At 38.4% G+C, this 135,130-nt stretch overlaps 2 protein-coding genes across 5 annotated transcripts; both read right to left on the reverse strand.

The window, feature by feature from the left end:
• Window positions 1-31,378: 31,378 nt before the first annotated feature.
• FBXO4 (F-box protein 4) lies at window positions 31,379-78,877 on the reverse strand. Of its 2 annotated transcripts, XR_011146257.1 has the most exons (8): window positions 78,687-78,877; window positions 77,221-77,456; window positions 75,076-75,296; window positions 70,157-70,232; window positions 69,870-70,045; window positions 65,957-66,132; window positions 65,364-65,557; window positions 31,379-31,504 (listed from the first exon to the last, which is right to left on the reverse strand). XR_011146257.1 is itself a non-coding variant. In XM_068990720.1 (7 exons), the coding sequence occupies exons 1-7, from the start codon at window positions 78,873-78,875 to the stop codon at window positions 65,468-65,470; spliced, it is 1,164 nt and encodes a 387-aa protein (XP_068846821.1). In that variant the 5' UTR covers window positions 78,876-78,877; the 3' UTR covers window positions 65,269-65,467. The 2 variants fall into 2 exon arrangements, 1 of the variants encoding a protein (XP_068846821.1); XM_068990720.1 differs by lacking the exon at window positions 31,379-31,504 and having other exon boundaries at window positions 65,269-65,557.
• Window positions 78,878-88,189: 9,312 nt separating this feature from the next.
• Window positions 88,190-109,292, reverse strand: RIMOC1 (RAB7A interacting MON1-CCZ1 complex subunit 1). 3 transcript variants are annotated; one of them, XM_068990462.1, is made up of 7 exons: window positions 109,169-109,292; window positions 105,655-105,761; window positions 103,514-103,657; window positions 102,194-102,325; window positions 97,952-98,066; window positions 92,907-93,093; window positions 88,190-92,033 (listed from the first exon to the last, which is right to left on the reverse strand). In XM_068990462.1, the coding sequence occupies exons 1-7, from the start codon at window positions 109,266-109,268 to the stop codon at window positions 91,994-91,996; spliced, it is 825 nt and encodes a 274-aa protein (XP_068846563.1). In that variant the 5' UTR covers window positions 109,269-109,292; the 3' UTR covers window positions 88,190-91,993. The 3 variants fall into 3 exon arrangements, with proteins under 3 accessions (XP_068846563.1, XP_068846562.1, XP_068846561.1); XM_068990461.1 differs by having other exon boundaries at window positions 92,811-93,093; XM_068990460.1 differs by lacking the exon at window positions 88,190-92,033 and having other exon boundaries at window positions 92,283-93,093.
• Between the last annotated feature and the right edge of the window lie 25,838 nt (window positions 109,293-135,130).

Here is a 135,130-nt window from a genome sequence, read left to right on the forward strand (position 1 = left end):
TTCCATGATCCAGCGGATGTTGGCAATTTGATCTCTGGTTCCTCTGCCTCTTCTAAAACTAGCTTGAACATATGGAAGTTCACAGTTCATGTATTGCTGAAGCCTGGCTTGGAGAATTTTGAGCCTTACTTTACTAGCGTGTGAGATGAGTGCAATTGTGCGGTAGAGCATTCTTTGGCATTACCTTTCTTTGGGATTGGAATGAAAACTGACCTTTTCCAGTCCTGTGGCCACTGCTGAGTTTTCCAAATTTGCTGGCATATTGAGTGCAGCACTTTCACAGCATCATCTTCCAGGATTTCAAATAGCTCAACTGGAATTCCATCACCTCCACTAGCTTTGTTCATAGTGATGCTTTCTAAGGCCCACTTGACTTCACATTCCAGGATGTCTGGCTCTAGGTGAGTGATCACACCATCGTGATTCTCTGGGTCATGAAGATCTTTTTTGTACAGTTTTTCTGTGTATTCTTTCCACCTCTTCTTAATATCTCCTCCTTCTGTTAGGTCCATACCATTTCTGTCCTTTATCTAGCCCATCTTTGCATAAAATGTTCCCTTGGTATCTCTAATTTTCTTGAAGAGATCTCTAGTCTTTCCCATACTTTTGTTTTCCTCTATTTCTTTGCATTGATTGCCAAGGAAGGCTTTCTATCTCTTCTTGCTATTCTTTGGAACTCTGCATTCACATGCTTATATCTTTCCTTTTCTCCTTTGCTTTTCGCTTCTCTTCTTTTCAGTGATTAAGTGTCATTTAAAAAGACTGGTGTTTGTGAGATTATGATTGTTACCATGGTAATGAACTGTAATATCAATCTCTATTCATAAATCATTCCTAAATAAAGAAACAAGGAATGAGACTAAACATTGAGACATCCTTTCATTTAAAGCAGAACACATATTTAATAAAGAAGAATACGTTCAAAAAACTAAGTTCAACACTTACTGCATGTCTATTATATACCAAGCTTTGTGTCAGTATATAGTGATACAGAAACACAGTTACATTTTTAGCAATTTATTCTTTCAACTGAGATTATGATTTGGTTTGCTACTATCTTTTGAGACATGTAACTAAAAATACAGGATATATATTTAATATATAGGATATAAACAGTCCTTCATCTGAAAGGAATCCAAGAAAGAAAGGGTGCTTGCTTTAATTAAGAAAGAAATAGAAAAATAATTTTAAGTGATATCAACCAGTGATAAGAATGTAGAAAAATCTAGCTCTTCTAGAGAGAAACTGGCAATTAATAATTTTGCCACCTATTAGTAATAGGTGAAAGAGAGTTCCAGATAAACATCTACTTTTTCTTTATTGATTATACAAAAGCCTTTGATTGTGTGGATCACAATAAACTGTGGGAAACTCTTTAAGAAATGGGAATACCAGACTACCTGACCTGCCTTCTGAGAAATCTGTATGGAGGTCAAGAAGCAAAAGTTAGAACTGGACATGAAACAAGACTGGTTCCAAATTGGGAAAGGAGTACATCAAGGCTGTATATTGTCACCCTGCTTATTTAACTTCTGTGCAGAGCACATCATGCAAGATGCCGGGCTGGATGAAGCACAAGCTGGAATCAAGATTGATGGGAAAAATATCAATAACCTCAGATACGCAGATGACACCACCCTTATGGCAGAAAGTGAAGAAGAATTAAAAAGCCTCTTGAAAGTGAAATAGGACAGTCAAAAAGTTGGCTTAAAACTCAACATTCAGAAAACTAAGATCATGGCATCTGGTCCCATCACTTCGTAGCAAATAGATGGGGAAACAACGGAAACAGTGACAGACTTTATTTTTGGGGGCTCCAAAATCACTGCAGATGATGACTGCAGCCATGAAATTAAAAGATGCTTGCTCCTTGGGAGAAAAGCTATGACCAACCAAGATAGCATATTAAAAAGCAGAAACATTACTTTGCCAATGAAGTTCTGCCTAGTCAAATCTATGGTTTTTCCAGTAGTCATATATGGATGTGAGAGTTGGACTATAAAGAAATCTGAGTGCCTAAGAATTGATGTTTTTTGAATTGTGGTGTTGGAGAAGACTCTAGAGAGTCCCTTGGACTGCAAGGAGATCCAAACAGTCCATCCTAAAGAAAATCAGTCCTGAATATTCATTGGAAAGACTGATGCTGAAGCTCCAATATTGAAATTCCAATACTTTGGCCATCTGATGTGAAGAATTGACTCAATGCTAAGACCCTGATGCTGGGAAAGATTGAAGGTGGGAGGGGAAGGGGATGACAGAGGATGAGATGGTTGGGTGGCAACACTGATGCAATGGACATGAGTTTGAGTAGGCTCTGGGAGTTGGTAATGGGCAGGGAAGCCTGGCTCTGCAGTCCATGGGGTTGCAAAGAGTTGGACACGACTGAGTGACTGAATTGAACTGAATAATTTCATTTCTAGAACTTTGCTTCATGAAATAATCATAACATGCACAAAGCTATAATAAAAGGATATTCAACTAAACATGATTTATAATTTGTAATAACAAAAAAAAAATCTAATAGACCAAAAAAGAGATGATTAATTAAGACAGTTCTTATACATGTGCATAAAGAAATACGATGTAAGCTTCAGAATGAGAAGTTTTATCTATTTTGTTTACTACCTTACCCTCATTACCTGATACACCATGGATGTTCAAAAATAATTTTGAATAAACTCAAGAAGAAGGGAAAATATTAATGTGGCCATTAAAATAATGCTACTAAGACTAAATTCTTAAATCCATGAAAAAATTTTCACAATGTGTTTTTACATTTAAAAAAGTGAGCTACAAAGTAACAATGATAGTATGATCCAATTTTCTCCTCTCAACTTTTCTTATGTTCTTCACTTAAAAGGAAACAATTCATAATTGAAGAATGCATTTGTTTTTTAAAAATAAATAGTAAAAATTAGTGGCTGGTAAAAATATATAACTGGAAGTCTTCAAATGTGGCAGTAGAAAGAGTGGGGCATGCTACTTGTTGAAAAGATTTCACCTTGAGCAGTTTTCCATTCTAGAAACTACTTATTTTAGGAAGTCTGTTCAAAAGTCCCAGCTAATTAAAAACAAATAAGAAGAAAAAACTCCCAAACACTTTCAGTTCAAATCTGAAAACATTCCCCCAAAGAATCAACCTACCATTGTAAAGGCAAGGCTGGCTCCAAACAGCTCCCTGCGTGCCTCCCTTTCATAATAACAGAGCTGAGAAATGTTTCCTCCAGGATCACAGTACTGAGTAGGAGATCCCACTCTGCCTCTTCTGCTGTCCTCAAATTTCTTTCTCAATGGTGGAAGATTAGCAGAAAAAATATGGATTCATTAAGAGTCCAAAAGAGCCACAGCAGAAAGTTGACTTCAGTTTCTAAGTTCTCAGATCCTCTAAAAGATTGTAAGCCATCATTACTCATGTGCCCCAAATAAATAAAGACCATATACTTTCATTTCACAGGCAGGGATTGAACTGACTGCTGAACCTAATATTAGTTCAAATAAAACAACTATGCACTAAGTTTCAACAACACATAAATAGTTAGAGAAAAATCTAAATAGAACAATGTGCATATTTATTATATAAGAGGAGGGATATTCCTTTTTAAAAGGAAATGGAAATTGAAGGTATGTAGAATATTTTTTAATTGAGAAAGACAAAACAATGTATGTTGTTAAATACTCTATGAATTAGGAGATAGTTATCTGCTAAGAGTGAGAAGGCAGGGCTGAAGTTGAGGTTAAGGATTTCAGGAGAGAGCAAAAAGTTTAGAATAACAAGAAATATACCAGAATCCAAAGGGAATTAATATAGGAATTGTCAAGTAGCAAAGAAGATCCATTTGAGATTGAATAGGAGAAATCTGAACAGCCCAATCAGCATGGTTTACTTCTATCTCAACCAATGTTCAGGAGCCCAGAAGAGCAAACAAAACTATATTTTGGGCAAGTTAATAAGTTCTAAGCTTTTGCAAGTAGCTCTTAGAAGACTATCAAGCAGGAAAAAGACTAGGAATTTCTAGGGGGATAGCATGAACATTATACTAAACTTAAAGCAGACTAACGTTTTAACTAAATGGGTAATTAGGAGACCATCTCTGGTAGTTCAGATGGAGAAGAATCTGCCTGTAATGTGGGAGACCCGGGTTCAATCCCTGGGTTGAAAACATCCCCTAGAGAAAGGAATGGCAATCCACTCCAGTATTCCTGCCTGGAGAATCCCATAGACAGAGGAACCTGGTGGGCTATAGTCCATAGGGTCACAAAGAGTCAGACACGACTGAAATGACTTAGCACACTTGCATGCACTATAAACCTAGTAGGTCCCTCTGGAGTCAGAGTGCACCTGACAGGCAAATATATTCTGCCCCTGCCATACCTCCTCTCCCCTAGTCTTAAAGAAATTGATGCTAAAGCCTAGACTGTGAAGACTGGTGAGTCATGTAGCTAATAAAAAAGCTTACTGGGTATGTGCATTTATACAGTGATTAGTCTGAATCAAAGTTAGGATGTTTAAGCTAGGATGAATGAAAAGTAGGTGCTGAAAAGGAGGTAACGGAGATATTTTGGAGAGACACTTCTTGAATTAGTAAATCATCACTAAGTAGATAGTTCTGATTTGAGCAATTCAACAAATTGAATGATTCAAAATTCAAAAATGCAGGGCACACAAAGCACCTGACTTCTGCTATCGTTTTAATTGGTTGTGACCTTCAAATTATTTAATTGGGTCAGGCTGCCATAAGCCCAAAAGTAAATATATTTTTATGTATGCAAAGGGAGGTTTAAAGAAAATTATCTAAATTACAGTAATCACTTAGCAATCTAATGTCTTCACATTTGTCTCTATAGCAGTTTACTAAATAAGGTCTTATGGGAATTTAGAATGCTGAGTTCTGAGTTAAATTTTGAATTAATACTTTGTTTGGCTTTAAAATACCACTCCAAATTTAACTAAATTAATTACATCTGTTTACTTAGTGAGACGTTAATCACACTATTAAGCTATTTTTCCACTGCTGACATTTGAATCTACTTTTTCATAAGCACTTTGATTAAGAATAGCCAGTGATGATATTTAATTAAGTTACAAGCCTTGATAATACAAACTGAAAATTCTTTAGCCTAAATGAGATTAATCAGGTTCACTAGTATTATGCTCAATGTTGGCACTATAGTGGCTTCATTATTTTCTGTTTTAAATCATTTAACTTAATTTCACTGTGGTCAGGGGATACAATGAAAGATATCAATGCTTTGAAATTTGTTCATCTTATGACACATCATATGGTCTATTTTGCTAAACATTCATGTGCATTAGGAGGAATATAACTTCTGTCATTGGTGGTTTAGTGTTCCACATAGCTCTGTTAAGTCAAATAGTTAATTTTGTTGTTCATATCTTCTATAACTATTTTTTTTTGTCTGCTGGATAAATATGTTTTAAAACTAGAACCAATTTCTAGGAAATCAGTGCCATGCATGCTAAGTCACTTCAGTCATGTCTGACTCTTTGCAACCCCATAGACTGTAGCCTGCCAGGCTCCTCTGTCCATGGGATTTTCCAGGAAAGAATACTGGAATGGGCTGCCATGCCCTCCTCCAGGGGATCTTCTCGACCCATGGACTGAACCCACGTCACTTATGTCTCCCGCATAAGAGAGACATTAGCAGACAGGTTCTTTACCACTATCACCACCTGGGAAGCATGTATTCAAGGTTGTTTCTAAGATTTTTGGCCTGAGCAATAGGGAAGGTGGTAATTAAATGAGGAGGAAAAAGAAAGGAGAAAGAGTATTTGCACATGACTTACATTCTCCTGCACATCAGTCATCACTGTCTCTTCTTCAATCCCCACATCTCCTCCCCACATCCTCAAGGATTTGAGGATGTATCCTTGAGGATCATCTCTGCCAGATGAACATGCAGAGACAGTATTTAGCTATGTCACATGATAAGCTAACACATAAGAAGATCCCTAATTTCCCTTTTGCCCTTCTCACAGTGTTTTCCCATGTTGTGTCCCATCAAAGAAGCTAGTCTTCTATCAGATGCCAGAGAAGAAAGAGAAAGTTGTACGATGGTGAATCATGAAGATCTTCTGACAGAAACATAATTCATTTTTATATGAAGATTGTAAAATTGCACATGAGCAAATATTTCATTAGTTTATCTAAATGCTCAATCCTAAAGGAAAATAGTCCTGAATATTCATTGGAAGGACTGATGCTGAAGCTGAAGCTCCAATACTTTGGCCACCTGGTGCAAAGAACTGACATTGGAAAAGATCCTGATGCTGGAAAAGACTGAAGGCAGGCGGAGAAGGGGATGACAGAGAATGAGATGGTTGGAAGGCATCACCGACTCAATGGACATGAGTTTGAGCAAACTCTGGGAGTTGGTGATGGACAGGGAAGCCTGGCGTGCTGCAGTCCATGGGGTCACAAAGAGTTGGACATGACTGAACAACTAAACTATCTGAATGCTATGTATACCATACATTTCAATCCATGGATGCTACAAAAAACATTATAATAAGATGTCACTCAGGCTTGTATTGGAGAAGGAAATGGCAACTCAACCAGTGTTCTTGCCTGGAGAATCCCAGGGACAGGGGAGCCTGGTGGGCTGCCATCTACGGGGTCACACAGAGTCGGACACGACTGAAGTGACTTAGCAGCAGCAGCAGCAGCAGCAGGCTTCTATAAATGTCAAAAAAAGTTCAAGGTCATTCCTCTACAAATATAGCACTCCAAGGAGCTTATTCACACATATGTAGGGTTTTCCCCTCCTCCATTTCTATAGTATTTCAGTGCTTAAACTGGACTCAGAAATGGGAAGACTCTCCAACTATGTGTGTGTGTGTGTGTGTGTGTATATATATATATATATGAGTATGCATAGACAGATATTTGATAAAGTCCTTTGAAAAAAGTAGTTTGACTCCCCAGGTCAGGAAAGGCCAGGATATTCTGGCAATTTAAAGAATTTGTGATGTGCTGCAAACAAACTGAGGTTGGGAGAAATAATGGTTGCTTTGTTTTGAGATAGAGCTGATATTTATGATTTCCATTCTATTAAAAAAAAAAAAACCTTTCTAAACTACCATAGCTACGAATCTCAAATAACAACCAGCCTAATTGCTTCCATTAAGATTAAAATCATAGAGGTCTGGTTTTTCTATGAAAAACTGCTCATTCTTAGATTATAGTGCATTCATAAACAAACTCCTGTGTGCTATGTTTCATTTATTTTTAGTTAGAGAGAATATAGCTTTTACTTGTATGAAACTGAAATCAGGCATTAAAGCTAAATGGATTTAAACTGGGAGAGTTTTTTTCTCTATAAAGAGCAGGTAGACTTTAACATCTCCATATTAAGGCAAAGAGCAATGAAAATAAAAAATAAATCACAACAATTTACATAAATACTAGAATTTTATTATTTTGCCCACCCAAAAGCTATATTATTTAGTTGCTTGAGAAAATCAATAATAGAAGTATTTAAGGACTCAAAACCCACCACCTTATGTTTAGACAAATGCACTTTTGTGGTGTTAGGCCTTCTGAGAGCTTATAACAACATCACAATTTGGGATCTGTGGACTATCTTGCCCAGGGTTAATACTCGAGTGAAAGAGTAAAGTTCAAAAAGTTCACACAAATATCCCAAACAAACCAGTTCTGAGAAACAGATCATTCCACTGTAGCACCCAATGAATTTAATGCATGAATATAAGTGGTAGCATCACATTTTGTTCCCTGGACCTAAGCTCATCAAAGTTCAATTTTATTACAGAATGAAAGAAAATAATTAGTAGGCTACAATTGTCCTTAAAATAACTCAAGTAAACTCCCTGAAAATGACTGTCCTTCCTTGTTTTTATATCTTCCTTTTTTCCTCTCCCAACTCCACATGCACATCCCCCTAGAAGGTAATCTTACAGCCAATAGATTTTTTATGCTATTAGTCAAAAATAGTAAAATTTTCTCTTGAGTGGTTATGCCCAAAATGGAGCCAAGTGGTAAAAGAAATTGATAATAGGACAAGAAAATCATTTCAAACTAAATGAGGGCTTTTATATCACAATTCAACCTGAACATACTCTAAAATTGTCTCAAGGATTGTTCTCATTCAGCCTCACTCAATGCTTTCTAAATTGACCCAAAAAAGTTATAATTTCAAGGATTATTACAACCACAACTGAATGCTGAGTTTGAAATATATGTTATAAATCAAATGTGTAACCTTTTATTCTTAAAGAAAAAAAAGAAGAATTAGAAATTTCAAATAGAATATTTGAAGTAGTTAAGCAGTAGTAGGAGGAAACAATGCGTTCCACATTTTAAACTAAGAACCAGGTGGTAACATATTTATTTTTCCTATTTTCATTTTAATAATTGGAGTTTTCCTGTAATCCAGGAAGTAGTTGATGGCTTCTGTCATCTAACTCTCTTATACCTAGTTAACAAAAGGCTCTATTTTCTCTTTTTAGGTAAATATGGTAAACAATAATAATATAAACAATGATAGCTAAGTTTCCTTAAAAACTTACTTTGTCAAGCTCTTTACATGAATCAAGTAGGTCCTCTCAATTAGCTTATAAGAAATACACTAGTATTACCCATTTGGCCAAAGAAACCAAATTACAAAGAAGTCAGGAAGTTCTCCCAAGTTATTAAATAGAAGAACTAGAATTATAATCCAGGCTGACTTTCTGAAGAGCACTCTTACCTGCCTTCTGCATAGCTTGTAACATTAAGCCTATTTCCTTCTTTTTCAGTACCTATCTATCAAGCCTAGAGTTTTCCTCCTGTCATTCTTTAAACTTCATTTTAAATATGTATCATCCCTTAGTAATTGTAGAAAATCCAATAAATAAATTGAAGGATATATATTGACTTTGCTGCTTTTTTATTACTAACTTTGCTTGCTTTTGCCTCCCAAAACTATTTCTTTCAATGCTACACCCACCGTCGTCATTGGCAACATCCACAAAGATTTATTCCTACTATCTGAAAACTTTTATGTATCAAATATAAAGTTATAGGCTCTGTTAAATAAATTAATAAATAAATATAGAGATGTGTCAGTACTAGATTGTAAAGGAAATTACATGTCTTGCCAAACTCTCTTTGAAGGCAATGAGAGGCATTTGGAATATTAGAACAGTAATGACACACTCTGATTTGATGATTTAAAAAACCTCAAAGATGGAAGTTTGGGAAAGAGTTTAGGAAAGAATGAGACTGGATGCATGGAAATCAGTTAAGAGAATTTTGCTGTTCAATCTAGGCAGGAAACAATGAAGACTGGTCTAAATTGTAGTAAGAGGAATTGAGAAGGGTAGACAGAAAATCTATTGAAGAGAACAAAACTTGGAGAAAATTAGATTGATGCCACACATTGATAATGTAGAGGAAAAAGGCAAAACACACCTTTAGAACAGAAGTCTTTCCATACAACTTAGAAACCTTTCCCATTTGGGGTTTTCATGCATGGAAGAAAGCTGAACAAGAAAGATGAAGTGAATGCAATCACTCAGAGTTGTTTTCCTACCATGAACTAAAATTTAGCAGATTAGAACACAAAAGTAAAAATAATATCCACTTGTTATCCTCTTACCTGAATTTCAACCTAGCAACATGCGTTTCGTTTATCTTTATATGCCCCTAGCCAAAAGAGAAATGAGAACCTCTGCTTTATAGTGGAGGAAAAACAGGAGAAGAAAAACATGGGGCTAATTGTGTCTGCCCTTAAGGAAGTTTCCATCACAGAAAAGATGATTCAAAGCCAAGAATAAGTTAGTCTTAGGATAATGAACCTTAATGTCCTTGTAATACAAGATCAGACACCTGTCCAACTACCGCAAATAACCAGAAACCTGACTGACCTATTCCTCAAACTCTTGTCATATTTAACATTATTTTTTGAGCTCTATAATGAGTTAATTTAAAGTAGTTGTGATGATTAATTTAGTCTGAATAAAAGGTAAATTAAACTGTTTCACTTTTTGTCTGGATAACATTTTCAGTTCAGATCAGTTCAGTTCAGTTCATTTCAGTTGCTCAGTCGTGTCCAACTCTTTGTGATCCCATGATTCGCAGCACATCAGGCCTCCCTGTCCATCACCAACTCCCAGAGTTCACTCAAACTCATGTCCATCTAGTTGGTGATGCCATCCAGCCATCTCATTCTCTGTCGTCCCCTTCTCCTCCTGCCCCCAGTCCCTCCCAGCATCAGGGTCTTTTCCAGTGAGTCAACTCTTCGCATGAGGTGGCCAAAGTACTGGAGTTTCAGCTTTAGCATCAGTCCTTCCAAAGAAATCCCAGGACTGATTTCCTTTACAATGGCCTGGTTGGATCTCAGTGCAGTCCAAGGGACTCTCAAGAGTCTTCTCCAACACCACAGTTCAAAAGCATCAATTCTTTGGCTCTCAGCTTTCTTCAAGTCCAAATCTCACATCCACACATGACCACTGGAAAAACCATAGCCTTGACTAGATGGACTTTGGTTGGCAAAGTAATGTCTCTGCTTTTGAATATGCTATCTAGGTTGGTCATAACTTTCCTTCCAAGGAGTAAGCACCTTTTAATTTCATGGCTGCAGTCACCATCTGCAGTGACTTTGGAGTTCCAAACAATAAAGTCTGACAACTATTTCCACTGTTTCTCCCTCTATTTCCCATAAAGTGATAAGACTGGTTGCCATGATCTTAGTTTTCTGAATGTTGAGCTTTAAGCCAACTTTTTCATTCTCCTCTTTCATTTTCATCAAGAGGCTTTTTAGTTCCTCTTCACTTTCTGCCATAAGGGTGGTGTCATCTGCATCTGAGGTTATTGATATTTCTCCCGGCAGTCTTGATTCCAGCTTGTGCTTCTTCAAGCCCAGCGGTTCTCATGATGTACTCTGCATAGAAGTTAAATAAGCAGGGTGACAAGATGCAGCCTTGATGTACTTCTTGTCCTATTTGGAACCAGTCTGTTGTTCCATGTCCAGTTCTAACTGTTGCTGACCTGCATATAGGTTTCAGAAGAGGAAGGTCAGGTGGTCTCATATTCCCATCTCTCTCAGAATTTTCCACAGTTTATTGTGATCCACACAGTTAAAGGCTTTGGCACAGTCATAAAATTGACTAAATCAGTTTTAATTTTAAATTCTTACATTTTCCAAAATAAATACTTATATAAACATAAAAATATAAAATCATAACAACATTGAAAATAAAATTGATGGACAGCTCATTGTTAGAATCTAGTACATATCCCATGAATAAGATTTGAGACCCACAAATGGGTGGCAATTCCATATCATCTATTTTATTGTGGTTGTTTGCTATCTCTCACCTGCTAGACTAGATTATCAAAATAATAAATTATATTACAATGATGCACAGAGGCATGATAGAAAGAAGGAAAAGAAAGTAATTAGATTTAAATCACAGGGACTAAAACAACAATCTTTAATTATTATCTGACAATTTGATACAGACTAAAGAAGTTTAAGTGTAACATATATACTGATAAAATTTTCAAATAGGGCATTATTCATTGCAAATATTGGAGAAGTATATAATATATCTAAAAAGAATAGAAGAGAAGTTATCCAAAAATTAACGAATGAAATCAGAGAAATACAATAGAATGGATATACAGATTGTAGCAGTAAATTTAAATGGCTTAGATTCTAAAGCATAAAATGAGTTTCGATAAAGAAACTAAACAAAATGGTACAAATACATAAAAAGAAAAATGATGGGCCAAGATATGTAGAAAAAGGCAAATTTTAAAAATGAAAAAAAAATTACTACAACTAATCAATGAATAGAGTAAAGTTGCAGGATATAAAATCAACACACAGAAATCCTTTGCATTCCTATACACTAATAATGAGAAAATAGAAAGAGAATATAAGGAAACAATTCCATTCACCATTGCAACGAAAAGAATAAAATACTTAGGAATATATCTACCTAAACTAAGACTTCCCTGGTGGCTCAGGCTCAGATGGTAAAGTGTCTGTCTACAATGCGGGAGGCCTGGGTTCAATCCCTGGGTCAGGAAGATTCCCTGGCGAATGAAATGGCAACCCACTCCAGTACTCTTGCCTGGAAAATCCCATGCATGGCAGAGCTCTGTGTAGGCCACTGTCCATGGGGTCGCAGAGTCGGGCACGACTGAGCAACTTCACTTTCACTTTCACTACCTAAAGAAGCTAATGACCTATATATAGAAAACTATAAAACACTGGTGAAAGAAATCAAAGAGGACACTAATTGATGGAGAAATATACCATGTTCATGGATCAGAAGAATCAATATAGTGAAAATGAGTATACTACCCAAAGCAATCTATAGATTCAATGCAATCCCTATCAAGCTACCAACGGTATTTTTCACAGAGCTAGAACAAATAATTTCAAGATTTGTATGGAAATACAAAAAATCTCGAATAGCCAAAGCAATCTTGAGGAAGAAGAATGGAACTGGAGAAATCAACTTGCCTGACTTCAGGCTCTACTACAAAGCCACAGTCATCAAGACAGTATGGTACTGGCACAAAGACAGAAATATAGATCAATGGAACAAAATAGAAAGCCGAGAGATAAATACACATACCTATGGACACCGTATCTTTGACAAAGGAGGCAAGACTATACAATGGAGAAAAGACAATCTCTTTAACAAGTGGTGCTGGGAAAACTGGTCAACAACTTGTAAAAGAATGAAACTAGAACACTTTCTAACACCACACATAAAAATAAACTCAAAATGGATTAAAGATCTAAACATAAGACCAGAAACTATAAAACTCCTAGAGGAGAACATAGGCAAAACACTTTCCGACATAAATCACAGCAGGATCCTCTATGACCCACCACCCAGAATATTGGAAATTAAAGCAAAAATAAACAAATGGGATCTAATTAAACTTAAAAGCTTCTGCACAACAAAGGAAACTATAAGCAAGGTGAAAAGACAGCATTCTGAATGGGAGAAAATAATAGCAAATGAAGCAACTGACAAACAACTAATCTCAAAAATATACAAGCAACTTCTGCAGCTCAATTCCAGAAAAATAAACGACCCAATCAAAAAATGGGCCAAAGAACTAATCAGACATTTCTCCAAAGAAGACATACAGATGACTAACAAACACATGAAAAGATGCTCAACATCACTCATGATCAGAGAAATGCAAATCAAAACCACAGTGAAGTACCATTTCACGCCAGTCAGAATGCTGCGATGCAAAAGCCTGCAAAGCAATAAATGCTGGAGAGGGTGTGGAGAAAAGGGAACCCTCTTGCACTGCTGGTGGGAATGCAAACTAGTACAGCCACTATGGAGAACAGTGTGGAGATTCCTTAAAAAACTGGAAATAGAACTGCCATATGACCCAGCAATCCCACTGCTGGGCATACACACTGAGGAAACCAGAATAGAAAGAGACACATGTACCCTAATGTTCATTGCAGCACTGTTTATAATAGCCAGGACATGGAAGCAACCTAGATGTCCATCAGCAGATGAATGGATGAGAAAGCTGTGGTACATATACACAATGGAATATTACTCAGCCATTAAAAAGAATACATTTGAATCAGTTCTAATGAGGTGGATGAAACTGGAGCCAATTATACAGAGTGAAGTAAGCCAGAAAGAAAACCACCAATACAGTATACTAATGCATATATATGGAATTTAGAAAGATAGTAACGATAACCCTGTATGCGAGACAGCAAAAGAGAGAAAGATGCATAGAACACTCTTTGGACTCTGAGGGAGAGGGAGAGGGTGGGATGATTTGGGAGAATGGCATTGAAACATGTATAATATCATATATGAAATGAATTGCCAGTCCAGGTTCGATGCATGATACAGGATGCTTGGGGCTGGTGCACTGGGATGACCCAGAGGGATGGTACGGGGAGGGAGGTGGGAGGAGTGGTTCAGGATGGGGAACACATGTATACCCACGGCAGATTCATGTTGATGTATGGGAAAACCAATAGAATATTGTAAAGTAATTAGCCTCTAATTAAAATACAAATTTTATATTAAAAAACGAGAAAGAGATAATAAAACTGGACAAAGAAAAATCATGATAAATAAATTATATTCAGTTCAGTTCAGTTCAGTCACTCAGTCATGTCCGACTCTTTGCAACCCCATGAATTGCAGCATGCCAGGCCTCCCTGTCCATCACCAACTCCTGGAGTTCACTCAAACTCACATCCATAGAGTCAGTGATGCCATCCAGCCATCTCTTCCTCTGTCGTCCCCTTCTCCTCCTGCCCTCAATCCCTCCCAGCATCAGAGTCTTTCCAATGAGTCAACTTTTCGCATGAGGTGGCCAAAGTATTGGAGTTTCAGTGTTAGCATCATTCCTTCCAAAGAACACCCAGGGCTGATCTCCCTTAGAATGGACTGGTTGGATCTTCTTGCAGTCCAAGGGACTCTCAAGAGTCTACTCCAACACCATAGTTCAAAAGCATCAATTCTTTGGCGGTCAGCTTTCTTCACAATCCAACTCTCATATCCATACATGACCACTGGAATAACCATAGCCTTGACTAGATGGACTTTTGTTGGCAAAGTAATGTCTCTGCTTTTGAAGATGCTGTCTAGGTTGGTCATAACTTTCCTTCCAAGGAGTAAGCATCTTTTAATGTCATGGCTGCAATCACCATCTGCAGTGATTTTGGAGCCCCCCAAAATAAAGTCTGAATAAATTATATTCAAGGATTAAATTATAATGATAAGCATTTCAATTCATAATAAGATGATCGCTATTATTAAGAGACTTTCAGTACTAGATCTGTGTATTTGCTCAGTTGCTCAGTCATATCCAACTCTTTGCAACCCCATGGACTTTAGCCTACCAGGCTCATCTGTCCGTGGAATTTTTTAGGCAAGAATACTGGACTGGATTGCCATTTCCTTCTCAAGGGGATAGTCCCAACCCAGGGAACGAACTTGTGACTCTTGCATCTCTGCATTTGCTTTCTTGCAATCTTTCTTTAGTCTCTCAGTCATGTCTGACCCTTTGTGACCCCCATGAACTGTAGCCCGCTAGGCTCCTCCATCTATGGGATTTTCCAGGCAAGAATACTAGAGTGGGTTGCCATTTCCTGCTCCAGGAGATCTTCCCAACCCAGAGATCAAACCCAATCTCCCACATTGCAGGCAGCCTCTTTACCATCCTCCTGCATTGGCAGGTGGATTCTTTACCACTGCACCACGTGGCAGCCCTTCAGTACTAGATAATTTTAATATCAAATATGAAAATTATAATGCATCTAAGAAATTCACTGAAATGGTAGCATTAGATTCTATACCATCTCCATTTTTGGATTTTGGAAAATTTAGTAGCAAAATCAAGCATTAGAAAATATTAATTATATATTTATTTAAGTTAATTCATGCTCTATGGAAAATACACAATATGCTATATACTGTGAGAATCAAATAGGATATATGTATCTGAGTCCTTTTACTGTTTGCCTGAAACTAACACAACATTGTTAATCAGCCATGAAGTGAAAGTGAAAGTTACTCAGTTGTGTCCGACTCTATGTGATCCCATGGACTGTATAGTCCATGGAATTCTCCAGACCAGAATACTGGAGTGGGTAGCCTTTCCCTTTGCCAGGTCATCTTCCCAACCCAGGGATAGCACTCAGGTCTCCCACATTGCAGGCAGATTCTTTACCCGCTGAGCCACAAGGGAAACCCATCACTGGAGTGGGTAGCCTATCCCTTCTCCAGTGGATCTTCCTAACCCAGGACTCGAACTGGGGTCTCCTGCATTTTAGGCATCTTCATTACGAGCTGAGCTAGCAGGAAAGTCCTTATTCCAGTACAAATGTAAAAAAAAAAATAAAATTTAATTTAAAAAGTAAAAATAAATAAATAAAATGCATAACTACAAAATCAATAAATTTGACTACATGACATATCACAAACAAAACTAATTTTAAAATTAGAATAATATTTGCCATAAATAATATAAAAATGAATTACTTTTGTAAAAAAACATAAAAATTATTACAAAAACCACTAGTAACCCAAAAGAAAAAGGAGCAAAAGAACTGATTATTCATAGAAGTAATACAATTTATATAAAAATATAAAAGAAATTTTAAACTTGCTATTCAACAAAGACATTGAATTGAATTAAATTGAATCATCAATAAAATTGGGAGGTACCTACTGAATAAATTTCAAGGACAGAGGAGCTTGGCAGGCTACAGTCCATGAGGTCACAAAGAGTCAGACAGGACTGAACAACGAACGTTTTCACTTACTTTTTATCAAATAAATACAATTTTAAATCACTAAGCCAAGTGAAGATGTCATAGGCATATGAGCAGTCTCATATATTGCTAGTGGTTAAGTTTTTAACTCCAGTACTTTGGCCAACTCATGCTAAGAGTTGACTCATTGGAAAAGACTCTGATGCTGGGAGGCACTGGGGGCAGGAGACGAAGGGGACGACAGAGGATGAGATGGCTGGATGGCATCACTGACTCGATGGACATGAGTCTGAGTGAACTCCGGGAGCTGGTGATGGACAGGGAGGCCTGGCATGCTGCGATTCACGGGGTTACAGAGTTGGACATGACTGAGCAACTGAAGTGAACTGAACTGAACTGAAGTTTTCAAACTTCCATAAGCCTCTTATCCTTATCCATAATACAGCAGATAGAATGAAAACCACAATCACAGAAAACTAAACAAACTGATCACATAGATCACAGCCTTGTCTAACTCAATGAAACTATGAGCCATGCCATGTAGGGCCACCCAAGACAGATGGGTCATGGTGGAGAGTTCTGACAAAATGTGGTCCACTGGAAAAGGCAATGGCAAACTACTTCAGCATTATTGCCTTGAGAACCCATGAACAGTATGAAAAGACAAAAAGATATGACTCTGAAAATGGACTCCCCAGGTTGGTAGGTACCCAATACGCTATTGGAGAAGAGTGGAGAAATAACTCCAGAAAGGATGAAGAGATGGAGGCAAAGCAAAAAACAACATCCAGTTGTGGATGTGACTGGTGATGGAAATAAAGTCCAATGCTGTAAAGAGCAATATTGCATAGGAACTTGGTATGTTAGGTCCATGAATCAAGGTAAATTGGAAGTGATCAAACAGGATATGGCAAGAGTGAACATCGACATTTTAGGAATCAGTGAACTAAAATGTACTGCATTGGGTGAATTTAACTCAGATGACCATTATATCTACTACTGTGGGTCAGAATCCCTTAGGAAAAATGGAGTAGCCATCAGAGTCAACAAGAAATGAAATACTTGGCTGCCATCTCATAAACGACAGAATGATCTCTGTTAGTTTCCAAGGCAAACCATTCAATATCACAGCAATCTAAGTCTATACCCCAAACACTAATGCCAAGGAAGCTGAAGTTGAATGGTTCTATGAAGACTTACAAGACCTTTTAGAACTAACACCCAAAAAAGATGTTCTTTTCATTAAGTAAAGTAAGTAAAGTCGCTCAGTTGTGTCCGACTCTTTGCGACCCCGTGGACTGTAGCCTACCAGGCTCCTCCCTCCATGGGATTCTCCAGGCAAGAGTACTGGAGTGGGTTGCCATTTCCTTCTCCAGGGGATCTTCCCAACCCAGGGATCGAACCTGGGTTTCCCACATTCCAGGCAGACACTAAGTAGGAAGTCAAGAGACACCTGGAGTGACAGGGAAATTTGGCCTTGGAGCACCAAACAAAGCAGGTCAAAGGGTAACAGAGTTTTGGCAAGAAAATGCACTGGTCATAGCAAACACTCTCCTCCAACAAAACATGACTCTACACATGGACATCACCAGATGGTCAATACCAAAATCAGATTGAATATTCTTTGTAGCCAAAGATGGAGAAGCTCTATACAGTCAACAAAAACAAGACCCAGAGCTGACTGTGGCTCAGATCATAAACTCCTTATTGCAAAATTCAGACTTAAATTGAAGAAAGTGGGGAAAACCACTAGACCGTTCAGGTATGACCTAAATCAAATCCCTTACGATTATACAGTGGAAGTGACAGATAGATTCAAGGGATTAGATCTGATAGACAGAGTGCCTGAAGAGCTATGGATGGAGGTTCATGACATTGTACAGGAGGCAGTGATCAAGACCATCCCCAAGAAAAAGAAATGTAAAAAGGCAAAATGGTTGTCTAAGGAGGCCTTACAAATAGCTGAGAAAAGAATAGAAGTGAAAGGCAAAGGAGGAAAGGGAAAATACACCCATTTGAATACCAAAGAGTTCCAAAGAATAGCATGGAGAGACAAGGTCTTCCTCAATGATCAATACAAATAAATAAAGGAAAACAATAGAATGGGAAAGACTAGAGATCTCTTCAAGAAAATCAAAGATATCAAGGGACCATTTCATGCAAAGATGGGCACAATAAAGGACAAAAATGCTATGGACCTAACAGAAGCAGAAGATATTAAGAAGAAGTGGCAAGAATATATAGAAGAACTATACAAAAAACATCTTCATAACCCAGATAACCACGGTGGTGTGATCACTCACCTAGACCCAGACATTCTAGAATGCAAAGTCAAGTGGATCTTAGGAAGCATCACTATGAAAAGCTAATGGAGGTGATGGAATTCCAGTTAAGCTATTTCAAATCCTGAAAGATGATGCTGTGAAAGTGCTGCACTCAATATGCCAACAAATTTGGAAAACTCACAGGTGGTCACAGGACTGTAGAAGGTCAGTTTTCATTCCAATCGCAAAGAAAGGCAATGCCAAAGAATGTTCAAACTACTGCACAATTGCACTCATCTCACGTGCTAGTGAAGTAATGCTCAAAATTCTCCAAGCCAGGCTTCAACACTACGTGAGCCAGAACTCCCAGTTGTTCAAGCTGAATTTAGAAAAGGCAGAGGAAACAGAAATCAAATTGCCAACATCTGTTGGATCATTAAAAAAGCAAGAGAGTTCCAGAAAAACATCTACTTCTGCTTTATTGATTATGCCAAAGCCAAAGCCTTTGACTGTTTGGATCACAACTAACTGTGGAAAATTCTTTAAGAGATGGGAATACCAGACTATCTGACCTACCTCCTGAGAAATCTATATTCAGGTAAAAAAGTAATAGTTAGAACTGGACATGGAACAACAGGCTGGTTCCAAATCAAGAAAGGAATATGTCAAGGCATATGTGGTCACCCTGCTTATTTAGCTTATATGCAGAATACATCATGCAAAATACCAGGATGGATGAAGCACAAGCTGGAATCAAGATTGCCAGGAGAAATATCAATAATCTCAGATATGCAGATAACACCACCCTTATGGCAGAAATCTAAGAACTAAAGAGCCTCTTGATGAAAGTGAAAGAGGAGAGTGAGAAAGTCTGCTTAAAACTCAACATCCAGAAAACTAAGACCATGGCATTTGGTCCCATCACTTCATGGCAAATAGATGGGGAAACAATGGAAACAGTGACAGATTTTATTTTTTTTTGGGGGGGGGGGGGGCTCCAAACTCACTGCAGATGGTGACTACACCATGAAATTAAAAGATGCTTGCTCCTTGGAAGAAAAGCTATGACCAACCTAGACAGTATATTAAAAAGCAGAGACATTACTTTGCCAACAAAGGTACATGTAGTCAAAGCTATGGTTTTTACAGTAGTCATGAATGGATGTGAGCGTTGGACTATAAAGAAATCTGAGTGCCAAAGAATTGATGCTTTTGAACTGTGGTGTTGGAGAAGACTCTTGAGAGTCCCTTGGACTGCAAGGAGATCCAACCAGTCCATCCTAAAGGAAATCAGTCCTGAATATTCATTGAAAGAACTGATGTTGAAGCCAAAATGTCAATACTTTGGCCACCTGATGCAAAGTGCTAACTCATTTGAAAAGACCCTGATGATGGGAAAGATTGAAGGTGGGAGTAGAAGGGATGACAGAGGATGAGATGGTTGGATGGCATCACCGATGCGATGGACATGAGTTTGAGTAGGCTCCAGGAGTTGGTGGTGGACAGGGTAGCCTGGCATGCTGCAGTCCATGGGGATGCAAAGATTCTGACACAACTGAGCAACCGAACTGAAAGTTCTCAAGGAAATAATTGAAAAAACTTGAGACAAATGCTCACGCTTTTCTTTTTATTTAGTAAAAGGTGCATGCTCATATGTGCTCAGTTCTGTCTGACTCTCAGTGACTGTATGGACTGTAGCCTGCCAGGCTCCTCTGTCCATGAGATTTTCCCAGCAATAATACTGGAGTAGGCTGCCATTTCCTACTCCAGAGTATCTTCCCAGGAACTCAGGGATCAAACCCACATAGCATTGCAGACAGACTCCTTACCTGCTGAGCCACTGGGAAGCCAGAAGCATTCAATATGATTTAGCAAATGAAATATAGAACAGGAAAAGGCTCTCATATATTTTTGGTGGAAATGTTAGTATTTGAAACTATACTGTATAATGGTTTGCCTTGGAAACGAGCAGAGATCATTCTGTCATTTTAGAGACTGCATTTCGGACTCTTCTGTTGACTGTGAGAGTTACTCCATTTCTTCTACAGGATTCTTGCCCATAGTAGTAGATATAATGGTCATCTGAGTTTAATTCACCCAATGCAGTACATTTCAATTCACTGATTCCTAAAATGTCAATGTTCACTCTTGCCATATCCTGTTTGATCACTTCCAATTTATCTTGATTCGTGAACCTAACATACCAAGTTCCTATGCAATATTGCTCTTTACAGCATCGGACTTTACTTCCATCATGTCACATCCACAACTGGGTGTTATTTTTGCTTTGGCTCCATCTCTTCATCCTTTCTGGAGTTATTCTCCACTCTTCTCCAGTAGTGTATTGGGCACCTACCAACCTGGGGAGTCCATTTTCAATGTCATATCTTTTTCTCTTTTCATACTGTTCATGGGGATCTCAAGGCAATAATGCTGAAGTGGTTTGCCATTGCCTTCTCCAGTAGACCACGTTTTCTCAGAACTCTCTACTATGACCTGTCCATCTTGGGTGGCCCTACATGGCATGGCTCATAGTTTCATTGAGTTAGACAAGGCTGTGGTTCATGTGATCAGTTTGGTTAGTTTTCTATGGTTGTGGTTTTCATTCTGTCTGCCCTCTGATGGATAAGGATAAGAGGCTTGTGGAGAAGCTTCCTGATGGGACAGACTAACTGTGGGGGAACTGGGTCTTGTTCTGATGGGCAGGGCTATGCTAAGTAAATCTTTGACCCAATTTTCTGTTGATGGACAGGACTGTGTTCCCTCCCTGTTGTTTGGCCAGATGGCCAAATTATGGTAGGATAATGATGGTAATGGGGGCCTCCTTCAAAAGGGCTTAAGCTGCCACTTTTTTATTCAGTGCCCCAGACCCTGCAACAGGCCACTGTCGACCCACACCTCTGCCAGACATCACAAGCAAATCTGATTCAGTCTCTTGTGGGACACTGCTCCTTTCTCCTGGCTCCTGGTGTGCTAAGGTTTTGTTTGTGCCCTCCAAGAGTCTGTTTCCCCAGTCTTGTGGAAGTTCTGTAATCAAAGCCCACTGGCCTCCAAAGTCAAATTCCCTGGGGGTTCTTAGTCCCTTTGCTGGATCCCCAAGTTGGGAAATCTGTTGTGGGTCCTAGAACTTTCTTAACAGTGCAAGAATTTCTTTGGTATAATTGCTCTGCAGTTTGTGGGTCATCTTCTCAGTGGCTTTATGGTGGGGCTAATGGTGACCTCCTCCAAGAGGGCTTAAGCAACACACTATGTGTCCAAGGTCTGCTGCAACCAGAGAGCCTGTCCCTGTGGCAGGCCATTGCTGATCCATGCCTCCACAGGAGACACTCAAACACTCAAAGGCAGGCGTGGCTCAATCTCTGCGGGGTCTCTGGGTCCTGGTGTGTGCAAGGTTTTGTTTGAGCCCTTAAAGCATCTCTGGCCAGTATGGGGTTTGACTCTAAACGTGATTTCACCCCTCCTACCTTCTTGTTGGGGCTTCTCCTTTGCCCTTGGAGGTGGGGTAGCTTTTTTTGGTGGGATTGAACATTCTCTTGTCAATGATCTCTGTTCATCTCCAAGGCAAACCACTCAATATCACAGTAATCCAAGTCTATACCCCATCCACTAATGCCAAAGAAGCTGAAGTTGAACAATTCTATGATGACCCACAAGACCTTCTAGAACTAACATCTGAAAAAGATGTCTTTTTCATCATAGGTGACCAGAACGCAAAAATAGGAAGACAGGAGAGTACAGGGCTTTGAGCACAAAATGAAGCAGAACAAATTCTAACAGAGTTTTGCCAAGAAAATGCACTGGTTATAGCAAACACCCACTTCCAACAACACATGAAAAGACTCTACACATGGACAGCACAAGATGGTTAATACCAAAGCCAGATTTATTTCATTCATTGCAGGCAAAGATGGAGAAACTCTATACAGTCAACAAAAACAAGACTTAGAGCTGAGTGTGGCTCAGATCATAAACTCCTTATTGCAAAATTCAGACTTAAATTGAATAAAGTAGGGAAAACCACTAGACCATTCAGGTATGACCTAAATCAAATCCCTTACGATTATACAGTGGAAGTGACAAATAGATTCAAGGGATTAGATCTGATAGACAGAATGCCTGAAGAGCTATGGATGGAGGTTCATGACATTGTACAGGAGGCAGTGATCAAGACCATCCCCCCCAAAAGAAATGCAAAGTGGAGGCCTCACAAACAGTTGAGAAAGAATAGAAGTGAAAGGCAAAGGAAAAAAGGAAAGATACACCCATCTGAATGCAGAGTTCCAAAAAATGGTACAAAGAGATAAGAAAGTCTTTCTCAGTGATTAATGCAAAGAAATAGAAGAATGGGAAAGATTAGAGATCTCTTCAAGAAAATCAGAGATACCAAGGGAACATTTCATGCAAAAATGAGCACAATAAAGGACAGAAATGCTATGGGCCTAACAGTAGCATAAGATATTATTAAGAAGAGGTGACAAGAATATACAGAAGAACTATACAAAAAAGATCTTCATGACCCAGATAATCACAATGGTGTGATCACTCACCTAGAGCCAGACATCATGGAATGCAAAGTCAAGTGGGTCTCAGGAAGCATCACTATGGATAAAGCTAATGGAGGTGATGGAATTCCAGTTGAGCTATTTCAAACCATAAAAAATAATGCTCTGAAAGTGCTGCACTCAATATGCCAACAAATTTGGAAAACTCAGCAGTGGCCACAGGATGGAAAAGGTCAGTTTTCATTCCCATCCCTAAGAAAAACAATGCCAAAGAATGTTCAAACTACTGCACAATTGCACTCATCTCACACGCTAGCAAAATAATGTTCAGAATTCTCCAAGTGAGGCTTCAACACTACATGAACCATGAAATTCCAGACGTTCAAGCTGGATTTAGAAAAGGCAGAGGAATCAGAGATCAAATTGCCAATTTCAATGAATCTTCAAAAAAGCAAGAGAGTTCCAGAAAAACATCTACTTCTGCTTTATTCACTATGCCAAAGCCTTTGACTGTGGGATCACAACAAACTGCAGAAAATTCTTAAAGGAATGGGAATACCAGGCCGCCTTACCTGCCTCCTGACAAACCTATATGCATTTCAAGAAGCAATAGTTAAAACTGGAAATGGAACAATGGACTGGTTCCAAATTGTAAAAGGAGTATGTCAAGGCCATATATTGCCATCCTGCTTATTTAACCTCTATGAAGAGTACATCTTATGAAATGCTGGACTGGGTGAAACACAAGCTGGAATCAAGATTGCCAGGAGAAATATCAATAACCTTAGATATTCAGATGACACCACTCTTATGTCAGAAAGTGAAGAGGAACTAAAGAGCCTCTTGATGAGGATGAAAGAGGAAAGTGAAAAAGTTGGCTTAAAACTCAACTTACAAAAAACTAAGATCATGGCATCCGGTCCCATCACTTCATGGCAAACAGATGGGAAACAATGAAAACAGTGACAGACTTTATTTTCTTGGGCTCCAAAATCACTGCAGATGGTGACCGCAGCCATGAAATTAAAAGATGCTTGCTCCTTGAAAGGAAAGTTATGACCAACCTAGGCAGCATATAAGAAAGCAGAGACATTACCAACGAAGGTCCATCTAGTCAAAGCTATGATTTTTCCAGTAGTCATGTAAGGATGTGAGAGTTGGACTATAAGGAAAGCTAAGCACTGAAGAATTGATGTTTTTGAACTGTGGTGTTGGAGAAGACTCTTGAGAATTCCTTGGACTGCAAGGAGATCAAGCCAGTCAATCCTAAGGGAAATCAGTCCTGAATATTCACTGGAAGGACTGATGCTGAAGCTGAAGCTCTAATACTTTGGCCACCTGATGTGAAGAGCTGACCCATTGGTAAAGACCCTGACGCTGGGAAAGATTGAAGGCAGGAGGAGCAGGGGAGGACAAAGGATGAGATGGTTTTATGGCATCATGGATTCAATGGACATGAATTTGAGCAAGATCTTAGAATTGGTGATCAATTAGAAGGGCTGGTGCTGCAGTCCATGGGGTCGCAACTAGTTGGAGATGACTGAGCATCTGAACTGATAATTCATACTGTATAATTCCAAATTTTAAAAATATGTCATAAAAGTATATAGATGAAATTCTATGAATATTAATATGTTTTTCTCTGCATGTTCATGTTATGGTTGATATTTCTGTTTTATTTATAAGTATCATCTATATTTTCCAATTTTTAAAATAATGAGTATTTATTCCTCTTATTGTAGAAAAACTACATGGTTTAAAAAACAAACAAACAAACAAAAAGTGGAAGTAGCCATAGTCTAACAAAATGGTTCTCATATATTTAAAATGTTATCATTAGGATAAATTTATGTAAATATTCTTTAATTTACAGAAAAGGAAAACCATACATTTGGAGAAAAATCTGAATTTCTTGGCTATAAAGGTGATTAATACTAATAGTAGTTCACTAAGTAATGTTTTGGAATCACTATACCAAAGGAAATTTAAATGATTTACAACTCCTGTCTACATGCTTTTATTTATCATAAAGATGTGTTTTATGTTCCAACTTCCTTCTTTAGAAGAAAGTTGATATATTGGTGATGATGGTTATGCAAAAATTTTTAAAAAGGGAGTAAGACATGAGAAAAGAAATTAACCCTTTTTTTATTCTTTTCATCCTGGAATGTGAAGAAACAACAACACAAGAAATATTAATCTAATTGTTTTTGTAGTAAACTTCACTATTATTCAAAATGTTTTCCTGAATATATACTATAGTCTCTGTATCACCTTTCCCAGTCTCTTAGCATTTGAGTTCTCAGTCAAATGTGTTGAAAGTGAAAGTGAAAAGTGAAAGTGAAGTTGCTCAGTCGTGACTCTTTGCGACCCCATGGACTGCAGCCTATCAAGCTCCTCAGTACACAGGATTTTCCAGGCAAGAGTGCTGGAGTGGATTGCAATTTCCTTCTCCAGGGGAACTTCCCGACCCAGGAATCAAACCCGGGTCTCCCGCATTGCAGGCAGACGCTTTACCGTCTGAGCCACCAGGGAAGCTTGAGCTTCTCTAATTTTTCTCTTCAGCACATACCCACCCCTTTCCACAAAATCTTTATTTTAACATTACTATGAGTGGCTCAGATTCTCCCTTCTATAAAGACACTGTAAATGAAACACTTTTAAGGCTGTCTTGCAGCAGACTCTCCCAGGAGGTTCCAAATATTCAACAGTTGTTCCATTTCCCCAATTCTGTTGTAAATAAGATCTCATCTTGTTAGGTTAGAGTCACCACTTGATTCACATTGGGAGCTTTAGTAGCTGATTATGAGTGAACACCAAGGCAGTCATTTTAGGTCTTCAAAACACAAATCTTTGGTCTAGCATATATCAATCCAATGAATCACATTCTCTTGGGAAGAAAGAATGCAAACCTGCTCTCCAACCCTCCCAGATCCTTTCCAAATTAAATCTGCTATAAGCTTCAGTGCTAGTTCAGCCAACTCCTGGGTAACTGTCACAGATGACTTTCAACTACAGAATGGCCTGATGCATCTACTTATTTTGTTTTGTCTTTAGATTGATTTCAGACACAGTTAATAGAAATAGGTATATGGGAGACGCTGGCAGGTTTTTTTTGAAGGTAGAAAGAAATTCTTTGGAAGGGATACATCATTTTTAATGAACCTGAAGTCTTTAACATTACAAGAAGTTAAACCTGCAAGAGGATGAAAGGTAATTCAAACTTCTAAGATACTGAAAGTTAAATTCATAGGTCTGAGAACTGAAAGCTTTAGGCCCAAGAAATATGAATAGTAACCAAGAACCAAGGACATGTCTTAGCAATACCAGGGGAGCTTATGGACTCAAAAGCATGTACTAGAGCCAGCTTGCACTGGCTCAGTGCAGTGATTGTCGCCTTTCTTTCTAAATCTACATTTAGTGATATCACAACAGTAGCTAGCAATAGGCCATGGTTGGAGACGTTATATCACAGAAATTATCAAACACTATAAATCAGGACTTTTTCTTCCTGATAGGCAGTTATTGAACATTTGCTAGACATAGACTAAGGAGTATAGATTTCAGAATTCTTAATAATGTAATTAGCGGCAAGCATGATTGTACACTCTTTTGAAGTCAGTGATATATAGGGGGAAAAAACCTCTACATATGAAGCAGAATGTCATAAAGGCAGACTGATTAGCTGAAGAAATACATCATAATCTCTAGAAAAAGTACTAAATTTTTTTTAAGAAGTATAGATAGTAATTTAATGGTGAAAATAAAATGGAATCATAAGGAACATGTTTGATTAACTAGAAGGCAGAAAAAGAGGATAAAAGAAATGAAGAATAGATGGAACAAATAGAAAGCAGGATTGTAGAGTTTAATCCAACCATATCATAGTGACAAAATGTGAATGATCTAAATGTGCCAATTAAAACCGGAGACTGTCAGATTGGAATTTTTTAAATGATATGCTATTTATAAGAAATCTCCTTAATACAAAAGCATAGTTAGGTTAAAAGTAATATGATGGGAAAAGATATACCATGCAACACCAACAAAAGAAATAATAATGGCTATAATAATATCATACAGTTACATCAGAACAAGGAATATTATCAATATTTAAGAGAAAAATTAGATAATAATAAATGATCAATTCTCCAAGAATACCTAGGAATTCTAAATGTGTAGATCTCTAATAACAAAATCTCAAAATACACAAAACAAAAAGTAATAGTGCTAAAAAGAGAAATAGATAAACCCACAATTAACTGTTTGGCACTTCCTCTCTCAGTAATTGCTAGAACAACTAGCAATTTAGAAATAACTGAAGATGTAAGAGAGAAGCAACACTATTGACCAATCTATCACTATAATGTCATATTTTTTACATTTATGGAATGTTCAATCTAACATTTGAATAAGCATTTCTTTTCTTTCAATTTTAAACTTTTTATTTTTTAATTGAAGGATCGTTGCTTTACAGAATTGTGTTGGTTTCTGCCAAACATCAACTTGAATCAGCCACAGGTCCGTCTGAGCCACCAGGGAAGCCCAACAGACGTATGTCCCTTCCCTCTTGATGAATAACTGTTTCTTTCAAGTGTATATGGAACATTCAGCAAGATAAACAGTATTCTTGGCCATAAAACAAACTTTTCCAAATTTAGAAAGATAGAGATCAATGTCTTTAGCTCATAATAGAATTAAACTAGAAATCAAGAAAATAGATATATCTGGAAAATTCCCAAATATTTGGAAATTAAACCTGCAATAAATATTCTTATATATTCATTACAACCGAGTTCTATTATTTTCTTAAATATGATGTAATCTCTAAAATATGATAATCCCCTTATGGTACAAATAAGTCATTATTGGCATATGCAATTTTTTTGTTGTTATTTTACAGGACTTAAATGCACCACTTCTCAAAATGACACTTGGCAGAATTATAAACTTCAATCTGAAACTGAAATTTGAGAACTTTTCCAACACCATCCCCCATATACCTATGTCCTCACCTAGTCATTCTTTTAAACATGACTCAAACATCCCCTAGAGAAGGAAATGGCAACCCACTCCAGTATTCTTGGCTGGAAAATCCCATGAACAGAGGAGCCTGGCAGGCTACAGTCCATGGGGTCGCAAGAGTCAGAAATGATTTAGTGACTAAATGAAGCCTTCTTTGACAGTTGTCTATATATGCCCACTCCTCAACATTCTCCTAAATTAGACTTTCCTTCTTGGATGTTCCCATGGCACTCTCCACTTACCTTGCTGACACATCTGGTGCCCTCTGCCTGGTGACCTCCACTTATCCTTCAAACTTCAGCTCCAGACTCTATAAAAACATTCCATCCCTTCTCCCCTACTTACCTTTACTGGATTAGACACTTCTCTTACATAAACCAAAAACACTCAATGATTAGTGTAACGTTTTTCAAGAGCATTGCTATTGACATTGTTGACTTAATAACCGTTGTGCAGGGCTGTTCTCTTCATCATAGGATATTTAGTAGTATCTTTATTTTAGTACCAGATGCCAGCAGCATACACATGCCAAATGCGACAATCAAAGATGTCTGCAGATATTGCCAACTGTCCTCTGGGAAGCAAAATATTCCCTATTTGAAAACCACTGATTAAGTGCTACTAACCATACTGATCGTGGTTAGTCTGTTTGTCTCTTTATTAGTCTACTATCCTAGACTATTGCCAACTCAAAGGGAGAAATTATATATTTTCTTTCTGAAGCCCAGTTTCTAGCATAGAACCTGGAGCCTAACAAATACTTATAAATATTTGCTGAATAAAATAAGTGAAATTCTATTGGTTTGGAAATTATTTTGTTCATAGATCTATTTAGCACATTGTTCTTCCTCTCTTTTCTGAATTGGGATCTCCTATGCAGATGACACCACTCTTATGGCAGAAAATGAAGAGGAACTAAAAAGACTCTTGATGAAAGAGGAGAGTGAAAAAGTTGGCTTAAAGCTCAACATTCAGAAAACGAAGATCATGGCATCTGGTCCCATCACTCCATGGGAAATAGATGGGGAAACAGTGGAAACAGTGTCAGACTTTATTTTTCTGGGCTCCAAAATCACTGCAGATGGTGACTGAAGCCATGAAGTTAAAAGACGCTTACTCCTTGGAAGAAAAGTTAGGACCAACCTAGATAGCATATTGAAAAGCAGAGACATTACTTTGCCAACAAAGGTCTGTCTAGTCAAGGCTATGGTTTTTCCAGTGGTCATGTATGGATGTGAGAGTTGGACTGTGAAGAAAGCTGAGCACCAAAGAACTGATGCTTTTGAACTGTGGTGTTGGAAAAGACTCTTGAGAGTCCCTTGGACTGCAAGGAGATCCAACCAGTTCATTCTAAAGATCAGCCCTTGGTGTTCTTTGGAAGGAATGATGCTACAGCTGAAACGCCAATACTTTGGCCACCTCATGTGGAGTTGACTCATTGGAAAAGACTCTGATGCTGGGAGGGATGGGGGGCAGAAGGAAAGGGGAACAACAGTGGATGAGATGGCTGGATGGCATCACCGACTCAATGGACGTGAATTTGAGTGAACTCTGGGAGATGGTGATGGACAGGGAGGCCTAGCGTGCTGCAATTCATGGGGTCGCAAAGAGTCGGACACAACTGAGCGACTGAACTGAACCAAACTGAACTGAGGACAAAGAACCTTACTTATTCACTTTTGTATTCACTAATGCACTAAAATCATTGTAATGCACTAAAATGCATTGATCATTGTTTTATGATTGCATCAATCAATAAAAGAATTTCTCATGTAGAATAAAAATGTACTAAAACTGACAGATTATAATCCAGGCTTTCAAGAGTCACAGGGAGAAAGAAGAGGTGCATTTTAAAAATACATATATGTAAAATGAAGTAAATGGGAGTATAATACTCTGTATATAACTATAGACAGCTATCTGCAAACTCTTCATAATTTATTTTAATCAATTTATTTCTTCTTTAATAAACTAAATATGACATAACAGGGTTGAAAATGATGGAACTTCAACTATAAAATGCTAGAAGAATAGAGGAAGACATGTTCTACCTATTTTAAGATCCATATTAAAATGCACATAATCAAGAGGAAAGACACTAGGTGACTTATGAGCCTATAAAGTGAAAGTGAAAGAAAGTGAAAGTCGCTTAATCATGTCTGACTCTTTGCAACCCCTGCCAGACTCCTCTGTCCATGGAATTCTCCAGCCAGAATACTGGAGTGGGTAGCCATTCCCTTCTCTAAGGGATCTTCCCAATCCAGGGATCAAACCCAGGTCTCCCACATTGCAGGCAGATTCTTTACTGTCTGAGCCACTAAGGAAGCTATGAGCCTATGGAGTGGTGTTTTTAATAATTGTCAAGGTAATTGTTATTTCCAGGAACATTATCTAGCATATAAGATGCTAGTCATGCATAGAATTAGAATTATTATTATGCAGAAAATACTTAGCTGTCTTTTATATCTCAATTTTTACCAGGAATTATGCCCCATTAAAATTAATCAGCTTAAAAAAACTAATCTATTACAGGACTGACTTTTTACTATATAATTTATTACCTAATATTTCAGGAATTATTATCATGTGTAGTTATGGATGGCAACCAAACTTATTGTGGTGATTATTTCATAATGTATAAAAATAATGAATCATTATTTTGTATACCAGAAACTAATATATCATTGTGTGTTAAGTATAACTTGATTAAAAATTATTACAAAAGCAGCACATGGACACTGTAGAAAAGTATAATTAAATAAATCCTTCACCACCAGAGACCATCACCACTACTTATCTTAATGTCTATATTTCCAGACACACACACACAATATACACATTTTTGTAGTGGCACATCAATATAAAGTCGTATCTTTGTCAAACTATTTTTTTAATAAATAATCTTTACTTTCTATTTCAGTACCTTTTGTCTCTTCCAATACTTATGCTATATTCAAAATTCCCCATTTGATTAAAAATATGCTAATTGAGTCCATTTCTCAATATTTTAAATAAGGAAAATTATAATGTTTTTGTATCAATCTCAAACCTCAACTAATTTCCTAAAACATAACTCAGAGTAAAATGTCTATATGTATGTATATGCATATATGTAGCAAGCTGTCATGTTAAGATATAAAATGAATAAAGTTTTCATTAAATGACTAATGTGGTTACTTCAAACAGTTTCATTGTATGCAGCAACATGCTGTATTAGTCTGGCTTCTCCAGAGCAGCAGAGCCAATTGCAGATATAGATATAGCTATATAGATTTATGACATCCAATTGATGTAATATACCATATATAATTTATTATAAGGGATTGGCTCACGTGATTATGGAGAATGAGAAGTTCCAAGATCTGCAGTTGAACCCAGAAATCTGGTGAAGACACAGGAAAGCCAATGGTGTAGTTCCTATCCAAGTCCAAGACTAAAGGCAGGAGAAGATCAATATTCTAGCTAGAAGATAGGCAGAGAGAGAAAATTCTCCTTTATTCAGCCTTTTGTTCTATTCAAGGCTTCAATGAAATGGATGAGGCTCACTTACATTAGAAAGGGGCCTCTATTTAACTTAGTCTATCTATTCAAATCTTAATCTCATCCAGAAACTCCCTCAAAGGTACATCCAGAATCATGTTTAACCAAATATCTGAGCAACCCTTTCAGCCAAGTTGACACATAAAATTAACCATCACACATGCCCTTTGGTGATTCTAGCTGCACCTTTCAAAACATTAATACTTAACAATTCTATCTGGATATAACCCATATAGAATTCCCCTCCCACATGTATATTGTTTTGTTTAAAATATAGTATTGAATTTGTGAGACATAAATACAATTTTTTATGTATAAATCAGCTGACAAGTATATTGCAAAGACATCTATATTCTGAAGTTTGGATATCAAAGTCCAAGAGGTACTTCACCAGGGAAATGTTAAAGTATGCTAATACCACCCTAAAAATATGTAAACATGTGCACTAGTATACATTTGTAAGAATATTTATGGCAACAAAAATACTGTAAACACCTTAAACTCCACTTATAATAGTATGAATGAGTTCTGAAATATGCATACAATGGAACAATAAGTTACTAAGAAAATTATATAGCCAAATGGTATAGTAAGGATGATCTTGCAAACACAATATTGAACAAAAGAAGAAAGATAAAAATAAGTTCAAAAGTATGAGTCTTATTATTCATATTAAGTTCAAAGCAGGCTAAACCACACCATTGTTTATAGATGCACATATAGGTTGTAAAATCATAAAAGAAAACAAAGGTACGATTATCACAAAGCCAGAATAGTGTATACTTCCAGGGTGCAGGATAGAATTATAATTAGGGAGAAGCCATGAACAAAGTAGGTGTTCTTGGATGCTGCCAAAGTTCTATTTTTTGATTTGGGTTATACCAGTTCTTTTTTAAGTATTCATTTGACAGTACATATATATTTTATAAACTTTTCCATAAGTATATATATTTCATAATAAGAAAAGAGTTAGGGATGAATGGGAAAAGTTAGGCATTATACAGGATATACAATTGCAGGATACTGCCGGCAGGCACCAAACTCTGCCTTTTGTATCTGACCGTGTGTCGATACATGTGTAACTGAACTGCAGAAGATAAAATAAGGACAGTGAAAATAAGCCAAGAAAGTATTTGCAAAGGAACTTGCACTTAGAAAATGCCAAAAACAACACTAAATGGAAAAAAACTTCCATATAAATAAAAGGCTTAAAAAACAGTCTAGAGGATAAAAGAAAATGATATCTCCATGGAGATATAATCAACATTCATAAAATATAAGAATACTGCATTTAGTAAATACTGCAATGGTCAAGAAATGAGTATACCAATGAAATTCAAAATAAGTCATTTCAATAATTAAAAGAAATCATATCTTACACAGAAAGCAGTAAATAAGTAAATACACAATACAATAAATTATTATATGTGCTTAAACTACGGTATTGACAGAAAAAAACACCACATAATACCTAGCCAAAATGTTAAGCCTCTAAAGAAAGTGTACAATCATTTTATGACTGTTTAAAATTCAGTTAAAATAATGTTTCTTGATGTTTAAAATAAATGTTAAAATAATGTTTCTCGATGCTTTGACCAGGCTCTGGTACATAAGGCAAAAGTTCAGAAGCATTCTCCTGTGACATTTGATTTCCCATAGAGTGCTGCCCTCTGCCGGGAGAGTTGTGTCACATCTGGACCCACTTTTCTGTGCTGCTCAATTTTTGTAAAAATTTCCCACTTTCGTTTTTGTGAATGAAATGTATTTATCTTCCTCCAAAAATGCTTCATTTGAAATTAAAGCGGTTGTAAATAAAGTAAAGATGACTATGACATGTTATCAATTAAACTAAGAAAAAAATTATTTTTGCATTTACAAAGGAAATCATAAAATGGAAAAAATATGTATTATTGATTGTATTGCATTATTCAGTATAAGAAGAACTAAAATCTGAAATATTTTAAAGTAATTTTAAAAGCAGGTATTTGAAGCAAGGTATATGAGCAATTAAAATCATCTTAAAATTTTTCTATTTTATAGTGGAGTATATTTAACAATGTTGTGTTAGTATCAGATGTACAGCAAAATCATTCAGTTATACATATACATATATCTATTCTTTTCAAATTCTTTTTCCATTTAGGTTATTACAGAATCCTGAGAAGAGTTCCCTGCACCATACAGTAGGATCTTGTCGGCTATCTAATTTAAATATAGCAGTGTATACATGTCAACCCCAAATACCCAATCTATCCCTCCCCCTTCATTCTTCCTCCCTGGCAACCATAAATTCATTCTCTAAGTCTATGAGTCTGTTTCTGTTTTGTAAATAAGCTCATATGTATTATTTTTTTTTAGATTCTGCATATAAGTGATATCATATGATATTTGTCTTTGACTTACTTCACTTAGTAAGTATGATAATATCCAGGTCCATTCCTGTTACTGCAAATGGCATTATTTCAATATTTTTAACAACTAACAGTCTACTGTATATTTGTACCAAATCTTATTTATCCATTTGTCTGTTGATGGACATTTAGATTGCTTCCATGTCTTGGCTATTGTAAACAGTGCTGCAGTGAACACTGGGGAGCAAGTATCCTCTCAAACCATGTTTTTCTCCAAATATATGCCCTGGAATGGGATTGCTGGATCATATGATGGCTCTTTTTAGTTTCTTAAGGAAACTCCACACTGTTCTCCCCAGTGGCTGTACCAGTTTACATTCCAACCAACAGTGTAGAAGGATTCCCCTTTTTCCACACCTTTTCCAGGATTTCTTGGCTGTAGACTTTTTGATGATGATCATTCTGATAGTGTGAGGTGATAGCTCATGAGCAATGAAAATTGATTTTAAAATTGCATCTTCCTAACTATTTGGTTTAAATTGCTATTGCATAATTAAACACAAGAAAGAGTTTTCTTATTTCAATGATGCTGTTATCACTCAAAACCAGTTCTGAATTGTTTATATAAGATTTTCTTCAAAGATGTTTAAAAGAAATATAAGGAAATCAGCCTAATTATTTTACATTTTTGCTAATAATACTGCTAAATTTCATCAGCAGCATTACTTAGAAACTTGATTTTGATTGCTATTCTTATTTTAGAGCAGATATGATTTTTGGAACTAAAGATTTTCCACCACCCAGGGTATTTGAAAGAATATGATGAATGATTCTAAGAAATTTTGAAAAAGGAATTCCAAAATATATATATGTTGAAAGGTTAAACAATCATTTATATGTAAACTGTCAGATGTCAGCTTCTGCCTAGAAAGTTGCAAGAAAAATGTCCTTTCTACCCTAACAATAGTAACAAGCCAGATAACCCATGAAATCATGGTTTATTATAAATTTGTCAAGAGAGCTAAGGATGGAGAAAAATATCTCATGAATTAAAATCCAGAAAGTCACAAACCTCTCTCTGGAGGGAAGCAACCTAACAGTTTCTTTCATTCTTGCTGAAGCAGTAGAAAAGGACAAAGCCATCAGAGCAAGAAGAAAGGTAAGAAGATAACTGGGGAAACTTAAGAAGAAAACTGTTGAAATTTTAAGAATTTTTTGTAGACTAAGTGTGAGCTGATATGATAGTTTAGAATCTTTAGAACACAGAGTACATCCACCTGCCAATACTTGACAGCCTTCGCAGAGTAGTCATGAAAAATATTGTGGCTAGAGTAGGAATGTTAAAAGAAACTTTTGAGCGCTCAGGCTTTACAGATACAAGGCACCAGTCACCTAACTTTGGTGAAGAGGCACAGAAATACTGAGAGAACTGCCCTACCAAGGACCTCCAGGTTGTACACAGAGTAAGAGCAGTGATAATCTATGACTGAGAGAGGTGCAGGGAAACTGAAAGGGATTCTTCCTGAGGTGTAAGCATAGAAGGTTTCTTGAAGTCTGAAGGCAGCATAGGAAAAACTGAACTGAAATCGCTCTGAGCTTCAGTCGCTCAGTCATGTCTAGCTCTTTGCGACCCCATCAAAAGCAGCACGCCAGGCCTCCCTTTCCATCACAAACTCCCAGAGTCCACCCAAACTCATGTCCATTGAGTTGATGATGCCATCCAACCATCTCATGCTCCATCATCCTTTTCTCCTCCTGCCCTCAATCTTTCCCAGTATGAGGGTCTTTACCAATGAGTCAGCTCTTCACATCAGGTGGCCAAAGTACTGGAGCTTCAGCTTCAGCTTCAGCATCATTCCTTCCAAAGAACACCCAGGACTGATCTCCTTTAGAATGGACTGACTGGATCTCCTTGCAGTCCAAGGGACTCTCAAGAGTCTTCTCCAACACCACAGTTCAAAAGCATCAATTCTTCGGTGCTCAGCTTCTTCACAGTCCAACTCTCACATCCATACATGATCACTGGAAAAACTATAGCCTTGACTAGACGGACCTTTGTTGGCAAAGTAATGTCTCTGCTTTTCAATATGCTGTCTAGATGGGCCATAACTTTCCTTCTTCACTGGGTACAAAGGAATGACTGATTTTGGTTGGGAGAGAAGCAAGAGAGCCTAGAGACATCCCTCTGAGATGTAGACAAGCAGGGTCTCAGGAAGACTGTGAGCAAAGCAGGAGAATGGAAACAAATCCTCCAGGTACTCAGGTCCCTTGTCTGACTAAAATGAAATTCTGATCCCTTGCATTAATTATCTGAAGCCTGTGGTAAAGATAAACCTAACTAAAGAAACAGCTAAGTCCAGATCCAACTAAGTCATAAATGAGATTAACTCAATTCTTCATATTACTGGCTTGACAGAAGGAGTGTGCCCTTTTCTGGGTATAAATATTATTTACTTCAGTTTCTATTGTTCTATTGTCAATATTCAAATATAAAACAAAACTGTGACATGAAAAAAGGAAAAAACATGTGACTCGCACTCAAGAGAACGGTTCATTAAAATCTGATCCAAACATGGTCCAAGTGTTAGAATTACCAGAGGGACTTTAGAGAATAACATTGAAACATATACATTACCATATATAAAACAGATGATCAGTGCAAGTTTGATGCATAAAGCAGGGCACCCCAAGCCAGTGTTCTGGGACAACCTAGAGGGATAGGGTGGGGAGAGGGGTTCAGGATGGGGGGGGGGGACACATGTATACCTATGGCCAATTTATGTTCATGTATGGCAAAAACCATCATAATATTGTAAAGTAATCATCCTCTAATTAAAATTAATTAATAAAATAACAATGATAAATATATTAAGGAATTGCAAGGAAAAGATGAATAGCATGGTGAACAGATGGGGAATTTGTTCCCTACGTAGATGAAAACTACAAAAAGGAGCCAGATGGTAATCCTAAAAATAAAAACTAAAATATAAGATGAGGAATTATTGATGGCCTCATTCGCATTCTGAACACATCAAAAGAATCTGTGCATTTGAAGATAAGAGAAATTAGTCAAACTCAAACATAAAGTGAAAAAAATTAAACAGGAAGGGATCAAAACATTCAATAACTATGAAACAAAATCTAATGGGCTATCATTTATGTAACTGGAGACCCAAAACAAGAAAAAGGAACAGAGCAGAAGAAATATTGGAAAAGATAATGACCAACAATTTTCCAAAACTGAGAAAAGACATCAACCCACAGACCTAAGACATTCAGTGAAACCCAAGAACAGTAAATTAAAAAAAAAAAAATTACACCTAGGAATATCATAGTTGTACTGCTGAAATCAAAAGCATAAAGATAAAATCTTGAAATGAAAAAAGATATTATTACAGACAATGAACAATGATGAGAATGACAGTTGACTTTTTATCAGAAAACACAATGAAAGTTAAGCAATTAAATAGCACCTTTAAAGCAATTAAATAGCATCTTTAAAGTACTGATACATAAAAAAAGTTAATCTATAATTTTTATCCAGTAAAAATATCCTTTTAATATGAAGTCAAAATAGAGCCATTTGAAAGCAGGAAAAAGCTAAGAGGATTCATCAAATCTCTGGCACATCTGTACTATAAGAAATATTAAATACTCACTAATGTTGGTTTTTTTCAGTCATTCTTATGTTTGAAATTTGTATAGTTTCATTACTATGTCTTCAAGTTCCATAATCATTTCTTCCCCAGTGTCTAAAGTGTCTATTTCATCATTAATCCCAACAGTATGTTTTTCATCTCCAGTTTTCATCCCTGGAAGTCTAACTTGAGTTTTTTTTTTTTTTTTAACATTTTCTGTCTTTACTTAACATGTGCAATATTTACTCCAGATTGTTAAACTTAGAAATATAGCAATTGTTTACTGTTCTTGTTTACTAATTCTATCTTCTGTGTCCCATTTAGATTGGTTTTGATTATTTTTCTTCTTCTTATGGATCATATACCTTGCTCTGTGCATACTGATAATTTTGATTGGATATTACTAATTTGATCTTGTTGGATGCTATGTATTTCTGAATTCCTTTAAATATTCTTGAGCTTTATTCTGTGATGTTATTATTTAGGAACAGTTTGAGCCATTCAGTCTAGTTTATAAGCACTGTTAGGAGGAAACAGCAGCATTTAGTTTAGGAATGATTCTGCTACTGCTGGGGCAAAACACTTCTGAGTACTCGATCCAAATCCCATAAATTATGAAGTTTTCCATTTGGCTGGCTCCCTCTGTAAATACTGAGTATTACTTCCTCTAATTCCTTCTACATCAAGCAGTTTTCTCACTTTCATACAGTGACCAGTAGTCAACTGAAGACACACGGAGGATTTTGCAAATCTCCAGAGAGCTCTCTCCCTGTCTCTGAACAGCTTTTTCCTGTCATATTCTTCCCTATGAACTCTCAGTTCTTGGTGAGATTCCTAGCTTCATCTTCTCAGTTTAGGAAGACCATCACACTTTATCTGGACTCTTTCTCTCTTGTGGCTTGGAAAATCTGCGGGTAATAAGCTGGACAATTTAGGTTTCATCTCATCTATTCAAATAGTGAATGGAATCTCATCCCTTTATTGCCTAATGTTCAACACCTTCAAAAACTTTTTCATATATTTTATTCAGTTTCTTGTTGTTTATTCAGGAATATAAACTTTGTTTCCCTGAATTTACTATCTTGATTAGAAATTCTTGTATCATGCTTCTTAAAAACAATTTAAACCTATATAGTCTGCACATTATCACTGAAATGCTGGCTTTTCTCTTTCAGATTCACTCAAGTAGGATCCTCTAGGTGTTGTTCAGTTCAGTTCAGTTCAGTTCAGTTGCTCAGTTGTGTCCGACTCTTTGCAGCCCCATGAATCACAGCACGCCAGGTTTCCCTGTCCCTCACCATCTCCCGGAGTTCACTCAAGCTCACATCCATCGAGTCGGTGATGCCATCCAGCCATCTCATCCTCTGTCATCCCCTTTTCCTCCTGCCCCCAATCCCTCTCAGCATCAGAGTCTTTTCCAATGAGTCAACTCTTCTCATGAGGTGGCCAAAGTACTGGAGTTTCAGCTTTAGCATCATCCCTTCCAAAGAACACCCAGGGCTGATCTCCTCTAGAATGGACTGGTTGGATCTCCTTGCAGTCCAAAGGACTCTCAAGAGTCTTCTCCAACACCACAGTTCAAAAGCCTCAATTCTTCAGCGCTCAGCTTTCTTCACAGTCCAACTCTCACATCCATACATGGCCACTGGAAAAACCATAGCCTGGACTAAACAGACCTTTGTTGGCAAAGTAATGTCTCTGCTTTTGAATATGCTATCTAGGTTGTTCATACCTTTTCTTCCAAGGAGTAAATGTCTTTTAATTTCATGGCTTAACATAGGGACTTCCCTGGTGGTCCAATGATTGAGAATCCATATTCCACTGCATGCAATGGGGGTTCAGTCCCTGGTCTGGGAACTAAGATCACATATGACATAGAGCAACTAAGCCCTTGCACCACAACTAGAGAAGTCCATTTGATGCAACTACTGAACCTGTGCACTCTATGGCCCATATTCTGCAACAAGAAGCCTGCACCATAACTAGAGAAAGCCCACCTGCCACAACGAAGACCCAGTGCAGGAAAAAAAAAGTATTCCCTGTAATCACTTTCTGCTCCACAGAGGGAGTAACATAGGATGTATAAAAACCCTTTTAGTTGTCAAAAACTTTGCAAATTTTCAAACTGCTTTATCTAGATAATGTACCTTAGTCAATTTACTCTGGAATTTCTCTAGAAGTGAAGAAACATAAACACATACAGCTCACACCACACATTTGTCCATTTTATCATGTTTAGTTGCTAAGTTGTGTCCAACTCTTTGTGATCCCATGAACTACAGCACACCAGGCTCCTGTCCTCCACTATCTTCCAAGGTTGGTTCAAATTCATGTTCACTGAGTCATGAGTGATGCCATCCAATTATCTTATCCTCTGTCACCCCCTTCTCCTCTTGCCCTCAATCTTTCCCAGTATCAGGATCTTTTTCAGTGAGTCAGCTCTTTGTAGCAGGTGGCCAAAGTCATGGAGTTTCAGCTTCAGCATCAGTTCTTCCAATGAATATTCAGTGTTGATTCCTTTAGGATTGACAGGTATGATCTCCTTGCTGTCCAAAGGACTCTCAAGAGTCTTCCCTAGCACCATAATTTGAAAGCACCAATTCTTTGAGCTCAGTCTCCTTTACGGTCCAACTCTCACATCTATATATGACTACTGGAAAAATCATAGCTTTGACTGTATGGATCTTTGTCAGCAAAGTGATGTCTCTTCCTTTTAATACACTGTCTAAGTTTGTCATAGCTCTTCATCCAAAGAGCAAGTGTCTTTTAATTTCGCGATTGCAGCCACTGCATGCAGTGATTTTGGAGCCCAAGAAAATAAAATCTGCCACTATTTCCAGATTTTATCCATCCATTTGCCATGAAGTGATGAGACCAGAAGGCATGATCTTAATTTTTTGAATGTTGAGTTTTAAGCCAGCTTTTTCACTCTCCTCTTTTACCTCTATCAAGAGGCTCTTCAGTTCCTCTTTGCTTTCTGCCATTAGAGTGGTATCATCTGCATATCTGAGGTTGCTGGAATTCTCCCAGCAATTTTGACTCCATCTTGAGATCCATACAGCCCAGCATTTTGCATGATATATTCTGCAAAGAAATGAAATAAGCAGGTGACAACATACAACCTTGACCTACTCCTTTCCCAATATGGAACCAGTCTGTTGTTCTATGTCCAGCTCTAACTGTTGCTTCTTGACCTGCAAACAGGTTTCTCAGGAGGAAGAAGGTGGTCTGGTATTCCTATCTCTTTAAAAATTTTGGCAGAGTTTATTCTGATTGACACAGTCAAAGGCTTTAGTGTAGTCAATGAAGCAGAAGTATTTTTTTTTAATTTTTTTGCTTTTTGTATGATCCAGTGGATGTTGGCAATTTAATCTCTGGTTCTTCTGCCTTTTCTCTTTTCTAAATTCAACTTGTACATTTGAAGTACTCAGTTCACATACTGTTGAAGCCTAGCTTGAAGGATTTTGATCATTACCTTGCTAGCGGGTGAAATGAGTGCAATTTAATGGTTGGTTGTTAGAACATTTTTGGCATTGCCTTTCTTTGGGATTGGAATGAAAACTGAACTTTTCCAGTCCTGTGGCCACTACTGAGTTTTCCATTTGCTGGCATATTAAGTGCAGCACTTTAGCAGCATCACCTTTTAGGATTCAAAATAGTTCAGCTGGAATTCCATTACCTCCACTATCTTTGTTCATAGTAAGGCTTCCTAAGGCCCACTTGACTTCACACTCTAGGATGTCTGTCTAGGTGAGTAACTACACCATTGTGGTTATCTGGGTCATTAAGACTTTTTTGTATAGTCCTTCTGTGTATTCTTGCCACCTTTTCTTAATCTCTTCTACTTCTGTTAGGTTCTCACTATTTTTGTCCTTTATCATGACCACCTTTGCATGAAATTTTCCCCTGGTATCTCCAATTTTCTTGAAGAAATAATGATCTGAGATAAATTTTATACCATTAGTATCTATGGTTTAGTTTTCATCCCAAAATGTAATTTAAGAATTTAATTTATATTAGCCTCTGATGTCTCTCTTTTGGATGTTCCTCAGATTTCAAACTATTTGTCACAATCAATGATTATGAAGTGATTAAAATAAAAATTAACATCCTGTCTTACTAAGTACACTGAAAAAGACAACATGAGTAGTTTACAAATGCTTCTATTATATGCAATATTGAGAACAGAGCAACAGCTGGTGTTCAAATAACTAAATCCTTTTACTGAAAATTCAGAATAGAGAGATTGGCTAGTTGTGGATGATGCATCATAATTATATGATTCAGTGCTTTGCTCAGAGGTTTCTTCTTTAAGGAGAGTGTTTATATGGCCTCAATTACTTAATTTGGAATTCATATATGAGAGAGGAGAGGGAGAGAGAGAGAGATGGAGAGAGAAGGAGGGAGAGGAAAGGAGAGAAGGTAAGGGAGGAGTGGGGAGAGGGATAGAAAGAGGACATAGGAACATGTGTAACACAGGATTCAGGTAGCATAGTAACTTAATCCTGCTTGAACACTAACCTAAGTATATTAACCTACCTCACTTCTTTCTGTTTGCTCCTTGTTGTATGCTTTCAGTTGATTCAACTAACATGATTAAATTATCTTGATTTGGTCTGTGAGCCCTTCTGTTCTATTATGTCTGAGAGAGCCTGATTAGTAGAATATTTGGAGACTATCATGTTTTTGTTCACTCAGTTATGTCCCACTGAGACTATTATACATCAAGTTATTTCTAACCTCGATGATGATTTCAGTTTAGTTCAGTCACTGTCGTGTCTGACTCTCTGTGACCCCATGGACTGCAGCACGCCAGGCTTCCTTGTCCATCACCAACTGCCGGAGCTTGATCAAACTCATGTCCATCCAGTTGGTGACGCCATCCAACAATTTCATCCTCTGCTGTCCCCTTCTTCTCCTGCCTTCAATCTTTCCCAGGATCAGGGTCTTTTCTAGTGAGTTGGCTCATTGCATCAGGTGGCCAAAGTATTGGAGCTTCAGCTTCAGCATCAGTCCTTTCAATGAATATTCCGGACTGACTTCCTTTAGGATTGACTGGTTGGATCTCCTTGCAATCCAAGGGACTCTCAAGAGTCTTCTCCAACACCACAGTTCAAAAGCATCAATTCTTTGGCACTCAGCCTTCTTTATGATCCAACTCTCACGTCCATACATGACTACTGGAAAAATCATAGCTTTGACGATATGGACCTTTGTTGGCAAAGTAATGTCTCTGCTTTCTACTATGCTGTCTAGGTTGGTCATAGCTTTTCTTCCAAGGGGCAAGTGTCTTTTAATTTCATGGCTGCAGTCACAATAGGCAGTGATTTTGGATCCCAAGAAAATAAAGTCTTTCACTGTTTCCATTGTTTCCCCATCTATCTGCCATGAAGTGATGGGACCAGATGCCATGATCTTCATTTTTTGAATGTTGAGTTTTAAGCCAGCTTTTTCACTCTCCTCTTTCACCTTCATCCAGATGCTCTTTAGTTCTTCTTCACTTTCTGCCATAAGTGTGATGTCATCTGCATATCTGAGACTGATGTCTCTCCCAGCAATCTTGATTCCAGCTTGGGCTTCATCCAGCCCGGCTGCATGATATACTCTGCACATAAGTTAAATAAGCAGGGTGACAATATACAGCCTTGATGTACTCCTTTCCCAATTTGGAACCAGTCCATTGTTCCATGTCCACTTCTGTTGCTTCTTGACCTATATACAAGTTTCTCAGGAGACAGGTAAGGTGGTCTGGTATTCCCATGTCTTTAAGAATTTTCCACAGTTTGTTGTGATCCACACAGTCAAAGGCTTTAGCTTAGTCAATAAAACAGAAGTAGATGTTTTTCTGGAACTCTCTTGATTTTTCTATGATCCAATGGATGTTGGCAATTTGATCTCTGGTTCTTCTGCCTTTTCTAAATCCAGCTTGAACATCTGGAGGTTCTTGGTTCACGTAGTGATTAAGCCTAGCTTGGAGAATTTTGAGCATTACTTTATTAGCATGGGAGATGAGTGCAATTGTGCAGTAGTTTGAACATTCTTTGGCATTGCCTTTCTTTGGGATTGGAATGAAAACTGATCTTTTCCAGTCATGTGGCCACTGCTGAGTTTTCCAAATTTGCTGGCATATTAAGTGCAGCACTTTAACAGCATCATCTTTTAGGAAGACTTACTTTAAAATATATTTGATAAGAGTCAAGTTTAATCCCATAATAAAGTCACTTTATTTCACTTGCCTCTCAATATTTCCAAAGAGAAAGGGAGATAGAATTACAAAGGGCAAGTCTAGATAATGCAAATACCTTGTGTAATGCATGGGAACATCATCTTTCATGTATCAAAGCTGAGCAGAAGTTGAACACCTCTGAACTAGAAAACTAGTATTCCTGGTGTAAGTTCCCATATCCTCTAGACTTAAACTGATACTTCTTTCTGAACCCAAATCTTTAGATTTATTTCTTTGCTCTTTAATAAAGACATGAAATCACAATGAAAGTGGAGGTAGGGAAGTCACATAGAGAAAATGCATCATTTAGTTTCATATAGTTCCATTTTCAACAAGAGCCACCCCCGAAGTTGGTAAGAAAATCCTATGCTCACTTTTCCTTTTCAACTCCCACTTGCCCCAACCAATTTCCCCACATTTTCCTATCATCTTCCCATCTGAACCCTCTAAATATACTGTGCTCTGTGTTGAAAACTTTTAGCAACCTAGGATCTGCTTGCATCATTACCTAAAAAGTGTAACTGCCAGTGCTACATAAAATGAGAACAAGCAAAGCAGTAGCACAAAGTTTGTAGCTTTAGACTCTTAATTAAAAGATTCACAAATATTCATATTCATTCAGGCTCTTCTACTTTTCATTTGCTACATTTGGTTTGAAACATTTAGACACATGAACTGTTCTTCCAGTCAAAACAAATACTTGCTGTGTTTGTAGATCAGTCAACTGATGATTGTCTTTTGTTGAAAGGAAAATATAAAAAGATGCTTTTTCCCATTTTCAATTTTCCTTTATTTCTTTACATAAATAATTATATTTGCATGAAAAAAAAGTAACTGTTCTAAGAGTGAACTTTTCAAGTGCTACTGTTAGCATCTTTCAGTAGCAACAGTGTTTTCAAGTTATGCTGGTAAATACAGTATAGGAAATGATGAACTGGAGAAGTTAGTATCTTTGATAAAGAGAGTGATCAGATGCAGGGAGGGGTGATTTGAAGTTTTACCACCTGAAGAGTGGTTGAAGGATCAAAGGATAATTATTCCAGAGAAAAAATTTCATGGGCTATATATTTGATTTATTGTTTGTTGTTTCAGAAGACACAACTAGAATTGATAAATAAAAACTATAAGGAGGAAATTGCAGTTCAAGGAAAGAAGACTTGACTAACACATACATTTGTTCAAAAACAAAGTGATTTGATTTTAGACTACTATAGGATAAATGGGGTCACCTAAATTAGAATCTCCATATACCTTCTGAATATCATACAGATCCGAAAGAATAAGTAAAACCACCAATAACTCATGCCTACAGCATGAATAAAACAGAAAAATACTTCAATTTATAAATAACCAGGGAAATAAACATTAGAGCCACTACTGGAGCCCACATTAGAGCAGCAACTAAGCATTTAAGGTATGGAATATTGATATTTTCCAAAAGAAGTAGAGTCCTGCCCTTTGGGCATAAATGTTGAGAAAAAGTGTGATACTCAGATGTTCAGAGTTCTGGTTATGCGGAACCAGGAGGGAAAGCCTTGAAACTGCAGTCAGACGTGGGAGTTGTACCCCTTCTCGAAAAGAGTGGAAAATAATTGAAAAGGAAATAACTTTAGGGAGAAGGACTTATATGAATTTGAGGGTGAGGGGAAAGAAGGAAATAAGTGATAAAAATGAAAGGTTCTACACAAAAATAAAACTGAAATATCAGAGGACTTCATTAATTATCCTTTCATGACACTCAAAGAATGTATACATTAATCAAAGAACCTGTATTTTACCATTAACAACAGAAGAGGGCACTCATGAGCTAAGACATCTAATACACTACCAAACTCCTTTTCTACACACAACTGTTAATGCTGGCCTAGAAAAATGTAAGACATTCCTAAAATTAACAGAAGATAGAAGACAATATCTATATTAAAAGTATTGTATAGAAAATAAAAACAGTGAAAATCAAAACATTTCAGATGATGAAAACTATTCCCACGAAACAAATACAAAACAAAGAAAAATGAAAACAAAACATGCCAGTCAAAATTAAATACCTTTAAATGAGCATTTACATGAAAAAATTTAAAGAATATATTTAAAAGTTAAAATAGAAATGAACATAAAAATAATAAAATGTAAAATGAAAGCAACACAGGGGAAAAAATGAAGATAAAGTCATTATAGCTTATATGATGACCAAGGAAGAACAGCACAGATTGGGACTATAATAAAGGTCATAATCAAAAATTAAAACAAATAACATAGTGAAAATGAAATAAAGAAAGAGGTAAAAAGGGTCACTAAAAAATAATCTAAGAAAATAGTACTTGTGAAAAAACCATAAAAATATACAATATATGAAATACAAAATATTTTACATATGATACGTAATATTAACAATATTTAAGAACATATAAAAATTAAAAAAAAAGAAATACACAGTTCAGTTCAGTAACTCAGTTGAGTCCAACCCTTTGTGACAACATGAACCACAACGCACCCAGCCTCCCTGTCCATCATCAAGTCCGACAGTTTACCCAAACTCATGTCCACTGAGTCGGTGATGCCATCCAACCATCTCATCCTCTGTAGTCCCCTTCTCCTCCTGCCCTCAATCTTTCCCAGCATCAGGGTCTTTTCAAATGAGTCAGCTCTTTGCATGAGCTGGCCAAAGTATTGGCGTTTCAGCTTCAACATCAGTCCTTCCAATGAACACTCAGGACTGATTTCCTTTAGGATGGACTGGTTGGATCTTTGCAGTCCAAGGGAATCTCAAGAGTCTTCTCCAACACCGTAGTTCAAAAGCAACAGTTCTTCAGTGCTCAGCTTTCATTATAGTCCAACTCTCACATCCATTCACGACTACTTGGAAAACCATAGCCTTGACGAGATGGACCTTTGTTGACAAAGTAATGTCTCTGCTTTTTAATATGCTGTCTAGGTTGGTCATAACTTTCCTTCCAAGGAGTAAGCGTCTTTTAATTTCATGGCTGCAGTCACCATCTGCAGTGATTTTGGAGCCCCCCAAAATAAAGTCAGCCACTGTTTCCCCATCTATTTCCCATGAAGTGATGGGACCGGATACCATGATTTTAATTTTCTGAATGTTGAGCTTTAAGCCAACTTTTTCACTCTCCTCTTTCACTTTCATCAAGAGGCTTTTGAGTTCTTGTTCACTTTCTGCCATAACGGTAGTATCATCTGCATATATGAGGTTATTGATATTTCTTCCAGCAATCTTGATTCCACCTTGTGCTTCATCCAGCCCAGTGTTTCTCATGATTGGAAAGACTAGAGATCTCTTCAAGAAAATTAGAGATACCAAGGGAACATTTCATGTAAAGATGGGCTCAATAAAGGACAGAATGGTATGGACCTAATAGAAGCAGAAGATATTAAAAAGGTGGCAAGAATACACAGAAGAACTGTACAAGAAAGATCTTCATGACCAAGATAATCACAATGGTGTGATCACTCACCTAGAGCCAGACATCCTGGAATGCGAAGTTAAGTGGGCCTTAGGAAGTATCTCTACGAACAAAGCTAGTGGAGGTGATGGAATTCCAGTTGAGCTATTGCAAATTCTAAAAGATGATGCTGTGAAAGTGGTGCACTCAATATGCCAACAAATTTGGAAAACTCAGCAGTGGCCACAGGACTGGAAAAGGTCAGTTTTCATTCCAATCCCAAAGAAAGGCAATGCCAAAGAATGCTCAAACTACCGCACAATTGCTCTCATCTCAAGCGCTAGTCAGAGAAGGCAACGGCAACCCACTCCAGCGTTCTTGCCTGGAGAATCCCAGGGACGACGGAGCCTGGTGGGCTGCCGTCTACAGGGTTGCACAGAGTTGGACACAACTGAAGTGACTTAGCAGCAGCAGCAGCAGCAGCACGTGCTAGTAAAGTAATGCTCAAAATTCTCCAAGCCAGGCTTCAGCAATATGTGAACCGTGAACTTCCAGATGTTCAAGCTGGTTTTAGAAAAGGCAGAGGAACCGGAAATCAAATTGCCAGCATCCACTGGATCATCAAAAAAGCGAGAGAGTTCCAGAAAAACATCTATTTTTGCTTTATTGCCTATGCCAAAGCCTTTGACTGTGTGGATCACAATAAACTGTGGAAAATTCTGAAAGGGATTTGAATACCAGGCCACCTGACCTGCCTCTTGAGAAACCTGTATGCAGGTCAGGAATCAACAATTAGAATATGGAATAACTAAACATGAAACAACAGACTGGTTCCAAATAGGAAAAGGAGTACATCAAGGCTGTATATTGTCACCGTGCTTATTTAACTTATATGCAGAGTACATCATGAAAGAAATACACAAAGACATCACAAAAATAGGAAACTAGAGTTTCAAATTTTCAATATCTGCAATCAGTGTGATACATCATATATCAACAAACTGAAAAATAAAAATCATATGATCATCCCAATAGATGCATAAAGTGTTCTTAAAAAAATTCAACGTTCATTTTTGATAGATTCTCTAGAGAGTGGGAATAGAAGGAATACATCTCAACATAATAAAGACTATAGATGACAAACCCATAACTAACATCAAACCAAAGAGGGAAAAGCTGAAAGCATTCCCTGTAAGATCAGGTACAAGAGAAGGATGTCCAGTCTTGCCACTTTTATTCAACATAGTATTGGAAGTACTAGCCACAGCAATCAGACAAAAAAAAAAAAAAAAAAAAGGAATCCTATTTGAAAAGAAGGAAATAAAACTGTCATTTGCAGATGACTTGATACAAGATAGAAAATCCTAAAGATGCTACCAAAAAACTACTAGAGCTCATCAATGAATTCAGTAAACTGCAGGTGCAAAATTAACACAGAGAAAATCTGCTGCATTTCTATACAATAACAGCAAACTATCAGAAAGAGAAATAATCCCATTCATCATCACATCTAAAACAATAAAACACCCAGGAATAAACCTACCTAAAGAGTAAATGAAGTATTAAAAAATCTGTAAGACCATAAGACTCTGGTGAAAGAAATCAAAGATGACACAAATAGAAAGATATACCATGTTCTTAATTAGAAGAATTAATATTGTTAAAATGACTATACTACACAAGGTAATATACAAATTCAATGAAATTCCTATCAAAGTACATTTTGAAATTTTTCAAAATACAATGGCATTTTTCACAAAACTAGAACAAATAATTTTTAAATTTGTATGGAAATACCAATGGCATCACCAACTAGATAGACATGAGTTTCGGAAAGCTCCAGGAGTTGGTTGATGGATAGGGAAACCTGCAGTCCATGGGGTCAAAGATTTGGACACAACTGAGTGACTGAACTGAACTGATGCAAACATTAAGACCCCAAATAGCCAAAGCAATCTTGAGAAAGAATGGAGCTGGAGGAATCACACTCCTTGTCTTCAGACTGTGTTATGAAGCTACAGTAATCAAAACAGCATTTGGTACTGGCACAAAAAAGACACATAAATCAATGGAATAGAATAGAGAGCCCCAAAATAAACCCATACACCTATGGTCAATTAGTCTGTGATAAATGAGGCAAGAATATACAATGGAGAAAAGACAATCTCTTCAATAAGTGGTGCTGGGAAAATTGGACAGCTATATGTAAAAGAGTGGAATAGAACATTCTCTAATGCCATATACAAAAATAAACCCAACATGGATTAAATCTAAATGTAAGACCAGAAACTACAACGCTTCTAGAAGAAAACATAGGCAGAACACTCTTCAATATACATTATTAGAAACCAGAGACATCACTTGGCCAACAAAGGTCTGTATAGTCAAAACTATGGTTTTTTCAGTAGCCATATATGGATATGAGAGTTGGACCATAAAGAAGGCTGAGTGCTGAAGAACAGATGCTTTTGAATTGTGGTGCTGGAGAAGACTCGTGAGAGTCCCTTGGACAGCAAGGAGACCAAACCAGTCAATCCTAAGGGAAACCAGTCCTGAATATTCTAGTTGGAAGGACTGAGGCTGAAGCTGAAGCTCCAATACTTTTGCCACCTGATGCGAAGAGCCGCCTCACTGGAAAAGACCCTGATATTGGGAAAGACTGAAGGCCAAAGGAAGAGGGGGCCACAGAGGGTGAGATGTTTAAATAGCATCACTGACTCAGTGGACATGAAATTGAGCAAACCCCGGGTTATAGTGAGGGACAGGGGAGCCTGGGGTGCTGCAGTCCATGGGGTGGCAAAGAATCAGTCACAACTTAGCAACTGAACAACAGCAAAGAAACTATTAATAAATTAGACTACATTTTTAAAAGCTTTGCACATCCAAAATACTGTCTGTTAAGTCAGAAGATAACTTGATAAATTAAGAAAAAATACTTTTTCAACATACATCATAGATAAGATTAGTCTCCCTGATACACACAGCCCTTTAAATTCTGAGGTGCAAAAAAAGAACAACTGAATAGAAAAATTGCAAAATGAATGAACAGAAGGCTCAAAGGAGAAAAAATTCAAATGGTTCTTGAAGATAATAACATTCATAAAAACAACCTCAAAAATTAGGCTGAAGTAATAAGTCTATACAAGGTAGCAAATGATTTATTACCAGTTACTACCTTCTACTTGATTAGTGAATTATTCATCTGGATTTCTGACTTAAATGTATATTATTTTTAAAAGAAGCAGATGCACAGATACAGAGAGCAAATTAGGGTTACCAATGAGGACAGGAAAGGGGGAGGGGTATAATAAGGGTAGGACCTTAAGAGGGGTTTAAGAGATACAAACTATTAGCTGTAAAACAGAAATTTTAGTTAAAATAGTAATTTGGCAAAGGAATGTTTAATTTATTTAAAACTTTTAAGATCCTTATAAGGAAGATATTACTGTTACTTATCTTCATTTTAAATTAGGGAAACTCAGGCTCTTGCCCAAGATCATGAAGTAATACAGTTAAGATCTGAATCTGCACCAATATGATTTTAGGGTTCTCATACATGATAATTTAGTTATACCACCTCTAACAAACAACTTCTTATGCAGTATGTAGAAAAATAAGCAACTAGAAAATTTTAAATACAGGAAATTTAATTTGATGAGACTGGTATCAAGAATAAGATCTCATATGTTACACAAATTTGCTTAGGACTTATTCCAAGTATCAAAGAATACAAAGGTAAATAAAACTCCACCAAAAAATAGTAAAATGTCATCATACTGTATAGTATAAATGAAATAATGATGAAAATCATGAGGAAAATGAGACTATGTGAGAACTTCTCACAATATATAATAATAGTAAGTTAGTATAGTTCAGATAATGCATGGACATAATACAAAAAAATGTTTTAACAAATGAACATTGTAATCTAGGAGATCATAAGTGATAAGGTGTTTAAAAGACAGTGTAAAAGCCACTAACAGTTGTTTTCAGATAGATTTTCTTTTGGGTCATGAAAGATTATTATTGCAATAATAAAATATAGGATAAAATGAAAATTATACTTTAAGTCATCAAACAATAGTACAGACAAAGGAATCTGAATAAACTAAATTCCAAAGGGAATCAGGCTGTTTTAGTGATCAAAGAGTTGCACTGCTTTTATGGAACCAATTGCCTATTTTGGGTATCTTTGGATGGAATAGCAGCCCCATCATAGAAAGCAAGATTTTGCTGAGATGAGAAAAATACCACTGAAGTCTTTAATGAAAAAATGACTAGCACAACATATTATATTGAATAGATCAAAGAACTCCAGAGGTGAAGACAATTCATTGAACCTACCAAGTCATTCCTGCAGGAATTTTAGCAAGAGACAAAGAAGGCAGAAAAATCTCTTACATTTTTGTTCAGTGCTTAGGTTTCAAGACTCTGCTAGAATTACATCTAGAGATGAACTGAAACTGACTATACAGGCAACCCAATCCCTTTCCAGATGGTATCAATGAGATCATTTCTTTGGTGGTAGCATAACATATCGGGGATTGGCATCAACGGAAAGATATGATCTGATTTGCAAAAGAGATAAGTTAAATAAAGACATGGTCAAGTCAACCAAGCCTGACTGATGAAAATAGGAAGGATGAATGAACCTGCCTAAAAAAAAAAAGACAAAATAAAAAGTATTACTTATTTCACAATCTACCATTAAGGAAAAATTCTCTGCATATAATTTTTTTAAAATAGGAAATATATAATGAAAAAGGAAAAATGTGAAGTGAAGTCAAGAGAAAGTATAGTCAATAGAGAGATAGGCTCCCAAATGACCTAGATAATGAAATTAATTTAAAATGATTTTTAAAATCAGTATTTAAATATGTTAAAGAATGTAGTAGAAAAGATAGAATGAATGTAAAGATAATTTTAGCAGAAAAAGAGAAGCTCTAAGAGAATGAAAATTTTAGAATTAAAAAGTATGACTCAATTTTTAAAAAATGAATATATATAATAAGAAACTAGGTAGAGTAGAAAAAAATAAGCTGCATGGTATGGCAAATAAATAAATAATAAAAAATAGTATCATCAAAGACCTGTGGGACAAAATGTCAAATGATCTAATATATTTGTAACTGGGAGTTCCAGAAGCTGTAAAGAGAAAGAACTGGACAAAGGAAATATTTAAATATATTGGCTAAAGATTTTCCAAAACTGATGGTCAGCCAGAGATCCAAGAGGTTCAGTTCTTTAGTTCAAAACTAAGAAATCACACTGAATCAGATCAAACCACTGAAAATTAAAAATTAAAAAAGAAAAATTAGGGTTTCCCTGGTGGTCCAGTGATCTGTCTGGTCCAGGAAGATCGCACGTGCCATGGAGCAACTAAGCCTGTGCCCTACCACTACAGAGCCCAGCTCTAGAGCCTGAGAACCGCAACTACTGAAGCCCTCGCATCTACAGCCTGTGCTGCACAACTAGAGAAGCCACTGCAATGAGAAGCATGTGCACCACAACAAAGAGTAGCCTCCATCCACTGCAACTAGAGAAAGCCCATGCACTGTAACAAAGACTCACTACAGTGAAAAAATAAAATAAATAAGTCTTAAAAAAAAAAAAAAAAGAGAGAGAGAGAGAAAGTTAAAGTAGCCAGGGAAGTATAACTCATTCAATTCAGGGAACAAAAATAGCATAGATAGCTGACACTTGTCAAAAACAATGGAAGCCAAAGGTAATTATATCTTTAAAGTGCTGAAAGAAAAATATCAACCCAAGAGTCTATTTCCAAATGTATATTATAATTCCTAGAGCAAGCTTGAACATTCATTGGAAGGACTGATACTGAAGCTGAAGTTCTAATACTTTGGCCACCTGATGCGAAGAGCTGCCTCACTGGAAAAGACCCTGATATTGGGAAAGACTGAAGGCAAAAGGAGAAGAGGGTGGCAGAGGATGAGATGGTTAGATAGCATCACCAACTCAACAGACATGAATTTGAGCAAAGTCCAGGAGATAGTGGAGGACAGAGGAGCCTGCTGCCCATGGGGTCACAGAGAGTCAGACACAACTTAGCGACTGAACAACAAAAGAGCAACTACTAAAAAATAATATAAAGTGACATAGCTGAAGTGTCAAAATGATTTTTGGCCCAACAATTTACTACTGGGCTAACTCTTCTGCAGAGAATATAACATAAAAAAACAGCTACCTGATACAACTAAACAGTCAAGAGAAGCAGGCAAATTTTGGTAGAAAATATACACTCTCTGGGAAGTTTGACAGAGTAATTTCCCACTTTTTTTTTAAACTTGTAGATTGTGGGTAGGTATTGGTATATATACATTGTAGCACGGGGAACTGGTAGAATAATCACAGCCTCTGGGGCACGAGGAATAAGCCTACCAACACAGGCCAACTGCAATCATTAGAGAGACAAGGGGAAGTCTTAGAAAAGAAAAATCTAGGAAGGGAATCCCCCAATTCTCTATCTATATCTTTGTCTGAATCTTGTGTTCAAAACCACTTATGCTGCTTACTTAAAGATATGAACTGAGAGTACAGCTATTGCCCAAACCGGATAGAACCTGCAAATTTATATTTAAACATGTTAACTGTTCAAATGAAAACATGAACTACTGGAGAAAAATAACAGAATTCTGAGTCTCCACAACTTAGTATATTTATTTATCAGGATATAATAAAAAATTCTGCAATATAACAAAGAAAAATGAGAATGACACTCTTTTCCTTAATAAAAGAAAATCAACTGAAATCCATTCTTTCAGATTTTGAACTTAACAGACAAGGATTTTAAAGTAGCCATCACAATCATTCTCAGTGATGTAAAGGAACTTATGCTCTCAATGAAAAAAATCTGAGAAGAAAAATAAACTTTAAAAAAAGGAAATTGTAGAACATGACATCTAATTGAAAAATTCTTGGGGTTTATTTAACAAGAAGATAGAGATAAAAGAGGAGTTTGAGGGACATTAATCAATTGAAACTGCCCAAATTACAGAAAAAGATTGAAAAAAAAAATGAGCAAAGAGTCAGGGATAGGTTAAATAACAACATATTTTATAGTGTTACACAATGGAGACCTAAAAGGGGAGAAAAGAAGAGAGAAAGGAGAAGAAAATATATTTGAAGAAATAATGACCCCAAATTTCCTAACTTGGTTAATGAGATGAATTTCTATTTTCAGTATGTTCATTAACAATCTCCAAGTTGGATAAATATAAAGACACCATACCTGGACACACTATAACGAAAGTGTTGAAAACAAAGATAAAAAGTAAACTTGAAAGCAGTAAAAAAAAAAAAAAATTATATTCAAAGGACTGAAGATGCAATTAGTGAATGACTTATTAGAAATGAGAGTATAAAAGAGAAAAAAAGAACATCTTGAAGGGCTGAGAGAATAAAATTGTCAACCAATGATTTTATATATATTGGCATACCTTGGCATACCAATGCTGGTATTGGTATACCAGTACAATAAAGCAAATATCACAATAGAGTCACACAAATTGTTCAGTTCCCAAATATTGGGACAGCCAAAAAGTTTCTCTGGTTTTTAAATAAATATAAAAGACACATCTTTCATTTGCACCAAGAACTTTACTGAGTAACAGTTTCACCTTTTGTTCCACTCTCTTTTGCTATTCTTCAGGCAACTTCTTAATTGCGTCTTCCAAAACCTTTCATCATTTTGAGCCAAGAACTCTTCCTGGTGCCTTTTACAGTCTTCCAGGAAATTGAAACTTTTTCCATTAAGAGAATTTTGTAAAGACTGAAATAAATGGAAATCCAAAGTTACAATGTCTGATGAATACAGAGGATGAATCAGAACCATCTCAACTAAGCTGTAACAGTTTTAGCCTATTCATCAAAGAAACATGCAGTTGTGCATAATCCTGATGGAAGATAATGCATCTTCTGTGGACTCACTCTTACACTTTTTGTCAAGTACTGCTTTCCTCTAACTGGGAGCTCAGTTAGTCAGTTCAGTCACTCAGTTGTGTCTGACTCTTTGTGGCCCCATGGGCTGTAGCACACCAGGCCTCCCTGTCCATCACCAACTCCCACAGTTTACACAAACTCATGTCCATTGAGTTGGTGATGCCTTCCAACTATCTCATCTTCTGCCATCCCCTTCTCCTTCTGCCTTCAATCTTTCCCAGCATCAGGGTCTTTTCAAATGAGTCAGCTCTTCGCATCAGGTGGCCAAAGTATTGGAGCTTCAGCTTCAACATCAGTCCCTCCAATGAACACTCCAAGGAGCCCAAGGGACTCTCAAAAGTCTTCTTCAACACCATGGTTCAAAAGCATCAATGCTTCAGCGCTCAGATTTCTTTATAATCCAACTCTCATATTCATACATGACTACTGGAAAAACCATAGCCTTGACTAGATGGACCTTTGTTGACAAAGTAATGTCTCTGATTTTTAATATGCTGTCTAGGCTGATCATAACATTTCTTCCCTGGAGCAAGCATCTTTTAATTTGATGCCTGCAGTCACCATGTGCAGCGATTTTTGGAGCCCCCGAAAATAAAGTCTGCTGCTGTTTCCACTGTTTCCCCATCTATTTGCCATGAAGTGATGGGACCAGATGCCATGCTCTTAATTTTCTGAATGATGAACATTAAGCCAGCTTTTTCACTCTCCTCTTTCATCCTCAAAAGGCTCTTTAGTTCTTCTTCACTTTCTGCCATAAGGGTGGTGTCATCTGCATATCTGAGGTTATTGATATTTCTCCTGGCAATCTTGATTCCAGCTTGTGCTGCCAGCCCAGTGTTTCTCATAATGTACTCTTCATGTAAGTTAAATAAGCAGGATGACAATATAAACCCTTGACATACTCCTTTTCCTATTTGGAACCAGTCTGTTGTTCCATGTCCAGTTCTAACTGTTGCTTCCTGACCTGCATACAAATTTCTCAATAGACAGGTCAAGTGGTCTGGTATTCCCATCTCTTTCAGAATTTTCCACAGTTTATTGTGATCCACAGTCAAAGGTTTTGGCATAGTCAATAAAGCAGAAATAGATGTTTTTCTGGAACTCTCTTGCCTTTTCCATGATCAATGGATGTTGGCAATTTGATCTCTGGTTTCTTTGCCATTTCTAAATCCAGCTTGAATATCTGGAAGTGCCGGGAGCTGCATTAGGCATTACTGACCAAATGGAAGCACAGCCCCAACTCCCTCTCCTTGTCCCGCAGGCATGGACCCAGGATGAAGGAGTTAGGCCTTGTGATTCTGATTTATTTTTTCCTCTCCTCAGCTGAGTTGACTGAAAAGAATATTAAGGTGCTTATTGCTCTTGAGAGGAGCATGAGAAAGCACAAAGCCTTCTGCAGCCGTGCTCAGAGAATAATTCATAATCATTGACATTTGTTCAGGGACTTTTACTAAAGAGTGTTCCAGGGTGAGCACGTAGGCCACAACTTGAGGCCATGGGAGGGATTGCTATCTGAAGCCTATTTGTGAGGAAAGTGTTTATGGCAAAGGAGTTTGCTGAATTTAGGGCTTAGGAATAATTAAAATAGTTAGAAGCTAAAGATTTAAGGAATGTTGTAATGTTAGCATATTCTACTATAGTTTATAGAGATTAGGAACTTTAAATAAAGATACTAATAGCTAGAAGTCCTTCTTAAGAAATAATGAGCTTAGGATACTAGGGGCAAACAGGACTTAGAAAGATAAGAAATAAACTGAGGAATGTGGTATGCAGCCCAGACATTAGCATGAGTTACAATGTATTCACATGGACACATGAGAAGAAGTAGATAAGAGAATCACTGAGGCAGGAACTCCTTTTGAGGGGCAACAATGACTTATGGAGACAACAAATCTGGGTCGGGGGAACTGAAAATGTCAAACCTCTGACCTAATGCTTTTGTAAAAGTATAAAAGAGAATCTTAAGCTTGAAATAAATAGGCAGTCCAAGAAAACTGAGAGGCTGCCTCATTTCTCGCTGACACTGCTCATCTCTTCAGGTTGATTCCCTGGCTGCTGGAGCTGGACTCCAGCATGGAAGCTCACAGTTCACATATTGTTGAAGCCTTGCTTAGAGAATTTTGAGCATTACTTTACTAGCATGTGAGATGAGTGCAATTGTGCAGTAGTTTGAACATTCTTTGGCATTGCCTTTCTGAGGGACTGGAATGAAAACTGACCTTTTCTAGTCCTGTGGCCACTGCTGAGTTTTCCAAATATGCTGGCATATTGAGTGCAGCACTTTCACAGCATCATCTTTTAGCATTTGAAATAGCTCAACTGGAATTCCATCACCTCTATTAGGTTTATTCATAGTGACTCTTCCTAAGGCCCACTTGACTTCACGTTCCAGGATGTCTGGCTCTAGGTGAGTGATCACACCATTGTGATTATCTGGGTTGTGAAGATCTTTTTTATACAATTGTTCTGTGTAATCTTGCCACCTCTTCTTAATATCTTCTCTTTCTGTTAGGTCCATACCATTTCTCTCCTTTATTGAGTCCATGTTTGCATGAAGTATTCCCTTGGTATCTCTAATTTTCTTGAAGAGATCTCTAGTCTTTCCCATTCTATTGTTTTCCTAGTAGTACTGGGCGCACTACTTGTTGGAATTAATCATTTGGTTTTCCAGAAGATTCTAATAGAGGACTCCCTTCCAATCCCACAACATACACAGCCATCACCTTTTCTGCATGAAGACTGGCATTTGGCGTGGTTGGTGATTGTTCAAGCACAATCTCTTCTACTCTACATTATGGTACAGTATGCAGTTTTCATCACCCATAACAATTTGTTTTAAAAATGGAATGCTTTTGTCACATTTCAGTAGAGAATTGCATGTGGAAATATAGTCAAGAAATTTTTCAGTTGACTTACGTGGAACCCAAACATCAAAGCAATTAATATAACCAAGGTGATGCAAATGATTTTCAATGCTTGATTTGGATATTTTGAGAATGTCAGCCAACTCCCACGTGGTATAACATTGATTGCTGTCAATTATGTCTTATGATCACTATCAACTTCAACTGGTCTGAACATCATCCAGAGAGAAATCTCCAGGATGAAACTTTGCAAACCACTTTTGACATGTTTGATCAGGGTCAGCACCTTCTAAATACATGGAACAAATCTTTGCTTTTCAGTTATATTTTTACCTTTCTTTAAATAATACAGCATAACATGCCAAAAATGAGGTTTTTTTCTTCCATCTTCAACATTAAAATGGCTACACAAAAATTCACCAGTGTTGGTAAGTTTTTTAATGCATGCTGATATGAGAACTGTTACAGTACAATCTAACAAAATTGCTTTGAATGAAATTAAAGACAAAGTACTACTAGAGTCGGGCTATAGAAAAAATGAATGAATTTTTTGGCTAACACAATGCATACAAAGTTATGTTTACAGTATACTGTAGGCTTCCCAGGTGGTGTGGTGGTAAAGAATTCGCCTGCCAATGCAGGAGACACAAGAGACATGCATTTGATCCTGGTTGGGAAGATCCCCTGGAGTGGAAACCCACTTCAGAATTCTTGCCTGGGAAATCCCATGGACAGAGGAGCCTTGCAAGCTACAGTCCATGGGGTCACAAAGAGTTGGACACGACTGAGTGACTGAGCATGTACAAACTCATGTAGTCTATTAAGTGTGCAACAGCATTATGTTTAAAAATACAATGTAAGGGGGCAGTCCCAAGATGGTGGAGGAATAGGACAGGGAGACCACTTTCTCCCCCACAAATTCGTCAAAAGATCATTTGAATGATGAGCAACTTCCACAAAACAACTTCTGTATGCTGGCGGAGGACACCAGGCACTCAGAAAGGCAGCCCATTCTCTTTGAAAGGAGGTAGGACAAAATATAGAAGACAAAAGGGAGACAAAGAGTTAGGGATGGAGCTCTGTCCTAGGGAGGGAGTTGTGAAAGAGAAGTTTCCAACAGTAGGAAACGCTCTCACAGGCAGATCTGTGGGGAGTTCTGAAATCTCAGAGGGCAACATAACTGGGAGGAAAAAAAAAAAAAAACACACAGAATAGGCGCCTAACCACAACTGCCAGCAGAGAAGTAGCCCAGAGGCTGGTGTCCACCAGCAGCGAGGGGGGTCTGGACAGGGAGGTATGGGTGGCATTATCAGTCCTGAGCGTAAGGACCAGGCCTAAATGCCCTGAGGACAATCTGAAGGGGCTAAAGTGAGATAGCAACCCAAACTGTGAGATCGCCAGAAAGGAAAAAAAAAAGAGAGAGAGAGCTTTCCCGCGAAAGGCTCTAACTCACAGCCTGGCCTGCTCACAAAACAAAAAGACTGAGTGAATACCAAAGATTGAGTAAATACCTGGCTGCATATAGGCCCCTCCCCACCACCACAGGAGGCAAAGCAGGTGTGCAACAGCCAGAGCTGGAAGGCAAGGGGCTGCTCTAATCTGAGCCCCAGAGACCAGCATCCTCCAGCAAACTGAGCAGGCTCCCAGTTGCTAATCGTGTCTTCCTGGGATCCTGGATGGTTGACATCTGCCAGGAGGGCCACAGCCTGATATCAGCTCCCCAAAGGAGACATATGGCGTACCTGTGACCATGTTCTCGTGGTGCACCCAGGAAGCCAAGGGGCTGGGACCAAGGAGGTGATTAAGACATACAGCCCACCTGGGACAGTGTGCTCACAAGCACCTGGTCGCCTGAGCTGGTCAGACCCGGGAAGGGCACAAAATGCACGCCCAACCGAGTCTGTGCCCTTGAGGAGCACCCGAGAACCTGAACCTGTGTGGCTTAGACCTGGGAAGTGCATGAAACGTAGGGCCTTTTTGGACATTGCCCTGCAGAGCACCCTGGAGCCAGAGCAGTGAAGACCCAGAAAGCACATGCCGCTGTGAGCTGGGGCAAAGCCAGTGCGGTCCATACACTGTGAGCACTCCCCATACACGTCAGCGATATTTGTTTGCAGTGTTCCTCCCTCCCCACAACACAACTGAACATGTAAGCCTAAATAAGTGACCACCTTCACCCCCTTGTGTCAGGGCAGAAATTAGACACTAAAGAGACTTGCAAACAGAGGAAGTCAAAATAAGCAAAGAAGAGGAATCGCTCTAGAAGTGACAGGTGCAACAGATTAAAACCCTGTAGTTAACATTGACTAAGCATTGGAGGTGACCTACAGACCTTGAGAACAAGTACAAGCTGGAACAAGGAACTATCTGAAACTGAACTGACCCTACACTGCCCACAACAGCTCCAGAGAAATTCCTAAATGTATTTTTACTATTATCACTTTTTAATTTTTTTAATTCAAGTTCATTTCTCCTTTAATTTTCATTTTTATAACCTCCTGTTACCTTGCCAAAAAAAGACCCTATTTTTAAAGCAAACTTCATATATATTTTTCACAATTTTTGTGATTTTTTTTTTTTTGTATTTTTACTATTGTATTTTTGAGAGTCTAGCCTCTACACTAGATTTTTAATCTTTGCTTTTTGGTATTTGCTATCAGTTTTGTACCTTTAGGAATCTAATCTTCAGTATCCACTTTCACTTAGGGGTGCGATTACTGACTTGATTGCTCTCTCCTGTTTTGACACTCCCTTTTCTCCCCCAGGCCACCTCTATCTCCTCCCTTCCCCTTCTCATCTCTACTTAACTCTGTGAATCTCTCTGGGTGTTCTTGGCTGTGGAGAACACTGAGGGAACTGATTACTGGCTAGATTGGTCTCTCCCTTTTTGACTCCCCCCTCTTCTCCTCTTGGTCACCTCTATCTCCCTCCTCCCTCTTCTCTTCTCTAAATAACTGTGACTCTCTCTGGGTGTTACAGACTGTGGAAGGCACATAGGGAATTGATTACTGGCTAGATTGCTCTCTCCCTTTTGACTCTCCCTCTTCTCCTCCTGGTGACCTCTATCTCCCTCTTCCTTTTCTCTTCCATGTAACTCTGTGAACCTCTTTGGTGTCCCCTGCTGTGGAGAATTGTTTCACCATTAACTTAGATGTTTTACCATCTGTGCCGTATAGATGGAGAAGTCTTGAGGCTACTCTACAAATAAGACTGAAAGCCGGAGGCAGGAGGCTTAACTCCAAAACTTGAAACATCAGAGAACTCCTGATTCCAGGGAACATTAATAGACAAGAGCTCATCCAAAAGCCTCCATATCTACCCTGAAACCAGGCTGCACCTAAAAGCCAATGAGTTCCATAAGAAGACATATCAGGCTAATTCTCCAGCAAAGCAGGAACACAGCCCTGAGCATTAAAAGACAGGCTGCCCAAAGCCATATCAAAACCATAGACACCCCAGAACTCACTACTGGACACTTCATTGCACTCCAGATAGAAGAGATCCAGCTCCACCCACCACAACATGGACGCAAGCTCCCCTAACCAGGAAACCTGACAACCCACTAGTCCAACCCCATCTGCAGGGAGCAGGCTCCACAATAAAGAGGAACCACAAACTTCCAGCCTACAGAAAGGGTACCCCAAACACAGCAATCTAAACAAAATGAAAAGGCAGAGAAATATTCAGCAAGTAAAGAACATGATAAACGCCCACCAAACAAAAAGAGTAGGAGATAGGGAGTCTACCTGAAAAATAATTCAGAATGATAATAAAGATGATCCAAAATCTTAAAAACAAAATGGAGTTACAGATAAATAGATTAGAGACAAGGATTGAGAAGATGCAAGAAATATTACAAGGACTTAGAAGAAATAGAGTCAATCAATAATGAATAATGTAATAACTGAGACCAACAGCACTCTGGAGGGAACCAACAGTAGAATAACTGAGGCAGAAGATAGGGTAAGTGAGATGGAAGACAGAATGGTAGGAATAAATGAAGCAGAGAGGAAAAAGTCCAGAAACAATAAATGCTGGAGAGGATGCGGAGAAAAGGGAACCCTCTTACTGTTGGTGGGAATGAAAACTAGTACAGCAACTATGGAGAACAGTGAGGAGATTCCTTAAAAAACTGAAAATAGAACTGCCATATAACCCAGCAATCTCAATGCTGGGCATACACACCAAGGAAACCAGAATTGAAAGAGACATGTGTACCCCAATGTTCACTGCAGCACTGTTTACAATACCTAGGACATGGAAGCAACCTAGATGTCCACTGGCAGACGAATGGATAAGAAAGTTGTGGTACATATACACAATGGACTATTACTCATATATTAAAAAGAACGCATTTGAATCAGTTCTAATGAGGTAGATGAAACTGGAGCCTATTATACAGACTGAAGTAAGTCAGAAAGAAAAACACCAATACAGTACACTAATGCATATATATGGAATTTAGAAAGATGGTAATGACAACCCTATATGCTAGACAGCAAAAGAGACACAGATGTATAGAACAGACTTTTGGACTCTGTGGGGGAAGGTGAGGGTGGGATGATTTGAGAGAATGGCATTGAAACATGTATATTACCATATGTGAAATAGATTACCAGTCCAAGTTTGATGCATGAAACAGGGTACTCACAGCTGGTGCACTGGGATGGCCCTGAGGGATTGGATGCAGAGGGAGGTGGGAGGGCAGTTTGAGATAGGGGACACATGTACATCAGTGGCTGATTCAAGTCAATGTATGACAAAAAAACACCACAATATTGTGAGGTAATTAGCCTCCAATTAAAATAAATAAATTAATTTAAAAAATACAATGTAAATATCTTAACAAATACTTAACTGCTAAAAAATGCTGATTATCATCTGCTGCTGCTGCTGCTGCTAAGTTGCTTCAGGCATGTCCGACTCTGTCCGATCCCATAGATGGCAGCCCACCAGGCTCCGCCATCCCTGGGATTCTCCAGGCAAGAACACTCGAGTGGTTGCCATTTCCCTCTCCAGTGCATGGAAGTGAAAAGTGAAAGTGAAGTCGCTCAGTCGTGCCCGACTCTTAGCTACCCCATGGATTGCAGCCCATCAGATCATCATCTGAGCTATCAGCAAGTCAGAGTGGTAACATCAAAGATGACTGATCACAGATCACCATAACAAATACAGTAAAAAAGAGCTTGAAATATTGTTAAGAATTATCAAAATGTGACAGATATTAAGTGAGCAAATGGTGCTGGAAAAATGGTGCTGATAGACATGTTCAGTGCAGGGTTGCCACAAAACTTCAATTTGTAAAATACACAGTTATCTATGAAATGTAATAAAGCAAAGTACAATAAAATGAGGTATGCCTATATCTTGAAAAGAATAAAAGATTACTGTTACTACTTTTAAAATTTTTTCTTCTTTTAATTTCTTTTTAATACATATGACTGTTTCATCAAAAACTGATAACACTGTCTTCTGGAATTTACAATATATGTTAGTGCAATAGCTTCAGTGCATGCATACTCAAAGAACTGCTCAGTCATCTTTGACTCTTTGCAACCCCATGCGTATGTGCATGCTCAGTCACTCAGTAGTGTCCGACTCTTCACAACACCATGGACTATCGCCCGTCAGGCTCCTCTATGGAATTTTCTGGGCAAGAACACTTAAGTGGGTTGTCATTTCCTTTTCCTGAGAGTCTTCCCGACCTAGGGATGGAACCTGTCTCTTGCACCTCTTGCACTGGCAGAGGGATTCTTTATCACTGTGCCTCAAGCCTATAATGACCTAAATTTGTACCTTAATAATATAAAAAAATAAAATTGAAGTTCTATAATTTAAAAAGCAGAAAAATAGAGATTAGAGCATAAATCAATGAAACAGAATATAGAATAAATCAGAAAGACCAAAAGCTGGCTCTTTGAGAATAATAAAATCAATAAAACTCTAGCCAGGTTGGTCATGAAGAAAAAAAGAAAATAAATTACCAACATCAGCAAAGAATGAGGTAACATGTGCTTAGTCACTCAGTCATGCCCAATTCTTTGCAACCCCATGGACTGTAGCCTGCCAGGCTCCTCTGTCTATGGGGATTCTCCAGGCAAGAATACCTGAGTGGGTTGCCATGCCCTCCTCCAGGGGATCTTCCCAACATGGGGATTGAATCCAGGTCTCCTGCACTGCAGGCAGATTCTTTACCATCTGAGTCACCTAACTACACATAATTAAAAGTGGAGAGGATGTATTTTTGGCATAATAGCATGAAGAGTACGATGTAATGGTTCCCCAGAGAAACTGGAGAAAATTAATTTTAAAAAATCATTAAAATCTAAGAGTACACAGCAAAACAACAACAATAACAACAACAACAACAACTCAGTAAGAACAGTAAGAGTATGTGGGATTTGAACCAAGACATCCCTCCTCCAGCTCAGAAAGACAGAAACTCCATTCTAGACCAAGGCAGTCAAGGAAACAGCACTCCGTCCCCAAGGTCAGAAGGCTTCCTTTCTAGGAGAAGCAGGACGTCAGCATTTCTCATTCATCCCCCAACTACAAATGCTCAAGTTAAGGGATGGATAAGTGCACCGAAGATGTGAGAGCTCCTTTCTTCAGAATGGCACCCGCTTGTAGGACGGAGGCTCTTTCTTGGGCAGCACCACTGAGAATATAATGCTCTTTTCAACTGTAATTTTTAAATCCCTCAATTCCACTGAGATAGGAGGACTGTTTCCTCTGCAAAGTGGAAGCAATTAGTGAGCAGGAGGTCATATGATCATGAATGTCTCTGGAATATTTTCTTCATGAGCAAGGAAAAACATCTGGCTTTAGCACTTCATGAGCTTTCAGATAATTTGAAAACAGCAAGAATTTCCAGTTATTTTCACTGAATTAGTATTGAATAAGACAAAAAGTTAATTCCTACTATTTCAGAAAAGAAACAGAAATTGTATGGCCATATCAGTAAATGAAATTTCAGTGAATATTCCAATCTTTAAGCAGTATATTTATTAAAAATAGATAAAACTTATTTTCTGATAACCAGTTAAGTACCCTTGAAAAGAACCTATTGAAAGCTTAGTAAAGTTGCTATTCCCCACGATGGCAATCTTTGAACTGAACAGAAGAGAAATCACGAAGAATGAGAGAGGCACAAACTTGGTGTGTGTTTTTTTTTCAGAATTTAATATTTAAAAATATATATATTAAAGTTATTAAAAAATCTTAAAAGGTTCATTCTGGGGCCAAATCCTACCACTGAAACTTTTTTCTTGTAATTGATCTAAGGTAAAAAGTAAAAGTTATATAAAAATTAAGAGTGGTGACAGCTGTCCAACATAAAGCCTACCTGCAAAAAGGCAGGGCAGAATGAGCTGACTTGAGCAAATATCCACACCACGACCTTAGTAACAAGTTTCAAATGCTTTCAGTTGCCAAGGTTGAAGAGGAGGATCATCTTGCATGCTTAGATTCTACTTCTTCAAGAATCCACTGAATACCATTCAAAAAACCAGTTAAAGTTTCAGCCTCAGTGTCCTGGACCTATGAGCAAATAAAAAGAGATCATTTGTTACTAAGAAACTAAGCACAAATACTTATAATTATGTGGGACATTTTTCTAGACACTCAAAAATGAATAGGACTAAAATAATCCCAGTAAACTGTAGATAAATAACCAAGTTTTGTCTTCTAAAGAGTTTAGATTAAAAATATCATCTTCTCTTCTGTCTTATAATTACTATCAATATGAGGTTTATTACTTATCTTGGAACTCAGCTTTGATATCAAATATCTCCCACTGATTAAGCTACTAAAACTGATTTTTAGAATGCTATTCTTTTAAAAAGAATGAAAAGAAAGAATAAAGAAAAATAAAATCAATTAGAAATTAAAGTGAAAAGTAAAATGAGATTTTTCTCACTAGAGAAAATAGAACCTTACCATCCATGGGTAGTTTAGATGATTCAGACGCAGCTCATGGGCCAAATAAAAACAGGGCATTCTTTTTACATTAGCTTGAGAAATACAAGATAAAACCAACATTGGTCTCCCGGAAGATCCAAAAGCTGGATCAGTCATTGCCATAATACGAGAAAATTCATCTTGCCATTCATGTCCTAAGGAATGTAGTTAAAATCCTTAATTTTCATTACTTAAAAAATAACAAAAAAATAACAAAAAAATTGTAAACTATAAAAATTACCAGGATCCAAACATAATAAACTGCATCTACCCCTCTATTGCTGTGTTCATTTACTGATCTTTCATAAAACTACATTAATCAGCCTTGCAAGGATCAGAATTTAGATGAAATCAGAGAGAACAAAAACAGTACCACTTACATGTTTCTATGGTTTAAAAGCAAAACTACTCTAATAAAAGTATTTTCTTCTCACAAATTCTGTAGCCATCACTACCCTTTCTTTCAAAGGCCAGAGTTTCTAAAATTTAAACATATGATTGAGTCTACCTTTTTTTATTGAAACCGAAAATCTCTGCCTTTCAGTGGAGTGGCAGTCATTGACATTTGGTGGTGGGCAGAATTCTAAAATAACCCTAATAACTCAAATTCTTTTCTATTCCCTCCTCTGAGTGTGGGAAGAATCTGTAAATACACCCACAAAAAATGGGATATCACCAGCATGGTTAGGCTATATTACAAGACACAGCTGACTTCAAGAAAGGGAGACTATAATCAGTGAGCCTAGTCTAGTCAGGTAAGCCCTTAAAACAGATGAGATTCTTCCTAGTCAGAGAGATCCTCCATTGCTGGATTTGAAGACAGAGGGGTCACATGGCAAATGAAGATGGCCTGTGAAGCTGAGACCAGCCCCCAGCTGACAGCCAGCAAGGAAACAGGGACCTCAGATCTACAAAAGTAAGCTGAATTCAATCAATAATCTGAGTGAGCTAGATAGCAGATTTTTCCCCAGAACCTCCAGAAAGGGATGTAACCCATCTCTCAACCTAATTTCAGCCTATGAGACACTTGGCTGAGAACCCAGCCATGCTGTATTCAGACTTCTGACATAAAGAACTCTGAGCTAATAAACAGATGCATTTTTAAGCCACCAGGTTGGCAGTAATTTGTTATCTATTAATAGAAAACAAACAAACATTGAATGTAATTATCAACACAGTCCCCTCTATTCTTTGTTCTTTTTGCCCTCTTTTCCTGTGATCTTTTGAACTGACTTCTTTAATGATTACATTTTATCTTCACTACTGGCTTATTTAATTATATCTCTGTTACACTTTTTTAGTGGTTGGTTGCTCAAAGATTTACAAAGTTTATTTTAAGCTTACAACAGTCTACTTTTAAAAAGTATTATACAACTTCACATATAGAACCTTACAATACAACATTTCCATTTCTGACTTTCCATGCTGTGTAATATTGTTACAATATATTTTATTTTAAAAAATATCATGTTTTCCTTTAAATAATGATAAAGAAATTAAACTTAGAAAAAAAAATTTATGTATAGCTATACTGTTTCTATCTCAAGGCTTTTTCTTTCTTTCTGTAAATATAGTTTTCCACCTGGTATACTATTCTCCCTGAAGTTTCCTTTAATATTTATTGTAATAAAAATTTGCTGACTGAACTTTCTCAGATTTTGTTTGTCTAAAAAATGTCTTGATTTTGCCTTCATTTTGAAAGATATCTCTGCTGGATATTATCCCCCCCACCCCACCTTTTGCAATACTATAAAGATTTCCCTTCATTACTATCTCGTTTACAGCAAAACTCTATCAGAAAGTCTCTGTTCTTATCTTTGGTCCTCTATATGTATGTTTTGCTTTGCCCTGGCTGCCTTCAAGATATTCTCTTTATCTTTTGTTTTCACCAGTTTGGCTATGATGTATCTGTATTTTTTATTTATAACAGCTGGAGTTCTTTGAGAATCTTCGATCTGTGGTTTATGTCTTTCAGTAATTTTGAAATAGATTTGGTCATTATTTATTCAGAAATTTCTTTTTCCCTGTTCTTACTCCCTTCATATTTTGGGACTCCAATCACATATAAATTGAATCGGGATCCACATACCACACACTATATTTTTATAAGTAAGTATTTTGGTAAAAACCGCCAAGCCCATTCATTCACAAACTGTCTATGGCTACTTTTGCACTATAGTATCAGAGCTGAGTAACTGTAAGAGATTATATGGCTCACATGCCTAAAATATGTACTACCTAGACCTTTAAGAAAATGTCAACCCCTGAGTTAGAACACTTCATTGGTTTTCCCCAGCTCTTGCTCTGCCCTCCACTACCAATTTTTTTCCTTTTTAAAAAATTTTATTTTTTAATTAATTTCTGGCTATGCTGGGTCTTTGTTGCTATGTGGGCTTTTCTCTAGTTGTGGCAAGTGGGGGCCACTCTCTAATTGCAGTACACAGGCTTATCGCTGCAGTGCCTTCTCTTGTTGCAAAGCACAGACTCTAGGGTGCATGGGTTTCAATAAATGCAGCACACAGGCTCAGTAGTTGTGATTCCCAGGCTCTAGGACAAAAGCTCAGTTACTCCGTAGCATGTCGGATCTTCCTGGACCAGGGATCAAACCCATGTCTCCTGCATTGACAGGTGGATTCTTGACCACTGAGCCACCAGGGAAACCCATCTCTTTAATTTGAGTAATTTTAATTGATCTATCTTCACATTCACAAAAGGTTTCCTTCGTTGATATGTCCACTGAAGGAACTATTCACCTATTGTATTTTTGGTATTTAGCAAACCCATTTTACTTTTTCATAGCTTCTTTCCCTCTGCTGAAAATCTCTATTTGTTCACATATATTGGTCACTTTTTCTTACTAGATTCTTCAACATATTAATCATAGTTCTTTTTATGTCCTTTTCTGAGGGTGCCAATATTGAGGCCATTTCTGGGTCTAGTTCCATTGACTGCTTTATCTCTTAAGAATGGGTCATTTCTTTTTTTTTTTTCGTATCTTATACTTTTTAATTTAATGCTAGATGTTTTATGTGGAAGAATAGAAGAGACTGAGGTAAAAAGGATTTACTTCTACAAATGGGTATGCTTCTTCTCCTGTTAGGCCATTTATGCAGTGAGACAAGTCCAGTTAGTCAATAGTTGAGCTGCATTTGGCTTTTGTTGTTATAGGTAATTTCAGTGCACTGTAAACTGTAAATGCTTTCAACAGTGGACTGCTTCTACCTTTTTCCAAGTGAGAATAATATATTGCATATTTATGCCCTACCTTGTTCACAAAGGGTTTGGAAAAGAAATTACAATTTTGGCTTATGGCCCAATAGTATTCTATTTTCATGTTATTTATCAATGTGAATGGCAATTATTCAGAATATATGGAGAGTGTTCTTAACTAATCCACTTTATTAAACACTCCACCAACTCCACCAACTCTACTAACTCACAATCCACTATCTGGATGATTAAAATAACCTAAAATTTTTCATTTACCTGCATAAATTATTTGAATAAGGCCAAAAGCAAACAAAATATCAATAACTAAAAGTACAGAAGCATAAAACAACAAAAAATACTATGTAGTTATAGTAGCAAACTTCAGTGTGCATCAGAATTCTGTAAAGTTTGTTTAAAAAAACAGAGCCAAGACACAACCCACATCTGAGTCATAATCCATCAGGATAGGAATCAGGCTGCCATGTTTTTAACAAGATCCACAGGTGATCCTAACGCACGTGAAGGTCTGAGATTCCAATATTGATAGTAATAATATTAACAGAATCACATTGATAAAATTAGCCATGATATTCTTAATAAGCCACAATAAAGCCTATAAAAATACTTTATTATTTGCTTTGCAAAGAAAGTGCTTTTAAAAAGAAAATAAGATAATGCTTACTTTTATGAGCTTCAGCATTTGCAACATAGATGAACCCATCAACAACTTCACACACCTTCTGAATTTGTGGAATTACACTGTACCGGCTCCCTTGTTGATCGTCCCCTTCATTCTGTATACTGAACATCTTGTTAACTGCACTTGTATGTTCTTCTCTTGCTCTATCTCTTTCCTTTCTATAAGAAAAATGTAAATATAAAACATAAACAGACACTAAACAGGCTTCAGCCCCTCTAAAATATTCTATCACTGATGCCTCAGGTAGGCTGCTAAGTAGGTAGCCTTACCTTGTAGTTGAATATAGTATTAGGATGTTGAATTTATGTTGATTGTTCAACTGAAAACTAACTCCTGATCCAATACCTAAAGGAGAAAATTACAATTATCAAAACAAAAAATAAAGATAGCAAAAGATGACAATGCAAAAATTACTTAGTATAAAAAGAGCAAACAAAAAACTATGACAAGTTATATATAGCTTTGGAATAAAATGTTTATGTTGAAGAAAAGATGCTATATGCAATTTTCATTCACAAAATAGTAAATTATGGATACAGAATAAAAAACTCTTAGGCTTTAACATTGCTTTTTTTTTTTTTACCATCATCACTATCATCATTAACTTTATTATCATCCTATCAGTAGCAGCTGCATCATAACAACTACTTCTACTTATCCTCAAGACTGACTTAGTTTCACTTTTTTTATGTTTCTCATTAGTCTCATACTCCACGTATACATTCAGCCAAGGGTTTTTCCCCTGCACTCTGAAAAGGCATTTTTAAATTCATGGTGTCTTAGAAAATTGAAGAAATACGGCAAACACTGAAATTTGGAATTAGATTTGAGCTAGAATTTGTCACATATACCCATGTTTCTGTGAGCCTTGGTTTTGACACTGAAATATAGAAATAATACACATTTTTTAGGGTTATTGTAAGCATTACATACATAACTGATAAGTAACAGGTGCCAAATATTACTTCTTACTATATTTTATATCTAAATCATTCAACACTATTATTTGTCTTTCTTTCTTAACTCTTTCCCTCCTTTGTGTTAACACTCAGGGGTTGATTCTCCTTTTGCCTTCTGCAAAGATCTCCTCCTCTTTGGCTTTGTGTCTTTTTGCTATATATTAATAAACATCCTTTTAGATCTGTCTACTCTTCTCCATTCCCACCCCATACCTTTAATTTAGATATCATCATCTCTCACCTGAACTTCTGTAATCATTTCTAACTATGCTCCTAAATCCACTTCTGTTCCCTACTATCCAATCTTCTGACAGCAGGTGGAGAGATTGCTTTAAAATGTCTTTAATTATGTCTCTTCTCTTCAAAGCTGCTGCTCTTCAGATAAATAAAACTTTAACATAATATGGCCTCTACTTACTCATTGTGTTGTGCTTAGTCACTCAATTGTGTCCGACTCTTTGCAACCCCATGGACTGTAGCCCACCAGGCTCCTCAGTCCATGGGGATTCTCCAGGCAAGAATACTTGAATGGGTTGCCATGCCCTTCTCCAGGGGATCTTCCCAACCCAGGGACTGAACCCAGGTCTCCTGCACTGCAGGTGATTCTTTGCTATCTGAGCCACCAGGGAAGCCCAAGAACAACTCCATCTTTCATATCCTTAATCCCTGCATTATAACCAATCTAGACATTTAAAGAAGCCATGCCATACTATCTTACATCACCATTTCAGGCAACACATTATATAGAGATCCTACCAGGGTCTGTAAGCATTTCAGGCAAAGTGGCCCTAGTCTTCCACCACCAGGGGACTTCCCAAAGATATCATAAAAACATTCTACTATGTTGGGAAAGATGGAAGTCAGAAGGAGAAGGGGACAACAGAGGACAAGATGGTTGGACGGTGTCACTGACTCAATGGATATGCATTTTGAGCAAGCTCCAGCAGATGGTGAAGAAAGCCTAGCATGCTGCAGTCCATGGGATTGCAAAGAATCAGACATAACTGAGTAACTGAACAACAACCATGCCTCTGATCTTTGTTTTCATCAGTTTAACTTCCAGAAACTACCTTCTCAACACATCTAACCTCAGTCCAGTAAGATTTGCATGCTGTTTTGCCCCACCTTGCCAATGACTCATCCCTTTACCCTTCCCTACATCAAGGCTGTATACTGTCACTCTGCTTATTTAACTTATATGCAGAGTACATCATGAGAAACACTGGACTGGAAGAAACACAAGCTGGAATCAAGATTGCCAGGAGAAATATCAATAACCTCAGATATGCAGATGACACCACCCTTATGGCAGAAAGTGAAGAGGAACTAAAAAGCCTCTTGATGAAAGTGAAAGAGGAGAGTGAAAAAGTTGGCTTAAAGCTCAACATTCAGAAAACAAAGATCATGGCATCTGGTCCCATCACTTCATGGGAAATAGATGGGGAAACAGTAGAAACAGTGTCAAACTTTATTTTGGGGGGCTCCAAAATCACTGCAGATGGTGACTGCAGCCATGAAATTAAAAGATGCTTACTCCTTGGAAGAAAAGTTATGACCAACCTAGATAGTATATTCAAAAGCAGAGACATTACTTTGCCGACTAAGGTCTGTCTAGTCAAGTCTATGGTTTTTCCTGTGGTCATGTATGGATGTGAGATTTGGACTGTGAAGAAGGCTGAGTGCCAAAGAATTGATGCTTTTGAATTGTGGTGTTGGAGAAGACTCTTGAGAGTTCCTTGGACTGCAAGGAGATCCAACCAGTCCATTCTGAAGGAGATCAACCCTGGGATTTCTTTGGAAGGAATGATGCTAAAGCTGAAGCTCCAGTACTTTGGCCACCTCATGCAAAGAGTTGACTCATTGGAAAAGACTCTGATGCTGGGAGGGATTGGGGGCAGGAGGAGAAGGGGACGACCGAGGATGAGACGGCTCGATGGCATTACGGACTCGATGGACATGAGTCTGAGTGAACTCTGGGAGATGGTGATGGACAGGGAGGCCTGGGGTGCTGCAATTCATGGGGTGGCAAAGAGTCGGACACGACTGAGCGACTGAACTGAACTGAACTGAACCTTGCAGGATCTGAAGCACAGTTAGACTGGCAATTTCAAACAATCACAATTACTCTGCAGAATGAAATGGCTATTTCATAATCAGCCAATTCCCCCATATCCCCAACCTCTTATTGAAATGGGATCCTTCCACCTCATGACCCAACCTGACACTGGCCTGTGCCTAGGTGCTGCTTCTCTTGCAGTGGGCTTCTAGTAACTAAACTGCTTGTTCTCTCACATCTCAGGGTACAGAGATAAGTGCTCTCTTTACTTCTCAATGCCATGTCTTAAACCATTACTCACCAACCCTCTTGAAAAAACTCCACCTCTTTGAGACACACACACCATTTAGCTCTAATAACATCTCCCCATCCTTAACCTGGTCACTTATGAATCTACTTTTGATAATCCCTTTCTCCAAACATTCGTTGAAGATTGTATCACCTGGCTCACAATCTTCTTTATTCTCAGAAACTTCCAAGTTCACATGGACTTCATATGATTCCCAAATCTTCATTTTTAGCCCAGATCTTTGAGACATGAATGCATAAAGTATTCCATAAAATAATTCAGTTATTCATCAAATACATATCGAGTATCTACTATGTGCCTAGCACTACAGATACAACTAAGAATAAAGCTGACAAGAGAGACTTCCCTGGTAGTCCAGTGGTTGAGACTCCATCTGCCAATGCAAGGGATATAGTCCGGAATGATCGCACATGTCACAGAGCAACTAAGTCTGTGCACCACAACTACTGAGCCTGCAAGCTGCAACTACTGAGCCTGAATGCTGTAACTACTGACGCCTGCATATCTAAAGCCCACCAAAATGAGAAACCTGGGCATTGTAATGAAGAGTAGCTCCAGGGTCGCCGCAACTAGAAAAAGCCCACATGCAGGAGCAAAGACACAGGCAGCCAAAAATAGTTTAAAAAACAGAAACAAAAAAACCTCTTAAAAAAAACAAGGCTGAGATTTCTGGTCTAATGGGACTCACATTCAAATGGCTAGCTTATAGCAGGCATCTCTGCTTGTATAAAAAGTTTCTCTTCCTACTCCTGTGTCTCCTTAATCTAGAGAATGACACCATCATCCAATATGAAAATAAGAACCAGAAACCAGGAATTATCCTTATTACTGCTGATACACATTGAGTCAATTATATATCCTTCATATTTTATCACAATATTATAGTGGTTTCTTAGTGGGTATTCATGCCTTTGGAGCTCCTTCTAATCAATTTTCCACTCAGGAGCCAGAGTGATCTATGTAAAATGCCATCTTGATCATCTTACTTTTCTGCTTCAAATCCTTCAATATAATGCTTAAGTTTGACACATAAGCATCTTCTCACTTGGTCCCACTCTAAACACACAGAGCTACTTCAAGTGTCTCATGCACACCCAGAACTTTGAGAATTTAGAGATGCAGTTCTCACTGCTTAGAATATTTTATCCTTTTTTTGATGGCTTACTCCTGCTTATCAAAATGACTCATATACGGCATCATGTTCAATGCAGAGCTTTCTATGACCCTTACCTTTCTACACAGAAGCTCATTACACTATATTCTAATCACCTGTATACATGTCTCTGCCCTCACCTAGACTCATCACATTTCAGGGCAAAGAGGAGATTTTTAATGTTGTTTGTTTTAAATCACTGCATCTTTAGTATCTAATAGGTACCCTCAACAAATGAAAAAGTAAAGCAGAAGCTAGACCACTATTACATGTTTATTATAAATCCTACTTACCAAATTAACTACATGGTTGTTGTTCCTGTTGTTTTTCATAGAAATAAAGGTAAGGTGACAATTTAGCTCTTTTTTGAAATTCCAAGACATATCAAAGTACTTTGAATATAGTAGATGCTGAGTGGTTTTTACTGTAACATTCTTTTAAAATATGGTACAACATTTTGACAACATACAATTTGCTTTCACATAATCTCATATTTTAGACTGAGGAAGTAAGAGAAAGCTTACCTCTTATAAAAAAGTAAATTAATTCTTTCAGTCCATAGAGACATGAGGGCTCCCATCCATCAAATTAGTACATTTCATTACATCAAAGAGTTAAATAATTTAAAAACTAATTTTTTTCTATGTAATACTAGAGTCAAGCTCAAAGTGTTTGAATTATTATGAATTGTACATTAACATGAAAATTACCATCAATCTGCCTCTGAGGTAAACCAGCTGTTGGGCAAAGTTCCTCCGAAGACATCAAACTCAACACCAAAGATGTATTTAGTTCTTCCAAACCTGGTCCAAACATGGCAAATCGTGGTTCATTCTGAATGATCAATGAGTGTAAAAATGAGGTGACAGCTCCATACACAGGACGGCTAGATTTTGAAGATCTTCTTGTATGTGGACAGCACATTTTATAGCTATATAAAATTGTCACAATTAGAAAATTAACACAAATACTTACTTAGCCATTTATTCATTCAACAATATATAATGCATCGAAAACGTGCTAGACAAAAGGGATACAATAGTTACCGTCCTAATCCTCATGGAGGGCAGTGGAGGACAAATACTATTATATCAATAATACATATGTCAAGTGCCATGATAGTAAAAGCACAAGGTGCCATGGGAGTGGTAGTGGTTAAGTAACTGAGGAAGTCTTCCCCAGGAAGTGGTTACTTTCTATTTTTTCATTTAGATTCTCTCATGAAACACTTGGTCTAACATGTGTTGTAATGGTTAAAATTCACTACATAGAGCAGTGATTCTCAACCTGGGGAGATTTTGCACCCTCTGGGAACATCTGCTAATGTCTGGAGACATTTTTGTTATCACAACTACAGGGGGAGTAGGGCAGTGCTACTGACATCTAACAGATCCTGGGATGCTATTAAACATGCTACAATGCACACACAAGACAGTTCCCATAACACCCGGTGCAAAATGTCAACAGTGCAAAGACTGAGAAGCCCTGCACTAAACTACATAGATAGTTAGCATAAATATGTCCTTAGAGGTAAAAAAGAAAAAAAATACTAAAAGCTACCAATATAACTGAATTTCTTAGAGTACTTCCATTAACACTAACAGTTCAATAAGTACTTATTACAGGTTACCTAGAAAACTAAGAATCATGTGAAAGAAACAACTTTTTCAATAGCCATAAATTTCTAAACAAGTGATTCAACATGTCATTGAAAATTAAAACAAAGTTGCTCAAATCTAAATAAAACCTAAAACTCTTTAAGTCAAGCTGGTTAAGACAATCACTAACTTTATAAGAAAATCATCTTTACTTAGGAATCTTGTAATTTAACAAGGAAAAAAAAAATTCAGTGTTGCAGCTGGGTACATTTGGCCAAGCCTCACTTTAATTAGCCATATAAGCCACTTATAGTCTGAACTTCAGTTTTTAAAATTTGCATTATTTGAGCAATAACAATCAACCCAAGATCACAAGAATCAGAAATAATTTATATGCTCACAAATGATCATGTTGTTTGCCACTAAATTTGTTTCTCTCCAACCCCATGGACTGCAGCACGCCAGGCTCCCCTGTCCTTGACTATCTCCCAGAGTTTGCTCAGATTCTTATCCATTGAGTCAGATCACAAATGTTCGTTACTATGATTATTACCATCCCTATGAAAACATGGTTCCACAGCACCACAGATACACCTGATGTCTTGGCTGGCTGTGGGACAATGTAGAAGTAACCAGCAACTGAGACTACAGTGCTGTGCTGTTTAGCCACTAAGTTGTGTCTGACTTTTGAGTACCTGTGGGGTATAGCCTGCCAGGCTCCTCTGTCCATGGGATTTTCCAGGCAAGAATACTGGAGTGGGTTGCCATTTTCTCCTCCAGGGCATCTTCCTGACCCAGGGATTGAACCTGCATCTCCCGCACTGCAGAAGGATTCTTTACCACTGAGCCATCACTTGTTAAAATTATACACATGCACATTTTAGTCAACGAGTCTCACAGGACTTGATGTAATGGCATCTGTATTGGAATAAGGATTCTAAATAACTTAAAATATGGGGGAAAAATAAAAACCACATGTAGCTAGTAAGTCTAGCACAGGAAAACAATCCTCACCTAAGGCACAAATATTCTTTTTTTTTTAGGTGCTATCTTCTGTCACAGACTTTTTTTTTTTTTTTTGGCTCTATAGTAGGTCCTGAATGATGTTATTTAACCTAATCCCCAATTCTTACAAAAGGACCCTTAGACCCAAAATTCATGCTACAAATTTGTAGGAGGACCAAGACTAACTTAGGCTACTGACTTGCTATAATCAAATTAATATCTTCTTTTTAATTCATAAAACTAGATACTTACACTGCCATGTAGTCAAAAAATGCACCATTGGTAACCTCAGATATAGGCTTTTTTAAGATTTCTAGATCTGGGAGAGACTTCCAATCAACAGAAGACCAAGAAGGAAGATCCCGCAACAGAAAATATCTCCACAGAATTGGATCTCGGACAGTTTCATTCCAATAATGACTTGTAGTTCCCAACTGACATAGATCATGAGGTGAAAGAAATGACAAAATATATAGCTGTACATCAATCTGAAACAGAGGGAAGCAGCAGGTAGATAAAGGGGATGAATAATTTACCTTGGCAGATAGGTTTTTTTGAAAAATAAATTATAAATTAACAATTATACTGGGAAACTAAAGGTCAACTGAACAATCTATCGTTTTAATAATTAAATTTATCACAATAAATTACAAAATTAACAAACAATTTTTATACTAAATAGCAAAAGATCAACTTAACAGTCATTATCTTTAACAATGAAATTTACCATGCTGAAGTTAATTTCCTGCCTCAGGGTAGAATCATAATGAACACTTCATTTTGACACACTGAAACATTCCTGAAAAACCACCCATTGTTCTGGTGTTTTTCAAGCAAAATAATCAGTTTATTTACTTTCTCTTCATGAATATTCTACCACGTTATTTGCATTAAATTACTTAATGAAATAATATATTCAAAATAAAATCTTTATCAAGTGAACAAACTTCTGATTTATCATTAGATCAAATCAAAGAGTATATCTGTCACCTGTGTTCTTCTGTAAAACTCTGTTAACTCTGCAAGGAGAAGCATGGAGGAAATTTAAGCCTGCAGTTTTCAATTTCTGATATACCTCAGAAGGAAGTGACAACAGTCCAGCTAAGATACAGAATTTTAATTTCTAAGATATTCTTAGAAATATCCCATCTTTCTAAAAAGTTTAACAAAGAATGAGGTGTGTAATTCTCAAGGCCTGCTGTAACTTGAGGCCCTTGTAACTTAGTTACTTAATTTCACTTGTGGGTTTTGTTACTTGAAATACACGGTAAGACTATAGCCGCAAAACCCTCAGAGTGTGTTTTGATATGAGAAGCCTAGGATGAATGATGCTGCGAACACAGACGCTGAATGCTGTCCATGCTTTCCAAGAATGTCTGGAATGGTCTCAGCATTTCCTCAACCGGATGTTCAGGGTGCCTCAGTCCCCAGGCTCGTTCTGGGGGAGAAAACCTGCCGGTGACCTGGCAGGTTACCAGGGCGCTCCTTACAGGCGAGCTTCGCAGCAACCTTCGGTCCGGCTGCCAGGCACCAAGCGTCAACGCTAAGGCGTCTCTTTTCAACTGCTGCCCCACAGGTGGCGACAGCGCCCGTAAAGCTGCATGGACCGAGCCAGAGACAGGCTGGGCCCAGCGGGCTACCCCCTCCCCGGGCCCTCAAGAGGCCGCCCCAGCGAGCGCCCCTCCCTCGATTCCTCGCGGGCGGCGACCGACGCTCACCGGCAGCCGCGTCAGAGAACTGGCCTCCTCGTCCGCCTCCTCTGCGGAGGCCCTCGGAGCCGCCCTCTCCTTGCCAACAGACTGCCAGAAGTTCCTCCAGCCTATAAGGAAGGCCGCCTCCAGGCGGCCCCAGTCGCTGTGAGAAGGCTGAGGAGAGGTCCCTCGGCTGCCAGGGTCGCTTCCTGCCATGGCTGCCTACGCCTCTCCGGACGCGCCGCAGTGACGCGGCGCAGCCGCGCCCCGCCTCCTCCCCCTTTCCTTCCTCCTCCCCCTTCCCTTTCCCTTCCCCGCTCCGCTCCCTGCGTTTCCCCCAACCCCCTGCCCTCCTGCCCCGGTCCCACCCCAGAAGAAGCCTCCAGAGCCGGAGAGAGAAAGGAGAGATGGCCCAATTGAGCGTGGTTCGCAGCGGAGCTTGAAGCTCCCACCAGAAATCACTGCGCCCCTCACTTAAGGCCGCCACCTCAGGCGCTCTGACCTCACCCATTGATATAAGATCTCTCGCCCTTTGCCCCTCTATAACTGCGTTACTTCACCCAAGGCTGTCCTTCTGTGTGGAACTCATTTCCTCTTTGCCTGGGTCTGGGCGACTCTTACTTATGCAATAGATGGCCGTCTACACTATTTGGTGCTTAATGCCTGATGCTGGGAAAGACTGAAGGCAGGAGGAGAAGACAGAGGATGAGATGGTTGGATGGCGGCATCAACTGATGGACATGAGTTTGACCAAGCTCCTTGAGTTGGTGATGGACAGGAAAGCCTGGTGTACAGTAGTCCATTGGGTCACAAAGAGTCGGACAGGGCTGAGCCACTGAACTGAAAGTGAAACCTGGTTTAACTTATTGTCAACCTGCAGTTTCCAGGACATACAGCTACCCATTCTCTTCGTCAAAATAATCAACTATGGAGATTTCTAAATTTCAGAATCAGCCTCTGCCCACCATTGTCTTATCTCAATTGTTAAAACATTCTCTCATGTATTACCCAAATCACCCATATTAAAAAAATCCTTTTTCTTGTTGCACACTTTTTGAAGTATTGATTTATAACGTGTTAATTTCTGGTGTGCAGCAAAGTGACGCAGTTATATGTATATATATACTTTATATGTTTATATAAACTTTTTAATATTCTTTTCTGCTACAGTTTAACACAGTTCCCTGTGCTATTCAGTAGGATCTTGTTTATCCATTCTATATATAATAGCTTGCTTCTCCCCCTTCATCCCTCCCCCACCCCCATCCCTTCACCCAAAAGTCTGTGGTCCATCTCTGTGAGTCTGTTTTGAAGATATGTTCATCTGTGTCACATTTTAGTTTCCACACATACGTGATATGGTATTTGTCTTTCTCTGACTTCACTATGTTTACTCCATGTCCAGTCATGTTGCTGCAAATGGCATTGTTTTCTTTTTTATGATTCAGTAATATTCCATTGTATGTGTATATACCACATCTTTCTCCATTCATCTGTCCATGGACATTCAGTTGCTTCCATGTCATGGCTAGTGTGAATACTGCTGCTATGAACATGGGGTACATGTATTTTTTGAATTATAGTTTTGTCCAGATATGTGCCCAAGAGTGGGAAATTAATCCCATTTTTTTTAACAGTCTTCAAAAATAGAACAGAGGATCAGCAACTTCACAAAACCATTTAAGACTGTAAGGATCATGATAGGCTACAGGAAACATACATAAGTTGTGTGTATTTATACAAATAGTTAAATATATGTTTAACATAATATTCATCTCTATCTGTATCTATATCCATATTTATATTCTACATAACAGAGCGTGATAATGCTTAATAATGGACACAATGCTTACGAGCTTGTATTTACACTTCAAAAGTAAATTATCTGCGGATCTAAATGTCAAATAACAGAAATCCAATAAAGTCCCAGAGGTTCTGTGAGATCTGAATATTAGGTTTCATCATTTATCTTGCATGCCATTGCTAGGAGCCAATAACCAACCCAATTTCAGGCTTAGTTCTGCAAGGGATTCCAGACAAGAAAAAGAATCATTAATTAATTGGCATTTCTCCTACCTCTCTAGGAATAACACAAATAAATCAGTTTAAGTCTGAAGTACTAAAATGGTTCTCAGCTCTTAGAAAATGACTTCCCAGGGAAGTCTCAGAGTAAGTCATTCTTCTTTTCTGATGTCAAACTGATTAATGGTTTCAAAAGTCTGATCCATTCATAACTGAATGCTCCATAAACTTCTCACTTCAAAGGATTTAGCAGTTATCAATGATTGTTATTTGTTTACAGCTGAAAAATGTTGCTATTCCAATTTCATAATTCCTTTAGATAATTAAAGACAAATTATCCCTCATCAACCATTTGAATACCCTCCCCAAGACTGGAATTGGCTTTATCTCCAAGGAGCCTTACTTCACTTTAATGGGAAATGATATTTGGACATTATTTAGTGGTCTACATATAGATAAAGCAAAGTAAAGTAATGATCAAAATTCTCCAAGCCAGGCTTCAGCAATATGTGAACCGTGAACTCCCTGATATTCAAGCTGGTTTTAGAAAAGGCAGAGGAACCAGAGATCAAATTGCCAACATACGCTGGATCATGGAAACAGCAAGAGAGTTCCAGAAAAACATCTACTTCCGCTTTATTGACTATGCCAAAGCCTTTGACTGTGTGGATCACAATAAACTGTGGAAAATTCTGAAAGAGATGGGAATACCAGACCACCTGACCTGCCTCTTGAGAAATCTGTATGCAGGTCAGGAAGCAACAGTTAGAACTGGACATGGAACAGACTGGTTCCAAATAGGAAAAGGAGTACCTCAAGGTTGTATATTGTTACCCTGCTTATTTAACTTATATGCCGAGTACATCATGAGAAATGCTGGACTGGAAGAAACACAAGCTGGAATCAAGATTGCTGGGAGAAATATCAATAACCTCAGATATGCAGATGACACCACCCTTATGGCAGAAAGTGAAGAGGAACTAAAAAGCCTCTTGATGAAAGTGAAAGAGGAGAGCGAAAAAGTTGGCTTAAAGCTCAACATTCAGAAAACGAAGATCATGGCATCCGGTCCCATCACTTCATGGGAAATAGATGGGGAAACAGTAGAAACAGTGTCAAACTTTATTTTGGGGGGCTCCAAAATCACTGCAGATGGTGATTACAGCCATGAAATTCAAAGACGCTTACTCCTTGGAAGAAAAGTTATGACCAACCTAGATAGTATATTAAAAAACAGAGACATTACTTTGCCGACTAAGGTCTGTCTAGTCAAGGCTATGGTTTTTCCTGTGGTCATGTATGGATGTGAGAGTTGGACTGTGAAGAAGGTTGAGCGCCGAAAAATTGATGCTTTTGAACTGTGGTGTTGGAGAAGACTCTTGAGTCCCTTGGACTCCAAGGAGATCCACCCAGTCCATTCTGAAGGAGATCAACTCTGGGATTTCTTTGGAAGGAATGATGCTAAAGCTGAAACTCCAGTACTTTGGCCACCTCATGCGATGAGTTGACTCATTGGAAAAGACTCTGATGCTGGGAGGGATTGGGGGCAGGAGGAGGAAGGGGACGACCGAGGATGAGATGGCTGGATGGCATCACGGACTCGATGGACGTGAGTCTGAATGAACTCCGGGAGATGGTGATCGACAGGGAGGCCTGGCGTGCTGCGATTCATGGGGTCGCAAAGAGTCCGATATGACTGAGCGAGTGAACTGAACTGAACTGATATACATAAAGGGATGAGTTATTTCCTATTCAAATTTAGAACTACAAAATTTTTACCTTAATTTCACGTCTCTTCTCTTACACTGAAAATTCTCATTTCTAATTACATACTTTTCAATTTTCAAACGTAATAACGTAAGTATCAAGGAGGTTGATTTCTTTCCAGTTCTTTTGGCACTTGGGGATATCACACTAAGGGTGTCCAAATTACTGTGTTTTAAAGATAACTGATTCCAAATTAGGAAAGGATTATGTCATGGCTGTATATTGTCACCCTGCTTATTTAACTTACAGGCAGAGTACATCATGTGAAATGCTGGGCTGGAAGAAGCATGAGCTGGAATCAAGGTTGCCGAGAGAAATCAATAACCTCAGATATGCAGATGACACCACCCTTATGGCAGAAAGCAAAGAAGAATTAAGAGCCTCTTGATGAAAGTGAAAGAGTGAAAAAGTTGGCTTAAAACTCAACATTCAGAAAACTAAGATCATTGCATTCGGTCCCATCACTTCATGGCAAATAGATGGGGAAGCAATGGTAACAGTCACAGACTTTATTTTGGGGGGCTCCAAAATCACTGCAGATGGTGACTGCAGCCATGCAATTAAAAGATGCTTGCTCCTTGGAAGAAAAGCTATGACCAATCTAGACAGCATATTAAAAAGCAGAGACATTACTTTACCAACAAAGGTCCATCCATCTAGTAAAAGCTATGGTTTTTCCAGTAGTCATGTATGGATGTGAGAGTTGGCCTATAAAGAAAGCTGAGCACCAAATTATTCATGTTTTTGAACTGTGGTGTTGGAGAAGACTCTTGAGAGTCCCTTGGACTGCAAGGAGATCCAACCAGTCCACCCTAAAGGAAATCAGTCCTGAATATTCATTTAAAGGACTGATGCTGAAGCTGAAACTCCAATACTTTCGCCATCTGATGTGAAGAACTGATTCACTGCAAAGGATCCTGATGCTGGGAAAGACTGAAGGCGGGAGGGGAAGGGGATGACAGAGGACGAGATGGTTGGATGGCATCACCAACATGATGGACACGAATTTGAGTAGGCTCTGGGAGTTGGTGACGGACAGGGAGACATGGCATGCTGCAGTCCATGGGGTCGCAAACAATCAGACAAGACTGAGTGACTGAACTGAAAGGTAACTAAAACATTCCTGTATATTGAAGCCACCAACTTGCTACACAATTACAGTTAATTTGCTTCATTTTGTTTTGGATTTTTAGGAGTTTTAATTTTTGATGTTATCTTAATTTTTAAAAAACTGAAATAATGTAGTATGTGATTCCCAAGCCAATGGACAAAATTCACCATATATTCAGAGAAGTCTAGTTTACATCCTGATCCCCTACATCTGATTCCGCTCCCCCATCTCCTCCTTTCACCATAGATAACCATTTTTTGAAGTTTTTTTAAATATAAACAAACAAGGTTATACAAACACATTTATCCTCTTTCTTAAGTAGTACTGTATACCTTTTCCACCTTTCCACTTAGTAATACCACTCCATAGCATTTTAAAGAAATATTCCTCTTTGCTTTATAAAGCTACATGCTATTCAGTCATGTGCATTTACCACGGCTTAATCAATTTTTAAACAGGGTATGCATAATATTTAGATGACTAATATTTATTAAATGCATCTGACTTGTGAGTTAAATGTGAGACCAAAAGTTAAGTGTGAGACCAGAAGCGCAGTAAATGAAGCTGAATGTTAACTGTGGAAGTTGGTATACTATAGCAGGTATATATACACATTTGGAGGATGGGGCTGAAAAACTTCTGAAAATTGTAAGTTTTCTTCCAGCCATACTAACTGTAAACATTTAAGATGCCTATACAGTCAGTGATTTCCTCTCTGAAAGCTGCTTCCCACTTAGAATGCCAGCACTACTTGAACTAAGCAAACGTTAGTGAGTGCTCACTAGCCAGAACAAGAACCAGCCATTTGGGAATTCTCAGCCAGCCCAGTGGTTAGGATTCCGTGCTCACTGCCGAAAGCCTAATTTCAATCCCTGGTCAGGGAACTAATATTCCAAAAGGGACGAGGCCAAAAGAAGGGGGAGTTAGTTATTCTGGTTGATGAGTAAGGGAGATAGTCACTTCAGTTGCTCAGTCATGTCTGACTATGCAACCCTAGGGACTATAGCACACCAGGCTTCCCTGTCCGGAACCAACTCCAAGAGCTTGCTCAAACTTACATCCTTTGAGTCCATGATGCCATCCAACCACATCTTATCCTTTATTGTCCCCTTCTCCTCCTGCCCTCAATCTTTTCCAGCATCAGGGTCTGTTCAAATCAGTGAGTTCTTCGCCATCAGGTGGCCAAAGGACTGGAGTTTCACCTTCAGCATCAGTCCTTCCAATGTGTATTCAGGACTGATCTCCTTCAGAATGGACTGGTTGGATTTCCTTGCAGTCCAAGGGACTCAAGAGTCTTCTCCAACACCACAGTTCAAAAGCATCAATTCTTTGGCGCTCAGCTTTCTTTATAGTCCACTCTCACACCCATACATGACTACTGGAAAAACCACAGCTTTGACTAGACAGACCTTTGTTCACAGTGTCACTGCTTTTTAATATGCTATCTAGGTTGGTCATAACCTTTTTTTCCAAGGAGCAAGCGTCTTTTAATTTCATGGCTGCAGTCATCATCTGCAGTGATTTTGAAGCCCCAAAATATAAAGTCTCTCACTGTTTCCATTGTTCCCCCATCTCTATTTGCCATGAAGTGATGGGGACAGATGCCATGATCTTTGTTTTCTGAATGTTTAGTTTCAAGCCATCTTTTTCACTCTCCTTCACTTTTATCAAGACACTTTAGTTCTTTGCTTTCTATAAGGGTGATGTCATCTGCATATTTGAGGTTATTAGTATTTCTCCTGGCAATTTTGATTCCAGCTTGTACTTCATCCAGCCTGGCATTTTGCATGATGTATTCTGCATATAAGTTAAATAAGCAGGGTGATAATGAACAGACTTGACATACTCCTTTCCTGATTTGGAACCAGTCTGTTGTTACATATCCAGTTCTAATTGTTGCTTCTTGGCGTGCAAACAGCTTTCTCAGGAGGCAGGTAAGGTGAATCAAGGTAATTTGGAAGCAGTCAAATAGGAGATGACAAGAATGAACATTGATTGACATTTTAGGAATCACTAAACTAAAATGGACTGCATTGGGTGAATTTAACTCAGATGACCATTTTATCTACTACTGTGGGCAAGAATCTCTTAGAAGAAATGGAGTAGCCCACATAGTCAGTAAGAGTCCAAAATGCAATTCTTGGATGCAGTCTAAAAAATGACAGAATCATCTTTTGTTTGTTTCCAAGGCACACCATTCAATATCACAGTAATCTAAGTCTATGCCCTAACAGGTAATGCCAAAGAAGCTGAAGTTGAACAGTTTTATGAAGACCTACATAACCTTCTAGAACTAACACCCGAAAAAGATGTTCTTTTCATTATAGGGGACTGGAGAAGTCAAGAGATACCTGGAGTAACCTGCAAATTTGGCCTTTGAAAACAAAATGAAGCAGGTCAAAGGTTAACAGAGTTTTGCCAAGAGAACGCACTGGTCATAGCAACCCCCCTCTTCCAAACAACACAAGAGAAGACTCTACACATGGACATCACCAGGTGGTTAATATTGGAATCAGACTGATTATATTCTTTGCAACCAAAGATGGAGATCTATATAGTCAGCAAAAACAAGACCAGGAGTTGACTGTGGCTCAGATCATGAACTCCTTATTGTCAAATTCAGGCTTAAATTGAAGATAGGTAGAACCACTAGACCATCCGTTTAGGACCTAAATCAAATCCCTTCAGGTTATACAGTGGAAGTGACAAATAGATTCAAGGAATTAGACCTGACAGAGTGCCTGAAGAACCTGGACAAAGGTTCATTACACTGAAAGGAGGCAGTGATCAAGACCATCTCCAAGAAAAAGAAATCCAAAAAGGCAAACTGGTTGTCTGAGGAGGCCTTACAAACAGCTGAGCAAAGAAGAGAAGCTAAAGGCAAAGGAGAAAACGAAAGATATACCTATTTGAATGCAGAGTTCCAAAGAATTAGCGTGGAGAGAAAATAAAGCCTTCCTCAGTGATCAATGCAAAGAAATGAGAGGAAAACAATAGAATGGAAAAAGATTAGAGATCTCTTCAAGAAAATTAAGAGACACCAAGGGAACATTTCATGCAAAGATGGGCACAATAAAGGACAGAAATGGTATGGACCTAACAGAAGCAGAAGATATTAAGAAGAGGTGGCATGACTACACAGAAGAATGATACAAAAAAGACCTCCATGACCCAGATAACCACGATGATGTGATCACTCATGTAGAGCTAGACATCCTGGAATGCGAAGTCAAGTGGGCCTTAGGAAGCATCACTACAAACAAAGCTAGTGGAGGCGATGGAATTCCAGTGGAGCTATTTCAAATCCTGAAAGATGATGCTGTGAAAGTGCTGCACTCAATATGCCAGCAAATTTGGAAAACTCAGCAGTGGCCACAGGACTGGAAAAGGTCAGTTTTCATTCCAATCCCAAAGAAAGGCAATGCCAAAGAACGTTCAAACTATGGCACAACTGCATTCATCTCACACACTGCAAAGTAATGCTCAAAATTCTCCAAGCCAGGTTTCAACAGTACATGAATCATGAACTTCCAGATGTTCAAGCTGGATTCAGAAAAGTCAGGGCAGCCAGAGATCAAATTGTCAATATCCATTAGATCATCGAAAAAGCAAGAGAGTTTCAGAAAAACATCTACTTCTGCTTTATTGAATAAGCACTTCGAATATTAACTCGTTTTTTTCTTCCAACCTGTGAAGTAGGTATGATTATTATTCCTGTGTTAAACAACAGAATGCTAAGGCACAAAAAGGTTAAATTTATATGGTGTCACAAAGCTAGGAAACAAGAGAGCTGGGGTTTAACCAAGCCTCTGGCTCTAGAACCCATATTCCTAAACACTAAACTACTCTGTCTGAAGGTTATCAGGATAATCTGAATATCAGAATAATACTGTCAATACATTATCAAACCAAACTTGAGTCCATTGCCTATATGCATTAAAGCCAATCTATTGACACTCAGATCATGGACAGTGTAGCATTTATTGCAGACACAAAACAAGAAGCATGCACCGTTAGTGTTCAAAAGAAGATTCCCAGATTCGCTGATGGCTTTCAGATAGTTTTTTAAAGACGGAGTAAAGGGAGAGAGTTGCAAGGTACCTGATCAGCCTGTGGACATTCTTCTGATTGGTTGGTGGCAGTTAACAGCAACATCCTTCTGATTCATATCAGTCTGGGACCTATGTTCCTGTGGTCAGCCTACAATTTATCTTCTTCCATGTGGTGCGAGTTTGAGTATTTGCAAAACAGCTCAAAGCATATGGTTTATAACATTATCTATAACCCCTGAGGAGGAACTAAAGGTCCTTGACTTTTGTTTAATGGCTAAATCATTATTTTGTCTTGTTTGACTGTTTCTGCATTTTCTCACTTCTCTGATTAAATTTTTATTTTGAACTTGGGGAAGGCCTGGGAAGCTGAAGTTCTTCTATGAAGAGGCAGGTAGAGGACATAGTGGGTGGAGGCGGCAATCTGTCTCAGAAAGGCCCCATAAGGTTGTGCTTGGTTATAAACACTAAATTAAGATGATGAAAGTTTTCATTCCAATACAATACCCCGATATAAAAGAAAACAAAGAACAAACAAAAAACAAATATGGGATTATGGTTTTATTTTTTTTTTTAAATGTTATATGCTCCAAAACACTTTACTTGGAAATATTCACTGGAAGTAGGAAAACAAACAAACAACAGTACAGGACAGCAGCACAAATGCGTGATGCGCACTTTGACTGTGGATGCGTTAGACGCATGTTAATGTAATACTTTCACAACGCGACAGCTCATACTGTGTTAAAAAAAAAAGAATATAAGCAAGCGATGCTAGAGAACTAAGGAATCCTGTACTCTGTGCAGAAGGGATATCCTTATGGGAGCCAGAAAAGGAGCCCTGGAAGGTGGAGAAAAAAAGTGACAAGCGATCTACAACTAGCCTATCAGCCAGCTGTGAGTTTTTAAAAAATGGCATTAAAAAGAATCTGAGAAAGCCTTTAGAGACCATACCCCCTTATATTACAGAATTTCCAGTGGAGCTTACAGTTGGAACTTACTTGCCTTCACAAGGCAAGAAGGGAAATTTTATTGTGGGGTTTTAGCCATGACTCTCACCTCACCCTACTGAACACAAAGAAATAAGAGAAAGCCTCTGTCATGATGCGCACTTTAATCGGCGTCAAGCAATTCACAGTAGCCAGAAACCCTACAAATGCAGCAAAGCAGACAAGCCTTTAACTAAGTCTCAAAGCCTAGTCAACATGGGAAAATTCATCCTGGAAGAGAACCATGCAAATTTAAGGATTATGAAAATTCCTTTAACAGAGTTAAAGTTTTAGTAACCCATCAAGGAGTTCAAAATGGAGAGGAACTCCAAGTGTAATAAATTCTACAAGGCCTTTAGGTTATCACTTACCCAACAGTAAGGCCCACATTGGAGACAAACCCTTTAAATGTGATCAAAATGAAAAGTTCTTAGGAAGTGATTAATTCTTTAATCCAGCATCAAAACTTTCAAAAGAGAAATTTTCTGAATACACTGAATGTGAAATGGGCGCATTTGATGGTGTTTAAACAGAGGGCAGACACAAATGATGAAGTAGACAGGTGCTTGGAGGTGTCTTCCCAACCACCCTAAATAAAACAGCACCTTTCTTAAGAGTCACGCTAGCCCCATACCCTGCTTAATTATTCATAGCACTCATTACTCACCACACTATATTTTTACTTCTTAAAATGCATTAACTTCTTCCACTAGAATATAAACTCTGATTACAAAGCTATATTCTCAGTGCTTAAGGATAAAACTTAGCATATAGTAGGCACATGTTGATAAGTAAATTGTAATACTTTGATCAGTGAATTGTAGTACCTTCCTTAGGTGAAGTATTTGGTATTTTGAAGTTAATCCATTCTAAATGAAACAGAATTCACTTGGCAGGCTTTAACATATAAAAATGTACTGTTCATTGCTTCGTGATATATCACAGTAAAAAGCACTGTAACTGTTATGATCTACAAATTATTCTCCAATTGTGTGGGGGATGAAACAGCTGTACAAGAAGCACCACAACAGTACCCTCACTAGTATACCAACCAGTGAGAGACCCAAAAGGGCTGCTTCACAAGGGTCACGAAGACAAACTAGAGTCTCTAGCTTCTGAAGACAAAGTTCTTTTTTTCCCTCTGGTTCTAAATCTAAACAATACTTTACTCCTCTGAGGAATAATTCCTTCTTGGCCTTGTCAACCACTGGTACAAGAAGGCATGGCAGTTTGGAATCAGATATCAGAAACCCTTTTGTGGCAGAGTTCAGCACTTAAGAATTATGTCTCTTATTAATTCAAACAGTATTACTAAGGGCCTACCATTCATTAAGCACTATGCATAAAAATAAATTTTCAAAACATGGAATTTGTCAACTCTTAAGAAAAATGACTATAAAGCCATATAATCAGTGTGATAACATGGGAGGGAAAGATTCAGGGAAGGGAAGATTCAGGGAGCAGAAACAAAGAAACTTGTAACTTTGACTGAAAAGGGCTGGAAAAAGCCTTACAGACACAGTATCACTGGGGCCGAGTCCTAAAGGAAAAATATTCCCTTAGCCACAAAGAAGGGCAATGCATCCCAGTTAGAAGTAACGATAATAACAAAGGAAAAAAAAAAACACACAGCACATTGGGAAATGAACTGGTACACTTGTGACTGATCATGATGCTCCAAAAGGGGTGAAGTGAGGATGGGTAGTCTGTGATTTAAATCTTCATGCTTAGAAAGCATAAAGGCATTTTCATAGCAAAACCTGTTAAAGACTGAATTAAATAAAAATCTTTTTAGCTGTGTGAGGATAAACAAGAGATAGAGATAGGGAGAAAGTCTCCACTTGTCCCAAGAGGTTCTATCAGAACATTTATCAAAAAGGAGCCTAAGGAACACTGTACTAGAATATGATCACACACGAAGAGCTGCAGAGATGAGACTGGCAAGGTAGGCAGAAGAAAGCAGATTACAGCATTCTGTGTTGCCCTGCTTTGTGGAAGATCAAAAAAAAAAATAAAGAAAACATGAACTGGAAAAGATTTTAGATGAAAGATGAAGATTAGCTGTGTGTGAGCATGTTAAATTTAAAATTACTGTGGGATGTCTAAGTGAAGATATTTAATAGGCAATTAGAAAGAAGGTTTAGAGAGCAGAAGTTGGGATTCAAAGTACAGGTTTGGGAGTCAGCCTAACATTACAGGTGGTAAAGCCATGGTTATGAATAACATCACACAGAGGTACAGTTGATCCTTGAACAATGAGGGGATTAGGGATGAATCCTCCTGGCAGTAAAAAATCAGAATATAACTTATAGTCAGCCATCCATACTGTAACTCCTCCACATCTGAGGATATGACCAACTGCTGGTTGTGCAGAAGTGTAGTATTAACTATTGTAAAAAAAATTTATACGCAGTCCCATGTAGTTCAAAGTTCAAACTTGCATTGTTCAAGGGTCAACTGTATTTAGAGTAAGTAAAAAAGAAAAAAAAAAGGAGAAAGGTAGGAAGTAAATAGGGGAGGAGGAGGAAAAAGAGAAAAAGGATAGTACTTTGGGAAATAGCAATACCTACAGGGTACAGACAGGAAAAAAGAGAAACCCTGGGAAAAAGGAGGAAGTCGGCAGAAAGGAAAGGTGGGGAAACTGGTGGAAAAGTGGGAAAATGAGTAGGGCAAAGCGGGGAAACAGAGACTGACCTCCTCATAGTCTCTATTTTCTGTTAAAATAAGACTAAGAGCCATGTGCTAGAGGAGGAGACAAATGGCCAGAGAAAAATGAGGAGGCAAGTCAGAGGTGTGTGTGAGCCACAATGGGAAAGGGACAGATAAATGGCTTATGCTGAGGGCTCTTCTAAACTTGAAGGTTAGATACCTAGCGTGACTCCACTTTGAAGGGCTGCAGGAACTTCACATGGAATTCAGTATCCCAGAAAATGATAGGATTAATTCAATATGGAGAGAAGGGTTGAAGAATGATTAGGCTGAAGGACAAGGGGAAGATGGGATCTGAAGGGACTGTGGAAAGCTCTTCATGTGGTGTCCCAGAAAACCAAGGCTGGGCAGAGAAGGAAGAAAACTCTGAAACGGGCTGATGGTGAGGAGAAAAGCAGTAGTAAGAGGAGGCTCTGAAGAAGCAAAAGAGACAGGAAAGAAGTAAGAGAGGGAGAAAAATCAACAAAAATGAGGAAGTAAAAAGTTGGAAAGATGAAAATGTCATTAGTTACTGAAATTGAAGATTTCAGAAACAGAAACTCAGGATGGTGATATTCATGGAGTGGCCATGGGAGTCAAGTTCCTGGAATGTGATGAAGTCAATGGCCCAGAGATTGAGGATACCGGCAAGGTATCAGACAGGTCATCCCTAGACGACAACAGGAACTGAGGTAGACAGAAAGACTGTCAGTGAGATACCAGGCTGAGCTCTTGGCCTTTAACACCCCTACAATCAAAGACAGAAAATATTAAAATTTCAGAATGTATGAAAAGATGTGCCCTAAGACACATGACTAATGGCAGGCTCACCTAATGGTTTTACCTTCATTATTCAGTTAATAAACCATGCATATTCTTTTAAACAAAAGAAGAAAAATCATTTTAAAATTTTTATAAAATGCCTAACACTAAAAATTTTAAATGCCATTAGTACTATGTAGTGAAACAAAAATTTTTCTGTGGAGTCTTTAATTATTTATCTTACTCTGAAAATGGTACATGGATACAAGTCACAATTTTTCATTTTGCCAATTTTTAAATATACCCATAGCATATATCCAAAGCAAAGAGGTGACCTGATTTTAATCTCTAAAGTGTAGCAAACTTCAAGAGAGGGAGACTAAAAAAAAATGTAAAAACAGTTAAAATGTTCAGTTTTATGTTATGTATATTGTACCACAATAAAAAGAATCTGAAGTATTAATAACAGAAAAAATCTTTATAGAGATAAATTGGATTCCTTCTTAATATTAGTCATAGGATATCTGTAGTTCAGGCTGAGTTAGAATAATGTAAATGCCATTTCAGAAATTAAAGAATCATTCCTTCACAGGTTTAAGAATATATAGTGAAGACGTAATGGCATTTAAAAAAGGGAAACCATGCTGGCTATCTTTATGTAGTGTAATGTTCATAAATTCAGTATCATTATGTCTTCTTTTCTGGAATTTTCATTTCCTGAGTCTTTTTGTTTTTCTGTTTGAAAAGGACTAGAAGAACTTACTAGTTAGTGTGATGCTGAAAGAAGTTTAAAATTTGTTTTGCATTTGTTGTATTCCATTCTTGTTCTTTCAGGGGTCCTTCGCATACAAATACATACTTTTTCAAAATTTTCTCTCCTACTTCTCGGAAATCCAAAGGTTCTTTGTGTGCGGCGTAGCTTGCTCCAGAAACGCCAGTATCCATTTCATGATTTTCTGGCTGTTGATCTGTACAATGCTTCAATCCCCAGTAACACATTTCTCCACTGTACATCATAGCCAGCAAATGAATGTCACTAAATATTCCTAGAAAAGTCATTTAAGTTGAGAGATTAGAATTTAAAAACTTTAAAAGAAACCCTAATGATTAAGACTCTAATAAAATCCTTTTATATCATTAAGCATTTTCCCTTCTCATTTAACAGTTATACTTAGAAAAGCCAAGTATCACTTAATACAATCCTCATTTCATTGACACTTCCATCTCTACTTTATAAAAGAAGCCAAATCCCACCCTCCGCAAAAATTATTTTTAAAGAATCATTTAGGTTCGTGTATTTACCTTTCTGGGATTATCTTTAGGATCTACTTGAAAATCTAATCTAAATTAATGGAACCTCTCCCAGAAACATGCATTCCATATTCCACATACTACTCCGAGATTCCCTCAGTCCCATTCATGAACAGAACTTTTATTTAGGGGGTATATTCAAGGATCAGTAATACAGTTCCTATATTTCTACAATACAATCCTGCATAATCATGTCCCTTAGAGGCCATATAATTTGAAATAACTGAAGGTGTTAAATTGTATCCAAGATGCTTCATCTTCTCAGGAAAAAGGAATACACTGCAGGATTTCCATTAAAAACTGAAAGCATGATTGCAGAAAAAGGCAATTATATGATTAAACATATATGACACACAGAGTTTATTTGATTTTTTTTTAAAAAAACCCTAGAATAGTAAAGATTTGGGGATAAATGATCAACTTTGTACAACTCACCAAAGCTCTTTAAACCTCAGTTTGCAAAACTCAGGATTCCACATGCCCTAATTATTTCATGGAATTTTAACGAGCTTTTGTTCTGAGATTTTTTTCTCTTTAGCTATGAAGAAATAAAGTGAAAAGAAAAGATTATGGGTAATATGCCTTGTACTTATTAAGTTGTTTTGTACATATTACCCATAATCATTTTTTTCACTTCATTTCTTCATAGTTAAAAGATCAAAATCTTCAGAGAAAAAGCTAGAATAGCATTAAATATTATTCAGAATGTAAAAAGAAACAGACCTAGAATCTGAGAGGATCTGGATAAAAATCACTAACTTTGTGTAACTCATCAAAGCTCTTTAGGCCCCAGTTTGCAAAAATCAAGATTCCACATGCTCTCCTTAATTTCATGAAGTTTTCTTAAGGAATAGTTGGTGGGGTTTCCCCCAACCCTAATTAATAATTTTCACTCCAGAATTATATTTCATATTAGATAGGGCATTTCATCGAATGCGTATCCTTTCTCATTTTTGTGATCTTACACCCTAATTATTCCTAAAAAGACTGGTAAAGTAAGGAGATAGGAGCAAAACTGAATGAAAGGTTGAACTTTTAAGTAGACTAGATCTTTAGAAGGAAGAGCTGAAGTAAGACCCACAAAGTGAGGCCACATGGGGAAGATGAGAAGTGTTTACTTAAGGGAGATCTGGCAGCCAGTTTACATGCAACTCTAAGCTAGCCTCATCCTTTATACTAACAAGGAGTGACAGCTAAGAAAGGTACACAGATATCCCATAGGAAGGCGTCTCTGAGGAGCAAAAGAACAGCTATATACTAAAGAATGTTTCTGAAAATTCACTAGAATCACCTGGAGAACATGCTGAAATGCTGGTTGCTGGATTCCCACCTCCAAAACTTGTAGATTAAGGTATGGGATTGCATCTATGAATCTGCATTTTTAACAAAGACTTAAGATCTACGGTGAGGCTGCTGGTCCATAAACTATGCGAAACTACTGTTTCAAAATACCAAGGAAAGAGATGAACAACATAAAAAATACTCTTCCTCCCTCCCTACTCTCTCAAGGAATCCATTACTCTCTAGTTACACTGTTTTTGGTGCTATAAATTTTGATATTTTTCTGCTAAGTTCAGCATGGTTTTCAATAAACTACTTCACTATTTACTGTTCATACGCTTAGTGAACATGTATGTGAGAGTGAGGGATGAAGGGAGGGAGAGGATGAATAATCCATGAAGAGTGATGGCAGAGACTTTTATGTTAAAAAAAAAAAAAAAAAGTGGCCATACTGGCATTCTCTAGAAGCAGTGATGTCTAAATCTGACTGCATCATAATTACAGGAAGTAATAAAAATAGATTCCTGGACTCCAGATATTGAATCAGAACCTTAAGGTGATACACAGAAATCAGTATTTTTTAACAAGCTACCCAGGCAATTAGTGATCTCAATTCAGAGCTCCTCCTTCAAGACATCTGAAATTCAAGTTCTGGGCTAAGCAATGAGCCAAAGGCTGCCAGGATGGGTGGCTGTTAGTGGCATATAAAGGGCATAAACCAAGGATGCACACAGCTGAACAGTCCTTTAACCTATTTAACTCCAGGGTTATAGTGACAAGGCTATTTTTATAAGGGCCCACAGAATCAAGAAACACAGACATGAAATAAAAAGGTTTACTGAATACATTACTTGATAATTTCTAAAAGCAAAAAATTTAATGGCATACAGGTAATTATCAAAGGACAAAATGATCTCACCTTCTAAAAAGACATAAAAATCACCGAAAGCATACATTGTTTTGAGTTTTATCAAAAATCAGGCAAACTACCATTAAGATCTGGCCAAAAAAGTTTTGATGATTCTTAAAGAACTTTCCACTCTAATCAGCATTAAGAACTATTCTGGGGCTTCCCTGGTGGCTCAGTGGCAAAGAATTCACCTGCCAACGCAGGAAAGACAGGTTTGATCCCTGATCTGGCAAGATCCCACATGCCGCAGAGCAACTAAAGCCTATGTGCCACAACTACTGAGCCTGTGCTCTAGAACCCGCAGGCCCCAACTACTGAAGCCTGCGTGCCCTAGAGCCCTGCTCCTCAACAACAAAAACCGTTCTAATGAGAGGCCCCCGCGCACTGCAACTAGAGAGTAGGCCCCCGTTCACAGCAACTAGAGAAGAGCCTGTGCAGCAATGAAGATACAGCACAGCCAAAAAAAGAAAAAAAATAATTATTCCGAATTATGCGTTTTATACTGGCTAACAAAATTTAAAAAAAACAAAACTTAAAACCACTCCACCAGGGTCTGAAGAGTAATTTAGCCTATGAAAAGTAGGCTTCCTGGCTACTAGTCTACATCTCAAGGAATCAAGTAGGGAGGAACAAACTGCTTTAGTTGGGAGCAAGCCAACACCAAGAGGACTGACTCCTGTGGTAAAACTGCTAGGGAGCTGATTTTACTTTCTTGTTTCCTGGAAAAAAAGAGACTCTATCTGTGCCTTTGATTCCCCTGTTGAAGAAGCAATAGAAGGTAGAGGCAAGTGTAATCAATTATAATCCAAAAGAAGACCAGTATCACAAGGATAGTGATAAAAAAAATTCCAGGCCATGAAAATATATCACTTTATGACTAGAAATGGGAGAATAAGGGAAATATTTTCCCTTTTTCTTTGACTTTAAATAGCTTTAATGTCCATCTCTGCTTTTTCTTTTAAATCAATCCATGCAGGTGAGGAAATTTTAGAAAGCTCATTTTCAATGCAGCTAATCAATTCACTAGTTACCTGGAATAAATACGTCTCATGAATAAATCAAAACACATTTGTCAAAACACCATGTTTGTCAAAACAGCATGCTCACTGAAGGAGCACTTTATATCCACAACAAGTTTTTTTAAGGACAAGCCATTTGCCTGAATAAACTGAAAGGAAACTTTTGGACACCAGTAGCCAGTCATATATGTTAATGGCACTTAATTCACAGTGGTTTTTTTTTTTTCCATGCAATGTTTTCTAATAGAAAGGAAAAGTCTACAGCAGCTAACAAAGAAGAATTAAAACACACTTATAAAATTAAGACACAGAATTTTCCCTAAGAAGTTTTCTTGTTCTTCCCATGTTTTTCTCATCAAAATTCCCCAGAATTTCACATGAAGTATTAAAGAAAGTTTGCATATATAATCTAACATCTTTCATCAGCTATGTGACCTTACCAGGCTTATAGGACCTCAGTTCTTCCATTTGTAAAAAGAGACACTAAAACTAAATGGTTCTTCCCTCTCAAACCTCAGTCTAAAACCTAAATGATGTTCTACTTCCAGTTCCAAACATTTTTAAGTGCACAGATGTTTATGACAGAAACCAGTAGGTACCATCCAACATGCACTCTTCCCTTCTTTCTTAGTCAAGAGACGTTGGCAACGTATAATGTAAAGGGCAATACATCCCAGATTCCCTTCTAGCTATATGAAGCTCTGTGATTAAATTCTGGCCAGTGCAATGTTGGCAGAAGTGTTCTCAGTATTGTAACAAGCTTCTAAGAAGGCTGTTAAGAAAGACCTGGCTGAAAGAAAATTCCTTTTGCCATTCCTAGAGACTGAAACATAGCTGAAACAGAAGGAACTCCAGCAGCATCTTGAGACACTGAAAATGGAAGCAATGTCCTCAACAGGGATGCCTGTTGCACAACTCTGGCAAATACTGTTTATATGAATTCTATAAAGCACATCCCTCTGAAGTTGCAGGGCTCTACTTCAAAAGATGATACAGGAAAAAGATAGGAATCTGATGCCATGAAGCCACCATAACCAGTTGTGGACCCTTTTTAAGTGAAAAAGCAGTAAATTTCTTCTTGTTTTGAAGTTACTTCTAGTCCCTGTTACAAAAAGCCAAACCTAGAGCCTGAGCAGGGCTGGGTGGGGATGCAAAGAAAGTAAAAGCAACATGATAAATTAATTTCTTTAAGCTATTAAACAGAGATTAGCAGTACTTTTATGTATTACATGAGAAGACTTCCAATTTTTAAAAAAGCCTATTATTGTTTTGTCTGTAATGTAAACCTTGAAATTTACTTAAATCATTTAAATCTAAGAAACATTTTAAAATCTTAAAATGCTCTGAAACACTCAGAAAACTGAAAAAAAGAAATCATATTACCTTCACTTAGTAACTTAGCTGTGTCTAGGTCTTGGAAAGAAGCTCCTTCATTTAACTGGATGGGACACCGAAAATTCAGCATCTGTAGTAAGTAACTGATTCCATCAACAAGATACTAAATGAAAGTCAAAAACAAAGAATCCAGGTTATTAAATACAGAGCTATAGAAACTTCAAATGTTAATATTTCTACTCAGGAGACTACTGGCTAATAGTTATTACTAGATATGTCTTATGGTTATTGCATTACAATGCTGTAAGCACCCACTACCTTGAAATTTTTTAAAGGGTATTTTAAAGTATAACCCTCCAATGAGTAAAAGGGTATGGGGGAAAAAACCTTCAAGGATCACAGCCTTGTTGTGGTGAAGGGGCTTTTGTAACTCATGAACCATGCTGTGCAGAGCCATACAATATAGATGAGTCATAATGAAGATGGATGGGTCAAAATGTGGTCTACTGGAGGAGGATATGGCAACCCACTCCAGTATTCTTGACTTAAGAACCCTATGAAGAGTATAAAAAGGCAAAAAGGTATGACACTTGAAGATAAGACCCCAAGGTTAAAAGGTGTCTAACATGCTACTGGGCAGAGCAACTACTAATAGCCCCAGAAAGAATGAAGCAGCTGGGCCAAAGCAAAAATGATGCCAGTAGAGGATGTCTCTGCTGATGAAAAGTATGGTCCGATCTATAAAGAACAAAGCTGCATTGGAACTTGGAATGTAAGGTCCATGAATCAAGGTAAATTGGACGTAGTCAAGCAGGAGCTGGCAAGATTGAACATCAACATCTTAGGAATCAGTGAACTAAAATGGTCAGGAATGGGCGGATTTAATTCAGGTGACCATTATATCTACTACTGTGGGCAGCAACTCCTTAGAAGCAATGGAATAACCCTCAGAGAGTACAAAATGCAGTACTTGGATAAACTTCAAAAATGACAGAATGATCTTGGTTCCCTTCCAAGGCAAAACATTCAACATTCACAGTAATCCCAGTGTACACTCCAACCACTGATGCCAAAGAAGCTGAAATTGAATGGTTCTATGATGACCTACAAGAACTTCTAGAATTATCACCATTTAAAAAAAAAAAAAAAAAGATGTCCTTTCTATCACAAGGGACTAGAATGCAAAAGTAGGAAGTCAAGAGATACTCAGAATAACAAGCAAGTTTGGCCTTGGAGTAGAAAATGAAGCAAGGCAAAAGCTAACAGAATTCTGTCAAGAAAACATGCCGGTCATAGCAAACACCCTTTTCCAACAACACGGGAGACAACTCTACACATGGACATCACCATCACCAGATGGTCAATACCAAAATTAAACTGATTATGTTCTTTGCAGCTGAGGATGGAGAAGCTCTATACAGTCAGCAAAAATAAGACCTGGAGCTGACTGTGGCTCAGATCATGAGCTACTTATTGCAAAATTCAAGCTTAAATTGAAGAAAGTAGGGAAAACTGCTAGACCATTGAAGCATGACCTAATCAAATCCCTCATGATTATACAGTGGAGGTGACAAACAGATTCAAGGGATTAAATCTGGTAGATAGAGTGCCTGAAGAACTATGGACAGAAGTTCATAACATTATACAGGAGGCAGTGACCAACACCATCCCAGAGAAAAAGAAATGCAACAAGACAAAGTGATTGTCTGAGGCAGCTTTACAAATTGCTGTGAAAAGAAGAAAAGTGAAAGGCAAGGGAAAAAGGAAAAGATATACCAGACTGAATGCAGAATTCCAAAAAAGAGCAGGGAGAGGTAAGAAGGCCTTCTTAAATGAAAAATGCAAAGAAATAGAGGAAAAAACAGAATGGGAAAGACTAGAGATATCGTCAAAAAAATGAGGGACATCCAGCAAACATTTCATGCAAGGATGGGCATGATAAAGGACAAAAATGGCATGGACCTAACAGAAACAGAAGAGATTGAAGAGGTGGCAAGAATATACAGAAGAACTATACAAAAAGGTCTTAATGACCCAGATAACCACTATGGTGTGATCACTCATCTAGAGCCAGACATCCTGGAGTGTGACGTCAAGTGGCCCTCAGGAAGCATTACTATGGACAAAGCTAGTGAAGGTGAAGGAATTCCAGCTGAGCTATTTCAAATCCTAAAGATGGTGCTGTGAAAGTGCTATACTCAATATGCCAGCAAATTTGGAAAATTCAGCAGTGGCCATAGGACTGGCAAAGATCAGTATTCATTTCAATCCCAAAGAGCAGCAATGCCAAATAATGTTTCAACAACCGCAAAATTGCACTTTTACACGATAGTGTAACAAGGCTATACTCAAAATCCTTCAAGCTAGGCTTCAGCAGTGCCTGAACCAAGAATTTTCTGATGTACAAGCTGGGTTTAGAAAAGGCAAAGAAACCAGAGACTAATTTGCCATCAATTTGCTGGATCACGAAGAAAGCAAAGGAGTTCCAGAAAAACATCTCCTTCTGCTTCATTGACTACACTAAAGTCTTCGTGTGGATCACAACAAACCATGGAAAATTCTTAAAGAGATGGGAATATCAGACCACCTTACCTGCCTCCTGAGAAACCTGTATGCAGATCAAGAAGCAACAGTTAGAACCTTACATGGAACAACTGATGGCTTCAAAATAGGAAAAGGAGGATGTCAAGGCTGTTTACTGTCACCTGCTTATTTAACTTATATGTAGAGTACATGTACATGATGTGAAATGCCAGGCTGGATGAAGTTCAAGCTGAACTCAAGACAGCCAGAAGCATCAACAACCTCAGACATGAAGATCATACCACTCTAATGGCAGAAAGCAAAGAGGAACTAAAGAGCCTCTTCATGAAGGTGAAAGAAGAGAGTGAAAAAGCTGGCCTGAGACTGAGCACTAAAAAAATACCAAAATCAAGGTATCTGGTCCCATCACTTCACGCCAAATAGAATATAAAAAAGTGAAAACAGTGACAGATTTTATTTTCTTGAGCTCCAGAATCACTGCAGACAATAACTGCAGCCATGAAATTAAAAGACATCTGCTTCTGGAAGGAAACCTATGGTGAAGTTAGACAGTATATTAAAAAGCAGAGATATCACTTTGATGATAAAGGCCCCCATATGGTCAAAGCTATAGTTTTTCCATAAGTCATGTATGAATGTGAGAGTTGGACCATAAAGAAAGTTGAAGGCCGAAGAATTGATGCTGTTGAGCTATGGTGCTGGTGAAGACTCCTGAGAGTCCCTTGGACTACAAGATCAAACTAATCAATCTTAAAGGAAATCAACCCTGAATATTCACTGGAATGACTTATGCTGAAGCTGAAGCTCCAACACTTTGGCCACGTGATGGGAAGAGTCAACTCACTGGAAAAGACCCTGATGCTGGGAAAGTCTGAAGGCAACAGGAGAGAATCAGATGGTTAGATAGCATCATCAACTCAACGGACATGAATTTGAGCAAACTCTGGGAGATAGTGGAGGACAGAAGAGCCTCACATGCTACATTCCACGGGTTGCAGAGTCAGACACAACTTAGGGGCTAAACAACAAGGGAAAAAATCACTAACCAAGAACACATGATTCAGTAACATACTTGTCAAAAATGTCATCGGAGGAAGAAATCAATAAAGATAATCAAGATATGTTCAATAAGAACTTGTTAAAAATATGGATACACTTACTATAATTTAGAAATACTACAATCAGATTTTTACATCTGAAACTGTGACCTCTTATTTGCAGGCCCACATAAACTGTGTGTACAACCAACCCAAGATAGGAAGAGTCCACAGTGATACAAATATTAAGACAGGATCTTTGCATTTACTGATTTGCTCAGAAGAATCAAGAAAAATCAGAGAGCCACAATTTTCTAAGAGCAGGGTCATGTGGAATCTTTAGGAGTGATCTGCTAATAGAAAGAGGCTCACTACCAAGTTTTGTTTTCTTCAGGCCAAAAAATATGCTTAGAAATTAATACAGATTATCTGTCTTATATCATAAAGAATAAAAATCTGGGACTTAAAAAAAAAGTGTAAAACTTTCCAGTTTACAAAGGATTTTCACATGTTATTTTATGGTTTTTCTTTTCCACATTATTTAATCTTCACAGTAATTCCAATTTAAGATTACACAGCTGATAAGTACAGGCCTGGAATGAAAACCCAGACCCTTTGACTCCTTGGTTCTTAATCCTATATTAAAGACAGATTTTAGAAACATTTAAATGCCAACAATCAAATATGTATGAGGAATTTGCCTGTTTACCTTTTTAAGTAAGCTAGATTTTCTTGTGAGCCATTCTCTCCTTTTGGTCAGAGAATGACAATACATGTAAAGTAGGGCTCCTCGCCTCCAGGAGAGACATTCCAGGAGTTCATCTCCAAGCAAATCGCAGTGCTGAAATACAACAAAGACTCAGTTAAAAAGAGAAACTTCATGTCTGTAAAAATAAAAACTAAATTTCAAAATATTGAGAAATTAAAAATATTCATTTCATAAAACCTGCCCTTTATTTAGCAACCTACACAGGAATGACTTACTTTGAATCAATTAGAAATATAGGCATCTACTGCTACATAAAAATTAAAATAACTATTCTAATTTACAAGTATTTCTAGAAAATTGATATTCAACTATTTAAGTAACTAAATCTTCTAATGTATTTCAAATGTAAGTATTCCATAGTCTGATGGAAAAAATAAGTTTTCAGAAATATATATATGTTACTCGAAACATTTTCTACTACTACTAAATTAAAATACTGAAAAGATTTGTACAAAAATACTTTAAATGAATCACACTTTTATTATGTGGTAATCATTTAAAACTTGGGATTATTTATTTACACAGTATTCCCTGATAAAACAGAGAGCAACAAAGATATCTCGATAGAGACAGCCAGCAGATAGTTGAAGATGAGAAATTATTTGCCTGAATGAATGGATTTCCCTGCTGATCCAGGGGTTTATAGTAGTCAGGGCTAGATACAAAAATCTGGGGAATCATCGAAATAGAGACAGCAGTAAAAAGTGTGTGGACAAGTTGTCAAACAAAGACAAAATAGAAACTATTAGAGGATTAAGGAGATATTCTTGGGGAGTGCCTATGTTTCCAGAATGGGAGAAAGGTGAGATGCTTAGAAAGAGAAAGAGCAAGGCTTCTCAGAGATGAAGAGAAGCATGAAAGGCCTTTAGGGATGTTACGATCCCTGGAAAGACAGCAAATGTCCAGGAGGAAGTGGACTGTGAAAGAACCAGAGAGGTGGTCATTAAGATTACTAGGAACCTTCAAGAAAACATAGCATCTGCAAAAGTAAAGGGAGTAGAAATAGCAAATGTGCATCTTTAGAAAATGACTATGCACTGTGTATAACTTCAATATAGAAAATGTTCTGAAACATATTTATAAAAATGGATGCTTTAGTTTTGACATTAGTCTGAAACGTTCAACTCTCATATATCCCTCCTTCAGTCAATTTAAAACAGAGACAAAGACACATTTAAGAAGGAAAAAACACAGAACCTAAGGGTAGCGTAGCAGGAATTAGCAGCATTCCACCATAACTCATAGTTGTGCAAACCTTACTTTTGGAAGCATATTATTTTCTTGAACCAAAATTTCTGGTTCTGAAAGAAAATTGATCAACTCTTTTACTTTCTGTGAAGAATCTTCAGGAAAATCTTCATCTACTAGCTTGTTCTCCTCAAAATACGTCATGTCCAAAATAGCCTGAAGTAAGAGAGAAAAAAGTATAACATAAAAGATTTGAATTAGAATGAATAACTCTTACAGTTTAATCTTACATATATTCTTTGCGACCCCATGGACTGTAGTCCGCCAGGCTCCTCTGTCCATGGGGTTTTTCAGGCAAGAACACTAGAATGGGTTGTCATTTCCTTCTCCAAGGGATCTTCCCAGGGATCGAACCTGCATCTCCTGCATTGTGGGTGGATTCTTTACCTGCTGAGTCATCAGGGAAGCTCCACTAGTCCTATCTGTAAATATAATCTAAGACGAATTTATAGTAGACTTCATAAGATTTAACTAAATACTGATTTAAGATAATCCAGCTTTCCTCAAAAAATAAAATGGATATTTATGTTTTAATTCAGTTAAGTTAATAATATATAATTATAAAAAGGTTTTTATATTCTTTGTTATTTGCATATATTACTTTCTGAACATTTTCTAAATGCCTGCCATATCAAGAAAAGGTCACTACCTCCAGTTTTGTACACTGAATCTTCAAAGGATTACCTGTTTCCCCAAATGAAGAGTCAGCTCTTTCAAACTACTCAATCCCTTGTCTCTGTTTAATCTACTTGATGAAGACTAAGGAAACTGAGTTCTACTATTAGTTCTATCTAACCAACCAAACACAAGTCATATTTTACTTCTTTTTTAAAGCCTCAGTTGCTTCATTGACAAATTGTCTTTTAAAGTCCCTGGCCTTGAGGATAAAATGAATTAACAGATGTAAATCACTTAGAATATGACCTAGCACACAGCACTACTTAAGTGACAGGTGCTGTTGTGTTAGAAGGCCTAAGCCAGGAAGGGAGAGATCATCATCCTAAGGAAAGGACCTGTTGATTTAGAACCACAAGTAAGCTCCAGAAAGGTTTGAGGAATTTTAATTATATCTCTAATTCTTTTGCCTTATTCTCAGAAATAAGTTAAAAGTGTTTACAGCTCTCCTATATGAAAGAAGTAAGATAAACAGGGAACCTTCTGAAAGGAAAGAAAGAAAGTGAAGGAAATTTCTCCCGAGCTGCAATAGCTCTCTGGGGTTTGTGGGTACTTGTCAGAGGCTCATTCAACCACATCTGAAGGCAGAAACTATGTCCATGTATCTCCTAACAGAAAGCAGCGTCAGGCAGCTAAGTGCTATGAATGTGTGTTTTGGAAACTTGACTAAGTTTACTCTTATTCCTATAACTGTTATTTCCTATTACAACTTCATCTTTATTATCCCCTGGCAATCAAGTAAGGGCATATGAAGCACTCTGTCAACTATAAAGTGCTATATAAATGATAGCTACTATAATTATGTTTTTTTCGGGTTTTGCTTTTTTATTATGCTGCACAAATGCAAGATCTTAGTTCCCTGATCGAATTCCACCAGGGTGGAGCCTGTGCCCTCTGCAATGGAAGAACAGAGTCTTAACCACTACAACGCCAGGGAAGTTCCTCAAAATTATGTTTATTAATGTGAACTTGCCTCAGCAGTTTGAGAAAACCTAGAAAGAGAAAACCTCTCTTGTCCATAGAGAGGTCCGAATTTGAAAGAAAAAGGAAAGAAGAAGGGGGAACAGTTTTCTGTTCTTATGGACTTGCATAACGAAAGCACAGGTAGTCAAGCGAAGAATCCAAAGGAAAGGTAAATTTCAGGGAAAAAAAAAAATAACCAGAGGCCTTATAGAAACCTCCATTCCCTCTAACCTTTCAGAGCTTGGAAATTGCGCACATGAGTATTTTGCTTAATTATCTATACAGGGAAGCAATATTGTTATCTGTAAGATTTTTCCCCTGACTTTATAATCCACACATCCAATAAACTTTACTTTTTTGCAAACTGCCTCACAGTTTCAAGTCTATATGCCTTATACATAGTTTTTTGAACAAAAACATTTTAAATAAAGAACATTAAACCTAAATTTTGGAGTCAACCCTCTTAAGTAAGCAACCTGCCCCCACAATATGTCAGAAACCATCTGATTCGGTACCTGTGTGTAAAGTTCTAGAAGATTTGATGGGGTTGAACATTCTTTGTCTTCTCCACACTGAAGTTTCAATTTTTCTAGAGCTGCAGAGGCGCGAATTAAAAAGTGATCTATAAGAGATAAAAATATGATTACTTCACCTAGTTTCAGGTGCCTTTTAAACAAAAACAACAAAAAGCTACATTATCTAAAATGATAAAGTTAATACAACATACTAGTATCTTTTGTAAAACATTAAGTATATCATAATGCCTAACTCTACTTAAATTTATCATGGAAATTTTTTCTTAAAAGCTGGACTTAAAACTTTCTAGATTCATTTGCCATTTCTTAAGCACAACCTGCCTGTACTTTCACAATGTTTATGATATTGACATATTCAAAATGTTTAACCATTAAATTTAAAACTTTTATTGGAAGACTACAAATAATACACATAAATCTATAGAAAGGACTTCCACTAAAAACTTCTAATTTCATAAATACATTCTGTGAAGGAAAAAGACTGATTAAACCAAATGCCTCATAAAATGTAAGTGCTGTTAGTTATGAAATTATAACTTTATAATTATACTTACATATTTATGTATACAAATAGCTGTTGTAAGTAAAATTACGCAATATACCTGAGTAGTTTATTTCTTAAAAACCTAGAAATCAAAACCTGGACAAAATTAAACTAAATATTTCTGATACACCCTCTAAAAGCAACTCATCCTCACTTTCCCTCTACAGTGTCTAATTTATTCCTTTTTCCTTTTGCTTCTATGGTTTCACCTTTTCTTATGAATTTTTCCTCCCTAACCTACAAATTGTCCATATGCATCCAAGGTGCTATCCACCTTTGTGCGTCCTGGATTGGGAAGAACCCCTGGAGGAGGGCATGGCAACCCATTTCAGTATTCTTGCCTGGAGAATCCTCATGGACAGAGAAGCCTGGCAGGCTACAGTTCAAAGAGCTGCAAAGCGTTGGACACTGAGCAACTAAGCACACACACACACCATCAAAAAAAAAAAGCCCAACATCAAGACACTTAGATCCTTGAGACTGCCCCTCGGTAGCTTTCTCCTGAAATATATAACCTTTTCCTCTCACTGGTAAACGGACAATGTAGGACCTGGTGAGGGTCCATTTGATCCAGCCTCAGCACCTACACAAGTAGGTAAGCAGATCAGTGTTGAAACAAAAGCACCACCAGTTTAAGTTGCGTCTGTTGGCAGTAATACGACAATCTTAAACTTTCCCTGGTAAGGACGAACCTGTATCTAGACCAGATTCTGAATGCTTTAAGGTCCACTATTCACCTAAATTGAAAACTACTTCTTCAGCACTGCTTTCCTATCTCTCCTCAGTCCAGAAGTATCACCCATACAGCTCAGGAAAAAAGATTCTACTCTAAACTGAAATGGTTTGGAACATGACACCCCTCAGGAGCTTCTTTAAACACTGAGTTGATATTTTTTTCTTAATTTGCCGGATTATTTTAAATGTAAAGACCTGCACTGAATTCATCAAACCATTGATGAAGGAGCATTTCACATGAACTCATGACATAATTAGAGAAGTGGAGGGACAATGGTTCACCATTTTAGAAAATTTTTATGAAATGTAGAACTTTTCCTAACCATTCAGTCAAAATAGTGACTGACAAAGCAAAGATAAGAGATTATAACACAGTCCCCAGAAAAAGTCCCTCTAATGGTATATTTCCATATCGCAAACACATTGTGCTTGTACAATGAGAAATAAATGAACCAAAACTGACCAGTAGTACACAGGAGAGTATTCTTACATAGACTAGTATCTGGCTGTATCTGATCAAATTCAAAAACTACAGGAACTATCAATCCTACAACCTAACATAAATATCATTAAAAAACAAATTTTTACTGTGTATTATTTTTGCTGTATTGGAAAATACAAGTTCAAATACATGGAACTATGTTTTAGTTAAACTTCATAAAATAAGAAAATCTTGCTAGTAATACTGAACAGTTCAGAACGTGGACCACTATTATTGCAATTCTAGTACATTTCAGAACTTTAAAGCCTCCAAACAAGAATATATACTTTACTTTTCAGCCCTCACTCTAGACTGGATTAAAGTACTCTTCCACTGGAAAATGAGAATGACTTTTGGGTTTACTGGTAAGTGAATAGCATACATTCTTTCATCTCTTCAGACTGGTTCTAATGGAGCTGGAGTGGGGTGGAAATCACTGAATAGTTTATTTAGAAGTAACTTAGATACACTTTCAGACAATAGCTACTGGAATAGCTACTACCGTCCATGAACTAAAATTATTCATGTGATTCACTTACCACAAACCAAAAAAGGAAAACTACTTCAGGGTAGTCTTGTGGATTTTTAAGAACAGACCCCTAAGAAAAGAAAATCCAGCAAATAATCTTGTATGGAACTAGAGCCATTTTATCATGGACCCTATTCAATAAATTCACCAACTATTCAATCGCTTTGGAAAATGTTCCACTACTATCTCTCTCTGACTCCGAAGACAATGAGACACCCCACAAAAATTTTTCAAACTTTCTATCTGTAGTAAAGGTGCAAAACTCGGTAAGAATGTAGAAACCTATAGGCAGCTGGTAAGTAATGAAAAAGAGCAAACGTCGAGGTGATTCTGTGTCAGTCTTTCCTAAGGAAACCGCTTGAGTGAGTGAACTCGCCAGTCGTGTCTGACTCTTTGCGACCCCATGGACTGTAGGAGCCTACCATGCTCCTCTGTCCATGGGATTTTCCAGGCAAGAGTACTGGAGTGGGTTGCCATTTCCTTCTCCAGAGGATCTTCCCGACCCAGGGATTGAACCCAGGTCTTCCGCATTGTAGGCAGACGCTTTACTGTCTGAGCCACCAGGGAAGTCCAAGGAAACCGCTTAGATATTTCAAAAAAAACAAAAAAAACAAAAAACCGCTATTCCAGTACTGACAGGGCCCTTGAGACAAGTGAGGTGATGAAGGTGAGAGAATCGTTTTAATTATGCCAATGTAAATCTCTTCTGTAGACTACTGTTTACAGTTGAGTTTAGACTCCAAAACACAACACAAAAATTTACAACGTAGCAATGAAAAAGTAGAACTATTATACACGCCAAACTATCTTTACAACAAGCAAAACTATCATTACTTATTTGTGTACCATCATTCAACTTTAACCAGTCATTTAAACTTTCCTGTGTACTGTCATCCAGATTTCGCCCTTTTGCCAGTCGCCACCGAGACAGTTAAAGACAAGAAGCACTGATTTGCCTGCGATTTCAGCGGTTTTCGCGGGTTATGAAATACCTGGTCAGGAAGTAAACGCCTTTGCCTTAAAGCAATGTGAGCTCCCGGAGGTAGACAAGAGACCGCCCAGCTAGGGCCAGAAGTGCAACACCTTCGGTAGTTCTGGCCTGGAATCCATAGACTACAGGCCGCAGCCTCAGCCCCTATGGCCGTCGAGAGCCAGCTCCGAACAACCGCCCGCCTGCCCGCCTCCCTCTCCTCAGCTCCCTCACCATCTTCGCCGGCGGCTTCGCTAAGTTGTTGTATGTGGGCCTGAGCCAGGTCTCCGAGTTCCTCCACTCGCCTCGCCACACTAGAGCTTGCGGCCGCCATGGCCACAACGGGCGGGCGCGCCCAGTCACGTGACCGCGCCGGCCCGAGGTCACCTGATCCCGTGGTGCGGGCGGGGCTGCTCTGGGCGGAGCTCTCTTGGTTGGTGGGAGGGGACCCCAGTTCCGAGAAAGGGCTGGCTCAGGCCCGCAAACGTTGTTCTGGGTTACCCTCTTCCTCTCGGACTTCTTCCACGGCCCTGAGTAAGCACTTTGAGTACGGCATTGATGTCAGGGCACGCCTCCCTCCCGCCCCCTTTCTAAACCAATAGAGAGCCGGCTCTGTACCCGCGCTGATCCAATAAAAAGCCAGCTCTCTCCGCTGGGGTCTGGCTGGAGAGCACAGCTGCAGCGCTGGATTCCCTGTGGGACATCCCAGGTGGCTCAGACGTTGAGGAGTCTGCCTATAACGCAGGAGACCCCGGTTCAATCCCTGCGTCGGGAAGATCCTCTGGAGAAGGAAATGGCAACCCACTCCAGTATTCTTGCCTGGAAAATCCAATGGATTGGGGAGCCTGCCAGGCTACAGTCCACTGGGGTCCCAAAGAGTTGGACACGACTGACTTTACTTCTTCAACAGAGCAGACATTAACCTCTGAAAATAAGGCTGTCTGGTTTTGGTTGTCGAAAATACGGAAAGCCCGACTGGCTCTTCTGGAGCACATCCAAATCTCTGAGCGGTTACTGTGGGTCTAGTTGGGCTTCCCTGGTGTCTCAATGGTAAAGAATCTGCGAGCAATGGAGGGACCTCTAAACTCCGATAGAAATTCCCAGTCTGTGTGGTTGAGTGTTTCTAAAGTTGAATTTTAGCAACGGGGTGTGCTTTATGTTTTGGTCTGCTTTGTCTAGCTCACATTTAGCATATTCATCTCGTCCCAGTGTACAAAAATTTTGCATTTACAAAAATTTCTATTGCTACACATCTCTAGACCCTCCCTTAAAGAGGGTTTAAAAAACTTTATATGCAAAGTTCTTCTCAACTGTGAGTTTCAAAGCACTTAGAAGTCTAACTTCCATTGTGCATTCCCTATTTTCTTGCCTCTGATCAAACAAACCTTTAATTCATCTTTTTCATTAATTGATTTGACACAGTGTATCTTGAATAATCTCCATCCTATCTTCTGTCTTACAGAAGTTAGTTTTTTTATTTAATAAGGGATACTAAAAATAGGTGCCAACTAAAAATTGTCACTTGTCATCTGTTGCCATTTTACAAGAATGAAGTCACTAGCCATTGTTGTCACTGACCTTCAACATACCCTGAAAGGAGTTCAGGGCAGAGATCAGAAATGAGGCATGCTGTGCTCTGGGAAAAACTGGCAGAACAGGCCTTTGGATGGTTATTTTCAGGAGATTTTGTGAGCCCAATTCCTTGTATCTTCTCATGTCTGGAAAACCACTAGTCTTTAACAGAGACATCTGTTCCTTGTGACTAGCATCAAACCTTTGCAAAAATGTGTGCCTGATTGCAAGTATCCCCCTTCACTAAAACCATGTATATACTGACAGGTCCTAGGAGCTATGTACAGCCCAGGCTATAGTCCTCATCAGGTCCCAAATAAAACTTAACTCACAACTCACTGTGCATTTTTTTTTTCTTTCAGTTCACATGAGGAAATTGTGTGTTGTGATTTATAAGTGATTGGCCACAATGGATTTCTTAGCTGACCTTTGTAACTAGTTTCTTCCTTCTGCAATTCACCCTAAATATAGGGGGCAGGAAACACATATTACTTTTGTGTCCTCAGTGATTCCTACAGTGCCTGATACATAATAAATACTTAGGAAAAGTTTATTAATTAAACAAAAATTCCATGTTATTTTCTCAATATCAATTCAATTCAGTTGCTCAGTCTTGTCTGATCCTTTGTGGACTGCAGCATGCCAGGCTTCCCTGTTCATCACCAACTCCCGGAGATTGCTCAAACTCATGTCCATCTAGTCGCTGATGCCATCCAATCATTTCATCCTCTGTTGTCCCCTTCTCCTCTCACCTTCAATCTTTCCCAGCAAGAGGGTCTTTTCCAGTGAGTCAGTCCTTTGCATCAGGTGGCCAAAGTATTGGAGTTTCAGCTTCCACATCAATCCTTCCAAAGAATGTTCAGGACAATCTCTAATAAGGAAGCTGAAGGCAAGGAATGTTATCTTATGTGATCAATGTGGGCTAAAGAGGGGACTTCCCTGGTGGTCCAGCAGTTAGGACACTGAGCTTCCACTATAGGAGGCCACAGGTTCAATCCCTGGTTGAGGAATTGAGATCCCACATGATGGATGGTGAGGCAAAAAAAAAAATATATATATATAAATATATATATATATATAGTTGTGGTCCACACAGTCAAGGCTTTGGCATAGTCAATAAAGCAGAAATAGATGTTTTTCTGGAACTCTCTTGCCTTTTCAGTGATCCAATGGATGTTGGCAGTTTGATCTCTGGTTCCTCTGCCTTTTCTAAATCCAGCCTTTTCTATATCCATATCAGCCTTCCTCAGTGATCAATGCAAAGAAATAGATGAAAAGAACAGAATGGGAAAGACTAGAGGTCTCTTCAAGAAAATTAGAGATACCAAGGGAACATTTAATACAAAGATGGGCTCGATAAAGAACAGAAATGGTGTGGACCTAACAGAAACAGAAGATATTAAGAAGAGGTGGAAAGAATACATGGAAGAACTGTACAAAAGAAGATCTTCAAGACCAAGATAGTCACAATGGTGTGATCACTCACCTAGAACCAGGCATCCTGAAATGTGAAGTCAAGTGGGCCTTAGAAAGCATCACCAGGAACAAAGCTAGTGGGAGGTGGTAGAATTCCAGTAGAGCTCTTTCAAATCCTGAAAGATGATGCTGTGAAAGTGTTGCACTCAATATACCAGCAAGTTTGGAAAACTCAGCAGTGGCCACAGGACTGGAAAAGGTCAGTTTTCATTCCAATCCCAAAGAAAGGCAATGCCAAACAGTGCTCAAACTACTGCACAATTGCACTCATCTCACACGCTAGTAAAGTAATGCTTGAAATTCTCCAAGCCAGGCTTCAACAATATGTGAACTGTGAACTCCCTGATGTTCAAGCTGGATTTAGAAAAGGCAGAAGAACCAGAGATCAAACTGCCAACATCCATTGGATCACTGAAAAGGCAAGAGAGTTCCAGAAAAACATCTATTTCTGCTTTATTGACTATGCCAAAGCCTTGACTGTGTGGACCACAACAAACTGTGGAAAATTCTGAAAGAGATGGGAATACCAGACCACCTGACCTGCCTCTTGAGAAACCTGTACGCAGGTCAAGAAGCAACAGTTAGAACTGGACACAGAACAACAGACTGGTTCCAAACAGGGAAAAGATTACCTCAAGGCTGCATATTGTCACCCTGCTTATTTAACTTATATGCAGAGTACATCATGAGAAACACTGGACTGGAGGAAGCACAAGCTGGAATCAAGATTTCCAGGAGAAATATCAATAACTTCAGATATGCAGATGACACCACCTTTATGGCAGAAAGCAAAGAAGAACCAAAGAACCTCTTGATGAAAGTGAAAGGAGTGAAAAAGTTGGCTTAAAACTCAACATTCAGAAAACTAAGATCATGGCATCTGATCCCATCACTTCATGGCAAATAGATGGGGAAACACTGGAAACAGTGACAGACTTTATTTTGGGGGGGGCTCCAAAATCATTACAGATGGTGACTGCAGCCATGAAATTAAAAGATGCTTGCTCCTTGAAAGAAAAGCTATGACCAACCTAGACAGCGTATTAAAAAGCAGAGACATTACTTTGCCAACAAAGGTCCGTCCACTCAAGGCTATGGTTTTTCTAGTAGTCATGTACAGGTGTGAGTTGGACTATAAAGAAAGCTAAGTGTCTAAGAATTGATGCTTTTGAACTGTGGCATTGGAGAAGACTTTTGAGAGTCCCTTGGACTGCAAGGAGATCCAACCAATCCATCCTAAAGGAAATCAGCCCTGAATATTCATTGGAAAGACTGATGCTGAAGCTGAAACTCCAACACTTTGGCCACCTGATACAAAGAACTGACTATTTGAAAAAAAAAACCTGATGCTGGGAAAGATTGAAGGTGGGAGGAGGAGGGGATGACAGAGGATGAGATGGTTGAATGGCATCACCGATTCGATGGACATGAGTTTGAGTAGACTCTGGGAGTTGGTGATGGACAGGGAGGCCTGGCATGCTACAGTCTATGGGGTCGCCAAGAGTCAGACATGACTGAGCAACTGAAATGAACTGAAGATCCCGAGAACTTTGTGCAATCCTTTGACTGGGAAACAGTGGAAAATAAGGCTAGCTAATATGAACATTGTTAATATCATAAGAGTTCATCTTTTCAAAAACTTAATGGGTTTATCTTCATGGGCCTTTTATACAGCAGCTAGCCTACATACACACATTTTGTTGCCAAGCACTATTCATTAACTTATTTAATCCTTACCTGCTACCTTTTGATATAGATATTACTCCCTATCTCACCCATACAAGGGAGGAAACAGAAGCTTCAGTTCAGTTCAGTTCAGTTCAGTTCAGTTCAGTTCAGTTGCTCAGTCGTGTCCGACTCTTTGCGACCCCATGAATTGCAGCACGCCAGGCTTTCCTGTCCATCACCAACGCCCGGAGTTCACTCAAACTCATGTCCATCGAGTCAGTGATGCCATCCAGCCATCTTATCCTCTGTCGTCCCCTTCTCCTCCTGCCCCTAATCCCTCCCAGCATTAGAAAAGCTAAATATCTTCACCTAAGTTAGCAAGTAAAAAAGAACTGATCATGAAACCCAACCAGGTCTGCTTGACTCCATGGCCTAATTGTAACAAATCTAATTATAAACAGATAGCAAGTAAAGGGAGGAGGGGAAAGTGTGCACTCTTTTGAGTGTTGCTAGCAGTAGTAGATTTTGGTTCCTGGCAAGGATCAGCTTGGCACCCTTTGCTTGATGTGAAATCTTGTCATGTGGACACAGTATACAATAGAAGCCTCTGCAGCCCACCAGGCTCCTCCGTCCATGGGATTTTCCAGGCAAGAGTACTGGAGTGGTGTATGGGCCGTTTAATTTTGGTCAGCTGATAAAATATTAAACATTGTCAGTAGAGGGAGCAAAGTACAAAATGCAATACCAGTGATACCCCAAGGGTGGCAGTGCTGTTCAATATGCACTTACACTGCAGGGCATCCAGGTTCAATTCCTGATCAGGGAAGTAGATCCCACAATGCCTCACGGCATGGGCAAAAAAGAAAAAAAAGAAAAGATTATTAACAAGGGGTTGAAGTCACAATGGACTGCTGGTAAGAAGTAAGAATAGAGAAACAACAGGGACAAGGGGCAGCCACTACCCCTGGGATATACATCTAGACTTTGTTGGAGAATTTCTGGCTGTGGATAGCTAGCCAGCAGAAAAATCACTGAAGTTCACACCATTGGAACTTGCTGGAACTCTACCCTCTGGGACTTGCCAGAAATCTGCCCTCAATGTGCTGGAAAGCTGCTTATGGCACGGTGTCATACAGGAAACGTGCCTGAGATGGGTGCCAGGAGAAGCTGCTGGCAGTGCTGTAAAAGTCTGCCAAGAAGGCATAGGAGAACCCAAAGACGATGTTTCCTACAATGTCTCTCTAGCTCCCTCTACTGACAATGATTAATATTATATCAGCTGACCAAAATTAAACGGCCCATACACTACTCCAGTACTCTTGCCTGGAAAATCCCATGGACAGAGGAGCCTGGTGGGCTGCAGTCTGTGGGGTTGCTAAGAGTCGGACACGACTGAGCGACTTCACTTTCACTTTTCACTTTCATGCATTGGAGAAGGAAATGGCAACCCACTCCAGTGTTCTTGCCTGGAGAATCCCACCCAGGGACGGGGGAGCCTGGTGGGTTGCCGTCAATGGGGTCCAACAGAGTCGGACACGACTGAGGCGACAGCAGCAGCAACAGCATAGACTGTGAAGAAGGCTGAGTGCTGAAGAATTGATGCTTTTTTTTTTCTCCTTTATTTTATTTTTTTATTATTTATTTTTTTAATTTTTATTTTTACTTTATTTTACTTTACAGTACTGTATTGGTTTTGCCATACATTGACATGAATCCACCACAGGTGTACATGAGTTCCCAAACATGAACCCCCCTCCCACCTCCCACCCCATATCATCTCTCTGGATAACCCTGTGCACCAGCCCCAAGCATCCTGTATCCTGCATCAAACATAGACTGGAGATTCGTTTCTTACATGCTAGTATACATGTTTCAATGCCATTCTCCCAAATCATCCCACCCTCTCCCTCTCCCTCTGAGTCCAAAAGTCCGCTCTACACATTTGTGTCTCTTTTGCTGTCTCACATACAGGGTCACCATTACCATCTTTCTGAATTCCATATATATGTGTTAGTATACTGTATTGGTGTTTTTCTTTCTGGCTTACTTCACTCTGTATAATCGGCTCCAGTTTCATCCATCTCATTAGAACTGATTCAAATGTATTCTTTTTAATGGCTGAGTAATACTCCATTGTGTAATGTACCACAGCTTTCTTATCCATTCATCTGCTGATGGACATCTAGGTTGTTTCCATGTCCTGGCTATTATAAACAGTGCTGCAATGAACATTGGGGTACACGTGTCTCTTTCAATTCTGGTTTCCTCGGTGTGTATGCCCAGCAGTGGGATTGCTGGGTCATAAGGCAGATCTTTTTGCAATTTTTGAAGGAATCTCCACACTGTTCTCCATAGTGGCTGTACTAGTTTGTATTCCCACCAGCAGTGCAAGAGGGTTCCCTTTTCTCCACACCCTCTCCAGCATTTATTGCTTATAGACTTTTGCATCGCAGCCATTCTGACTGGTGTGAAGTGGTACCTCATTGTGGTCTTGATTTGCATTTCTCTAATAATGAGTGATGTTGAGCATCTTTTCATGTGTTTGTTAGCCATCTGTATGTCTTCTCTGGAGAAATGTCTATTTAGTTCTTTGGCCCATTTTATGATTGGGTCGTTTATTTTTCTGGAATTGAGCTGCATAAGTTGCTTGTATATTTTTGAGATTAGTTGTTTGTCAGTTGCTTCATTTGCTATTATTTTCTCCTATTCAGAAGGCTGTCTTTTCACCTTGCTTATAGTTTCCTTTGTTGTGCAGAAGCTTTTAATTTTAATTAGATCCCATTTGTTTATTTTTACTTTTATTTCCAGAATTCTGGGAGATGGATCATAGAGGATCCTACTGTGATTTATGTCGGAGTGTGTTTTGCCTATGTTCTCCTCTAGGAGTTTTATACTTTCTGGTCTTACGTTTAGATCATTAATCCATTTTGAGTTTATTTTTGTGTGTGGTATTAGAAAGTGATCTAGTTTCATTCTTTTACAAGTGGTTGACCAGTTTTCCCAGCACCACTTGTTAAAGAGATTATCTTTACTCCATTGTATATTCTTGCCTCCTTTGTCAAAGATAAGGTGTCCATAGATGTGTGGATTTATCTCTGGGCTTACTATTTTGTTCCATTGATCTATATTTCTGTCTTTGTGCCAGTACCATACTGTCTTGATGACTGTGGCTTTATAGTAGAGCCTGAAGTCAGGCAAGTTGATTCCTCCAGTTCCATTCTTCTTTCTCAAGATTGCTTTGGCTATTCAAGGTTTTTAGTATTTCCATACAAATCTTGAAATTATTTGTTCTAGTTCTGTCAAAAATACCACTGGTAGCTTGATAGAGATTGCATTGAATCTCTAGATTGCTTTGGGTAGTATACTCCTTTTCATGATATTGATTCTTTCAATCCATGAACATGGTATATTTTTCCATCTATTAGTGTCCTCTTTGATTTCTTTCATCAGTGTTTTATAGTTTTCTATATATAGGTCTTTAGTTTCTTTTTTATTTATTTATTTATTTTTTTTATTTTTTTTAAATTTTATTTATTTATTTATTTATTTATTTATTTTTTCACTTTTTTTTAAAAATTTTAAAATCTTTAATTTTTACATGTGTTCCCAAACATGAACCCCACTCCCACCTCCCTCCCCATAACATCTCAGTGAGTCATCCCCATGCACCAACCCCAAGCATGCTGTATCCTGCGTCAGACATAGACTGGCAATTCAATTCTTACATGATAGTATACATGATAGAATGCCATTCTCCAAAATCATCCCACCCTCTCCCTCTCCCTCTGAGTCCAAAAGTCCGTTATACACAGCTGTGTCTTTTTTCCTGTCTTGCATACAGGGTCGTCATTGCCATCTTTCTAAATTCCATATATATGTGTTAGTATACTGTATTGGTGTTTTTCTTTCTGGCTTACTTCACTCTGTATAATCGGCTCCAGTTTCATCCATCTCAACAGAACTGATTCAAATGTATTCTTTTTAATGGCTGAGTAATACTCCATTGTGTATATGTACCACAGCTTTCTTATCCATTCATCTGCTGATGGACATCTAGGTTGTTTCCATGTCCTGGCTATTATAAACAGTGCTGCGATGAACATTGGGGTACATGTGTCTCTTTCAATTCTGGTTTCCTCGGTGTGTATGCCCAGCAGTGGGATTGCTGGGTCATAAGGTAGTTCTATTTGCAATTTTTGAAGGAATCTCCACACTGTTCTCCATAGTGGCTGTACTAGTTTGCATTCCCACCAACAGTGTAGGAGGGTTCCCTTTTCTCCACACCCTCTCCAGCATTTATTGCTTGCAGATTTTTGGATCGCAGCCATTCTGACTGGTGTGAAGTGGTACCTCATTGTGGTTTTGATTTGCATTTCTCTGATAGTGAGTGATGTTGAGCATCTTTTCATGTGTTTGTTAGCCATCTGTATGTCTTCTTTGGAGAAATGTCTATTTAGTTCTTTGGCCCATTTTTTGATTGGGTCGTTTATTTTTCTGGAATTGAGCTGCATAAGTTGCTTGTATATTTTTGAGATTAGTTGTTTGTCAGTTGCTTCATTTGCTATTATTTTCTCCCATTCAGAAGGCTGTCTTTTCACCTTGCTTATAGTTTCCTTTGTTGTGCAGAAGCTTTTAATTTTAATTAGATCCCATTTGTTTATTTTTGCTTTTATTTCCAGAATTCTGGGAGGTGGATCATAGAGGATCCTGCTGTGATGTATGTCTGAGAGTGTTTTGCCTATGTTCTCCTCTAGGAGTTTTATAGTTTCTGGTCTTACATTTAGATCTTTAATCCATTTTGACTTTATTTTTGTGTGCGGTGTTAGAAAGTGATCTAGTTTCATTCTTTTACAAGTGGTTGACCAGTTTTCCCAGCACCACTTGTTAAAGAGATTGTCTTTACTCCATTGTATATTCTTGCCTCCTTTGTCAAAGATAAGGTGTCCATATGTGTGTGGATTTATCTCTGGGCTTTCTATTTTGTTCCATTGATCTATATGTCTGTCTTTATGCCAGTACCATACTGTTTTGATGACTGTGGCTTTGTAGTATAGCCTGAAGTCAGGCAAGTTGATTCCTCCAGTTCCATTCTTCTTTCTCAAGATTGCTTTGGCAATTCGAGGTTTTTTGTATTTCCATACAAATCTTGAAATTATTTGTTCTAGTTCTGTGAAAAATATGGCTGGTAGCTTGATAGGGATTGCATTGAATTTGTAAATTGCTTTGGGTAGTATACTCATTTTCACTATATTGATTCTTCCAATCCATGAACATGGTATATTTCTCCATCTATTAGTGTCCTCTTTGATTTCTTTCATCAGTGTTTTATAGTTTTCTATATATAGGTCTTTAGTTTCTTTGGGTAGATATATTCCTAAGTATTTTATTCTTTTCATTGCAATGGTGAATGGAGTTATTTCCTTAATTTATTTTTCTACTTTCTCATTGTTAGTGTATAGGAATGCAAGGGATTTCTGTGTGTTGATTTTATATCCTGCAACTTTACTATATTCATTGATTAGCTCTAGTAGTTTTCTGGTGGAGTCCTTAGGGTTTTCTATGTAGAGGATCATGTCATCTGCAAACAGTGAGAGTTTTACTTCTTCTTTTCCAATTTGGATTCCTTTTATTTCTTTTTCTGCTCTGATTGCTGTGGCCAAAACTTACAAAACTATGTTGAATAGTAGTGGTGAAAGTGGGCACCCTTGTCTTGTTCCTGACTTTAGGGGAAATGCTTTCAATTTTTGTCATTGAGGATAATGTTTGCTGTGGGTTTGTCATAGATAGCTTTTATTATGTTGAGGTATGTTCCTTCTATTCCTGCTTTCTGGAGAGTTTTTATCATAAATGGATGTTGAATTTTGTCAAAGGCCTTCTCTGCATCTATTGAGATAATCATATGGCTTTTCTGTTTCAATTTGTTAATGTGGTGAATTACATTGATTCATTTGCAGATATCGAAGAATCCTTGCATTCCTGGGATAAAGCCCAGTTGGTCATGGTGTATGATCTTTTTAATGTGTTGTTGGATTCTGATTGCTAGAATTTTGTTGAGGATTTTTGCATCTATGTTCATCAGTGATATTGGCCTGTAGTTTTCTTTTTTTGTAGCATCTTTGTCAGGTTTTGGTATTAGGGTGATGGTGGCCTCATAGAATGAGTTTGGAAGTTTACCTTCCTCTGCAATTTTCTGGAAGAGTTTGAGTAGGATAGGTGTTAGTTCTTCTCAAAATTTTTGGTAGAATTCAGCTGTGAAGCTGTCTGGACCTGGGCTTTTGTTTGCTGGAAGATTTCTGATTACAGTTTTAATTTCCGTGCTTGTGATGGGTCTGTTAAGATTTTCTATTTCTTCCTGGTTCAGTTTTGGAAAGTTGTACTTTTCTAAGAATTTGTCCATTTCTTCCACGTTGTCCATTTTATTGGCATATAATTGCTGATAGTAGTCTCTTATGATCCTTTGTATCTCTGTGTTGTTTGTTGTGATCTCTCCATTTTCATTTCTAATTTTATTGATTTGATTTTTCTCTCTTTGTTTCTTGATGAGTCTGGCTAGTGGTTTGTCAATTTTATTTATCCTTTGAAAGAACCAGCTTTTGGCTTTGTTGATTTTTGCTATGGTCTCTTTTGTTTCTTTTGCATTTATTTCTGCCCTAACTTTTAAGATTTCTTTCCTTCTACTAACCCTGGGGTTCTCCATTTCTTCCTTTTCTAGTTGCTTTAGGTGTAGAGTTAGGTTATTTATTTGACTTTTTTCTTGTTTCTTGAGGTATACCTGTATTGCTATGAGCTTTCCTCTTAGCACTGCTTTTATAGTGTCCCACAGGTTTTGGGTTGTTGTGTTTTCATTTTCATTAGTTTCTATGCATATTTTTATTTCTTTTTTGATTTCTTCTGTGATTTGTTGGTTATTCAGAAGTGTGTTGTTCAGCCTCCAAATGATGGAATTTTTAATAGTTTTTCTTCTGTAATTGAGATTTAATATTAATGCATTATGGTCAGAACAGATGCTTGGAATGATTTCGATTTTTTTGAATTTATCAATGTTAGATTTATGGCCCAGGATGTGATCTATCCTGAAGAAGGTTCCGTGAGCACTTGAAAAAAAAGGTGAAATTCATTGTTTTGGGGTGAAATGTCCTGTAGATATCAATTAGGTCTAACTGGTCTATTGTATCATCTAAAGTTTGCGTTTCTTTGTTAATTTTCTGTTTAGTTGATCTGTCCATAGGTGTGAGTGGGGTATTAAAGTCTCCCACTATTATTGTGTTATTGTTAATTTCCCCTTTCATACTTGTTAGCATTTGTCTTACATATTGCAGTGCTCCTATATTGGGTGCATATATATTTATAATTGTTATATCTTCTTCTTGGATTGATCCTTTGATCATTATGTAGTGGCCTTCTTTGTCTCTTTTCACAGCCTTTGTTTTAAAGTCTATTTTATTGGATATGAGTATTGCCACTCCTGCTTTCTTTTGGTCTCTATTTGCGTGATATATACATTTCTAGCCCTTCACTTTCAGTCTGTATGTGTCCCTTGTTTTGAGGTGGGTCTCTTGTAGGCAACATATACAGGGATCTTGTTTTTGTATCCATTCAGCCAGTCTTTGCCTTTTGGTTGGGGCATTCAACCCATTTACATTTAAGGTAATTATTGATAAGTATGATCCTGTTGCCATTTACTTTATTGCTTGGGGTTTGGGTTTATACACCCCTTTTGTGTTTCCTGTCTAGAGAATATCCTTTAGCATTTGTTGGAGAGCTGGTTTGGTGGTGCTGAATTCTCTCAGCTTTTGCTTGTCTGTAAAGCTTTTGATTTCTCCTTCATATTTGAATGAGATCCTTGCTGGGTACAGTATTCTGGGATGTAGGTTATTTTCTTTCATCACTTTAAATATGTCTTGCCATTCCCTCCTGGTCTGAAGAGTTTCTGTTGAAAGATCAGCTGTTTTCCTTATGGTAATCCCCTTGTGTGTGATTTGTTGTTTTTCTCTTGCTGCTTTTCATACTTGTTCTTTGTGTTTGATCTTTGTTAATTTGATTAATATGTGTCTTGGGGTGTTTCGCCTTGGGTTTATCCTATTTGGAACTCTCTGAGTTTCTTGGACTTGGGTGATTATTTCCTTCCCCATTTTAGGGAAGTTTTCAACTATTATCTCCTCCAGGATTTTCTCATGGTCTTTCTTTTTGTCTTCTTCTTCTGAGACTCCTATAATTCGAATGTTGGAGCGTTTAATATTGTTCTGGAGGTCTCTTAGATTGTCCTCATTTCTTTTAATTCATTTTTCTTTTTTCCTCTCTGATTCATTTATTTCTACCATTCTATCTTCTATTTCACTAATCCTATGTTCTGTCTCCGTTATTCTACTATTTGTTGCCTCCAGAGTGTTTCTGATCTCATTTATTGCATTATTCATTGTATATTGACTCTTTTTTATTTCTTCTAGGTCCTTGTTAAACCTTTCTTGCATCTTCTCAATCCTTGTCTCCAGGCTATTGATCTGTGATTCCATTTTTATTTCAAGATTTTGGATCATTTTCACTATCAATATTTGGAATTCTTTCTCAGGTAGATTCCCTATCTCTTCCTCTTTTTTTTGTTTTGGTCGCCATTTCTCCTGTTCCTTTACCTGCTGAGTATTCCTCTGTCTCTTCGTCTTGGTTATATTGCTGCGTTTGGGGTGACCTTTCTATATTCTGGGAATTTGTGGAGTTCTCTTTATTATGGAGCTTTCTCACTGTCGGTGGGGTTGTATCTGTGGCTTGTCAAGGTTTCTTGGTTAGGGAGGCTTGTGTTGGAGTTCTGGTGGATGGAGCTAGGTTTCTTCTCTCTGGAGTGCAGTGGAGTGACCAGTAATGGGTTATGAGACATCAATGGTTTGGAATAACTTTGAGCTGCCTGTATATTGAAGCTCAGGGCTGTGTTCCTGTGTTGCTGGAGAATTTGCGTGGTATGTCTTGCTCTGGAACTTGTTGGCCCTTGGGTGGTGCTTGGTTTCAGTGTAGGTATGGAGGTGTTTGATGAGCTCTTATCAAGAATTAATGTTCCCTGGAGTCAGGAGTTCTCTGATGTTCTCAGGATTTGGACTTAAGCCTCCTGCTTCTGGTTTTCAGTCTTATTTTTACAGTAGCCTCAAGACTTCTCCATCTATACTGCACCAATTATAAAACATCTAGGTTAAAGATGAAAGTTTCTCCACATTGAGGGACACCCAGAGAGGTTCACTGAGTTACATGGAGAAGAGAAGAGGGAGGGGGTAGTTAGAGGTGACTGGAATGAGATGAGGTGGGATCAAAAGAGGAGAGAGCAAGCTAGCCAGTAATCACTTCCTTATGTGCACTCCACAGTCTGGACCGCTCAGAGGTATTCACAGAGTTATACAGGGAAGAGGAGAGGGAGGAAGTAGACAGGGGTGGCCAGGAGGGAAATGAAAAGGGGAGAGACAGATCCAGCCAGTAACCAGTTCCTTAGGTGTTCTCCACCATCTGGAAGACACAGAGATTCCCAGAGTTGGGTAGAGAAGAATAGGGGGAGGGAAGAGACAGAGGCCACCTGGTGGAGAAAAAGAAGAGTCCACAGGAGGAGAGAGTGGTCAAGGTAGTAATCTCGCTCTCAAGTAAAATTGGGTAGTGAAGTTTGGGTTTTTAAATGTACAAAATTGACAACAAAAACCAAAAAGCAAAGATTAAAACTCTAGAGTAGAGGTTGGATTTTCAAAAATACAATATTAAAGAAAAGAAGAAGAAGAAAAAGAAAAAAAAACAAAGCCACAAGAATTATTAAAAAACAACAACAACCAGACATAGACTATATATGGTGTTTGCTTTAAAAAATAGGGCCTTTTTTTTTTGAAAAGTAATAGTAGGTTATAGAAATAAAAATTAAAGGAGAAATAGAAGACTTAACAATTTTTAAAAAGTTAGAAAAAAAAAAAGAAGAAAAAACAACCACACAACAACATCAACAACAACAACAACAACAAAAACCAAAAAGAAAAAAAAATTATCATAAAAATAGTAGATATATCTGGACCTTTCTCTGGTGTTGTGGGCAGAGTGGGGTCACTTCCAAGGTGGTTCCCTCTGTTTGACTTCTTTTCTTTGCCGGTCTCTTCAGTGTCTGATTTCCGTTCTGACACGGGGGGGCAGTGGTGGACACTTGGGTTTTTTTTTTTTTAGGCTCAATTGTTCACTCGCGCTATGGGGAGGGGGAGATGCTGCAAACAAATAACACTGTTGTGTGCATGCAGTGTCTCAGCCCCGCTGGGTCTGCCCCTGCTCTCAGCACTCAAACCCCTCCAGCTCTACTTTGCTCCACCAGGAACTGTCTGAGGCCAGCCCTAGGCTGCATGCGCCTCCCTGGTCTAAGCCGCTCAGGTTCGGCGCTCAGGTAGCCCTCAGAGGTGGAGATTCGGTTGGGACTGCATTTTGTGCCCTTCCCAGGACGGAGTAGCTCAGGAGTTTGGTGAGCGCGGTTGCTGCGACTTGTCGCCTTTCCTGTCTCTCCTGCTCAGTTTTCTGGGTGTACCGCTGGCACCCCTTGTGAGGCAGATGGTGACTGTCCAAAACCCCCAGAAGTCTTAGCAAAGAAGCCTGCTTGCAGTTTTGTAGGTAAAGTCTCTCTGGGGCTGCGATTGCCCCTTTCCAGCCCTTACGGCTCTGGCTGTCTGTCCCCGGCGGGGGATGGTCTACAGCTGGCTATTTCCGCTCCGTCCTTTGTTCTGTGCACAGTCCTGGCGGTGTCTTATGTTCGAGCTTTTTGGCGGTACTATCCCACAGTCTGGTTTGCTAGCCCAAGTTAGATCGTTCTGGTTATGCGCAGGGCATTCCTGCACAATTCTTAAAAAGCACTGCAGCCGGCGCCTCCCGTACCTCCCTGCCCTGCCCCTACTTGCTAGTGGTGGATGCAGGCATCTGCGCTGCTTTTCCACTGGAAGAGTTACTGTTGGGCTTGTAATCTGTGGATTTTAACTATTGATTTATTTTTCCTTCCTGTTATGTTGCCCTCTGTGCTTCCAAGGCTCACCACAGACTCGGTAGGGAGAGTGTTTCCTGGTGTTTGGAAACCTCTCTTCTTAAAATTCCCTTCCCGGGATGGGATTCCCTTCCTGGGACAGAGCTCCCTCCCCACCTCCTTTGTCTCTTTTTTCATCTTTTATATTTTTTCCTACCTGTTTTTGAAGACAATGATCTGCTTTTCTGGGTGCCTGATGTCCTCTGCCAGCATTCAGAAGTTATTTTGTGGAGTTTGCTCAGCGTTGAAATGTTCTTTTGATGAATTTGTGAAGGAGAAATTGGTCTCCCCATCCTATTCCTCCGCCATCTTAGGACAGCCCCCAGAATTGATGCTTTTGAACTGTGGTGTTGGAGAAGACTCTTGAGAGTCCTTTGGACTGCAAAGAGATCCAACCAGTCCATTCTAAAGGAGATCATTCCTGGGTGTTCTTTGGAAGGAATGATGCTAATGCTGAAACTCCAGTACTTTGGCCACCTCATGCGAAGAGTTGACTCATTGGAAAAGACTCTGATGCTGGGAGGAATTGAGGGCAGGAGGAGAAGGGGACGACAGACAATGAGATGGCTGGATGGCATCACCGACTCGATGGACATGAGTTTGAGTGAACTCCAGGAGTTGGTGATGGACAAGGAGTCCTGGTGTGCTGCAATTCATGGGTTGGCAAAGAGTCCGACATGACTGAGTGACTGAACTGAACTGAACTGATATGTGTGTGTGTGTGTGTGTGTGTATATACATACATAGGGCTTCCCCTATAGCTCAGTTGGTGAAAGAATCTGCATGAATTGCAGGAAACCTGGGTTCGATCCCTGGGTTGGGAAATTCCCCTGGAGAAGGAAATGGCAACCCATTCCAGTATCCTTGCCTGGAAAATCTCATGGACAGAGGAGCCTGGTGGGCTGCAGTCCATGGGGTTGCAAAGAGTCAGGCACGACTGAGTGACAAACATATGTATATATACACATATATATATGGGCTTCTCATCTAACACTAGTGGTAAAGAACCCGACCACCAATGCCGGAGAGGTTAAGAGACGTGAGTTTGATCCCTGGGTGAAGATCCCCTGGAGAAGGAAATGGCAACCCATCCCAGTATTCTTGCCTGGAGAATCCCATGGGCAGAGGAGGAGCTTGTGAATATATATTCATAAAACAGGCAAAATTAATAAATTTGTAGCTGAGAGGCAATAAATCTACAACCAGAAAAATGGAGAAGAACATATCTGGCACAGGAGATAGCATATGCAAAGCCTTTGAGTTTAGAAAGAATTTGAGAGTTTTGAGGGATGAGAGAAGGGCAAAGGTTTCTGGTGCAAGGAGGCAAGTGGAACAAGGTGAGGCTGAGGAGCAAAGTGAGAGGTGGATGCCTCACCCTCAACCATGGAAATGAACTCCACACCCCGAAGTGAGCCCCCAGCAGCTGTGTCTGAATTAATCAGCTTTGTCTTATGGCCATGGCCAATTCATTTATTCAATTAGTTGGACATAAATTCGTTCAATATTGAATGAGCTCCTACTCTATGCCAGGCACATATAATATGGCAGAAGACAGACCTATCTTTGTGGAGATCAATTCAAGGACAGACAGATCCAGGGGTAAAAGTCTGACAGAACACAAGCCAATTAGATTCTTTCCCCTGGTAATCTGAGACACTAAAGACAGAACACTAAACAAATCCATGTCAGCACTTCAGTGAGAGGAACCCACCTGCTGCTGCAGAAGTCCCTGGGGAGGACTTGGTTCCTTTAACTCCCCACTTCTGTCTTGATTGCTCAACTTTTCCTTGATCGTCTCCTGTATCTGTATCCTGAAACTAATTAGAGTCAGTTTATGTTGCATGCCATATAAAACAAAAACATGAACAGAGGGAATTCCCTGGTGGTCCAGTGGCTAAGACTCAGAGCTCCCAATGCTGGGGCCCCAGGTTTGATCACTGATTAGGGAACTAGATCCCATAGAACACAACTAACACCCAACACAATCAAATAAATAAGTAAACAAAATATTATATGTATATGTAAACAGTATGAGTATAGGACAGTAGAGGCAGATCAAGCAGGCCTCTGATAACATGTTGGAGATTGTAGACTTTATCTTAAATGGGAAAAAAAAGCTATCGAAGTGTTTTTGACAAGGAACTGATATGATCAGACTGCATTTTAATGACTCACTCGGGCTAGAGTGGAATGACAGAAATGTGAAAGAATATTTGGTAGTTCAGTTGGGAGACTAGTTCTCTGGATGCAAATAAAGTAATTCCTATCAGAATGAGCACAGCTGAAATACAGAGGATTAACTTTGACACACTATAGAAGAAGAATCAATAGGACTTGGTGATAGGATTGGATGGGAGAGGAGAAGGAAAAAGAGCTATGGAAATGTTTTCCAGGTTTTGCCAAGAGCTATTTGGCCAATGGCAGTGACATTTGTTGGCTCAGATGAAGATAGAGGAGGAACAGATTTGTGGGGAAAAGCAAGAATTAATTCAGCCTTATTGATTTGTAGAGCTCTATATGTAAACCTAAGCTCAATAAAACTTTCCCCTCATTTTTTTAATGAGGCAAATTTTACATAATAATACTAACCAGCTTAAAGTATACAAATCAGTGACATTTAGAACATTCACAATATCATTCAGTCACCATTTGTATCAAATTTCAAAACATTTTCTTTAACTCCTCCAAAAGATAACCCCATACCCATTAAACAACCATCTTCACTCTTTCTTCCTCCAAGTTTTTGACAACTCCAAACTGCTTTCTGTTTCTGTGGATTTACCTATTCTGGGTAATTCACAGACATAAAATCACGTGCTCTTTTTTGTCTGGCTTAAACTGAGGATAGTGTTTATGAGATGCTACATCCTGTCTCATGTATCAGCACCTCACTTCTCTTTATGGCTGAATAAAATTCCATTGTGTGTATGTATATATCACAACTTGTTTGACCACTCACTGTTGATGGACATTTGGACTGTTTCCACCATTCAGCTGTTGTGAAAAGCGCTGCTATGAATATGCATGTACATGTCCTTAAGTCCTTGACTAAAACTTTTATCTATCTAAATTTTTACATTCATCTAAAAAAGTAATTAGCAAGTAATTTTTAAGTTTTCACTGGGGAGAAAGAGAAAGGGAGAGAGAGAGTGATTCCCTATAGGCATACTGGTAATTAACAGCACCCTGTGCAAAAGGACTCAAAATATTAAAAGTATGATGATTAAAGGGTTAAATATATAATTTAAGCTCTAGAATAAATTCTTTCTGGAACAGAGCAGAAAGACTGCTGTGCCATTTAGGTTTTCTAGGTCTACTTTTATGTTACAAGAAGCTGTTTCTCCTTTCCACTCCCCAAGGTAATTAATCACTTCCCCTGTTTTGTGGGCAGCCTTATTTGGCTGTTTCCTTTAGCATTTTTAGGGATATCCATATTACCTGCAAGATATATCTGCCAGATAAACTAAAAAAGTGTGCACTATTGCTGCAATATCAAATAATTTCCAAGTTCTGTGCTTTGTCAGTGACATAGCATTTAAAGATTGGGTACATGCCTAGTAATGGGATTGCTTGGTCATATGGTAGTTCTATCTTTAGACCAAGCAATCCCACTACTAAAGAGCCTCTTGATGAAAGTGAAAGAGGAGAGTGAAAAAGTTGGCTTAAAGCTCAACATTCAGAAAACGAAGATCATGGTATCTGGTCCCATCACTTCATGGCAAATAGATGGGGAAACAGTGGAAACAGTGGCAGACTATTTTTCTGGGCTCCAAAATCACTGCAGGTGGTGACTGCAGCCATGAAATTAAAAGACGCTTACTCCTTGGAAGGAAAGTTGTGATCAACCTAGACAGTATATTAAAAAGCAGAGACATCACTTTGCCAACAAAGGTCCATCTAGTCAAAGCTATGGCTTTTCCAGTGGTCATGTATGGATGTGAGAGTTGGACTATAAAGAAAGCTGAGTGCCGAAGAATTGGTGCTTTTAAACTGTGGTGTTGGAAAAGACTCTTGAGAGTCCCTTGGACTGCAAGGAGATCCAACCAGTCCATCCTAAAGATCAGTCCTGCATATTCACTGAAAGGACTGATGTTGAAGCTGAAACTCCAATACTTTGGCCGCCTAATGCAAAGAGCTGACTCATTTGAAAAGACCCTGATACTGGGAAAGATTGAAGGCAGGAGGAGAAGGGGATGACAGAGGATGAGATGGTTGGATGGCATCACCGACTCAATGGACATGAGTTTGGGTAAACTGTGGGAGTTGGTGATGGACAGGGAGGCCTGGCGTGCTGCAGTCCATGGGGTCGCAAAGAGTTGGACACAACTGAGTGACTGAAATGAATCCCACTACTAGGCATATACTCTGATAAAATCATAATGCAAAAAAGACATGCATGAATTGGGAGATTGGGCTTGATTTATGTACACTGCCATGTGTAAAACAGATAGCTAGTAGGGACCTGCTCTATAGTACAGAGAGCTCAGCTTGGTGCTCTATGATGACCTAAAGGGATGGGATGGGGACGTGGGGTGGGAAGGCAGTCCAAGAGGGTGGGGATATATGTATACATATAGCTGATTCACTTTGTTGTACAGCAGAAACTAACATAACATTGTAAAGCATCTATATCCCAATTTTTTAAAAAAGATTGGGTATGATATTATAAGTCCACTGGAATCTTGAGAATCTTAATACTTCTAAAAGAAGTTAACAGAACACATTGAAACTTTACAAACAACACATAGTCTAACTTGCAAAGATTCAATTAAAAGCTATTCTTTGATTTATATTCAGCTCAGTTCAGTTCAGTCACTCAGTCGTGTCCGACTCTTTGCGACCCCATGAATTGCAGCACGCCAGACCTCCCTGCCCGTCATCAACATATTATGTTTTTAAATCCCTAATATGCAAATATTATAAAAAATGTATCCACACAGGACATAAATTTCAACTAACAGATCAAATATACTAGCTTCTTAATATCCGAAAGAACTCATCTTAAGGAAGAGTGTTATATTAGGTAGAATAACTTTGGCTGCAGGACTCAGAAAGCCCAACTACCATATAAACAGTGAGGAAATATGACACATGGTTTGGATTATGAATCTCAGAGGCAGGACAGGCTTCAGTGCTGATTTAAACCGGCAGACCCAGCTCCATGTCTCTACAAGTGTCTTGGCTCTGCCTTCTTTGTTTGTTGGCTTCATCCTCAACCTGACAGTGAAAGAGATGCACCCACTCCAAGTCTCATATCTAAGGAAACTACTGTCAGAGGAAGAGAGAGGCAGGTATTAGTGGAAACTCTCACAGATTTATAGGGAAGTACTTCTCCAGAAGCCCGGATCAAACATTCCCTCACACTTTATTGGTTCAATCTGTGTCACATACTGGTCCAGAACCAATTGCTAACACAGGGTTAAAATTATCCTTATACCAATCAGGTCTGTATCAGTCAGAGTTCTCCAGAAAAACAGAACCAATAAGGGATAGATATATAGGTAGAGATATATACACATATATGTCACAAAAATAATACCCTTAAGGTCAACTCATAGATGTTAACCTCACCTAAAAAATACTTCACAACAACACCTTTGTTAGTACTTGATTAGATAACTTAATACTATAGCCTACCAAAGTTGACACATAAAAGTAATCATCACAGAATCATCATTCCCTGGTGATTGAGTGGCTAAGATTCTGAGCTCCCAATGCAGGGGACCCAGGTTTGACCCCTGGTCAGGGAAGTAAATCCCACAGGTCACATTCCAGCAGAAGGATGGAAGATCCCACATTACCACAATCAAGAGTCAAAATAGCCTAATTAATTAATTAAAACAATTAATCATCACAAGATCCATTTCGAAACCCGTAGAGAATATGTTGAAGAGTGAAAATGGAAACCTGTACAAAATCAGGATTCTGACCAAGAATTGGTCAGTAACATAGCACAAAGTTAAAGCCCAAGAGCATTGCTTTATGCCTGTTAGTAAGAAAAATCCATCCTCTAATTGCTACTGAATCCACCGAAGTAAAAGTTCTCCTTACCCCACTGTATAATATTGTTTATACTAACTTCAGTGATTTTTAAAAATGCTTTTAATGCACAAGGCTTAGCAGCTTTAGTTTTTCTTTTCAATTTATCAGTAAAAATTAAGACAATAAAATACCATATAAAAGAGAAGCTAATACTTTTCTAATTTAAAAAATTCCACTTCTTACATTGCCAAAATTGAATAAACTTTCATTTCTTCTACTTGATCCGGAAACCTCTTTTTTAGTTCATTGCCAGTAATAATTAACTGCCTCTGGTAAATGCAAACAACTTGTGCCAAGACAACTCGTATCAAGTTAATGATTTGGAGCAGTCACTTTTTACCAGATTTCTAAACCCTGTGGTCTTAGGGAAGGGAAGTCCTACAAGCTACAATTTGCTTTTATCTCCTCATATCCTTACTATCCTGAACATCCTTTTCCAAGATTCTTCCCAACAATCACCTCCCTCCCACTTCTTTTCACTGTACGCCCTGGAACTCTAGCTTCAATGTTAACAAATGCATCTAACTCTTCAAAATGTTCATCTATTTATTTCAATGGACACTTGCCTATTAATACTTCATCTGTTTGATGTCAAGCTCCCTCATAATTCTCTTCCCCTCTATTGACCTCTGGCTCCCTCTCACAACTCAGTAAAGATATTGTCTTGATTTACATCATTTATCTTCACCCTAGACCCTGCTATAAGCCTAAACTAGGCCAACATCATGGTAGACCAATGAACCAGGCTATAGCCCTCAGAAGCCTTAAATTCCAAAATTCAGTCTCTAACCACATCCCATATATCCTTTATCATTCTCTCATGATCTCACAACATTGCAGATTTTCAATCTAAAAAAACCTTTTGGTGAAATATTCTCTCAATTCTTTTAGGTTCTTTCTGGCCTCTTTCCCTGGGTCACAAGATTGGTCATCCAAATGGGCACTTTGGTTTCCTATCCTTCCACTCTAGAAACCCTGACAATCTTCATTGAATGTTCCTCTGCCTTGCCGTGAAGCACAACAGACTTATTGCCAGTACACTGACTGGCATGCAGACTTATTGCCAACAGACTATAAATTGATCTGGAGCCTGCCTACTGCTTAGCAGCCCCTAGTCAGTTACCTTTAGTCAGCTTCCTTTCATCCCTTTCAGACAGTAAATTCCTTGAGGGCAAATTGAGGGCCTGATGGGCAGTCAGATCACTTGCATATGACTACGGACTTATACAACAGACATAAATATCAATTAACTTATTAAATGTTAATTAATTTGCTAATTTTTTTTTTTTTAACAAATGAACGCACCTTTAAAATGCTTGAGATTCTCCATTCATTGTTCCTGTGTTCTTCTCTGGCTCCTTCCCATTCTGTATTCAATCCCAGCATTCAATCTTTGCAGAAGCATAGACTGCCCTCACGATTACCTGTCACTGATCGTTATCCTTTAACGATCATCACCATACTTCAGTGTGTCTTCTTCCCTCATCATGGTCCAGTCATTATCTCACCAAGCATCTCTGCAGCATGTGACACTGTTTCATTTCACAGTTCAAAGACTGTACTCTGTTAATACTGTTCTAATTCATTTCTTTACTGTCCCTTCCACAAAATTAAACTTTCCTACTATACCACTAAATGTGAGAGGATTAGTGTGAGCTACTTCCCTGGAAATGGACGCTAAAATGGAGAAGTGTGTAGGTGTGTGCTTGGACTGCTCTCAGGAAGATGATTATCAGTAGGAGAGGGAGATGAGGCAAGAGACAAGTTGAACTGTGATGCAGTTGCAACAGAAGCCTCCACTGATTGTACAGAGTTCTTGAATTAGACAGTCCTTGATTGATGTCACTAACTGATGCAAAGGGGCCAAGGGATTGGATTTCTACACTGATCATTCCTTGGATGAGGGATATCCCCACAGAATGGGCTGGTTCAAAGTAGGGCAAAACATCTCCCTTGGGTGTAGGGCGATTCTAGAGAAGTGATATCCCTCTGACAGTTGCTGCTGCTAAGTTGCTTCAGTCATGTCCAGCTCTGCACGACCCCATAGACGGCAGCCCACCAGGCTCCCCCGTCCCTGGGATTCTCCAGGCAAGAACACTGAAGTGGGTTGCCATTGCCTTCTCTGATCCCTCTGACAGAGCTGGGAGCAATCCACAGTCAGTGTTCCTAGGAGAGGGGGAGGTGAGTGCCTTGGTTGTGAAGGGTGAACTGAGGGTGCAGTATAGCTTCTTCTACAGTGAGAATTTCCCTCCCATTCTGTCTTTAGCTCACTGCTTTTTTTGCCTCTCACTCTCCTGCCCTGCTTAACATACCTTACACACATGGTTTCAGCTACCACCTATACTGTGTGTGTCTGTGTTAGTTGCTCAGTCATGTCTGATTCTTTGTGACCCCATGGACTGTAGCCCATCAGGCTCCTCTGTTTATGGAATTATCTAGGCAAGAATAATGAAGTGGGTTGCCATTCCCTTCTCTAGGGGATCTTCCTGACCCAGGGATTGAACCTGGGTCTCCCACATTGGCAGGAAGATTTACTACTGAACCACCTGGGAAACCCCATACTCCATATATTCATACAAAACTGACTGCTAGGCATTTTCAGCTGCAGATGCCATGGGCACTTCAAATTTAAAATGTCCAGACCCAGAATCATCATCCCCAATCCTCTGCCCTTCTGTGCATCCATAGTTCCTACCATGGAATCACTCTTAAATCCCATCACTCACTCAGCCCCACTCCAGTCCAATCCGGCCAACCAAAGTCCTGAATATTTTAACTTCTTTACATTTCTGGATTGAGGTGAGGAACTATCCAACCCAGAGTGTTGATTAATGTGTTCAACTTTACTAAGTGAATAATTAACTCCCTGTGAGCAGAGCAATGGCCTCACAAAGACGTCCACATTGTAATATCTGGACCTGTGAGCATGTTACACGGCAAAGGGCAATTAAGGTTGCAGATGGAAATGAGGTTGTCAATCAACTGAACTTAATACCACAATATTAGCCTGCATTATCTGGATGTACTCAGAATAATCACATGGATTCTTAAAAGTGGAAGATGGAGGAAGAAGAGGTCAGATTGATACCTTCTGAGAAGGAACTTGACTTGCCATGGCTAACTTTGAACATAGAAAAAGGGGATTATGAGCCAAAGAACATGGATAGCTGCTACAAGCTGGAAAGGCAAGGAAACAGATTCTTCCTACAACCTCAATTTATTAGTTTTCTATTAGTTTCTGTCACAGATTGACATGAAATTAGTGGCTTAAAACAACACATATTTATTATTTTATGGCTCTAGGAGTCAGAATTGCAAAATCAGTTTCACTGGATTAAAGTCAAGGTGTCAGCAGGTCCACTCTCTCCCAGAAGCTCTAAGGAAAAATCAATTGCCTGTCTTTTCATAGCTTCTAGAGCTGCATTTCTTGCCTCCCTAGGCTCATGACTCCCTCTTCTGTCTTCAAAAATAGCAGTGCAACTTGGTGGTCCTGTGGCTAAACTCTATGTTCCCAATGGAGGGAGCCTCGGTTTGATCCTTGGTCAGGGAACTAAGATTCCACAAGCTGCGGGGTGCAGACAAATAAGAAAAAAGAAAAAAAGGAAAAAAAAGTTAAAATCACCTGAAATAAAAGTGACTACTAGTAAAATGTCTATAAATATTCTTCCAGATATCTCTGTACAAACAGAAGTCAAATTTTTTCATGGAACCAAACTATAGGGTTTTAACTTGTTTTTATGACATGTCAAAGTCTTGAAGATATTGAAATGTGTCTTTCTTTTTAATATTGCTGAACATATAAAATTGAGTTTAAGAAATTATTAGATAATTATTGGCTCTTCACTTTTTAAAATTACACAAATAATATGTACTAAATATAGTAAAAATTAAAACGAGGCAACACATATAAATGGATAATTTTAAACCCACTTAATTTTTCTATGAATTTCTATACAAGTACCCTAACCACTAGTATAGAATTGATCTATCTCTTTTTTACATAAGTGGAATCACATCATAGACATTATCCTGCAACTTGATTCCTTTATTTAACAATATATCCTGGTAAAGTGTTACTGTAAGTATGTGAAGATCCCTCTCATTCTTTTTTACTACTGTGTGAGAGTTGGTCCATAAAGAAGGCTGAGTGCCAAAGAATTGATGTTTTCAAACTGTGGTGCTGGAGAAGACTCTTGAGGATCCCCTGGACAGTTAGGAGATCACACCAGTCAATCCACACTGAATATTCAAATAGTCTTTGGAAGGACTGTTGCTAAAGCTAGAATACTTTGGCCACTTGATTCGAAGAGCCAATTCATTAGAAAAGATCCAGATGTTTGGAAAGATTGAAGAGAAGGGGGGAGTAGAGGATGAGAAGGGGGAAGTAGAGTAGAGTCAGCATCACTGAATGAATCTGAGCAAAC

The sequence above is a fragment of the Capricornis sumatraensis genome, chromosome 18, assembly GCF_032405125.1.
Source record: "Capricornis sumatraensis isolate serow.1 chromosome 18, serow.2, whole genome shotgun sequence".
Lineage (NCBI taxonomy): Eukaryota > Metazoa > Chordata > Mammalia > Artiodactyla > Bovidae > Capricornis > Capricornis sumatraensis.

Excerpts from the sequence above, each read along its gene's own strand:
- FBXO4 (XM_068990720.1), bottom strand. The coding sequence starts at position 78,875 with ATGGCAGGAAGCGACCCTGGCAGCCGAGGGACCTCTCCTCAGCCTTCT. Across the intron at positions 70,233-75,075 it reads ACCTCAGAGGCAGATTGATG|GTATTGGATCAGGAGTTAGT; the intron begins GTAATTTTCATG and ends TTTCTCCTTTAG. Across the intron at positions 66,133-69,869 it reads AAATGCTGAAGCTCATAAAA|GACATGAATGGCAAGATGAA; the intron begins GTAAGCATTATC and ends TACATTCCTTAG.
- RIMOC1 (XM_068990461.1), bottom strand. The coding sequence starts at position 109,268 with ATGGCGGCCGCAAGCTCTAGTGTGGCGAGGCGAGTGGAGGAACTCGGA. Across the intron at positions 105,762-109,168 it reads CGAAGCCGCCGGCGAAGATG|ATCACTTTTTAATTCGCGCC; the intron begins GTGAGGGAGCTG and ends TATCTCTTATAG. Across the intron at positions 93,094-97,951 it reads AGCTAAGTTACTAAGTGAAG|GAATATTTAGTGACATTCAT; the intron begins GTAATATGATTT and ends TGACTTTTCTAG.